The following is a 144179-nucleotide window of genomic DNA, read 5'->3' on the forward strand; positions in this document are numbered from 1 at the left end:
AGGTTTTCTTCTGATGTTGATATGCGCTTATTTCTGTACTGTGCAGTAAGTGCTTAATTAAGAGCTTCTATAGAACCTGGCCCATATTTTAGCAAGCATTCTCTTGCGGTTTGGAGTGGACTTCTCAAACCTCATACCAGGTAAGACAGCTACAGTGGTGGAAAAACTACCCAATTGTCATACTTGAGTAAAAGTATAGATACCCCGCCCTCGCTTCGGCAAATCAGATCACGACTCCATTTTGCTCCTCCTTTCCTATAGTCAAACTCGAACAGGAAGTACCCGTGCTAAGGTCTTTTCAATGCTGACCAATCAGAGACCATGCAGACTGAGATATGTTGTGGGTAGCCTCTGAGAATAACATTGACAGATACATTGACACTGTGACTGAGTTCATCAGGAAGCGTATAGGAGATGTTGTAGGAGATGTTGAAGATGTTGTTATAGGAGATGTAGGAGATGTTGTTATAGGAGATGTTGTTTCCACTGTGACTATTAAAACCTACCCAAACCAGAAACCGTGGATAGATGGCAGCTTTCGCGGAAAACTGAAAGCGCCGAACCACTGCATTTAACCATGGCAAGGTGACTGGGAATATGGTTGAATACAAACAATGTAGTTATGCCCTCCATAAGGCAATCAAACAGGCAAAACGTCAGTACAGAGACAAAGTGGAGTCGCAATTCAACGGCTCAGACACGAGACTATGTGGCAGGGTCTACAGACAATCCCGGATTACAAAGGGAAAACCAGCCATGTAGCGGACACTGACGTCTTGCTCCCGGACAAGCTAAACATCTTCTTCGCCCGCTTTTCGCCTGCTTCAAGATGTCCACCATTGTTCCTGTAACCAAGAAAGCAAAGGTAACTGAACTAAATGATTATCACCCCGTAACATTCACTTCTGTCATCATAAAGTGCTTTGAGAGGCTGGTTAAGATTCAGACCACCTCTACCTTACCTGAAAACACTAGACCACTTCAATTTTCTTACTGCCCCAATAAATCCACAGACGATGAAATCGCTATCGCACTGCACACTGCCCTATCCCATCTGGACAAGAGAAATACTTAACTAAGAATGATGTTTATTGACTATAGATCTGCCTAAAAACACCACAATACCGCTCCAAGCTCATCATTAAGCTCAGGGCCCTGGGTCTGAACCACGCCCTGTGCAACTGGGTACTGGACTTCCTGGCGGGCCACCCCCAGGTGGTGAAGGTAGGAAACAACACCCCCTCTTCGGTGATCCACAAGGGTACGTGCTCAGCCCCCTCCTGTACTCCCTGTTCACCCATGACTGCGTGGCCAAGCACGCCTCCAACTCAATCATCAAGTTTGCAGACGACACAACAGCAGTAGGCTTGATTACCAACAGCGATGAGACAGTATACAGGGAGGAGGTGAGGGCCCTGGCAGAGTGGTGCCAGGAAAATAACCTCTCCATCAACGTCAACAAAACGAAGGAGCTGATCATGGACTTCAGGAAACAGCAGAGGGAGCATGCCCCTATCCACATCGACAGGACCCGCAGCAGAAAAAGTGGAAAGCTTCAAGTTCCTTGGCGTACACATCACTGACGGTCCACCCACCATCAACCTGAAACGGTCCACCCACACAGACAGTATAGTGAAGATGGCGCAACAGTGCCTCTTCAACCTCAGGAGGCTGAAGAAATTTGGTTTGGCCCCTAAAACCCTCATAAACCTTTACAGATGCACAATTGAGATGATCCTGTCGGGTTGTATCACCGCCTGGTACGGCAACTGCACCGCCCACAACCAAGGGTGGTGCAGTCTGCCCAATGCATCACCGGGGGCACACTGCCTGCCCTCCAGGACACCTACAGCACCCAATGTCACAGGAAGGCGAAGGTGAACGGCAAGGCACTGGAGCGATGAACTGCCCTTGCTGTCTCTGCCTGGCCGGCTCCCGTCTCTACATTGGGATACTCTGCCTCTGACCCTATTACGGGGGCTGATTCACTGGCTTACTAGTGCTCTTCCATACCGTCCCTAGGAGGTGTGCGTTGTTTGAGTCATAGACGTGATCTTTCTGTCTGGTTTTGCGCCCCCTCTTGTTCGTGTGGTGGAGGAGATCTTTGTGGGCAATACTCAGTGTTGTGCCAGTGTAGTAAGTTATTGGTGTGTTGATGTCCCGATAGTGGTGTGTGAGCTATGCTTTAGAAAAGTGGGTGGGGTTATATCCTGCCTGGTTGGCCTTGTCCGGGGTTTTCGTCAAACGGGGCCACAGTGTCCCCCGATCCACCCCTGTCTCAGTATCCAGTATCTATGCTGCAATAGTCTATGTGCCGGGGTGCTAAGGTCAGTCTGTTATATCTGGTGTCCTGTGTGAATTTAAGTATGCTCCCTCTACTTCTCTCGTTCTCCCTGTCTCCCTCCCTCCCCTACCAGAGGACCTGAGCCCTAGGATCATGCCTAAGGACTACCTGGCCTGATGACTCCTGGCTGTCCCCAGTCCACCTGGTTGTGCTGCTGATCCAGTTTCAACTGTTCTGCCTGCGGCTAGGGAACCCTGACCTGTTCAGCAGATGTGCTACCTTGTCCAGGACCTGCTGTTTTCGACTCTCTCTTTCTCTCTCTACCACACCTGCTGTCTTGACCTCTGAATGCTCGGCTATGAAAAGCCAACTGACATTTACTCCTGATGTGCTGACCTGTTGCACCCTCTAAAACCACTGTGATTATTATTTAACCCTGCTGGTCATCTATGAACATCTTGAAGATCAATCAATATTTATATATTTCTTAATTACATTATTACTTTTAGATTTGTGTGTATTGTTGTGAATTGTTAGATATTACTGCACTGTTGAAGCTAGAAACACAAGCATTTCGCTACACCCCAGAATTGTGTGACCAATAACATTTTATTTTATACCTTAATAGAAAGTTACTCAAGTAGAATCAGCCAGTAAAAAACGACTTGAGTAAAAGTCAATTAAAATGTTCTTGTTTTAAAAATGTATGGTTAGCCACGGTCACACCAACACTCAGAAATTATTTACAAAATATGCATTTGTATTTAGTGAATCCGCCAGGCCAGAGGCAGCAGGGATGACCACGTGTGTGAATTTGACAATTGTCCTGTCCTGCTAAGCATTCAAAATGTAACAAGTACTTTTGGTCGTCAGGGAAAATGTATGGAGTAAAAATGACAATATTTTCTTTATGAATGTGGTGCAGTAAAAGTAAAAGTTGTTAAAAATATAAATAGTAAAGTCATGTACAGATACCCCCCAAAACTACTTAATCAGTACTTTGAAGTATTTTTACTTAAGTACTTTACACCACTGGGTAGCTAAAGGTAAATGAATAAAGTAATAGTGTGTTAATCTGAGTCTGAGGCCATGATCTTCTAAATAATTGTGGCGTGTCTACCTTTTCACTGGAACTGAATCATAGCATCGTATAACCAAAAACACCACTTCCTGTACTCTAGAATCGAGTGTGTAGAATAGTGTGTGTATAGTGCGTATATGCATGTCTTTATACAGGCCTGGTTTCAACCACAGGTTACATATCTGATAGTTTGTTCTCAGAAAAACAAAAGAAATACATAAAAATAAAAAAAATGGTGACATACAGGATGTGTGTGATGAAGACAGACTGACAGAATAAAACCTTTTCTTTCAGAAGCATTTTTCATGATAGATTACCTCGGCCTAACTGGTCAAAGTAAATCCAGTAATCGTTGTTTCAGCCACAGAGCTCTACCGTAGACAGTGATACAGCCTAGCTGATAATAAAGTGCCACACAGAAAACGTTTGCTCCTGTTCTCACACTGTCTTCTTCCTTTAAACCACTGAGTTGCTTTTCATTATCGCTGCCTCTGTCTCCTGCTAACCTTTCTCTGGTCTCCATGGAAAAGATAGGAGAAGAGTTTTAATGTAGAAGGGTTTCCTCCACTGTGGGTTGTGTCGGGCTAACACATGTAGCCTCCCTAATGGTGGATAACATGTGTCAACCTCAGCTAGTGGGAACCTCTACTTCTGACACTGGCGAAGAAAGGAACAACAGTAGGAGTCCTAACTTTTCCCCTTCTGACTGACAGACCACAGAGAGCCTCTCCATCACTTCTTACTGAACCACAGAGACCACACACACACACACACACACACACACACACACACACACACACACACACACACACACACACACACACACACACACACACACACACACACACACACACACACACACACACACACACACACACACATACATACATACATACATACATACATACATACATACATACATACATACATACATACATACATACATACATACATACATACATACATACATACATACATACATACATACACTACACAAACACAGAATACTGGAACCTTTTCACTGCACTGGTAACGAGACAGGATAATGATGTCACTGATGATGACAACAAAGCAAAACTACAAATACAGGTACAGTAGAAACCGATGACTCTGACTCCGAATCAAGACTGCCTCTCATTCCTTTGGAGAACAAGACATTCCCAGTCTCAAACAAACTCTTATGGGCTAATTGTAAAATAAAGACATCACTTAAGAAATGCATTAAAGGCAGTCCTAATCATCACTACCAACAATGTAGTAGCAACAAGTGATTGTTTTCTAATCTCCCTCCAGAAGTGAGTGCTTTTATGTAAATGTTTTTCATGAATAATCAGAGTCAAAATGAAGGTACAGTTTGCTTTAACTGTCTTTCAAGACACCCAAGGAGGGTACTGTACACACATGAGGAATTATACAATAATATGGTAATATTAACAGATGCTTTTATCCAAAGAAACTCATAGTTAGCAACATACTGTACATTGTGTGACTTACACACACAACCATACACACTAAATAGTATTCATAGTGCACAGAACGATGTGACTTTACAGAGGTGGAAACAGAAATGGAGGTGTTGTAAGTGGCTGTACAGACGGAAGGGGAAAATCCGCTGTGGCATACTAGAGCATTCGCTACACCTCAAACACTCATACCTACTCCACAGCAGCCCCCAAAACCCCTTCGGTTAACAGAGACAGCGTTAACTTTCTCTCTTCCCACATGTAGTAACCTATTTAACATCAACCGCCACTGTTAGTGTACACCACGCTCTAACCGGTTGCTCCACCGGAACTCCAGCCATGTTTTACGGTGTACACCGATACAGTTGAAACAACTCCACAGCTTTCCCTCTCTCCTGGAGCCATTGAAAGTGATCATTCTAGAATGAGTCTAATTCTAGAAAGCACCGTCTGGTTCTGACTCCATGGTTGAATGACAGAGGTCACTAGATGGCCATGCTAAACTGTCACGTTCTGTCACGTTATGTCTTTGTTTTAGTATGGTCAGGGCGTGAGTTGGGTGGGTTGTTTATGTTAGTTTTTCTATGATTTGCTATTTCTGTGTTTGGCCTGGTATGGTTCTCAATCAGAGGCAGCTGTCAATCGTTGTCCCTGATTGAGAACCATATTTAGGTAGCCTGTTTTCTATTGTGTTTCGTGGGTGATTGTTTTCTGTTGTGTGTCTGCACCACCCAGAACTGTTTTCGGTTGTTTCTCTTTGTTATTTTTGTTGTTTCTGTGTTCATTTGAATAAATATGGACATATACCACGTACCAAATTGGTCCGATCTCTCTTACTCCTCATCAGAGGAAGACGACGAACATTACATAAACTGGATAACGGTGTCAATATGGTCAGATTTGATAAGTAGGTACTAGGTAGAGCTTGTTCTTTATCAAATAGGGTAAGAGGTCAAATTCAGGGTAAGGTTATAGTTCAGGTTTGGGGTTAATAGCATTTGTGTAACGTTTGTGTCTATCCATCTGTCCTTTCTAGCATGGCCTGATGTGACGATCATGGAACTTATGGGTCATATAGGTCATTAGTTGTGGAACAAAGTGACTAATATCCACAGCTAGAGGTCAGCAGAAAACATCACCTTTAACATCAATACCTGCTTTTCTTAACTTACCCCTCTTAATCATTGGTATGCGTTGCTTTTATGTCACTTTTTTCACTTATAGTATTGTAAAGTGCTGCTCATCCATTGCTAATGTCTAGCGCGCACCAGGGGGATGCATGGCAGCCATTTTGCACCATAACCCTCACCACATGTTGGCTATCACATTGGATGACAGAGGACAACAAATCGGCCATTTAAAACTAGTATTTTATTAAGAAACATTATACATTGTTTCGGCATACTGGCAAATAGCCAGCTAGTTAACACACAATCACAATCATCAACTTCACTGTGGAAGTAAATTCGATTGAATCATTCATAAATATATAAAGATATTCATTAAAGTGACATAAACGTTATAATAGCTGCATATTGAAAATATTCAAACATTCAAAGTCAATAGTCGGCTGTACTAGGAACTGTCCTTCTACGTCTTGTGGTGAGTTGTTGACCATTGAGAAGCAATTTTGGGGTGGCGAGCTGAAAATGTTGTTTTGTGAGGGTTGTTGTTGGCTGGTTGTGCGATAGTGGTGGTTGTAGTAGAAGTAGTAGTTGAGGTGATGTGATGTTTTTGCAGTGTGTGAGACTTGTTCTTCTCGTTCAGGTACTGCATGGTTTTCTGTGCCCAGGGGTTGGAAGTGTCAGAGCAGATTCGTAGGCCTTTCACTGTGACAAACCTGGGGAAAGAACAGGTTTTTAAAAAACTATTAGACCAGTCACAAATACGCGCTCAAAACAGTCATGCTTTCTATTAACCAACTGTCTATCCAGGTATAATGCATTATGAATGCATTCATATACTGCATTCACAACAGCTGAAATAAGTAAGGGATAATCAATGGAAAATGAACAATGTGAAAAGTGTGTTCCATGACCCGCTAGCGGAATGAAACTAACCTTCCACAGTTGCATTATTTTCCAGAGAGAACGCATAGAGCCCCGAGTTGATTATGCCTTTTATACCATGGCTATAATTTAACACATTTGCCGCTAGAGATGTGTTCATTTGCAGGTAAAAATGTGTTCAACATCCACTGACGTAGCTAGCAAGTTTACTCGATAGCTACTGTAGTTGCCTTGGTAGTCAAACAAACAGACTTGCTAGTTTAGCTAACCACACCATCAGTCCTAGCTTGCTATTCTTAATATCGAATTCAACAATGCCAATGATGTTATGAGCACTTACATCACTGCCTTTATGTTACACATGGCTGTGTCCTGTAGGTAGTAGGAATCGATCAGGTTGCGGCGCACTATAGTGCCTTTAATCTCCAAACAGCAGGAGATTACTGATCCACCGGCTACAAGAGAGAGAAGAGTTGTATTATCATGTTCATCATCACCATCATCCATGTCCACTGTACTTATAAAGCATGACATCATTTTCTTCCCCTTGAATTTCCATCGTCATCAATTTGCTTCCTATGCCAAGAACAAACATCTTGAGTGGAATCTAACACTATCTAACCAAATGCATGATCACAGAACACACACACACCTTGAGCTGAAGTGGTGGACATCAGTAGAGCGGTGGTGAAGAGAAGCGGGAGAGTGAGGAGGGCCTTCATTCTGCCTGTATCACTGACTCGGAGTCTGCAGTCAGATGTGTCACAGCTCACCAGAACTGTAGCTCTTTTTAAGCCCACCAACCTCATACGCAGAGACACAACATACCCGTATGCAAATATTTTTCCTACACTCAGAGAGCATCACAGACGGGTTTCCTCCCACAGAACCCCCTAACCATGAGGACTGTCTCCCCCGCTATCACTTTCTCATCACTGGTGACTTAGCGGGTTTCCATAGCGGTGGTGAGTGACACTACTCTAGCCATAGATTTCTAGTTCTGACTGTAGTACTGAGAGGCTGGTTTAATGCATGTCTATGTGGACACAGAGGGAAGCGCTGTGTTTTGGTTAAGAAATGGCATGATAACATGCCCGACTGACTGGTCTCTCAGTATTAGTGTTAGTGAGACAGTTTAATAAGAGGCCCATGTAGCATTTGAGGCTAACCACAAGATAGGTTGAGATTGCAAGGGAGGACATTTTCAGAGGCGTCACATCCAAATGGAAGATGTGGCTTGAGTGGGACGCCAAACAATTCCTACGCTAACCCTGACTGACTGTGCATACTGTACTATTCACACAGTAGTGGCAGTAGTGTGGCAGACACTGTTCAAATGGAGACTTCAACCTGTCACTGTGTGAGAGTGAGTTAGTTACCACAAGGGTAAAATGAGAAGTTGCCAATGACCTTTTATTTTTATATCAAAGCTTTGCAGCAGTAAAAACACCTGTAGAATCAACTAATATCAAGCCGAACACATTACTGTTATAATGTATTTATCTTAAACTGATTTAGAAACAGTTTACTAGGTAATAAATGCATTACAAAAGAAAAACACACAAAAAAGTTAATATGTTAGTGTTTGTCATGTAAATACTGTTTAGGTCCAGTTTGAACAATCCAAGACTGATCTGTCGGATGACAAGGATATTTCCTCCAAATATTCTGCTAGGCCATACAAATACCGTGGTGATTGTCCAACTCCTATAATGATGTTATGCACCATGCTGACCATCACTTTGAAGGTAAACTGACCAGGAAAACCCCTAGTCATATTATCTGAGAGTAATGCTCATCACTGACCAGATGACTCCTGCGTAGTCGAGATGTGTTTTCTGTTGCTGCGGGTTGAGTGGAGCTACTCATCTCTCTGACCACAGATGGTTTAGACCTCTCTAAATAACACACACACACGCACACGCACACACACACACACACGCATGCACACACACTGTTCCACTGGTTATGGTATTTCTGTGGCCGCGTGTTCTTTAGACTCCTGAAAGTCCCCTTAACGTTCTTGGGACATTGTGTCATGGCCCCCTGGAGGTGTTTGACACGTGATGGTCCCAGGTGCCTCAAACGATTATAAGTAAAGTCATTAAATGGTATGGGGGTTATAAGGTAACTGTTATAATGTTCAGCTAAAATAGTGTAAAATCTTCAATCAGTTACTATATGATTGCATTTGGCATGATCACTTCACACTGACTTTTCAATATGACCCCACATGGGTTTGAATTTACAACCTCTGGACTTGGGGTGGACTTCCTGCCGGGCCACCAAAATCTGTCAAATTTCAGAAGTTCCCCTACACATTCATCAGTGGTTCACCAATCAGGGCCTTAATGGGCTTGGCAACAGTAAACAAGGACGATGTGTCATGAAACTAGGGTGCGTGTGCCCTGGGTAAAATGTTTGTTTGTTTGTTGGTAGAACGTCTCTTTGCGACCATCAGGTGACGTCCCCGGGACGAACCGGGTACTAGACAAAAACCTCCAGGGAACCATGACACAACATCCCATGAACGTTCAGGCGCCCTCCAGGGGACCATGACACAACGTCCCAAGAACGTCCTAAAAACGTCCTCGGGGACATTCCCGGGACCAACCGAGAACTAGACAAAACCACCCAGGGACCAGGACACAACGTCCTGACGACTTTAGGCCGACTATTACGTGACATCACGGGGTCGTCCTAACGAACTCATTATTGTTTGCAGGGGTCATATCTGAAAGTAATTGTTATCACTGCCCAGATTAATCATTGGTTATTATTAGAGATGCCTTTTCTGTTGCTGTGGGTTCTGAGTCAGGGTTTTATCTGATGAGTGGAGCTACTATTCTCTGATAATTTACACACACACACGTGCTCTTTCCACTGGTTTATGATGTGTTATGAAGTGTTCTTAACACAGGGCCTAGGTGTGACATGGTAAGAACAGAAAGGTGATGGGGGCTGAGGGAGGGAGAGGAAGAGAGTGAGAGAGGTGAAGAAAAGACAAGGGCTTACAAGAAAGGAAGTAGGGGTAGTGTTGGTGGTCTACTCAGTCATTCCATCAGTGTTTGCATGAAATAAGTCGCAACACAACCACTGTACAGTAAGAAGCATTTAAAGTAGCTGCGGACAGAGATTTATTGTGTGTCCAATTCGTATGGTTCATGCAAATAAGGCAGACACCATCAATAATAATAATAATTATAAGTAATAATAATACAATGTAGACAGTTGAAATATAAGTGGCCGAGCATGTATGCATAGATCTGTTCAAAAGACAAAGAGGAAGAGAGAGAGAGAGAGAAAGAGAGAGACAGATCTGTGACTGACCCAAAATTAAAATGAAGGAAAGCTTTGACTATGTACAGACTCAGTGAGCATAGCCTTGCTATTGAGAAAGGCCGCCGTAGGCAGACATGGCTCTCAAGAGAAGACAGGCTATGTGCTCACTGCCCACAAAATGAGGTGGAAACTGAGCTGCACTTCCTAACCTCCTGCCCATTGTATGACCATATCAGAGAGACATATTTCCCTCAGATTACACAGATCCACAAAGAATTCGAAAACAAATCCAATTTTGATAAACTCCCATATCTACTGGGTGAAATTCCACAGTGTGCCATCACAGCAGCAATATTTGTGACCTGTTGCCACGAGAAAAGGGCAACCAGTGAAGAACAAACACCATTGTTGTCACGCCCTGGTCAAAGTATTTTGTGTTTATCTTTATGTATTTGGTCAGGCCAGGGTGTGTTTGTCTTGCATGGGATTGTTTTTGTCTAGCAAGGTCTATGGCTGTCTGGAGTGGTTCTCAATCAGAGGCAGGTGCTTATCGTTGTCTCTGATTGGGAACCATATTTAGGCAGCCATATTCTTTGAGTTTGTCGTGGGTGATTGTCCTTAGTGTCTTACTTGTACTCTCTGTTAGTTTGCACGAGATAGGCTGTTTTCGGTTTTCATTACGTTTATTGTTTTGTAGTGTTTAGTGTTTAGTCGTGTTTACGTTTTGTTTAATAAATATGGATCGCAATCGACACGCTGCAGTTTGGTCCGACTCTCCTTCATCACCACTAGAAAACCGTTACAATTGTAAATACAACCCATATTTATGCTTATTTATTTTATCTTGTGTCCTTTAAACATTTGTACATTGTTAAAACACTGTATATATATATATAATATGACATTTGTAATGTCTTTATTGTTTTGAAACTTCTGTATATGTAAAGTTTACTGTTCATTTTTATTGTTTATTTCACTTTATATATTATCTACCTCACTTGCTACCTCACTTGCTATATTATCTACCTCACTTGCTTTGGCAATGTTAACACATGTTTCCCATGCCAATAAAGCCCTTGAATTGAATTGAATTGAATTGAGAGAGAGAAAGAGAGAAAGAAAGTAAGACAGAGAGTGAGAGAGAAAGAGAAAGAGCAGAGGTGTCATCTAACCACAAACATGTACTGTAGGTGAGATAAGTGTGTAGGAGAGACTGGAACACTGTAGTCCGTTATCACAGCCCATGTGTTCAAAAGTACACACTGCACGTTGCCCACACACACACACACACACAGACTTCTGTTCCAAGCCCGAGGGTTGCTCTCCGGTTGAGAGACAAAGAGAGTATAGCCTCAGGGCTAGTCTATGTTAATGTGCCTCCAGGATATATTAGCTAAGTCATATTTAATATACTGTTCCGTTTGTATAGGGATTCCTATGGTGGGAGAGGCATTGGGACACTCTGACCATCACTTCCCCTCTCTCTCTGTCGTCCTTCCCTACATCACATTTTTGTGTGCAAATGAATGGGTAAGCATGGAGATAGTCATTTCCAAACTAGTTCTCTTTAAGCCATGTTCTGGGCTGAGATAGGCCTATCTACAGATAGCTTAAACTCCTTAAACTTAAACTTTCCAAACTAGTTCTCTTTAAGCCAATCTGGACACTGAATGTAATAAAGGTTTGATGAAAGGTTGCACATGAAAGTCAGAAAAGGACAGAGAAGTAAATAACACAACCAGGTTTGGGGTTAATTCCACAAATGCAATTCTAGTTCAATTCCCCCTCATTGTAAATTCCATTTAATTCAATTAAAATTCCTGGTCAGTCTCTGATGAATCAGTGATGATTACATTCCTCCCAATTACAATGTTAGGTGCATTCCAAGAATTAAATTCCCAATTAAATTCCCCAACAATTACACAAATTCCAATTCCTTCAGCCATTCAGGCTGATCATGTCACTGTTAGCTATACTGGCAATATATAAATCCATGTAAACATGACTTATATTTGTTTTATACTAGGTGGAATTTTAAATGGAATTAGAATTGACCCCAACTAGACAGACACTGGACCCAACTAGACAGACATCAATTGAATAATAATATAATCATCATCATCATAATATTATAATATATGCAATTTAGCAGATGTTCCTAAACTCGTATGTGTCACGCCCTGGTCAAAGTATTTTGTGTTTATCTTTATGTATTTGGTCAGGCCAGGGTGTGGCATGGGGTTTTTGTAATTGTGGTGTGTTTGTCTTGGGGTTTTGGTGGTGGTATTGGGATTGTAGCTTAGTGGGTTATCTAGCAAAGTCTATGGCTGTCTGGAGTGGTTCTCAATCAGAGGCAGGTGCTTATCGTTGTCTCTGATTGGGAACCATATTTAGGCAGCCATATTCTTTGAGTTTGTCGTGGGTGATTGTCCTTAGTGTCCTCTCTGTTAATTTGCACCAGATAGGCTGTTTCGGTTTCGTTGATTGTTTTTTGTAAGTTCGTGTTTCTTTGTTGTATTAAACATGGATCGCAATCGACACGCTGCAGTTTGGTCCGACTCTCCTTCATCACCACTAGAAAACCGTAACAGAATCACCCACCACCAACGGACCAAGCAGCGTGTTAACAGGCAGCAGCAGCAGGAGCAGCAGCAGCTGCAGTGGGAGAGGCTGCACCACCTGGAGAAATGGACATGGGAGGAAGAACTGGACGGTAAAGGACCCTGGGCTCAGCCTGGAGAATATCGCCGCCCCAAGGAAGAACTGGAGGCGGCGAAAGCTGAGAGGCGCAGATATGAGGAGGCAGCACGGCGTAGCGGATGGAAGCCTGAGAATCAGCCCCAAAAATTTCTTGGGGGCTCAGGGAGAGTGTGGCAGAGTCAGGAGTCAGACCTGAGCCAACTCTCCCTGTTTATCGTGAGGAGCCAAGGAGGAGACCAGAACCAGAGCCGGTGTTGGAGGTGAGCGAAACAGAGACTGTGAAGGAGTTAATGGGGAAATTGGAGGAGAGAGAAATGAGGGAGTTGCTGTGTTGGTGCTTTTTGCATGGAATTCGCCCGACGGAACGTGTTGGGGATTTGATGGCACCTGGGTTAGCGCTCCATACTCGTCCTGAGGTGCGTGTTAGTCGGCTGGTGAAGTTGGTGCCAGCCTCACGCACCAGGCCTCCTGTGCACATCCCTAGCCTTGCACGTCCTGTGCCAACACTGCTCTCAAGATCTCCAGTACGCCTTCACGGTCTAGCCCATCCTGTGCCACCTCCACACTCCAGTCCTCCGGTAGCAGCTCCCCGCACCAGGCTTCCTGTGCGTGTCCTCGATCCAGTACCACCAGTTCCAGCACCACGCACCAGGCCTTCAGTGTGCCTCGCCTGTTCAGCGCAGCCAGCGCTTTTCTCCTCTCCTGCGCTGCTGGAGTCTCCCGCCTGTTTAGCGCAGCCAGAGCCTTTCTCCTCTACAGCGCTGCCGGAGCCTCCCGCCTGTTCAGCGCAGCCAGAGCTGCCAGTCCGCATGGAGCAGCCAGAGCTGTCAGTCTGCATGGAGCAGCCAGTCTGCATGGAGCAGCCAGAGCTGTCAGTCTGCATGGAGCAGCCAGAGCTGCCAGTCTGCATGGAGCAGCCAGTCTGCCAGTCTGCATGGAGCTGCCAGTCTGCAAGGAGCAGCCAGAGCTGTCAGTCTGCATGGAGCAGCCAGAGCTGCTAGTCTGCATGGAGCTGTCAGTCTGCATGGAGCAGCCAGAGCTGTCAGTCTGCATGGAGCAGCCAGAGCTGCCAGTCTACATGAAGCAGCCAGTCTGCATGAAGCAGCCAGAGCTGTCAGTCTGCATGGAGCAGCCAGAGCTGCCAGTCTGCATGAAGCAGCCAGAGCTGTCAGTCTGCATGGAGCAGCCAGAGCTGCCAGTCTGCATGGAGCTGCCAGTCTGCAAGCATGGAGCAGCCAGAGCTGTCAGTCTGCATGAAGCAGCCAGAGCTGCTAGTCTGCATGGAGCTGCCAGTCTGCCATGGAGCAGCCAGAGCTGCCAGTCTGCATGGAGCAGCCAGAGCTGTCAGTCTGCAAGGAGCAGCCAGAGCTGTCAGTCTGCATGGAGCAGCCAGAGCTGCCAGTCTGCATGGAGCTGCCAGTCTGCCAGTCTGCATGGAGCTGCCAGTCTGCAAGGAGCTGAGCTGTCAGTCTGCAAGGAGCAGCCAGGGCTGCTAGCTGCATGGAGCAGTCTGCATGGAGCAGCCAGAGCTGCCAGTCTGCATGGAGCAGCCAGAGCTGCCAGTCTACATGAAGCAGCCAGTCTGCATGAAGCAGCCAGAGCTGTCAGTCTGCATGGAGCAGCCAGAGCTGCCAGTCTGCATGGAGCTGCCAGTCTGCAAGGAGCAGCCAGAGCTGTCAGTCTACATGAAGCAGCCAGAGCTGCTAGTCTGCATGGAGCTGTCAGTCTACATGGAGCAGCCAGAGCTGTCGGTCTGCATGGAGCAGCCAGAGCTGTCAGTCTGCATGTAGCAGCCAGAGCTGTCAGTCTGCATGGAGCAGCCAGAGCTGCCAGTCTGCATGGAGCTGCCAGTCTGCAAGGAGCAGCCAGAGCTGTCAGTCTGCATGGAGCAGCCAGAGCTGCTAGTCTGCATGGAGCTGTCAGTCTGCATGGAGCAGCCAGAGCTGTCAGTCTGCATGGAGCAGCCAGAGCTGCCAGTCTACATGAAGCAGCCAGTCTGCATGGAGCAGTCAGAGCTGTCAGTCTACATGGAGCAGCCAGAGCTGCCAGTCTGCATGAAGCAGCCAGAGCTGTCAGTCTGCATGGAGCAGCCAGAGCTGCCAGTCTGCATGGAGCTGCCAGTCTGCAAGGAGCAGCCAGAGCTGTCAGTCTACATGAAGCAGCCAGAGCTGTCAGTCTGCAAGGAGCTGCCAGTCTGCAAGGAGCTGTCAGTCTGCAAGGAGCCGCCAGTCTGCCCAGCGCCGCCAGTGCCGCCAGTCTGCCCAGCGCCGCCAGTGCCGCCAGTCTGCCCAGCGCCGCCAGTGCTCCCAGTCTGCCCAGCACCGCCAGTCTGCCCAGCGTCGCCAGTCTGCCCAGCGTCGCCAGTCTGCCCAGCGTCGCCAGTCTGCCCAGCGCCGCCAGTCTGCCCAGCGCCGCCAGTCTGCCCAGCGCCACCAGTCTGCCCAGCGTCGCCAGTCTGTCAGGATCAGTTAGATCCGCCAGTCAGCCAGGATCCACCAGTCAGCCAGGATCCACCAGAAGTGCCAGTCGGCCAGGATCTGCCAGTCGGCCAGGATCTGCCAGTCGGCCAGGATCCGCCAGTCAGCCAGACTCTTCCAGATCTGCCAGTCAGCCAGACTCTTCCAGATCTGCCAGTCAGCCAGACTCTTCCAGATCTGCCAGTCAGCCAGACTCTTCCAGATCTGCCAGTCAACCAGACTCTTCCAGATCTGCCAGTCAGCCAGACTCTTCCAGATCCGCCAGACTCTTCCAGATCTGCCAGTCAACCAGACTCTTCCAGATCTGCCAGTCAACCAGACTCTTCCAGATCTGCCAGTCAGCCAGGATCTTCCAGATCTGCCAGGATCTTCCAGATCTGCCAGTCAGCCAGGATCTGCCAGTCAGCCAGGATCTGCTGAAACCACCAGCCAGCCAGGATCTGGTAGATCTATCTACCTGCCTGAGCTTCCTCTCACTCCTGAGCTTCCTCTCACTCCTGAGCTTCCTCTCACTCCTGAGCTTCCTCTCACTCCTGAGCTTCCTCTCACTCCTGAGCTTTCTCTCACTCCCGAGCTTCCCCTCAGTCCCGAGCTGCCTCAGTCCCGAGCTGTCCTTCAGTCCCGATCTGCTCCTCAGTCCAGTGGGGTTCTGGGTGAGGACTACTAGGCCATGGTTGGCAGCGAGGGTGGACTATCCAGGGACGAAGGGAGAGGGGACTAAGACATTAACTGAGTGGGGTCCACGTCCCACGCCGGAGCCGCCACCATGGACAGACGCCCACCCGGACCCTCCCTATTGTTTTGAGGTGCGTTCGGGAGTCCGCACCTTAGGGGGGGGGGGTTCTGTCACGCCCTGGTCAAAGTATTTTGTGTTTATCTTTATGTATTTGGTCAGGCCAGGGTGTGGCATGGGGTTTTTGTAATTGTGGTGTGTTTGTCTTGGGGTTTTGGTGGTGGTATTGGGATTGTAGCCTAGTGGGTTATCTAGCAAAGTCTATGGCTGTCTGGAGTGGTTCTCAATCAGAGGCAGGTGCTTATCGTTGTCTCTGATTGGGAACCATATTTAGGCAGCCATATTCTTTGAGTTTGTCGTGGGTGATTGTCCTTAGTGTCCTCTCTGTTAATTTGCACCAGATAGGCTGTTTCGGTTTCGTTTATTGTTTTTTTGTAAGTTCGTGTTTCTTTGTTGTATTAAACATGGATCGCAATCGACACGCTGCAGTTTGGTCCGACTCTCCTTCATCACCACTAAAAAACCGTAACAGTATGGTTCATAAACTCGTATGGGTAGCTCAGGTTCATAAACTCTGTCTATCAAAGACAATTCCTTAAAATCCAAATAACTTCACAGATTGTCATTGTAAAGGGTTTAAACACTGTTTCCCATGCTCGTTCAATGAACCATAAACAATTAATGAACATGCACCTGTGGAACGGTCGTTAAGACACTAACGGCTTACAGACAGTAGGCAATTTAGGTCACGGATATGAAAACTTCGGACACTAAAGATGCCTTTCTGCTGACTCTGAAAAACACCAAAAGAAAAATGCCCAGATGCTAATCTGTGTGAATGTGCCTTAGGCATGCTGCAAGGAGGCATGAGGACTGCAGATGTGGCCAGGGCAATAAATTGCAATGTCCATACTGTGAAACGCCTAAGACAGTGCTACAGGGAGACAGGACGGACAGCTGATTGTCCTCGCAGTGGCAGACCCAGTGTAACAACACCTACACAGGATTGGTACATCCGAACATCACACCTGCAGGACAGATATAGGATGGTAACAACAACTGACTGAGTTACAACAGGAACGCACAATCCCTCAACCAGTGTTCAGACTGTCCGCAATAGGCTGAGAGAGACTGGACTGAGGGCTTGTAGGCCTGTTGTAAGGCAGGTCCTCACCAGACATCGCCTTTGGACACAAACCCACCGTCGCTGGACCAGACAGGACTGGCAAAAAGTTATCTTCACTGACGAGTCGCGGTTTTGTCTCACAAGGGGTGATGGTTGGATTCACGTTTATCGTCAAAGAAATGAGCGTTACACGGAGGCCTGTACTCTGGAGCGGGATCGATTTGGAGGTGGAGGGTTCGTCATGGTCTGGGGCGGTGTGTCACAACATCATCGGACTGAGCTTATTGTCATTGCAGGCAATCTCAACGCTGTGTGTTACAGGGATGACATCCTCCTCCCTCATGTGGTACCCTTCTTGTAGGCTCATCCTGACACGACCCTCCAGCATAACAATGCCACCAGCCATACTGCTATTTCTGTGAGTGATTTCCTGCAAGAAAGCAATGCCAGTGTTCTGCCATGGCCAGCGAAGAGCCCAGATCTCAATCCCATTGAGCACGTCTGGGACCTGTTGGAACGGAGAGTGAGGGCTAGGGCCATTCCCCCCAGAAATGTCTGGGAACTTGCAGGTGCCTTGGTGGAAGAGTGGGGTGACATCTCACAGCAAGAACTGGCATACCTGGTGCAGTCCATGAGGAGGAGATGCACTGCAGGACTTAATGCAGCTGGTGGCCACACCAGATACTGACGGTTACTTTTGATTTTGACCCCCCCCTTTGTTCAGGGACACATTATTACATTTCTGTTAGTCACATGACTGTGGAGCTTGTTCAGTTTATGTCTCAGTTGTTGAATCTTGTTATGTTCATATAAATATTTACAGCTGTTAAGTTTGCTGAAAATAAACGCAGTTGACAGTGAGAGGACGTTTCTTTTTCTGCTGAGTTTATATATTAATAGAGAGTTACCTAAACTGAAGTAGGTGAGAGGTTCACACAGCCAAAGGAACATTAGACAAGATCAGTCATTGACACAGGCTTTGTGAGACAGCATCCGACATCACGTATTACAGTCTGTCTTTTTTAGCGTACGCTGAATTTGCAAAGATGTTCAAATAAACCTAGATGTAAACTAAACCCAGCATGACATTCCCAGGTAAGGGATAGGTCAAGCTCTTACAACTTGGCAATGACCAAACTCTGGTTATGAATGGGGGAAAAGAGGAACTTCTGTTGTTACACTCTCTCTTTCCGTTCTAATTCATAAACGTAAGACGTTCGCAAATAGCTTAAATTACATCTTCATTCAGATAAACGGATCTGAATGACCAAACTGCTGGTAAAGTCTAGGCCTACTTCTGCTTTTCATGAAGGGGGAATCACAATGCAGAACTAGAGAATAATGGCGTTTTCAAACATGAATTCAAGACATTTGGTAATATGTCTTTCACCATTTCAGGGTGCACTTTATCTGAACGTTTCTACTATTCAACGACCACAACAACACCAAAAAAACACCTTGCCCAATGCAGTCTGAAGACAGGCCGTGCCCTGAAAGGCATGACTACCCAACCCATGGGTCCATACATGACTCAATACCCACACCATCTACCTGTTTCCTGTCACACCAAACTCCTATGTAACACAGACACAGAGCTGTCTCTAAGGAAATCAATGGGACGGATGCATCTCAATAGCTTTAGGCGATACGTTTCTGCATATACTATGAGTTGCCTTTTTATCCACAAAGGCATATTTTCGCTCAATTCCTATTTTTTGCCAAAAGTGCAATCTGAAGTACAGGAGAGGGCAGTCTGCACACTGCAAAAAGTAATCATCGATATTCCCTGTTGTGGTTAACCTTTCTGCCTGATAAGATGCTGGTGGTGGTAAGAAGCTTCCCTAGTCCAGGGATGAGCAACTAGCCGCCCGCCGACCATTTGAAAGCCCTCGGATCATTGGAATTATTTATTTTTTACTCAGTCGGGGTCTTACTGTTGAGAGTTAGAATAGTAGAATTACACAAGGTGCAATTCCTTAATATGGTTAGTGTATCAGCTGTTTTTATCTTGTTATGTCAGTCACTGGCAGTCTATCTAAACTTGTTATTATGGTCGAATTACTGACCTGGCTTAGAAAACAAATATTTTGTTAGTCAGTCTCACCTAGATATCATATTAAAAACTGCAAACATTTCTCTCCAGCTCATTTTCCTCTCTGCCCCATGTCAAGATGTGTAGAATTGCAGCAAACTTGTTTTAAAACTGCAAATGAACGCAAAATTATATATACAGAAGGCCAAAAAGTATTTAGTCAACGACCAATTGTGCAAGTTCTCCCACTTAAAAAGATGAGAGAGGCCTGTAATTTTCATCATAGGTACACTTCAACTATGACAGACAAAAGGAGGGAAAAAAATCCAGAAAATCACATTGTAGGATTTTTAATGAATTTATTTGCAAATTATGGTGGAAAATAAGTATTTGGTGAATAACAAAAGTTTATCTCAATACTTTGTTATATACCCTTTGTTGGCAATGACAGAGGCCAAACGTTTTCACAAGGTTTTCACACACTGTTGTTGGTATTTTGGCCCATTCCTCCATGCAGATCTCCTCTAGAGAAGTGATGTTTTGGGGCCGTTGCTGGGCAACACAGACTTTCAACTCCCTCCAAAGATTTTCTATGGGGTTTAGATCTGGAAACTGGCTAAGCCACTCCAGGACCTTGAAATGCTTCTTATGAAGCCACTCCTTCGTTGCCCGGGCGGTGTGTTTGGGATCATTGTCATGCTGAAAGACCCAGCCACGTTTCATCTTCAATGCCTTTGCTGATGGTAGGCTTTGTTACTTTGGTCCCAGCTCTCTGCAGGTCATTCACTAGGTCCCCCCGTGTGGTTCTGGGATTTTTGCTCACCGTTCTTGTGATAATTTTGACCCCACGGGGTGAGATCTTGCGTGGAGCCCCAGATCGAGGGATATTATCAGTGGTCTTGTATGTCTTCCATTTCCTAATAATTGCTCCCACAGTTGATTTCTTCAAACCAAGCTGCTTACCTATTGCAGATTCAGTCTTCCCAGCCTGGTGCAGGTCTACAATTTTGTTTCTGGTGTCCTTTGACAGCTCTTTGGTCTTGACCATAGTGGAGTTTGGAGTGGGACTATTTGAGGTTGTGGGCAGGTGTCTTTTACACTGATAACAAGTTCAAACAGGTGCCATTAATACAGGTAACGAGTGGAGGACAGAGGAGCCTCTTAAAGAAGAAGTTACAGGTCTGTGAGAGCCAGAAATCTTGCTTGTTTATAGGTGACCAAATACTTATTTTCCACCATAATTTGCAAATAAATTCATTAAAAATCCTAGTGGGGGGGGTACACAGACCCGCGAGCGACTGGCCCTGATTTTTTGTGTCCCCTACCCCTATCAAAGTTGCCCTTCCCTGCCCTAGGCCAACAAATTGGTGTGGACTGGGGCTGGTGCACTTGGTTTCAGGGAATGGAAAACTCTCCCTCTTTCTTCCTCTTTTCAGTTTCCTGCTCCAACCGCAAAGGACCGATCTGGATGGAGGGAGGAAGGATGGGTGGAGGGAGGGCGGGAGAGGAGGAAGGAGGGCTGTGAAATGTGTGCAGTCACAAGCACATGATCTCATGACCTCACAGCATGCCCAAACATATCTGTTGACATCCTCACTTGTGGCCCCCGTCACCCCACCCCATCATGCCACACATACACATACAAATACACACAGTGTCGTATGGCAGCATAGAAAAATGTGCAGTTGTTAAGTTGCTAATTCCCTGCTATTCTACACATTTTGAGTAGTGCATACACACACACACAACCCAAGTACCTACCGCTGCACAGTGGAAATCACAATCTAGTCACCCCTAGCCCTGGGTTTGTGTCATTTCAATGGACTAGGCCCGTGCAAATTCATGTCCCTATTAAGACTCATGAAAGAACCATCCCCTAACCTAAATCCAACATAAATTCTACATTTTCCAACAGTAGAGAAATCCATAGGCCTGAATCCATCTGGTCAGTGGCCTGACCATCATGTTTTCAGAGTTTCATTCAATAAGCACACCATGGTCCTAATTACACAATCTTTGCAGGAAATGTCTGACTAAGCAGAAGCACCCATGAGTGTCCCCCCATCCCCCGTGACCCCAGCCAACCCCATCCTCGCTCTAAAAAAATAAAAAAACAGATCCGGACGGACTGAATCAGGTTCCTCATTTTAGGGTTTAAAAGCTGAGGATCTGGTCAAGAAAGATCAGTCATCTCCTCTCCTCCAGCCGGTTCTAGCCTTCTGAATCAGACAAGAACACAGTTGTGAACACCACCATAGCAACCATGCAGCTGTGCTACGGACCAATGGCGTGCCTCGCTCTCTTCGCTGTCATTCTCTCGTTAACAGCCACTGACACTGGTAAGTACAGTCTGCTACTGTAATGAATTTGGGGTGGATAGCCCTTGCAGGACTTGAACCAACAACTTTGCATATGTTCATCCAACAACTAAGATTATGCCAAGAGATCTGTAAATCCTTGGCAAAGTTATTGGTTTAGCCCTATTTTTGTGTTTTATAAACTCTGTAAATACAATATTTTCTGGAATAAAATCAGTTATTACAAATTTGCTGTACTAGAGGAAATTAGAGCGGGGTGGTGGTGGTGGGTTAAAACATGTTGTACTAAACCACATATGCTTCTTTAACTCTTCAGACGCCAACAAGGTTCACAACTGTTGCACAAAGGTCTCCAAGCAGAAGATCACCGTTCCCATCATCGGCGCCAGACTGCAGAAAAAGGCCCTCCCCTGCGTCAACGCTGTCATGTAAGAACCTCTCCATCCCAACAGAACACAGAACTTCACAAGTCATAATGTATTAGGCCCACTTTTACAACCTCCAGACAGACGAATGAGTTAGGACAAAAGAGTAGGACAGCTGTCTCAATGTTGTCATCTTGTGTTCCGCACAGCTTCGAGACCGACAACGGAGAGACCATCTGCAGCCATTGGAAAGAGTCCTGGGTTCGAAAAGCATTCTTCCAACTGGAGTGAGTCCTCAACAATATAACCAAAGAGTGGTCAATAGTCAGTCCTATTCATTCATATACATAGTGTAGTACTCCCTGTAGGCTAATCCTGTAATACTCACCGGTTACATACTTTCATGGCTGGCTAAAGTAGGTGACTTGCATGAAGACCTGTACAAGCGCCATTAGTAGAAAAGACCGGATGTAAAATAAATAAATGGTTGGTGGAAAGTTGAAATGCTTCCTTTTGCTGCCGTTTCTTCTAGGATGGCCAGAAAGTCACTGGACACACAGGTCCCCACCGCCAACTCCCCCACCACATCCCCATAGAGGACGCTCTTCACCATCATCATCATCATCGTCACTCGCTGAACTTGAGGGATAGCGTTGTTTAAACCTGTAATTGAAAGGATAAACTATTACATTATTTATGCTAAAGAAGGTACATGTAAAGCCATCGAGATAATATGAGAGAAACTGGTGTATTTATTATTTATTGCCAGTTGAAGTATTTATTGGGTGTTTTATATGTAGATTGAATGGCTTTGTATGAATTGCAGTTCGCTATATGCTATTAACATTTAGTTAATTCATATGATGTGCATTTTAAAGTCAAAGGTCAACAGCCTATTTCCAAGTTGAAATAAACTGGAGATGTAAAAATGTATGTCAAGTATTTATACCAAATAAAACAACTGAATCCTTTGCTATCCCATCTTATAATCAATCCCCGTGGTCATTTCGTTAGAAACATGAGTCCTGCGTATTGTACATTCTCCATTTGCATGGGTTAATTGGCTTCACACTCCCATTCATTTCTTCATTCTGAAACAGATTTTGTCTGAATCGCCTCTACTTATAGATTCTTGCCGCCACCGGGCGGATTCAATTTAGCATTGCAGCTACATACATTCAACATGTAATGGACCTTTCCTTATTTCATCGCTTTCATTTCACACTTGACTTCGAAGCTCCATCAGCTCCTAGAGTTTGCGTTACAGTTGATGCAATTAACGGTGGACGCCTAAACGTAAATGAAAACCACGTGGAGATATGTTGTGACCTGCTGCACCGGTGTAGATGGAAGGGGGGGATAGAAAGTTCCTAGATGTATGCACGATCTCGCACTCCACTGGCTCCTTGACACGCGACATTCGGACGTTGACTTTCAAAAAAAAAAATCCGAAGCTCCAAACGGACCTTTTCTAGTCATTTGCTTCCCAGCTAACGGCATTATTAACGTTTCACCTGGAGCCTGTCTATCAAATGAGGAGACACGGAGGTTTGATGAGACATTGTATCACGTTAGTTAGCTACGTTAGATGTTCGTGTCATTCGGTAAACAAGTCGAGCGAAATTATTCGAAGGATTATGCAAAACAATCACGAGTTGGAACCGCTAACGTAACGTCACCTAGTTAGCTAACGTTACTCGCCGAACTGTTGGCCAGCGGCTAATCAACTGCTATCCTAAATGTACTGTACTTTTGTATTCTTGACAGGTGCAAACTAGCCACGGTAACATAGTGTGCTAGATGGGGATGTCGTTGTCATATCCACTGGTGAAAGAGCCAGAAAGTTATGTGGATCCTGATCTAAACGAAGGTAATGGCGTCAACAACCGTTAGTAGCTCAAATGCTGAATGAATAACCTGTGCATGGCTGGTGTACCATTTCTTGTTTCCCAACGCCTCACCAGACTCTGACGAGATGAATTTCGCTATGGAAATGCATGAGATTAACCTGAGCTACACATACGACATGATCCAGCAGAGGATCCGCTCTATCAAGGAGTCCGCCAAATTTGACAGTGAGTTTGGACCTCGTAATATTTGTTGTAAATATCCTATCAGAAATACTCTGGCTCCCAAGTGGCGCGGTGGTCTTTAGCACTGCATCTCCGTGCTAGAGGTGTTACTGCAGACCCTGGTTCGATCCTGGGCTGTTTCACATCTGGCTGTGATTGGGAGTCCCGTAGGGCAGCGCTCAATCGGTTGGGAGGCCGGGGTAGGAGGTCATTGTAAATAAGAATTTGTTACTTGCCTAGTTAAATACAAAAAAAATAATGTTTGACTTTCAAGAAAAACATATTGGTCCAACTTGGGCACAAATTCCTGTTAGCTGCATAAAACTAATCCCATACATTGAATCATCTTAAATCCCTGTTTGGTGCATAAAATGAACCCCATACAGTCATTGCATAATGCTAACTGGATTAATTGGATTACTTTTCTCTATAATTTAGCCTAACAACAGGGTGGAACTCTATGGATTAGACAAACAGACCATCATCAAACATGGGAAAATAGATCAAACTGACTGTATATACACTATATATACAAAAGTATGTGGACACCCCTTCAAATGAGTGGATTTGGCTATTTCAGTACCTGTTGCTGACAGGTGTATAAAATCAAGCACAGAGCCATGCAATCTCCATTGACAAACATTGGCAGTAGAATGGCCTTACTGAAGAGCTTAGTGACTTTAAACGTGGCACTGTCATAGGATGACACCTTTCCAACAAGTCAATTTGTCGAATTTCTGCCTTGCTAGAGCTGCCCCGGTCACCTGTAAGTGCTGTTATTGTGAAGTGGAAACATCTAGGAGCAACAACAGCTCAGCCACGAAGTGGTAAGGCCACACAAGCTCACAGAACGGGACCACTGAATGCTGAAGCATGTAAAAAACACTCACTACCGAGTTCCAAACTGCCTCTGTAAGTAATGTCAGCACAAAAACTGTTCGTCTGGAGCTTCATGAAATGGGTTTCCTTGGCCGAGCAGCTGCACACAAGCCTAAGATTACCATGCGCAACGCCAAGCATCGGCTGGAGTGTTGTAAAGCTCGCCGCCATTGGCCTCTGGAGTGATGAATCACGCTTCACCATCACCAACTTCACGGCAACATTTTGGCCCTTTGCGGTTTCAGCATGACAATTCCCCCGCACACAAAGCGAGGTCCATACAAAATGGTTTGTCGAGAGATTGGTGTGGAAGAACTTGACTGGCCTGCACAGAGCCCTGACCTCAACCTTATCAAACACCTTTGGAATTAATTAGAACGCCGACTGTGAGCCAGGCCTAATCGCCCAACATCAATGCCCGACCTCACTAATGCTCATGTGGCTGAATGGAAGCAAGTCCCCACAACAATGTCCCACCCAAAAAAATAATGTCACTTCCTGAACTTGATGTCATTGTGGGAAGGGGCTGTTTTCTTAAATGAGAATTACTACAAAGTAACAGGGTGGAAAGTGATATCAGGGACACACAGAAAATGTTAAATACAAATATAATAAATACAATAATCATGAAAAAAATATAGAATTTGATGAGAGAAATTTTAAGGACTATAAAAGAATGAAGAAATACAGACTTAACAGCCAAATGCTCCATCTTAACATAGGCAGGGCAAACCCATGTTGGTGAATTCTGGTATATCATCAAATAAGTCAATCACAGCATGTTTTTGGATTTAATTAATTTTTTAAATTCCATTTATATTCCTAAAACCTTAGTTGAAAATTATGCTGTTGCTGATCTTGTTGACAAGACGATTTAATAAATAGCCCAATGTCACAACAGTTTTGAAGTTCCAAATCAATAACCACAATGCAGAAACAGTTTGATATATTGAAAACCTAAACATTCAAATGTATTATCTACACATACATGTGCAACAATAGTAATCATATTACTTAGATTTTTTTTTTTTGAAACAAGCACCTTGTAAACTGCACACGCACCAAAAACCCTGTTTGTTTTGACAAGTGACAATATATTACTCCTATTGATCAGGGGGGAAATCAGGTTGTACGTGCTGTTGAAACTGACAACAAAAAACATGGAAACTGGATATCTTTTTTGACATCATGGATTAGAGGACAACCTGCAGAAGATGGACAGCTACATTTCAGTGTTGAATTTTTGATAAGGGGGTTGCCAAAACAAAGAGAAACACAACACTGTTTTGTCAATTACTCATATCGATATCAAGTTGATTTCAATAGAGTGAGAGGGGATAGGTTGCACATTCTGTTCACTAGCACAACTCAATCATTTGTATTTCATTGGTAGAGGACAACACGTGGAAAACCAGCTACATTTTGAAGTGTTTGCTTTTTGATTGACGTGAGTCACCAACGTGGCAAGTGTAATGTGACATTGTTAATCACTACACATTGAAATCAATAGAACGGACCAAGCGTTTGGGTAGTATGTGCTGGTTTAAACGTACGTTATATCAAGGCCGTACGGAAACTTGGAATGACCTATACGTGGTTGGTTTGACGAGAATTTGTAGAAGGCTTCTATCTATATTTTGGAATGGGCGGATGTTGATTTCGGGAGGTTGCCATCACGTAAGAGGGAACAAATCACCTTCTTTGATAGTTAACTTCAACCAATCACAACCCGCAATAGGATATCAACAGTGACAATGATTGGTTGCTGTTGAAGAGAGTTTGAATGTCAAATCCGTGTATTGGTGTGTGGCCAGCGACTTTTATAGAGAGACCGTCCCCGAATAACCCGTGCCATTTGAGAAATCAAATAATAGCTGCGTTCTAAGTCCTGCGACCCCCCTGTTGACAAAATCAGCAGTACAAAATCAAAGATATTGATCAGTTTTAAGCAATTGATATTGTGTCATCATGATGCCTATAAACCTTTCGACTAACATAACCAATCTGAAGTCAAAAAGGATCTGTACAGTGTGTTCAGAAAGTATTTACTACTTGTGGGGATGATTTGGCCTGCTGTGTTTTTATAAATGTAACCCGTGGTTGTCTGCCTGCGTGTAGAGTACAGCTACGACTGGAACACCAGTGTGCTGGCTCTGAAGGACGAGTTCCCCCACTGGACAGCTGATGACCTGCTCAACCTGAGACGGCAGTTTGAGATTTTTGACACCAACAAAGACCGCCTGCTGGACTTCAGCGAGTTGTGAGTGAACGAAGTACACGCCGATGTGACTTTTGATGTCATGTGGCTACTCGGTGGTATTTAGCTCAAGCCTAGGGGGCTGTAGGTGGCAGCACACGCACACAAATGCCATCTACAATAACAAGGTAGGTCTACTAGTAGTCTTATTGTGAGTCGTGGTTTTAAACCATCACACTTGAATAAAGGGGCTACTGCGAGCACAGACTTACCTCCCTCTACCCCCTGACAGTTGCGCTTCTCTGAACATGGTCAACGATGCATCAACTATGGAGGCCAGGAAAGAAATGTTTAGTAGAGCGGACAAGGACAACTACAAGTCCATCAACTTCGAGGAGTACCTCCAGGTAGAGCACATGTAATGGCGCTGATGGGAAGTCTCTGCATCTACTTCCAACTCGAACCTTGTTGGCTCGTCTTGCAAAACAGAGGATGAGTGTGTCCCCGTTTTCTTTTGTGTCTCGGCCTATATTGTGATTATACCGGTCTGTGTTGTGTCCCCTCCAGCTGATGTATGACCTCAAGCAGGGCACGCCAGTCCCCAAGCCCCTCGAGAGCGAGGACGACAAGGACACGGCCACCGGTGACATCATCTGTGAAGTGGCCCGCATGGACACCTTCCAGCAGATGTGCTACGGGGTCTTCTAAACACAAATACACACTCCTGATGACATGATGGATTTGTTGTGCCTTAACTGGGATTGAGGAAATGACATTGTATAAATTGGCTTTATATAATTCAAAATGATTAAATATACAGTTATTTTTCCCCAACCTCTTGGTTTGTCTCAGGTGATCATTTGAAGTCGTGATGGGTTCTGGTTTTTCACTGTACTGTTGAACTAGGTCACATTCACAACTAATGCCCATGCCGTTGTCAGCTCTAGTTCTACAGTAATGTGACTCAAATAAATAATCAAGGCTGGCATTATCTCAAATTTTATTTCTGCCGACCTTAAAAGAAACAAACGTTCTACATTTAAATGTAGAAAAAATATGATTAATTGAAGCCGTTGACTTTACTAGCTTATATTGTGGATTCAGAGGACCCCTGTAAGCTTAAGCATGAATAGAGTACTACAGTCATCAACAACAGCAAACATCAGAGCTAATGCAATGCATTATATTTCAAATAATAGCTGCATCATTTCACCACATTACTGAATGTTGGGATTACTGGTGATGTAGGAGAATGTTGCTGTGGCTGGATGTTTCTTTCAGTTCGGGGTGGTGGGGGGGGTTTCCCGTCACAGTCTCGCTGCTAGACATCTTCTTGAGTTCGGAGCTGCATATGACACAGAATATGAAACTCAGGACATTTTGAAGCAGACTCGCATGAATTTCTTTCTTTAGAAGGCAGTCGTTTATACATGAAGACACTGGGTAAAACCTGTACGGCAAGTTCGATTGACATCCAGTCTTGTGGTTTTGGTGTATTTTGTAGTTCTGAAACCACAGTGTTTTACCCAAAAGGCTTAGACTTTTCTGTTTCCATCTACGAGGGCCGGCACCATTTGTCTCACTGGGCCATGGCTCCGGCTGTCCTGCTCTCACTCAGGGGCCAAAGCCAGGACACTGGTACTTTTCAGCAGACATTTACACACCATGGGCTAACTGTGAACTTTAACACCTCACAAAGCAACTGTTGTGATTGTGCAGAGGTTGTTGATTCTATTCTTCACAAGTCCTCACTGTCAACACTAGCTATGGAAACACAATATCCTTAGTGTAACATCAAGGAGTACACACTAGTGTAACATCAAGGAGTACACACTAGTGTAACACTGGTGTTCCAGTTGAAAGGCAGCATGTGTGGTCTTATTAAGAGAAGTGTGTTTGCGTACCTGAGACGAGCCAGAGCCTTCCTCACCCATTCGTCCTTAACTGTGGCGCACACCTTTTTGTTCTTCAAGGTGTAGAAGCTACGACAGAAAACACACCATACATAAGCGTGTTTGACGCCAATGTTTGTAAACAATGTAAAATGATATAGCCTCAACATGGTTAAAACCACCTTTTTTTAAATATATGTATGTCGTGGATGGTCAGTCCTTGCGTCCATAGCTCTGTCTATGAATTTGAGAGTGGTTATATTTCTGCAGGCCCATCCCTCAGCTTTTTACCAAAACAGAGGCGGGTTCCCGTTTTGTTATCGTTTCAACTAAGGACTGTAGCTTATACCCTTGACCTCATAGAGATGACAAAATATGAGCATACATTTTAAGATTATGGTAAAGGTGTGTGTGTGTGTGTATACTTTGTTCAGGGCTTACATGATAGCGTCGATGTTGCACACCTCCTTGGAGCTCTGTAGTTTGTAGCCTTTTATCTGCTGGTTGGGTATAGGCTTCTCCTGGTACTCCACACAACAGTAAAGTCTCCTAGGACCGTCTGAACACATGCACAAACATCAGTCAGCCACATGCCACACACACTGTAATCTATTCAGTGAACTACAATGCTAGTCTTCTAATCTGATCCAACCTAACCAACATGACCCCAAAACAGAGTTGGCAGGTCTCACAGCTAGACCTTATCAGACCTTGGTAAAACAAATAAGTGGTACATTTACATGGGCAAAACTCTTAAATGGGTAAATTGGTTACCAGGTAAACTTACATGCAGCTGAGGTTGAACTGAACATGATCCCAACACAGCAGAGAAGCAGGATTGTCTCCAGGTATGTGGGAGCCATGGTGATGGTAGACTAGAGAAGATACACCAAACACGCCTACGGACTGATCCTATATACCCCTACAAACAGGTGTGTGCATGTGAGTGTGTGTTTGTTGACGATTCTGATACATGTCAATCATGTCCTTCACTCCTAACCTGTGGTTTCTAAATTGAGGACAGGAAGCCCATCTCTGCATGATGGCTGACAGAGATGCAAACATTGCCTGTTCCCATGACCCGTTTAGTTCGGGCCTATATCAGTTGTTGCACTGGTTGTCGATGTATGCTAATTTGTTCTCAGTCGTATAACCTGGTTAAGGTCATGTCATAGGTCCACACCTAATGGTGCTTGAATGGTGTGTGTTTTGACTGATATGCATACAGTAGTGACCTTACAAATCTAGGGACTGATGCAGGCTCAAGGCCAACTCAGGCTCCCCTCGACTTTTCCCAAACAGAGCAACATCACCCCACATGAAAAACACAAAAAACAGTGTTTGGCTGTCATGTCTGATATTCAAACTCTAATATTCATGAGTCAAGGACCTTTTACAAGCTCAGAATAGTCAGCAATAATATTATGAGAGCACAGGAGGTTGGTGACACCTTAGTGTGGCAGGTAGCCTAGTGGTTGGAGTGTTGGGCCAGTAACCAAAAGTTTGCTAAATCAAATCCCTGAGGTGACAAGGTAAAACATCTGTTGTTCTGAACCAGGCAGTTAACCCACTGCTCCCCAGTAGGCCATCGTTGTAAATCAGAATTTGTTCTTAACTGACATGCCCTGTTAAATAAAGGTTACATTTTAAAAAAACATTGGAGAGAACAGGCTTGTGGTGATGGCTGGAGCGGAGTAGGTGGAATGGTATCAAACACATGGTTTCTGGTTTGATGCCATTCTGTTCCAGCCATTATTATGAGGCAGCCTCCCCTGTATGAGAGTGTTTGTGGTGAAGTTATGAAACAATAGCAGGTTGTCAAAAACCCCTCGTCTGTACCGTGACCTATTTAGTGGTTCCTGCAGAAAGCTGACAGGAGCAAATCCAGATCACCTGACCTAGATAAAATAAATGCTATTATTGTGTCGTCATGCAGCACTGAACATTAGTCTCAATAACAAATGCCATGAGAAAAATTGCTAGTGGGTAAATACAACTATGTGGGTTCGATTGAGCCCAGAATCTGGTGCCGCACTATGAAAGAAAATACCGAAGATCAATAAAAAGTGCATGTTTCAAGTACATTTTTGAACAGTTGAATATGGCTTAATAGCTTCAAATCAATTGATAAAAGCTCAAATCAATAATACTTTAATATAACTCAGCATTTGCTACTTCTGTGGCAACTATGACAATTTTCAAATATTTTTTTGTCATTAATTTAAGCCACTTTAAACTTTCCAATATATATGCAGCTGCTATTGAAAAGCCATCCACATACAGATTTCTGAGAAGTAGCCTATTGATTTTGGGTCAGCTACATTAAGTGTTTTTCACATAAAGTATTTTAGTAATACTCCAATCGAACAACATATTAGCGGGGGAGTGACAGTGTGGGTGTGAGTTTGGGACAATGTATTTGTATATATTATGGATACCCGTTATATACCCATTAGCTGCTGCCTTGGCAGCTCTTCCTGGGGTCCAGCAAAATTAAGCCAATTTATACAATTTTAAAAACATTATAACACATTCACAGATTTCACAACACACTGTGTGCCCTCAGGCCACTACTCCACCACTACCACATATCTACAGTACAAAATCCATGTGCATGTATAGTGCGTATGTTATCATGTGTGTGTGTGTTTGTGTGCGTGTGTGTGTATGCATGTGTCTGTGCCTATATGTGTTGCTTCACAGTCCCCGCTGTTCCATAAGGTGTTTTTTAATCTGTTTATTAAATCTAATTTTACTGCTTGCATCAGTTCCTTGATGTGGAAAAAAAGTTCCATATAGTCATGGCTCTATGTAGTACTGTGTGCCTCCCATAGTCTCTTCTGGACTTGGGGACTGTGAAGAGACCTCTTGTGGCTTGTCTTGTGGGGTATTCATGGGTGTCCGAGCTGTGTGCCAGTAGTTCAAATAGACAGCTCGGTGCATTCAACATGTCAGTACATAAATACAAGTAGTGATGAAGTTAATCTCTTCTCCACTGTGAGCCGGGAGAGACGTTAATATTAGCTCTCTGTGTACATCCAAGGGACAGCCGTGCTGCCCTCTTCTAAGCCAATTGCCAATCTACTGTAAATCCTTTTTTGTGGCACAAGACTGAACAGTAGTCAAGGTGCAACAAAACTAGGGTCTGTAGGACCCGCCTTGTTGATAGTGTTGTTAAGAAGACAGAGCAGTGCTTTATTGTGGACATACTTCTCCCCAGCTTAGCTACTGTTGTATCAATATGCTTTGATCATGACAATTTACAATCCAAGCAGTTTGGTCATCTCAACTTGCTCAATTTCCACATTATTTATTACAAGATTTAGTTGAGGTTTAGGGTTTAGTGAACGATTTATCCCAAATACAATGCTTTAAGTTTTAGAAATGTTTAGGGCTAACTTATTCCTTGCCACCCGCTCTGAAACTAACTGCAACTCTTTGTTAAATGTTAGTCATTTCAGTTAGTTTTTTAGCTGACGTGTATAGTGTTAAGTCATCAGCATACATTACTCAAAGTTAGTGGCATGTCGTTAGTAAAGATTGAAAAAGCAAAGGGCCTAAACAGCTACCCTGGGGAATTCCTGATTCTACCTGGATTATGTTTGAGAGGCTTCCATTTAAACCTCGTAAGGATTGGTGTCCCGCTAGCGGGACAACTTCCAGTGAAACTGGAGGGCGGCAATTCAAATAAACAATCATAAATATTATGGATTTTAAACATTTATGTACATTTAAGTGTCATATATCGTCTGAATGCTTAAATACTTGCTAATCTAACTGTGTTGTCCAATTTATAGTAGCTAGTACAGCGAAAGCATGCCATGCGATTGTTTGAGGACGGCCCTCGACATCAAAATATTTCTCCACAGGTACAGGTTTCATACATTCACATATAACAATTAAATATTCACTTACTTTTTGAGAATATTCCTTTGATTTGTCATCCAAAGTGTCCCAGCTATAACATGTAGTGCCGTTTTGTTAGATAAATCCTTCTTTATATCCCAAAAAGTCTGTTTAGTTGGCGCCATCGATTTGAGTAATCCACTCGTTCAACTTGCACAGAAAGGAATCCAAAAATCTACCCCTAAACTTTGTTTCAACAAGTCAAAATACATTTCTATTTACTCCTCAGATACCCTAAAATGTAATCAAACTGTAATATTTATTTCGGAAAGAAGTATGTTCAATAGGAAACCGATTTTAGCATGCCTATAATGTCTTCATGGCGCACACAATCAAGAATTTCCAAGACTGTGTCCTTCTACTAAAACTGACATTTCTTATTTTTTTTGAAGTTACAAGCCTGAAACATTGAACATAGACAACTGACACATTGTGGAAGCCATAGAAATTGCATCCAGGGAGCTAATTTTCAATATGACTTTTCTCTTGCATTTCTAAGAGGATGGTCTCTAAACATTATTATTTATTTTTAAATCTAGTTGGTTTTTCTTTGGATTTTCTCCTACCATATCTATTGTGTTATATTCTCCTACATTATTTTTACATTTCTACAAAATTCAAAGTGTTTTCTTTCCAATGGTACCAATTACATGCATATCCTGGCTTCAGGGCCTGAGCTACAGGCAGTTTACTTTGGGCACGTCATTCAGGCAGGAAGTGGAGAGAAAAAGGGGCCTAGCCCTAAGTTAAAGAATGCTGTGGCAGATGGCAGGGAGAGGTGAGGGGAGTGGTTATTGAGGGGAGATATCTTGCAGCCCCCTGGCTCCACACCCAAGCCTTATTTGGACTTCCTGCCCCAACGAGGCGAGGCTGTGAGTGTGCTTTACTGTAAAATAGCATTGTTTCTGGTCAAACACAATTTTTTCCAGGATTGATAGCAGGCTGATTGGTCGGCTATATGAGCCAGTAAAGGGGGCTTTACTATTCTTGGGTAGCGGAATGACTTTAGCCTCCCTCCAGGCCTGAGGGCACACACTTTCTCGTAGGCTTAAATTGAAGATGTGGCAAATAAGAGTGGCAATATCGTCTGCTATTATCCTCAGTAATTATCCATTCAGATCGTCAGACCCCGGTGGCTTGTCATTGTTGATAGACAACAAAACAGTTTTCACCTCTTCCACACTGACTTTATGGAATTCAAAACTACAATTCTTGTCTTTCATAATTTGGTCCAATATAAGTGGATGTGTAGTGTCAGCGTTTGTTGCTGGCATGTCATCCCTAAGTTTGCTTATCTTAGTAGTTGGCAATATCAGCAGGCTTTGTGATGAATGAGCCATCTGATGGTTCAATGAATGATGGAGCCGAGTTGGCTTTTTCCCCAAAAATGTAATTCAAGGTGCCCCAAAGGTTTTTACTATCATTCTTTATATCATGTATCTTTGTTTCACAGTATAGTTCATTTTTGTTTAGTCACATGATTTCTTAATTTGCAGTATGTGTCACGACTTCTGCCGAAGTCGTTGCCTCTCCTTGTTCGGGAGGTGCTCGGCGTTCGACGTCACCGGTCTTCTAGCCATCATTGATCTTTTTTCATTTTCCATTGGTTTTGTCTTGTCTTCCCACACACCTGTTGTCAATCCCATTCATTACATGTTGTGTATTTAACCCTCTGTTTCCCCTCATGTCTTTGTCAGAGATTGTTATTGTCAGTGTAGTGTGATTGTTTGTATAGGTGCGCGTCGGGTCCTCGTACCCATGTTTTGTGTTTATGTACATAGAGTGTTATGGAGCATACTCCGTGGACTTTATTAAAAGACTCCATTTTACACTCCATTTGACTCTCCTGCGCCTGACTTCCCTGCCACCTATTACACCTATGCATGACAGTATGTTTGCCAATCAGTTGGGCAGCCAGACTTATTTGCCATACCTTTTGCCTCATCCCTCTCAACCATACACTTTTTCAATTCCTCATCAATCCAAGGGGATTTAACCATTTTTACAGTCATTTTTTAACTGGTGCGTTCTTGTTAGTAACTGGAATAAGCAATTTCATAAATGTGCCAAGTGCAGCGTCTGGTTGCTCCTCATTACACACCACAGACCAGCAACTATTCTTTACATCATCAGCATATGATTCACTACAAAACGTATTGTACGACCTCTTATTACCAGCCTTTGGAACTTTGTTTTTCCTAGATATGGCTATTATATTGTGTTGACCTTCTACAAATGCCTCTTCTGATATTGAAAAGTTCAAAGGAAAAGTTAGAGATTGTCTAACGGTCTCTCACATAAGATCATATTTTTTGCTGAAATATCTATATCAGCAGTTGAATTTGTGTACTCTGAAAAGGTGCATTGCCATCCATAAACTGTCACCGCAGAGTGCTGATGTGGAGGAAGGGGTGCATGCTCCGGTTTTAAACAAGATGAGAATTTCTCAGCGATGTCTGAATGCATGGCTCACTGTGCCCTTAGGTAGGATGTTGACACACTCATCTCAAGGTTTTCACTCACCCACCACCCACACCCACACCCACACCCACACTCCACAGCCTTTTTGTCAATGTTGTAGTTGTAATAATAACCAGTGGAGGGGGATATGGTACAGTAATTAAAATTAAAATAAATGTAATCTGCATGAATAGATTTAATATAATCTCATTCCATTCTGTATTGTTAGATTTGTCAGTAGACATCAATGATTTATATAAACACTAGATTGCAATTTGCTATGTATTGGCCAATGAGAAGCTTTGAAGCCTCCCGTCGGCCATATTGGTACTCCTCAGAAGAAGCAGTCCTCCATAGGAATGTACAGTATTTCAGTTAAATGTTTCAAGGACGCAATAACATGTATTTAAGTATTATTTGGTTGTTGTGGGGACAGTAACATAAGTACTCTCTCTTTTTATTTGTATGTTTAACTCACACAATGTAATTTAAAAGTGTGCATTACGTTGTCTGTAATAGAATAAACATGGAAAAAATGAATGTAGACATCAATAAATGCATTTCTATAGCTTCCCAAATCTTTTTTTACAATGGTGGGGGAGTAGTAAAATGGAGGTGCGGTGGCAGTCATGTAGTGTATGTATAAATCATTGATAGGCACATATGCAAGCTCTTGGTCTCTGTCTGACCCTCTCATGTCTGTCTGTGTCATATCTGCACTGACTGGCTCTAGTGTTCATTGTCCGGCAGTCTTTAACTGGCTCTGGTGTTCATTGTCCAGCAGTCTTTGACCTTGTGCATCCCCCGCACCTTGGAGTCTTTTGGTATACTCCAGTTAGCTATCTCTGACCCTGGTGACCCCCGAAGTCTCAGTCCTTTGGTACGGACTGATAAACTCCATCTCCAGAATGCAGTGGAATCAGAGCAAGCCTTCCAGTTGATCTGTAGACTATCATTGACTTTGATGAGCCCAGTCCTTGAGATGTGTCAGACAGACCCATGCTTTGATCATCCTCAGTTTAGGCAGAGAGAGAAGGAATGAAAACATGGTGGGGAGGTCTAAGTGTAGCACAAACCAATAGATGTAACCTTGAACCCGGAGCTCCCAGGTTTGGGTTAGAATCAGCCAGTAGAAGATGGTGAAAAACACCTATAGAAAGTCAAATGGATCAAGCAGGTTCAGAGGAACTCTCCGTGAGTTGGTCTATCTTGGTGTTTGTCTCTCCCTGTCTCTCTCTCTCTCTCTTTGCCATGCAAAACATAGGGCCTTGTTGTCCTCTCATCCTTGAAGAACTGAGAGATAAAGAAGGCAAAGAAAGAAGTGATGATTGGTTATTTGACACTTCCCTCCTTCACCCTCCTCCTGCATGTGTGTGAGTGTTGTTAGTTGGTGTGAAAGAACAAACATGGCGGAGGGGGCTGTCAACAGACAGAGACAGGAAGTCAAAGGTGACGAGTGACGGATCTCAAAACCAACTTCCTGTTGGGAGAGTCCACTGTTCTCTTCCTTATTTTCGGTCTCCTCTCCTCTCCTTTCTGCTCTCAAAGCTTTGCTATGTAATACCCAAGTTAATGCTTTGTTAACAGAGGGCTGGTGTAGAGCTGCTTTGTAGTGTGTGTGTGTGTGTCTGTCCTGTCTCATCAGTGTAACAAGGGCCTGACATGTGCAATCATCTGTTTACATCTAATCCCCAAGTAATCTCCCTCATAACACAGTTGACTTTGTTTCCTTCACTCAAAGAGACATCTACAGAGGGATCCTTCTCTGAGAAGACACCTTTAATCTCTTTTGCTCACTCACTCTTCCTCTCTCTCTCTTTCTCCCCTCCTCTTTCCCCACATCCTCTGCCACTTTGATTTATTGTGGCTCTTGTGCCCTGTAATCATGTGTTTGTTTTCAGTAACAGTGGTAAGTGAGTCTGTGTTTATGTAGTGGTGCTCCTATACAGTGGCATGTGAGTGGTGATCTGTGTTTGAGTTCAGCATGAATGTTGTCCAACACGAAAGAGCGAAATGTTTGCATAAGCAAACACGTGTGTGTGTGTGTGTGTGTGTGTGTGTGTGTGTGTGTGTGTGTGTGTGTGTGTGTGTGTGTGTGTGTGTGTGTGTGTGTGTGTGTGTGTGTGTGTGTGTGTGTGTGTGTGTGTGTGTGAGAGAGAGAGAGCAAGAAAGAAAGTCTTCCCTGTCCACATATGTCTTGCCTTGGACCTCTCTCCCACTCGCCCTCCCGAAATGGTGGAAAAGGCGGGAGGGAGTCCCTTTGAGTTGCCCACCCACACACGGTGTCCTCTGGTCACCTCTCTCCTGCATGGGCTGTGGGGCAACAGAAGCTGCAAAGGCGTTGCCTTAAAACTTTCAGTGGAAGCTCGTGTTCCTCGAGTCCTCTCCAATTGAACAAGTACTGTGTCATTAAGTGTGAATTACCAGCAACGATTTAGATACTAGATTACAATGAGTCTCATTCCGGAATGTCACACGCACACATACAGCGGAGCATCCTCTTGACTGACATAATTAATGGCTGTGGAATAGTGGTTAGCCCTAAGCCTTTTTCCTTGATGAATATCATCCATCAACAGAGCGACACAAACTACCAAGACGGATGAGAATCATAGTACATTCCCTCTGGAAGTAAGGACACGCTCACACAAACGCACACCCAAGACACACACACTTTGGAACTATTAGTGATTGGTTATATATAACCATGTGAGTCGTGTCGGAGACCTCAGGGTGTGCGAGAGAGGGAGATGTTGAGAGGTGTATTGTCGGTTTTCGTGTGGTTTGGTCAAACGTACACATACAAACACGCACACACACACATGCGTGGGGTGAGAGGCAGGATGGAGCCTGTGGGGTCACCAGGTGACCTGAGAGTGTGTGTCGCAGACTGTGCTGACAGACAGGCACAACCAAGGCCACCACGGAATCTACCACCACCCCACAGCTCTCTCTCTTTTTCCTATCTTTCCTTCCCAGTCACTCACTGCCTCTCTCTCTCTCTCTCTCTCGTTGTCTCACTCACTCTACCCGTCTCTCTCTTTCCCTTGGGACTGCAGTGATCTGTTCATTCTGCCTTAGTGTACCAGTTGGAGAGAGGGAGAAAGTGTTCCCCTGTTCCTGAGGAGCGAGCCACCAACAAGACGCCAGCACAACAGATGGATGGATGGAGAGAACAAACGTGTTCTGCATCATATCACTTCACTTTACATAACCGCACACACTGACTCACGCACTCACAGATACCCACACATAGATGAACGCGTAAAAAGTTATCTTTCTACCACATGCTAACAAGGAAAGACAGCAATAGAACGAGAGGGAGGAGGAGAATTAAAGAGGGGAGAGGTTCCCTGGCTGTGTTCTTTTAGTGTCAAAGTAAGCAAACAAATAAAAGGACACACACTCCTGGGTTTACTGATGACATCTTCTGCTGCCACCTTCTTCCTCTGTTGGCAACTTAAACCTTTTCACACACACACACACACACACACACACACACACACACACACACACTCCTGGGTTTACTGACGACATCTTCTCCTGCCCTCTTCTTCCTCTGTTGGCAACTTAAACGTTTTCTTATACACACACACACACACACACACACACACAAATGCTTAACAGATAAATGCCAGCAGATACATTATGGCAGAGGATTGCAAGGGGATTTGACCTCTTTGGTCCTTTCATCAGAGCATATGAAGGAAAAGAGAGGAGAGGACCATCATGCTAGACTTGATGCACCTGGAGTCTTATTCCGCCAACTCTCCCCCAGCCCTCCCTCAGAGCAGCCGGTGGCTCAGTGGAATCACGTCAGCTGTGTGTACACTCATGCGTGTGTGTGTGTCTGTGCTCCCTCAGAGTGGTGTGACAGATGCTAGCGATCCCTAGGTCTCGCCACTACGCCTCAGGCATGTTAATGATGCTCCGTTAACTGTGGGCTCTGGTCACACGCATGAACATACACACACACACAAATATCTGCTACCCTCTTTCTATGTTTGAGCCCCAATATAATAGCACAGATTGTACTGTCTGTTAACCCGTACTCTTGTTCGTGGAGTGCACGTGATATATGAGGAGATTTTTGAAAGGCCCCATACAGAAGCTCCACTAGCAACACTTCTGTCCTCTTCTTCTCCTCCTTTGTTCTTCTGTCTTAACCACCCACATATATTTTACATCCCTGGAGCCTTTACCAGACCTGCAGCTCATACATACATACATACACACAATACATACATACACACACACATACATACACACAATACATACATACACACAATACATACACACACACACACACACATACATACACACATACACACACACACACACACACACACACACACACACACACACACACACACACACACACACACACACAGAGAGAGAGAGAGAGAGACATACAGAGAGAGAGAGAGACCAGGTTGCTGTTGACCAGGATGTTGCGGGCGGCCAGGTCTCGGTGAACGTAGCTCATGTCAGACAGGTACTTCATGCCCGACACGATGCCACGCAACATGCCCACCAACTGGATCACTGTGAACTGACCGTCGTGTTTCTAACACACAGAGAGAGAGAGAGGGCAAGCGAGAGTGAGACATGCTATTTGAAAATATCTCGTTGCCCGAGCTCCTTACACACACAACACATGTCCAACATCTCTCCATACACAAGCATCCCCCTATCCTTCTCAGCGATGTGTCTACAAAGCAGTTAGACATATATTTGTCACACTATTAAAGGGCCCTTCTGTGAACTTCTCCCCATGACTCCCTTTATCACTACTTCTATGACGAGTACCCGATGGTGTCTGTGGGAGGCATGAGGAGTTAGTTGGTGATTTGAGGAGGGGGTTTGGAGAGGGCCAAGATGACTTCACTGTGGCTTCAGGAGCTCTTCTGGGGGTTAGTGGGTTTGGTGGGTTTAGGCTTTCTAGTAATTAGGGGAAGGTAAAGTATCCCTAGGGGTTAAGGGGTGCTCACACACACACACATACACACACTCTCACACACACACACACAATATAGATGTGTGGGCAGTAGGAGCCATCTGGGGCCCTATAGGAACAAAACATGTGTGTGGGGGCCGAAGGCTCGGGGCCGCAGTGGGAGTTCACTCTTCAGATCTGGGAATCCCACAGGAGAATGGGAACACCATCACGACGGTCATCAATCAAAACTACACTGACACAAACGAGCCTGAACAACGGCCTGCAACTCCATAATGTCACTGTGTCACCTCCGACCCGTGGCGAGGGTCTGCCCACTGGCACCCGCATTCGATAGGCCCCTGCCCTCCACGGCTCAATGTGATTGGACACCGACTCCACAGCGAAGCTGCCACCCGCTCTCGGCTAATTGGGTCTTTGTGAATGCGCAGTCTGTCGTGGGTTTGGAGGAAAATGAGGTGGTGAAAACGGCATTATGGTCTGCGGCGGTGAGTGACGGGTCGATGTGAGGCGATGGGTTTCGGTCTCAAAGCACCAGATGCTCTTCCTGGTTCCATTATGGTGCATTATGGGGGACGGGATGGTTTCGCCTGAGCAACCGATATGACACAAAGGCGTTCAGAATAGGACCCTGGAGAAACACAAACACACAGCACCCTGTTCTAAGGGCCCCGCCCGGACCTGAGAATGGCCCCATGCAACGAGTGTATGGCGAACACACATACAATTCACATACAGATCTCACACACAATAAATTCTCCCTCTGTCTCTAAATTGAGGTCAGCACAAAAGTTACACACTCTCACTCGAGGTTGAACACGTTTCAATATGATAAAAGGCCTCTAGTCGACATCGCAAAGTCCCTAGGTAGAGCTCTTAACAAAACACATGCAACTCGCGTGACCCGGTCGAAAGCAATATTAGACGTGGACAGGACGGAATTAAAGATCGTGGACTACCAAGTCGGGGATAAACAGCTGTAACAGGCTATAGTAAAAGACCTGTGTCTCTTCTCTTAAGAGACATCCACTGTGTTTCTTTGTGCAGCCACTCCATTGAGAGAGAGAAGGTGTGGGAGGACGCAGACCCCTCTCTTTGTTCTTCCTCGACGCTTTTACAGCCTGCACAGGGTGGAGTCAGACTTTTTTTCCGAACAGAGTGTGTAATAATGGCTGCGGTGCGTGCCTGCCTCGGTGGACTACCTGTATATGGTCGATGTAAGCATAGTATGACCTTTGCCAAGAGGTCAGGATCGTTATGGCACGTTACGGCAACGTTTACGTTTCTGGTATTCAGACCCTTTTTATGTTGACAGTGTCACTGTTCTTATTGTGTAGTTGTCCATAGCCTTAGGCAGGGTTGGGGAGTAATGGATTACAACAAATATGTAACTGTAATCCGTTACGTTACCCGTAAAAACACTGTAGCTGGATTACAGATACTTTTGAAAAACTAGATGATTTCTTTGAGGATTACTTTTAAACTCAGAAAGGAGGTTTGGGAAACAAAATCTTTGCCACTTCTCTGTTTTCTCAATGACATTCAAATCAGCATTGAAAAAAAGGAGAAAGTGTAAGTTTGTTCCAGCTGAACGAGTCTGACCACAAGTCAGAGATCACTATGACGACACAACTAATGGGTTTGATGGATCGTGTAACAATAGCAGGAAAAGGCTTTTGTAGGCTACAGTCCAAGCTATGTCTTCCAATGGTGCGACTGCTGTCGGCATCCTAAGATTATCCAACGTGAATGAACGCTTGGAGGTAAGGATGACAATGGTGGTGTTGTCCACGGCGATATGGATATCACTTATTCATGATATCTACATAGCGCATTGATGTGAATCACACTGCTGCCCTCTCATTTAGCTATTTGCGCTTTATGGATTGTGGTTGTTGTGGATGGCTGTTCACAAATCTAAATGTGCATTTGAACCCAATAATGGTTGAATTCAGGACGTTTAAGCTGCCTATCGATCATTGTTTTTGAAACCAGTGGACAGCCAGTGAAAAAAAATGTGCTCTTGCAACAGCTGCATAGTGCGGATCCCAGCCTACGGACTAAAAGCGGGGCTTTTATTGCTCAATCTAATTCCATAGGCCTAATGGACACATGTTCAAACTCATACACTTTTGATAGCCTTAAAGGGGCAATCTGTAGTTGCTACATCCATTTTGGGATTTATAAAGTATATACATTAAAGTGAAGACATAATGTAATATTATTATTATATGTATTAGAAAGAAAAGGGTTAGAAGAAGCCTACATAACCAACCCATAAAATTACATTTAGATGTCGTTCCATCGGTAACATACATTTTTGTCTTCTTGCCTCTTAAGGGGAAAGTCATCTCAAAGTAACTAAATGTTACTCTACCTTTATTTAACCAGGCAAGTCAGTTAGGAACAAATTATTATTTACAATGGCAGCATACGAGGAAACACTGGGTTAACTGTCGTGTTCAGGGGCAGAACAACAGATTTTTACCTTGTCAGCTCGGGGATTTGATTCAGCAATCTTTTGGTTACTGGCCCATCGATCGAACCACAACCTGACGTAATTAGATTACATTGTGGAATTTGGGTAATCCAAAAGTTACGTTTTTGATCACAATTTTTGGACAGATAACTAGTAACAGTAACTGATTACATTTAGAAAGGAACCTACCCAACCCTGGCCTTAGGCTATTGAGATTCATCAGCATCACCCCAGATCTCACTCCCAATGGAAAAGCGTCAGGTGGAGAGAGAGATATGAGCTAAAGACAGGGGGCGCTATCTCCCTCTTGTTTTTCCTGCATCCTTGTCAGTGAGGCATTGTAAATGCAGCAAGCAACAAACAACCTACTGACTGGGAAGAATGTCAGTTCAACGTCTAGTTTTGATTTACATTTCAACTAACATGAATTCAATGTGAAATCAACAAAAAAAGGTCATTAATGCCATTGGATTTAGGTTAACAGTTGGGTGAAAAAAAGACGAAATGCCCTTCAATTGGTTACTTTAAGCTAATCGAAACAGTTTCTCACGTTGACTAAATGTCATCACATATATTTGTTTGGGTTAAAATAACGTGGAAACAATGTTGGTTCAACCAGTTTTTGCCCAGTGGGAAGTGACCTTCATATTTGATGTGTTCCCAGTTCCAAAGCGACAATATATAGCCAACAGCACACTATTTTATCTATCACTTTTGTTTCAATCTATAAACAGTTTTCTATCTTAAATTAGTCCTATTCAATCCCAAACAAACAAAAAGGTTATTATTTGTCACATACTACATATGTTTCGTTAAAAGCTTGTCTGTTGATTTATCGAAACGATCACGTTATATTGGCTCATCATGACGAATCAATGACGCGGGCTTAGTGTGATGTTGTCACACGACTGTCAGTGACTTAATTGCCAGGAGCACAGGTAAAACAGTAAAAACACGCAGACATTACAACATAATCTACACATATGACATATAACAACTCACACGTTGACAAACACGTACACCCTATGCCAGCGAGATACCACTGACCAGAGAAGAGAAGATACCTTCAACTGCGTCAGAGGGAGCGAGAGAGGACCTCCTTTTGCCCACAGCGTTCCAAGTATATCATTCCCACACACACACACAGCTTTCCGACAGGGATGCGCGGAGCTAAACGGAGACACTTCCATACAGCACAAATGGCTGCGAGTTTTTGCAAAACAACTTGTGCGTTCATATGGATGTTTACAGTTATTTCGACCGCTCGAGTGTATCCACCTAACGAAGGTAAGGAAATCAGTGTTTTGGAATTGTTTAGGCTCAAGGGAGGGTACGGTTCTCCGAAATATTTGGTTAGGCTACTTAACGTGTCTTAATTGAGGGTCCGTTTTTCCCTTCATATTCGGGCACTATTGGAAACCGCTGTTTCTTATTTCGCATGTTACATACTTGGAGTTCAAGTATGTACATACAGTTGTTCCTCTTTCATTTGACTTTTATCCAACAATTTGTTTCACAAGCTTAGAATGATGAATGATAATCGCAATCACTGCAATCCAAAAAATGTATGTGGTTGCCTCCCAAACTATCTTTTATTTATCATTTTAGCTGAATTTCAAGGTTATGCAGTCAGTAGCCTGCTCAGCCGAAAGCAGTTTGAAGAGGGGCACAAATGAAACCTCCAGATTCTGACAAATGTCACATTTCTAACAAGTAAAACGTCAAAACATTTTCGGGTTCAGCAGTGACCTACGGCCTTTGCGCTACGGGGTTTTATCCCAAATCAAATCAAATTGTATTTGTAACATGCACCGAATACAGACCTTACAGTGAAAATCTTACTTACAAGCCCTTAACTAACAATGCAGGTTTAAGTTTAAAAAAAAATATATATATATATATATATATATATATATAGTAACAAATAATTAAAGAGTAGCAGTAAAATAACAATAGCAAGGCTATATATAGGGCATACCGGTACAGAGTCAATGTTGGAGCTCCCAAGTGGCGCAGTGGTCTAAGGCACTGCATCTCATTGCTTCAGGTGTCACTACAGACACCCTGGTTTGAATCCAGGATGTAACACAACCGGCATTGACTGGGAGTCCCATAGGGCCGCGGACAATTGGCCCAGCGTCGCCTGTGTTTTGCCGGTGTAGGCTGTCATTGTAAAAAAAAAAAAACTATTTGTTCTTAATTAACTGACCTGCCTAGTTAAATAAAGGTTACATTAAAAAAATGTACAGGGGCACTAGTTAATCCCAACACAGTGTCACGGGCGAGCTATATGTGTAAAGTTTAGCCCAAAATCTATACATTCGTTCCAGTATATTTGAGATAGTCTGTCTGTTTGTGATACTTGATCAATCTTATAATTTTCTTTCCATATCTGCATCTGTATGAATACATTATGTATGGGTTCTTCTTGAGCCTAGGAGTGTACTGCCAATGGAAAGTGGAAATCACCTTCCGTACCTGTTTGTAACTGTGTGTTTCAGAGACGTTACTGGACACAAGGACAGTTCCTGGCGAGCTGAAATGGGCGGCAAGTCCAACAGAAGGAGGGGTATGTGGCCCTGCCGAGACAAAATAACCTATTTCAGTGAGAATATGTGTTTTATAATGCATAGTTGTACACAGGTAGACTATGGGTGAGTATTTTTTTTCTTTGAAATACCCTATAATCCAAGCTAGACGGCGTTCTACTGCAGTCTCCATCTCCCTCTGTCTTCATTGCAGGCACACCCTCTCTCGCGCTCACTTTCACTCTCACCAGCCTCTTTGTTAGTTTAAGAGTTATTGGTGAACTTGACTCCTCTCCAGTCTCCCTGTGCTCACTTTCTTTTACTGAACTGCTTGATTGACAAGGTCCTGGTCCCCACACACTGAGCCCTTTGATTGCCAGCGTATCCCCACCCACCCATTGCTTACGCGCGCACGTACGCACACACACACACACACACACACACACACACACACACACACACACACACACACACACACACACACACACACACACACACACACACACACACACACACACACACACACACACACACACACACACACACACACACACACACACACACACACACACACACACACACACACACACACACACACACACACACACACACACACACACACACACACACACACACACACACAAACCCCTCTCCACATCACAGTCGGGGCCCGTGTCCAGCTTTACGACTGTGACAGCTGTGATTTCTGTCCTTCAACAAAGACTCCAAAGGAGGGAATAAAACTTGGAGTCTTACTCTATGACAGGTCCTACAGAACACCTCTACACACACACAGTCTCTGGCTCGGTACGTCTAAAGCTCTCACCAGCAGGGAGTGGGAGGCCACATTATTATTCCATAGTAATAAGATGCCATAGTTAGGCAAGGTCACCATGCAACTCCATAAAACGTCCTTGATAAACTATCCAAGATAAACGCATGGAAGGTTTTGTGATCACTGAAGCTGATTAATGACTAGAAATGACTTTGGTCTAATGATCAGAATGTGTGTGTTCCCAGTGGGAGGAGGTAAGCATCATGGATGAGAAGAACGTCCCTATCAGAACGTACCAGGTGTGTAATGTGATGGAACCCAGCCAGAGCAACTGGCTTAGAACCGACTGGATCCCTCGGTCTGGAGCGCAGCGCATCTACGTCGAGATCAAGTTCACCCTCCGGGACTGTAACAGCCTGCCTGGAGTCACCGGCACCTGTAAGGAGACCTTCAACCTCTACTACTATGAGTCTAACAACGACAGAGAGCACTACATCAGAGAGAGCAACTTTCTCAAGATCGACACCGTGGCAGCCGACGAGAGCTTCACTCAGGTTAGGAGCTTTGGTTTGTTTTTAATCTCTTTGTTCAATTTTAAGATCTGATGGTGTGTTGATTATGTTTTTTCAATGTGAAAACTACAATGAAGGAACATTGTTGTGTTCTTATGGCTATTTATTATCAGTAATTATGTTATTATTACAATGATCAGGTGGACATTGGGGACCGCATCATGAAGCTGAACACTGAGGTGCGTGACGTAAAGGTCACAACCCGGAAGGGTTTCTACCTGGCGTTCCAGGATGTTGGCGCCTGCATCGCTCTGGTTTCCGTACGTGTCTTCTACAAAACCTGCCCCCTCACTGTCCGCAACTTAGCAACCTTCCCAGATACCAACACCGGAGCTGACACTTCCTCACTAGTGGAGGTCAGGGGGTCGTGCGTGAACCAATCAGAAGAGAGGGAGGAGCCCAAGATGTATTGTGGCGCAGACGGGGAATGGCTGGTCCCTATTGGAGGGTGTGTCTGTAACTTGGGATACGAGGAGAAAAGCGGAGTCTGTCAGGGTAAGGCATTTGATTTACTTTTAATTTAATGACCACATTTTCTTCTAAATTGTATCGAACCCCCGGGCGTATGCACTTAGGCGACTGAGCTAAAGTTAAGTCATCAGCTCTTGGACCTCTGGAAGAGAGAGTGAGGGAAATAGGCGAGACTGGAGGGAACAGACGTTCTGAAGACAGTTTTATAGCATGCCATTACTCTCTCTGAATAGAGAGTCTCTGTTCAACACACACACACACATACACACACACACACATACACACACACACACACACACACACACACACACACACACACACACCCACATACACACACACATACACCAGTTGAGCGTCAGTGCTTCAGTAGGGTATGATATACAGCTGTGGGTCTATTCTCTCAACCCTATTTATTATGGCCATCCCAGCAGGCTAATTATATAACAAACAGCTTCAACTTTTAAAGGCCTGCGGACCCGAGCAGAAGGTGTGTGTCTGTGATAGTAGAGAAAGGGACAGCTATCAAACGTTTCTGTATGTGACAGACACCAGGTTCTCTCCATCCCTCTCTCTCCTTCCAGACCTCCCTCTCTTTATCCGTAGCAGAGTTAATGACGTCTAAAGGCTGTTTTCTTTAACAAGATTTAACTAGACCCTTGACTCTGATCACCTTTGAACTGAAGTGAAGGACTAGCTCTTTTTAAGTATTTCCTTTTCCCCACTCTAAGTTGAAACAGCCCACTCAGGACTGGAGTGCTCTAGTGATTTGCCAATACACTGTCAGGCTTGATGACCGATTGGACCCTAGATTAAGTCTCTCCGTCATATCAATTAGCGGACTGCAAACAATGGACGGGTGACCAATAGGGAGAGAGAAACGGCAAAGCGAGGCAGGGAATGAGTAGAAGACTGTTTAGCGCTACAGAGTGCTATAAAGAGACAGAGAGAAATAGAGCAGTGCAGAGAGATACCGGTGGATAGAGGTGGAGGATTGGAGAAAGAGGGGGGGAGGAAAGGAAGGATGAATTAGTTTGTGAATAGAGAGGGGGTTCTATAAGGAGGCCATTTAAGGCATAAGGCATCAATGATAGCCCAGCCCCCCCCAATTGTAACTATGTCGGGGTGTTAGAGGTGGTGCAGTGGGCTCACACAGGGGCAAGAACACAAACATAAGAGAGGTTACCCCCCCCGCTCCCCTCAACTATATTCCCCAATGTCCCTTACCCCCAACCTTACCCCCCTTACCCCCACACACGCACATACACACACACACACCTTTAAGAGCAGGGTCATGACCAGGCTTGATGAAGCCGTCAAAAACTTTGACAGACACACACACAAATACACTCTGTTAAGTTGTGAAGGGCAGGATCATGACCGAGGTTGATAAAGACGTCAAAACTCTGACAGCTGTGATTCGGGCTGGGAGGAGAGGAAGCAAGGGAGGGAACAGAGAAGGGGAGGAGAGACAACAGAGGTGGTTTAAATGTGAATGGGACAGCCAGACTCCGGAATGAAAAAGGATCTCTGCGTTTTGTCAAGAGTTTTGTTAGAGTTTTGACGGCGCCTTTTTAGAGGGACTTTGTTCGGCTGTGGTTGCTCATCTGCTGCTATTACTGGGTGTCCTATGTGGGCGTTATCTGTGTGTGTGTGAGTGTGTTTCTAATTTCTGCAGTGTGTATATGTGTTTGTGTGCGATATACAGTGCCTTCAGGAAAGTATTCAGACCCCTTGACTTTTTCCACATTTTGTTACATTACAGCCTTGTTCTAAAATGTATTTAATCATTTTTTCCCTCATACATCTACACACAATACCCTATCATGACAAAGCAAAAACTGTTTTTTAATTTTTTATAAATAAATAAAGTATCACATTTGCATAAGTATTCAGACCCTTTACTCAGTACTTTGTTGAAGCACCTTTGGCAGCGATTACAGCCTCAAGTCTTTTGGGGTATGACCTACAAGCTTGGCACACCTGTATTTGGGGAGTTTTTCCCATTCCTCACTGCAGATCCTCTCAAGCTCTGTCAGGTTGGATGGGGAGTGTGGCTGCACAGCTATTTTCAGGTGTCTCCAGAGATGTTCGATCGGGTTCAAGTCCGGACTCTGGCTGGGCCGCTCAAGGACATTCAGAAACTTGTCCCGAAGCCACTCCTGCGTTGTCTTGGCTGTGTGCTTAGGGTCGTTGTCCTGTTGGAAGGGGAACATTCGCCCCAGTCTTCATCAAGGATCTCTCTGTACTTTGCTCCCTTCATCTTTCCCTCGATCCTGACTAGTCTCCCAGTCCCTGCCGCTGAAAAACATCCCCACAGCATGGTGCTGCCACCACCATGCTTCACCGTAGGGATGGTGCCAGACGTGACGCTTGCCATTCAGGCCAAAGAGTTCAATCTTGGTTTCATCGGACCAGAGATTCTTGTTTCTCATGGTCTGTGTCTTGGGAAGGGATGCACCTGAGCTCAATTTCGAGTCTCATAGCAAAGGGTCTGAATACTTGTGTAAATAAGGTATTTCTGTTTTTTTCTTTGCTTTGTCATTATGGAGTACTGTGTGTAGATTGCTGAGAAAAACACATATCATCCATATTAGAACAAGGCTGTAACGTAACAAAATGTGGAACAAGTCAAGGGGTCTGGATACTTTCCGAAGACACTGTGTGGAGGGAGAGGTGAAATAAAGCGAGTAAGAGAGGGATAGAGAGAGACCTGAAATGAGATTTTATAAGATGCATGGTGGCGGTTGTCCAAGTGTGATCGACGTCAGAGAGACTTTATAACTGCAATTCACTCCGGTGCACCTTCAGTAACTCAACCAACAGAGGATTTGGTTATGTATGTGTGTGTGTGTGTATTGTGTGTGTGTGTGTGTGTAGAGAGAGATGGCCAGAGAGAGAGACAGGGCCAGCGTTATGGGTGGGCCTTATGGGGCCTGGCCTGCCCTACTGTACCTCCTTGCCCATCCAAATAAAATATTTAAATATTGATCATTTATTTGACTGAGACGCACGTCGACATAGACGCAACAATACCAGATAAAGCACCCGAGCGAAACAGCACCCATCTGCCTCAGTCTGTGTAGCCCTTGTGCATGACATGTCATACTCTTTTTTGGCCAGACGGCATCAGATACATGGGCTACAGATAGTAAGACAGTGGGGCGCTGTTTCGCTCACTCAGGTGACATAAGCATTTTCTCATTTGAGCAAAAGTCTGTCTTCCACCCTCTCTCCTCCGTCCTCTCTCTTGACACGGAAACCGATAAGTGATTGAGTGGTTGGGGAGATGTCGATTCGTTAGTAGGTGAACAGAAGTGTCCTCCCCTCCTCAATGGCCACCTTTCATCAAGGATACTCATGTGTATCCTGTCACAACATTTTGTCAACCGGTGATTGTCAAGCAAATAACTGATGTAATATAGCCTACACCTTCACAATAAAATCAATATATTTTTTAGACAGGTGTAAAGAAACATGATATGAAGAAAATGTAGTCTATTTCAGAAGAACAGAAGTTGAGTTGTCCTTATGTTAGGCCCTGATCTGGCTATGCCAAATGGCTGTGGGCTACACTAGTTCATTTAGCAGACAAGATTAGCTTAGAATTCTGTGGCATTATTTTATATTATAGTATGAAGAATACACTTGAACTAAGCTGAATTAAATAAAGGATATTTCCTCCAAACGATTTGAAGGAGTGCACATATGCAGCTATTCTGTGTTGAGCGGTTAACAAAGAAATGTAACTTTAGTTATTCTACAAACGTTGGCCGATATGTTTTGATGTTTAATACATTGTAAGGCTGCATGATGCGAGTCTATTGATGATTTGAAAAAAGTGGCTTCAAAGGCATTAGCTCTGCTTTGTTTTTTTTGCGCAGGCTGTACACACTTCATCAGTCTCTCATTCACAATTTGTCAAGCACTTGATAACGGCTCGAATTTCCCTGCGGCATCCCCTTTGTTTGGCCGTAATGCACCCTAAAAATATCCATGCCTTTTGCGGCCAGTGGCCATTGTGCCCTTGGCCTGGAGTGCTGCATGTTCCGAAGCACCTCTTACTCACATGGCTCTCCCTCAAGTGATCAGGTTTTTCTCACAGGCTACAAGTGAAGACAGACACATCGGGGACACAAATGCGCGTGTCCTTAACCAATTCCAAGGTACATATTGAAGATATTGGAAGAACTCTCCACATTTACTTTTCATCAGCCAGTATGATGAGTAGGCCTAGCAAATGGCAAAATAGCTAGCCTATGTCAATTTACTATCTTTCATAGTACAAAAGTTCACCTATTCTGTGCAAGACATAAATGTGTCTCGTTTCAGGAAACTAGGCCTATGTCACGGGTCACTACTTCACAGGAGAGCCATTTGAATGTAAACTTTTTGTTTATAATCTAAATGCGTTTTTTTGCTATAAATAGCTTCTGTAACATGTGAACTTTCATGTTCCTTAATAACAGACTTGTATGCCATCTGTAAATAAGATTAAAACATTTAAATTACGAGCCTAGTTGGTTTAGCAACAGAAAAAGGAAGCAACCTTCCCGCTAGCCATGATTGGCTGAGATAATGAGTGGGCTGGACATGTCGAGAGATGAGTTCGGATTGGTCTGCCATATAGCACGCTGCTGTCTATTGGAGCTGGTCAGTATGTGTAGGTAATCCTGTCTAATGCAGCTTTTTTTTAAATGTATCACGCAGTAGAACTGCGTAAGTGTTGCTCTCCACTTTCTGGAGGACCGAGTTTTGAAATCAGTAGAGTACGATAGCTAAGGAGATGGAGAAAAGACTTATCTCCGGATTACATCTTCATACTAAGGGCAGCCATGGCATCCTTGATAGGGAGAAGCGCCCATCTATGATGTATATGGGTAAGATAGTCTAGCTAGCCATATTTTCAGATATTACACGTTTCTAATTTTGACAAAGTCATTTTCATTTCAAGTTCAAGTGTACTGTTAGCTAGCTAACGTTAGCTGGCTGGCTTGCTAGCTGACGTTACATGTATGATCTTATTATACATATCTCAGAGCCATTTGCTTTGCTAGTTGTAGCCTAGTGTTAGCTAGCCAACATTGAACCTGGTTGGTTAGCTACCTGCAGAGTCATGCAGGGTAGTAACGTCATGAGTTGGGATTATGGTTCATTGTTTACCTAGCTAGCTAGCTACATGGCTTAACCTCTTGGAACCCCCCCCCGGATCTGGGATAATTGTCATCAACTACGCTAAATAGCATAGCGCAACGGTCAAATAATCTTACTAGAAAATATTCATATTCATGAAATCACAAGTAAAATATAGCGAAACACAACTTAGCCTTTTGTTAATCACCCCGAAAGACAGGGGTTTCAAAATAAGAGTCACTTCCTGATTGGATTTTTCTCAGGAGTTCGCCTGCAATATCAGTTCTGTTATACTCACAGACAATATTTTTACAGTTTTGGGAACTTTAGAGTGTTTTCTATCCTAAGCTGTCAATTATATGCATATTCTAGCATCTGGTCCTGAGAAATAGGCAGTTTACTTTGGGAATGTTATTTTTCCAAAAATAAAAATAGTAGCTTCAAGAGGTTAACAAAATACTCCACTATGCAAGTAACCATTTCAATAGAATGTCACTGCGACAACTGTTGATAGACGTAGCTGGTAAATTCGCTCTGGCTATCTTCTCCGATTTCAGAGCACTCTCGTCTGACTGTGCCAGAGTGCAGAATAACTGACATATTTACGAACACTCAACACCCATTGAATATGGATATCACAGTGCTGTGTGTTGCTTCTCCTTCTGTGTCTGTAAAACAAAAGGTATTGACAGTCTGAATATTCATATCCTGTCTGCTTCTCTCTGTGGGAGAATACTGAATACATGATCATCACCTGTCTACTGAAAGAGAAGAGAAGAGAGCGAGCGAGAGAGTGAGAGAGACGAGGGAGACCGATAGAGAGATGAGATAGGTGTAGGGAGTGGGAGAACAAGAGGAGAGAGTGAAAGGGAAACATTCACAGTAAAGGTGCCCTTTTATTGCTATCATCTAGGTCATTTACATATTCATTTTTTTTGCGCAAATGCAAATCCAGATAAAATGCAAATCTATCTCATTACATACAGTGTGTGTGTGCCTGCCTGTGTGTGTGTGTGTGTGAGTTTCTCTATAACCCTGTCCTGTCGTCCTCTCTCTCTCTGTGTCGGAAGTGGCCCTGACCACTCCAGTGTGTCGGCTGTCTAGGTGATGGATAGAGGGAGGGACGGAGTGATGGATGGATGGAGTGATAAATGAGAGGGACGGATGGACATCAGAGGGAGTTATGGGTGCCTGGTAGACCTGGGTAAAACTAGATTAGTTTTTCCAGAGTTAACCACTGTAGATTAGTGATCCCAAGGCCTTTCCCATTCACTCCTCTGTGATCAAGGGGCTCTTCAACATTATAGCAGAATATAGCTACTTAAATGTTGCAATCTAGTCTGATTACGTAATCCCTCTTGTGTTCCGGTACTTCCTCTTGTGGCTTGTGAACAAAATCAGAGTTCCTAACCAGAAGAACTATGATCCTCAATGCAGATGTGTCACCTCTGCAGTGACACACAACAGAACATCTGTATGAGAGCCTGGTTAGATGTTATATATGGCTCCCCTGAGTGAGTGAGTGAGTGAGATGTCTGTCTCTCTGACTGTCAGCCTGCCTTTCCCGTAGGGTAAACCAGGATTAGCTCCTACCTCACCACCCCACGCACAGATATGCAAGCACAGCCCTGTGTGTTTGTATGTGGAATGCATTTGTCATTGGAAAGGTGTTGACACTCGTTGTCTTGGAGGATATTTACAGAGTTTGTCGCTCCTCTTTCCTTCATCAGTCACCCAGACCTGCTAGTTACACACTAGTCTAGGTGGATTTAGTTTCACATTCACACAGTGTTTAGTGTGTGTGCCCAGGCTGGGGGAGGGGCAGTTGGAACTGACAGTGAGAATATTAGCATGTCAGTAGCCCCCGGCAACAATTCGCTCTCGCTCTCGCTCTCTCTCTCTTTGCATGGGAAACATATGTTTACATTGCCAAAGCAAGTGACAGCAAATCTTGCTGTTGTGATTGCATACTGTGGTATTTCACCCAGTAGATATGGGAGTTTATCAAAATTGGATTAGTTTTTCGAATTCTTTGGGTCTGTGTAATCTGAGGGAAATATATGTCTCTATGATCATACGTTTGGCAGGAGGTTAAGAAGTGCAGCTCAGTTTCCACCTCATTTTGTGGGCAGTGTGCACATAGCCTGTCTGCTCTTGAGAGCCAGGTCTGCCTTCGGCATCCTTTCTCAATGCAAGGCTATGCTCACTGAGTCTGTACATAGTCAAAGATGTGCTTCTCACTCACTCACTCACTCACTCACTCACTCACTCACTCACTCACTCACTCACTCACTCACTCACTCACTCACTCACTCACAGTTTATGGAGTTTGTAGTAAAAAAGTAAAGTAGCGAAGTAGCCAACACTCATTTCCTCACTCTACCCAACTCAGCATTTTCTGTCAAATGAAGAGCAAAGGGGAAGGAGAAACTACAGGAGTGGAGAGGGATCTCTCTTGCACACAGAGAGAGAGAGAGTTTAGGGATAATAGAGAGTAATGTGAGTTGTCTACCCCTTACCTGCTGGGTTTGGCTAGCAGCTTCAGCTGCTCTCATCAGGAGACTGGAGACAAGAGCCAAGGATCTGACTGTTTACAGTGCGTGTGTTTGTGTGTGTGTGTCCTACTGTCCTTCCTCCTCTGTCAACTGCCACCCCCCTCCCACACACACACACACACACACACACACTCCTACTGTGTGCGTTCTGCTGGGCGGGACTCCTGTCTCTGAGTCTGATGGACGACCCAGGGGCTGTCCATCATAGAGACACGAGATACCTGACCTGCCGTTGCCATGAACACACACACACTATTTCTCTCTCCCACACATGCACAAACACACCGGCACACATACAGCCATACTGGCACACATTGTTGGCACACAGTGAGCTATTGCATTGTAGCAGGAGGGCAGGACTCAAGGCTGTGAGCTGGCTTTGTCTCCATCCGATCCTGCCTTTCTCCCTTTTTTTCCACAATGAACAGAGGGAAGGTGAGAGAGGGAGAGAATAAGAAAGGGAGGGAGTGTGGCCACCAACCCATAAACACTCCTTCGTCTTTTCACGTCACTGTTTCTTTCTCTCGCTCATTCCCTGTCTTCTATGTTTCTGTCCCTCTCTCTTCTCTTTCCCCACAGTCTCTGATATTCTCCATTTTTCATCATTCCTCTCTCTGAAGGGAAAGGTGTGTGTGTGTGTGTGTGTGTGTGTGTGTGTGTGTGTGTGTGTGTGTGTGTGTGTGTGTGTCATGATTTGTGTTTGTGCTGCAAAGGGAGAGTGAGCATTGACCTGGAATGACAGCTTATAAAGGTGTTATTATAAGAGAGGGCTACAGTGGACTGCTGCTCTCTCTCTCTCTGTCTCTCTCTCTCCACACCTCTTTCCCCTCTGTCGCACCCTCACAAAGACCACCACCCTCAACAGTTTACGACCTTATGGTGTCACACACACACCAATGTCTCTACTGATGGTATTATAATACCCGGAACTTCACTCACTCATTGATAGCGGGGGCTCAGTCAAAAACAAACCTGCACTTGCCTTTTGCAACTAGCACTGACTTTCTGATAACTTCTGTATTGAGGAAAAATGCATTTACTTCGACTGTGATACGTGGTTCATCTTAAGATTGAAGAATGCACTAACTAACTGTACGTCACTCTGGATAAGCACGTCGGCTAGATAAATGACTCGAATGTAAAATGTCGACATCAAGGCCTACAGCTGTAAAGTGATTGACATAGAGCCATACAAGCAGGGTTCACGGATGTGAATGGCTCCTATCTGTGTGTGTTAGTGCGCGTGTGTGTGCATGTTCTTATGCAGTCAGCGCTTAACTGGTATCGATTGAGCTATAAAAAAAACCAATAACAATCTTCAAAGCATTCCAGAGAGAGAGAGAAACAGAGAGGGAGGGAGGGAGGGATACAGAGAGAGAGAGAGAGAGAGAGAGAGAGGAATACAGAGAGAGGAATATAGAGAGAGAGAGAGAGGAATACAGAGAGAGAGAGGAATACAGAGAGAGGAATATAGAGAGAGAGAGAGGAATACAGAGAGAGGGAGAGAGGAATACAGAGAGAGGGAGAGAGAGAGAATACAGAGAGAGGGGAGAGAGGGAGAGAGGAATACAGAGAGAGGGAGAGAGAGAGGAATACAGAGAGAGGGAGAGAGGAATACAGAGAGAGGGAGAGAGAGAGGAATACAGAGAGAGGGAGAGAGAGAGGAATACAGAGAGAGAGAGAGAGAAATACAGAGAGAGGGAGAGAGAGGAATACAGAGAGAGAGAGAGAGGAATACAGAGAGAGAGAGAGAGAGGAATACAGAGAGAGAGAGAGAGGAATACAGAGAGAGGGAGAGAGAGGAATACAGAGAGAGGGAGAGAGAGGGAGAGAGGAATACAGAGAGAGGGAGAGAGAGAGGAATACAGAGAGAGGGAGAGAGAGAGGAATACAGAGAGAGGGAGAGAGGAATACAGAGAGAGGGAGAGAGAGAATACAGAGAGAGAGAGGAATACAGAGAGAGAGAGAGAGAGAGGAATACAGAGAGAGAGAGAGAGAGAGAATACAGAGAGAGAGAGAGAGGAATACAGAGAGAGAGAGATCAAATCAAATCAAATCAAATTTTATTTGTCACATACACATGGTTAGCAGATGTTAATGCGAGTGTAGCGAAATGCTTGTGCTTCTAGTTCCGACAATGCAGTAATAACGAGCAAGTAATCTAACTAACAATTCCAAAAAAAACTACTGTCATACACAGTGTAAGGGGATAAAGAATATGTACATAAGGATATATGAATGAGTGATGGTACAGAGCAGCATAGGCAAGATACAGTAGATGATATCGAGTACAGTATATACATATGAGATAAGTATGTAAACCAAGTGGCATAGTTAAAGTGGCTAGTGATACATGTATTAATAAGGATGCAGTCGATGATATAGAGTACAGTATCAACATATGCATATGAGATGAACAATGTAGGGGAAGTAACATTATATAAGGTAGCATTGTTTAAAGTGGCTAGTGATATATTTACATCATTTCCCATCGATTCCCATGATTAAAGTGGCTGGAGTAGAGTCAGTGTCATTGACAGTGTGTTGGCAGTAGCCACTCAATGTTAGTGGTGGCTGTTTAACAGTCTGATGGCCTTGAGATAGAAGCTGTTTTTCAGTCTCTCGGTCCCAGCTTTGATGCACCTGTACTGACCTCGCCTTCTGGATGGCAGCGGGGTGAACAGGCAGTGGCTCAGGGTGGTTGATGTCCTTGATGATCTTTATGGCCTTCCTGTAGCATCGGGTGGTGTAGGTGTCCTGGAGGGCAGGTAGTTTGCCCCGGTGATGCGTTGTGCAGACCTCACTACCCTCTGAGAGCCTTACGGTTGAGGGCGGTGCAGTTGCCATACCAGGCGGTGATACAGCCCGCCAGGATGCTCTCGATTGTGCATCTGTAGAAGTTTGTGAGTGCTTTTGGTGACAAGCCGAATTTCTTCAGCCTCCTGAGGTTGAAGAGGCGCTGCTGCGCCTTCCTCACGATGCTGTCTGTGTGAGTGGACCAATTCAGTTTGTCTGTGATGTGTATGCCGAGGAACTTAAAACTTGCTACCCTCTCCACTACTGTTCCATCGATGTGGATGGGGGTGTTCCCTCTGCTGTTTCCTGAAGTCCACAATCATCTCCTTAGTTTTGTTGACGTTGAGTGTGAGGTTATTTTCCTGACACCACACTCCGAGGGCCCTCACCTCCTCCCTGTAGGCCGGTCGTTGTTGGTAATCAAGCCTACCACTGTTGTGTCGTCCGCAAACTTGATGATTGAGTTGGAGGCGTGCATGGCCACGCAGTCGTGGGTGAACAGGGAGTACAGGAGAGGGCTCAGAACGCACCCTTGTGGGGCCCCAGTGTTGAGGATCAGCGGGGAGGAGATGTTGTTGCCTACCCTCACCACCTGGGGGCGGCCCGTCAGGAAGTCCAGTACCCAGTTGCACAGGGCGGGGTCGAGACCCAGGGTCTCGAGCTTGATGACGAGCTTGGAGGGTACTATGGTGTTGAATGCCGAGCTGTAGTCGATGAACAGCATTCTCACATAGGTATTCCTCTTGTCCAGATGGGTTAGGGCAGTGTGCAGTGTGGTTGAGATTGCATCGTCTGTGGACCTATTTGGGCGGTAGGCAAATACAGAGTGGGTCAAGGGTGTCAGGTAGGGTGGAGGTGATATGGTCCTTGAGAGAAAGGAATACAGAGAGAGAGGAGAGAGGAATACAGAGAGAGGGAGAGAGGAATACGGAGAGAGGAATACAGAGAGAGGGAGAGAGGAATACAGAGAGGGGAGAGAGGAATACATAGAGAGGAGAGAGGAATACAGAGCGAGGGAGAGAGGAATACAGAGAGGGGGAGAGAGGAATACAGAGAGGGGGGGAGAGAGGAATACAGAGAGGGGGAGAGAGGGAATACAGAGAGGGGGAGAGAGGAATACAGAGAGAGAGGGAGGGAGAGAGGAAGGAGAGAGAGAGGCATACAGAGAGGGAGAGAGGAATACAGAGAGTGAGGGAGGGAGGGAGAGAGAGGCATACAGAGAGGGAGAGAGGAATACAGAGAGGGAGGGAGAGGATTACAGAGAGGGAGAGAGGATTACAGAGAGGGAGAGAGGAATACAGTTACAGAGAGGGAGGGAGAGAGAGAGGAATACAGAGGGAGAGAGGAATACAGAGGGAGAGAGGAATACAGAGGGAGAGAGGAATACAGAGGGAGAGAGGAATACAGAGGGAGAGAGGAATACAGAGGGAGAGAGGAATACAGAGGGAGAGAGGAATACAGAGGGAGAGAGGAATACAGAGGGAGAGAGGAATACAGAGAGGAATACAGAGAGGAATACAGAGAGGAATACAGAGAGGAAGAGAGAGAGGGAGGGAGAGAGGAATACAGAGAGGGAGGGAGAGAGGAATACAGAGAGGGAGGGAGAGAGGAATACAGCGAGAGAGGAATACAGAGAGGGAGGGAGAGAGGAATACAGAGAGGGAGGGAGAGAGGAATACAGAGAGGGAGGGAGAGAGGAATACAGAGAGGGAGGGAGAGAGGAATACAGCAAGAGAGGAATACAGCGAGGGAGGGAGAGAGGAATACAGAGAGAGAGGGAGAGAGGAATACAGAGAGGGAGGGAGAGAGGAATACAGAGAGGGAGGGAGAGAGGAATACAGAGAGGGAGGGAGGAGGAATACAGCAAGAGAGGAATACAGCGAGGGAGGGAGAGAGGAATACAGAGAGGGAGGGAGAGAGGAATACAGAGAGGGAGGGAGAGAGGAATACAGAGAGGGAGGGAGAGAGGAATACAGAGAGAGAGGGAGAGAGGAATACAGAGAGGGAGAGGAATACAGAGAGGGAGGGAGGGAGGGAGAGGAATAAAGAGAGGGAGGGAGGGAGAGAGGAATACAGAGAGGGAGAGAGGAATACAGAGAGATAGATCGAGAGAGCGTGAGAAAGAAAGTGTGTGAGAGAGGTAGAGCCTCCCAGAAGAGAGGGATGGTTAGGACAGCGTTGATTACAGAGACGGGACATTCCTATGGGAAGACTTCCTCTACTGATGAGTGTCATAAAACACTCTGTCACACACACACTGTCACCCCCATTTTCAAACACAAACTCTGTCACTCCCACATTGCGAACCACTCCCACTGCGATGACTTGGTCACCCCCTGGAAATGAAATAGGGGGAGAATAGAGATAGTAACGTAATTACTTCTAGAAGAGTTGTGAAAAAGTGAATGATTTCATGAATGGGTTGACAGCCATGGGGGTTGGGCATTCTGAATAAGTCAAACTGAGTATTGTCATGTCAATGCATGTGTTTTGTTTGTACTAGAATGAAAATGAATGGAATCTCATCCTCTCTCTGTAGCGTGCACGGTCGGTTTCAACAGAGCTGTGTCTACAGACAGAGCATGTTCCAAGTGTCCTCCGCACAGTCACTCAGAGAAGGAGGGGGCTGCTGTCTGTGACTGCAACCCGGGATACTACCGCTCTGAGAGCGACCCTGCATCTATGCCCTGCACACGTAAGAACACACACAACATTTTCCCCCCAGGGGGTCGATTAATCGATCAATCTATACATCTGTACTCTTTCTCCTCTCGGTTCCTCTTCTCTCTTTTGTCCTCTCTCTCTTTCCTCTGTCGTCCCTCTGTACTGATCTAATGACTTCTGACTAATCCACCATGTCCTGGACGGGAGATAAGGCGTTGCGATCGAATGAATAGTCCTCGGGCTCAGTTACATGTCACTTTCAGTCCCTCTCTCTCCTTCTCGCTCTCTCTTTCTCTCTTTCATTCTCTCTCTCTCTCTCTCTCTGACTGAGACCTTGGTCTGTTTGTCATAAACTGAATTATGCCTATATACAGCACAGGGTTCAGCCAGTCAGCCTGAGAACACAGACAACACTCTCTCACACAAAAACATAACGAAAAACTGTAACACAGAGGAAAGTATATGTAACCACAATATATTTTCTAACTCAACCTCCCTGTCCTATGTATCCCAGAACCCCCATCTGCTCCGCAGCAGCTGATCTCCGAGGTCAACGAGACGTCAGTTGTTCTGGAGTGGAGCGCCCCCCTCAGGCTCGGAGGGAGAAGTGACATCCGCTACAGTGTGGACTGCCTGCTCTGCCACGGACCTGAGAGTCAAACCGGGAATCGAACTCAGATTGGGAGTCAACTTGGAGAAGCTGGTAGCCTTGCGGCTCTTAAGGGTCCTCTTGGGGCCCAGCTCTGCCTGCCCTGCAGTCAAGACGTCCTGTTCTCTCCCCAGCAGAGTGGCCTAAGTGCCACCAGGGTGTGTGTGAGCGAGCTGCAGGCACACACACGCTACACCTTCACCATTCTCGCCCGCAACGGTGTCTCCCAGGGCCACAGTGCAGGGGCAGGACAGAGTGTGTCTGTCACTCTCACCACCAACCAGGCCGGTGAGTTTGTGTGAAGGAGTATGTAAGTAAGGAGGGGAGTGTGTGTGTGTGTGTGTGTGGCCAAGTACAGGCTGTGCATTGCATGGAGTGTGGGGGATTGAGGGGAGTGTGTGTGATAATGTCTGTGAAGCAGGTAGCCTTTAATTGGGGAATGTGAATTGGAAGAAGTGTATGTGCCTGCTGGTGTGTGTCTGTATACAGAGCCTTCAGAAAGTATTCATACCCTTTGACTTATTCCACATCTTGTTGTGTTACAGCCTGAATTCAAAATGGATTAAATATATTTTTTAAATCTTCTTACACACAATACCCCATAAAGGCAAAGGTGAAATGTGTTTTTAGAAAATAAATGTTTTATTGGTAATGAAATACAGAACTATCACATTTACAAAATTATTCACACCACACCCCTTTGCTATGACACTCCAAATTGAGCTCAGGTGCATCCAATTTCCTTTTATCATCCTTTAGATGTCACTCCAACTTGATTGAAGTCCACGTGTGGCCAATTCAATTGTTTGGACGTGATTTAGAAAGAAACACACCTGTCTATATAAGATCCCACAGTTGTCAGAGCAGAAGCTACACCATGAAGTCAGTAGATCTCAGAGATAGAATTGTGATGAGAAGTGTATAAAACTATTTCTAGAGTGTTGAAAGTTTCCAAGAGCACAGTCTCCATCATTGGGAAATTGAAAAAATATGGAACTACTCAGACTCTGCCTAGAGCTTGCTTGTCGGCCGACTAAACCGAGCAACCGGGAAAGAAGGTCCTTGGTCAGGGAGGTGACCAAGAACCCAATGACCACTCTGACAGAACGGCAGAGTTCCTTGGCTGAGATGGGAGAACCTGCCAGAAGTACATCAGTCTCTACAGCACTTTACTAATCTGGGCCATTTGCTAGAGTGGCCAGACAGAAGCCACTCCTGAGAAAGTCACATGACAGCACACCTTGAGTTTGCAAAAATGCACGTGAAAGAATCAAAGTATAAGGCAAAAGATTCTGTGGTTTGATGAGAGAAAACACTTTGGCCTGAATACAAAGTGCTATGTCTGTATATAACCAGGCACAGCTCAACACCTTTTCTAACACCATCCCTACCGTGAAGCATGGTGGTGGCAGCATCATGCTATGTGGATGCTTTTCAGTGGCATGGCCTGGGAGAAGGGTAAGGATACAGGGGACAATGAATGTACAATGACCCCTAGTATACAGCCAAAGCAAGGCTGGAATGGCTTTAGAACAAGAATGTGAAAGTCCTTGAGTGGCCCAGCCAAAGCCCAGACTTGAATCCCATGGAAAATCTGTGGAAAGACTTGAAGATTGCTATTCAGCGCCGATCCCCATCTAACATAGTAAAGCTTGAGAAAATCTGCAAGGAACAAATCCAGATGTGCAAAGCTGATACAGACATACCCAAGACGACTTAAAGCTGTAATAGCCGCCAAAGGTGCTTCTACAAAGTATTGATTCAGGCGTGTGAATAGTTATGTAAAATTAGATATTTCTGTATTTCATTTTCAATACATTTGCATGTAATCCATTTTGAATTCAGGCAGTAACACAACAAAATGTGGAATACGTTAAGGGGTGTGAATACATTCTGGAACAGTACATGGGAGTTATGTGTCTGAGTGTGTTTGTCAAACTCTCAAGGAGTGACTTGTCTCGGTGACATAAACAGAATGCCACGGTCTTATTGGCTTATGCCACGGTGTGTGCGCGTGTGTGTGTGTCGCGTGCAGGGAGAAAGTGTGTTGGTTTGATCACCTCTACATTTAGGAGGTCTGTAAAGTTGTTTCATTTGAGCTACTACAGGGAGTGTGAGTCAGATGAAGTGTGTGCCTATGTAGTGTTTTTTTCCGTGTGGTTTACTGTGCGTGAACTGGAACACTGCCCACTGACTCTATCTTTACAATGTCTTTGGCTGCATTTACACAGGAAGCCCAATTCAGCTTTTTTTTTTTCCAGGAATTGACCTTTTGACCAATCACATCAGATCTTTTGACATAAGATCTTTTTCAGAGCTGATCTGATTGGTCAAAATATGAATGAGTGGAAGGGAAAAAAAGATCAGATGCCTAGGTAAACGCGGCCTCTGAGTCCCAGATAGTGGCAGACACACCTGCTCTGACTACCCGTGGGAAGTGTGTTGTCTCCCTGTGTAGCGTAGCGTAACCTACTGGGTGCTAAATGAGAAGGCTGGGAACTATTATTTCAAAGCAGAAACAGTGTTGTCATTCAATACTCATTCACTCTGAAATAACTATTTTCTGTCTTTAGTGAGTCACTGTGTCATTCTCTATGTCAGAGGGACTATCACAATAATACAGGGACATACGGGGAAGACTATGTTAGAGGGATAGAAAGGGAAGGGACAGACATTAATGGATGGATAGAAAGGGAAGGGACAGACATTAATGGATGGATAGAAAGGGAAGGGACAGACATTAATGGAGGGATAGAAAGGATGTGGGAAAGGCAATGATAAAGGGATAGAAAGGATGTGGGAAAGGCAATGATAAAGGGATAGAAAGGATGTGGGAAAGGCAATGATAAAGGGATAGAAAGGATGTGGGAAAGGCAATGAGAAAGGGATAGAAAGGATGTGGGAAAGACAATGATAAAGGAAGTGGGAAAGGCAATGATAAAGGGATAGAAGGATGTGGGAAAGACAATGAGAAAGGGATAGACAGGATGTGGGAAAGACAAAGAGAAAGGGATAGACAGGATGTGGGAAAGACAATGAGAAAGGGATAGACAGGATGTGGGAAAGACAATGAGAAAGGGATAGACAGGATGTGGGAAAGACAATGATAAAGGGAGTGGGAAAGACAATGATAAAGGGATAGAAAGGATGTGGGAAAGACAATGATAAAGGATGTGGGAAAGACAATGATAAAGGGATAGAAAGGATGTGGGAAAGGCAACGATAAAGGGATAGACAGGATGTGGGAAAGACAATGATAAAGGGATAGAAAGGCAGTGGGAAAGACAATGATAAAGGGATAGACAGGATGTGGGAAAGACAATGATAAAGGAAGTGGAAAGACAATGATAAAGGGATAGAAAGGATGTGGGAAAGACAATGATAAAGGAAGTGGGAAAGACAATGATAAAGGGATAGAAAGGATGTGGAAAGACAATGATAAAGGATGATGGGAAAGACAATGATAAAGGATAGAAAGGATGTGGGAAAGACAATGATAAAGGATAGAAAGGATGATGGGAAAGACAATGATAAAGGGATAGAAAGGATGTGGGAAAGACAATGATAAAGGGATTGAAAGGATGTGGGAAAGACAATGATAAAGGATGTGGGAAAGACAATGATAAAGGGATAGAAAGGATGTGGGAAAATGACGATGATAAAGGAAGTGGGAAAGACAATGATAAAGGGATAGAAAGGATGTGGGAAAGACAATGATAAAGGATGTGGGATAGAAATGATGTGGGAAAGACAATGATAAAGGATAGAAAGGATGGATAGGAAAGACAATTAATGGAGGGATAGAAAGGATGTGGAAAGACAATGATAAAGGAAGGGAAAGACAATGATAAAGAAAAAGGATGTGGGAAAGACAATGATAAAGGGATAGAAAGGATGTGGGAAAGACAATGATAAAGGATGAAAGGATGGGAAAGACAATGATAAAGGATGTGGGGGAAAGACAATGATAAAGGGATAGAAAGGATGTGGGAAAGACAATGATAAAGGATGAAAGGATGTGGGAAAGACAATGATAAAGGGATAGAAAGGATGGGAAAGACAATGATAAAGGGATAGAAAGGATGTGGGAAAGACAATGATAAAGGATGATGGATGTGGGAAAGACAATGATAAAGGAAAGACAATGATAAAGGATAGAAAGGATGTGGGAAAGACAATGATAAAGGATAGAAAGGATGTGGAAAGACAATGATAAAGGGATAGAAGGATGTGGGAAAGACAATGATAAAGGGATAGAAGGATGTGGAAAGACAATGATAAAGGATAGAAAGGATGTGGGAAAGACAATGATAAAGGGATAGAAGGATGTGGGAAAGACAATGATAAAGGATAGAAGGATGTGGAAAGACAATGATAAAGGATAGAAAGGATGACAATGGGAAAGACAACATGATAAAGGGATAGAAAGGATGTGGGAAAGACAATGATAAAGGGATAGAAAGGATGTGGGAAAGACAATGATAAAGGATAGAAAGGGGAAAGACAATGATAAAGGATAGAAAGGATGTGGGAAAGACAATGATAAAGGGATGAAAGGAATGAAAGACAATGATAAAGGGATAAAAGGATGTGGGAAAGACAATGATAAAGGATGAAAGGGGAAAGACAATAAAAGGGATAGAAAGGATGTGGGAAAGACAATGATAAAGGGATAGAAAGGATGTGGGAAAGACAATGATAAAGGATAGAAAGGATGTGGGAAAGACAATGATAAAGGGATAGAAAGGATGGGAAAGACAATGATAAAGGATGTAAAAGACAATGATAATAGAAAGGATGTGGGAAAGACAATGATAAAGGGATAGAAAGGATGGGGAAAGACAATGATAAAGGGATAGAAAGGATGTGGGAAAGACAATGATAAAGGAAGAAAGGATGTGGGAAAGACAATGATAAAGGATAGAAAGATGTGGGAAAGAAATGATAAAGGATAGAAAGGATGTGGGAAAGACAATGATAAAGGATAGAAAGGATGTGGGAAAGACAATGATAAAGATGTGGAAAGACAATGATAAAGGATAGAAAGGATGTGGAAAGACAATGATAAAGGGATAGAAGGATGTGGGAAAGACAATGATAAAGGGATAGAAAGGATGTGGGAAAGACAATGATAAAGGGATAGAAAGGATGTGGGAAAGACAATGATAAAGGATAGTGGGAAAGACAATGATAAAGGGATAGAAAGGATGTGGGAAAGACAATGATAAAGGGATAGAAAGGATGTGGGAAAGACAATGATAAAGGGATAAAGGAAGGATGATAAAGGGAAAGACATGTGAAAGACAATGATAAAGGATAGTGGGATGTGAAAGACAATGATAAAGGATAGAAAGGATGTGGAAAGACAATGATAAAGGGATAGAAAGGATGTGGGAAAGACAATGATAAAGGGATAGAAGGATGTGGGAAAGACAATGATAAAGGGATAGAAAGGATGTGGGAAAGACAATGATAAAGGATAGAAAGGATGTGGAAAGACAATGATAAAGGGATAGAAGGATGTGGGAAAGACAATGATAAAGGGATAGAAAGGATGTGGGAAAGACAATGATAAAGGGATAGAAAGGATGTGGGAAAGACAATGATAAAGGGATAGAAAGGATGTGGAAAGACAATGATAAAGGGATAGAAGGATGTGGGAAAGACAATGATAAAGGGACAATGATAAAGGATGTGGGAAAGACAATGATAAAGGGATAGAAAGGATGTGGGAAAGACAATGATAAAGGAAGAAAGGATGTGGGAAGACAATGATAAAGGGATAGAAAGGATGTGGAAAGACAATGATAAGGGATAGAAGGATGTGGGAAAGACAATGATAAAGGGATAGAAAGGATGTGGGAAAGACAATGATAAAGGAAGTGGGATAATGATAAGGGATAGATGTGGAAAGACAATGATAAAGGACAATGATAAGGATGTGGAAAGACAATGATAAAGGGATAGAAAGGATGTGGGAAAGACAATGATAAAGGGATAGAAAGGATGTGGGAAAGACAATGATAAAGGGATAGAAGGATGTGGGAAAGACAATGAAGGGATAGAAAGGATGTGGGAAAGACAATGATAAAGGGATAGAAGGATGTGGGAAAGACAATGATAAAGGAAGTGGGATGGGAAAGACAATGATAAAGGATAGAAAGGATGTGGGAAAGACAATGATAAAGGGATAGATGTGGGAAAGACAATGATGGGAAAGACAATGATGGAAGTGGAAAGACAATGATAAAGGGATAGAAAGGATGTGGGAAAGACAATGATAAAGGATAGACAGGATGTGGGAAAGACAATGATAAAGGGATAGAAAGGATGTGGGAAAGACAATGATAAAGGATAGAAGGATGTGGGAAAGACAATGATAAAGGATAGAAAGGATGTGGAAAGACAATGATAAAGGGATAGAAAGGATGTGGGAAAGACAATGATAAAGGATAGAAAGGATGTGGGAAAGACAATGATAAAGGGATAGAAAGGATGTGGGAAAGACAATGATAAAGGGATAGAAAGGATGTGGGAAAGACAATGATAAAGGATAGAAAGGATGTGGGAAAGACAATGATAAAGGGATAGAAAGGATGTGGGAAAGACAATGATAAAGGATAGAAAGGATGTGGGAAAGACAATGATAAAGGGGATAGAAAGGATGTGGAAAGACAATGATAAAGGGATAGAAAGGATGTGGGAAAGACAATGATAAAGGATAGAAAGGATGAAAGACAATGATAAAGGATAGAAGGATGGGGAAGACAATGATAAAAGTGGGAAAGACAATGATAAAGGATGTGGGAAAGACAATGATAAAGGGATAGAAGGATGTGGGAAAGACAATGATAAAGGATAGAAGGATGTGGGAAAGACAATGATAAAGGATAGAAAGGATGTGGGAAAGACAATGATAAAGGATGAAAGACAATAGAAAGAAAGGATGTGGAAAGACAATGATAAAGGGATAGAAAGGATGTGGGAAAGACAATGATAAAGGATAGAAAGGATGTGGGAAAGACAATGATAAAGGGATAGAAAGGATGTGGGAAAGACAATGATAAAGGGATTGAAAGGATGTGGGAAAGACAATGATAAAGGATAGTGGGAAGACAATGATAAAGGGATAGAAAGGATGTGGGAAAGACAATGATAAAGGAAGTGGGAAAGACAATGATAAAGGGATAGAAAGGATGTGGAAAGACAATGATAAAGGATGAAAGGGAAAGACAATGATAAAGGGATAGAAAGGAAGGGAAAGACATTAATGGAAGGGATAGAAAGGATGTGGGAAAGACAATGATAAAGGGATAGAAAGGAAGGGACCGACAATGATAATGGAGGGATAGAAAGGATGTGGGAAAGACAATGATAAAGGATGTGGGAAAGACAATGATAAAGGATAGAAAGGATGTGGAAAGGCAATGATAAAGGGATAGAAAGGATGTGGGAAAGACAATGATAAAGGGATAGAAAGGGAAAGACAATGATAAAGGGATAGAAAAATGTGGGAAAGACAATGATAAAGGGAAAGACAAGATGTGGGAAAGACAATGATAAAAGGGATAGAAAGGATGTGGGAAAGACAATGATAAAGGATAGAAAGGATGTGGGAAAGACAATGATAAAGGATAGAAAGGATGTGGAAAGACAATGATAAAGGGATTAAGGATGTGGGAAAGACAATGATAAAGGATAGAAGGATGTGGGAAAGACAATGATAAAGGGATAGAAGGATGTGGGAAAGACAATGATAAAGGGATAGACAGGATGTGGGAAAGACAATGATAAAGGGATAGAAAGGATGTGGGAAAGACAATGATAAAGGGATAGAAAGGATGTGGAAAGACAATGATAAAGGGATAGAAAGGATGTGGGAAAGACAATGATAAAGGGATAGAAAGGATGTGGGAAAGACAATGATAAAGGGAAAGGATAGAAAGGATGTGGGAAAGACAATGATAAAGGGATAGAAAGGATGTGGAAAAGACAATGATAAAGGGATAGAAAGGATGTGGGAAAGACAATGATAAAGGGATAGAAAGGATGTGGAAAGACAATGATAAAGGGATAGAAAGGATGTGGGAAAGACAATGATAAGGGATAGAAAGGATGTGGGAAAGACAATGATAAAGGGATAGAAAGGATGTGGGAAAGACAATGATAAAGGGATAGAAGGATGTGGGAAAGACAATGATAAAGGATAGAAAGGGATGTGGGAAAGACAATGATAAAGGGATAGAAAGGATGAGGGAAAGACAATGATAAAGGAAGATAGAAAGGATGTGGAAAGACAATGATAAAGGGATAGAAAGGATGTGGAAAGACAATGATAAAGGAAGGAAAGGATAAAGGAAAGGATGTGGGAAAGACAATGATAAAGGGATAGAAAGGATGTGGAAAGACAATGATAAAGGATAGAAAGGATGTGGAAAGACAATGATAAAGGGATAAAGGATGTGGAAAGACAATGATAAAGGGATAGAAAGGATGTGGAAAGACAATGATAAAGGATAGAAAGGATGTGGGAAAGACAATGATAAAGGGATAGAAAGGATGTGGGAAAGACAATGATAAAGGGATAAAGGATGTGGGAAAGACAATGATAAAGGGATAGAAAGGATGTGGGAAAGACAATGATAAAGGATAGAAAGGATGTGGGAAAGACAATGATAAAGGGATAGAAAGGATGTGGGAAAGACAATGATAAAGGATGAAAGGATGTGGGAAAGACAATGATAAAGGGATAGAAAGGATGTGGGAAAGACAATGATAAAGGGATAGAAAAGATGATAAAGGATGAAGGAAAGACAATGATAAAGGGATAGAAGGATGTGGGAAAGACAATGATAAAGACAATGGATGTGAAAAAGGAATGATAAAGACAATGATAAGGAAGGGAAAGACAATGATAAAGGATGAAAGGATGTGGGAAAGACAATGATAAAGGATAGAAAGGATGGGAAAGACAATGATAAAGGGATAGAAAGGATGTGGGAAAGACAATGATAAAGGGATAGAAGGATGGGAAAGACAATGATAAAGGATGAAGGATGTGGGAAAGACAATGATAAAGGGATAGAAAGGATGTGGAAAGACAATGATAAAGGATAGAAAGGATGTGGAAAGACAATGATAAAGGGATAGATGTGAAAGGAATGATGATGGGGAAAAAGACAATGATAAAGGATAAAGACAATGAGGATGTGGAAAGACAATGATAAAGGGATAGAAAGGATGTGGGAAAGACAATGATAAAGGATAGAAGGATGTGGGAAAGACAATGATAAAGGATAGAAGGATGGAAAGACAATGATAAAGGATAGAAAGGATGTGGGAAAGACAATGATAAAGGGATAGAAGGATGTGGGAAAGACAATGATAAAGGGATAGAAAGGATGTGGAAAGACAATGATAAAGGGATAGACAGGATGTGGGAAAGACAATGATAAAGGATAGAAGGATGTGGAAAGACAATGATAAAGGGATAGAAGGATGTGGGAAAGACAATGATAAAGGGATAGAAAGGATGTGGGAAAGACAATGATAAAGGATAGAAAGGATGTGGAAAGACAATGATAAAGGGATAGAAGGATGTGGAAAGACAATGATAAAGGAAGTGGAAAAGACAATGATAAAGGGATAGAAGGATGTGGGAAAGACAATGATAAAGGGATAGAAGGATGTGGGAAAGACAATGATAAAGGATGATAGAAAGGATGTGGGAAAGACAATGATAAAGGAAGGATGGGAAAGACAATGATAAAGGGATAGAAGGATGTGGAAAGACAATGATAAAGGGATAGAAAGGATGTGGGAAAGACAATGATAAAGGATAGAAAGGATGTGGGAAAGACAATGATAAAGGGATAGAAAGGATGTGGGAAAGACAATGATAAAGGATAGAAAGGATGTGGGAAAGACAATGATAAAGGAAGAAGGATGTGGGAAAGACAATGATAAAGGGATAGAAAGGATGTGGGAAAGACAATGATAAAGGGATAGAAAGGATGTGGGAAAGACAATGATAAAGGGATAGAAAGGATGTGGAAAGACAATGATAAAGGATAGAAGGATGTGGGAAAGACAATGATAAAGGGATAGAAAGGATGTGGGAAAGACAATGATAAAGGATAGAAGGATGTGGGAAAGACAATGATAAAGGGATAGAAGGATGTGGGAAAGACAATGATAAGGGATAGAAAGGAAAAGACAATGATAAAGGGATAGAATGTGGGATGTGGGAAAAAGACAATGATAAAGGATAGAAAGGATGTGGGAAAGACAATGATAAAGGGATAGAAGGATGTGGGAAAGACAATGATAAAGGATAGAAGGATGTGGGAAAGACAATGATAAAGGATAGAAAGGATGTGGGAAAGACAATGATAAAGGGATAGAGGATGTGGAAAGACAATGATAAAGGATAGAAAGGATGGGAAAGACAATGATAAAGGGATAGAAAGGATGTGGGAAAGACAATGATAAAGGATAGAAAGGATGTGGAAAGACAATGATAAAGGATAGAAAGGATGTGGGAAAGACAATGATAAAGGGATAGAAAGGATGTGGGAAAGACAATGATAAAGGGATAGAAAGGATGTGGGAAAAGACAATGAAAGACAATGATAAAGGGATAGAAGGATGTGGAAAGACAATGATAAAGGATAGAAAGGATGTGGAAAGACAATGATAAAGGGATAGAAAGGATGTGGAAAGACAATGATAAAGGGATAGAAGGATGTGGAAAGACAATGATAAAGGGATAGAAAAAGGACCGAAAGACAATGATAAAGGATAGAAAGGATGTGGGAAAGACAATGATAAAGGATAGAAAGGATGTGGAAAGACAATGATAAAGGGAATGAAAAAGGATGTGGGAAAGACAATGATAAAGGGATAGAAGGATGTGGAAAAAGACAATGATAAAGGGATAGAAAGGATGTGGAAAGACAATGATAAAGGATAGAAAGGATGTGGGAAAGACAATGATAAAGGATAGAAAGGATGTGGGAAAGACAATGATAAAGGGATAGAAAGGATGTGGAAAGACAATGATAAAGGGATAGAAAGGATGTGGGAAAGACAATGATAAAGGGATAGTGGAAAGACAATGATAAAGGATAGAAAGGATGTGGAAAGACAATGATAAAGGATAGAAAGGATGTGGGAAAATGGATGAAAGGATGTGGGAAAGACAATGATAAAGGGATAGAAAGGATGTGGGAAAGACAATGATAAAGGGATAGAAAGGATGTGGGAAAGATAAAGGATAAAAGGAAGTGGAAAGACAATGATAAAGGATAGAAAGGATGTGGGAAAGACAATGATAAAGGATGAAAGGAAAAAGACAATGATAAAGGGATAGAAAGGATGTGGGAAAGACAATGATAAAGGATAGAAAGGATGTGGGAAAGACAATGATAAAGGATAAAAGGATGTGGGAAACAATGATAATGATAAAGGATGTGGGAAAGACAATGATAAAGGGATAGAAAGGATGTGGGAAAGACAATGATAAAGGGATAGAAAGGATGTGGAAAGACAATGATAAAGGATGTGGATGAAAGACAATGATAAAGGGATAGAAAGGATGTGGGAAAGACAATGATAAAGGGATAGAAAGGATGTGGAAAGAAAGACAATGGATAAAGGATGTGGGAAAGACAATGATAAAGGGATAGAAGGATGTGGGAAAGACAATGATAAAGGGATAGAAAGGATGTGGAAAGACAATGATAAAGGGATAGAAAGGATGTGGGAAAGACAATGATAAAGGATGTGGGAAAGACAATGATAAAGGATAGAAAGGATGTGGGAAAGACAATGATAAAGGGATAGAAAGGATGTGGGAAAGACAATGATAAAGGATAGAAAGGATGTGGGAAAGACAATGATAAAGGATAGAAGGATGGGAAAGACAATGATAAAGGGATAGAAGGATGTGGGAAAGACAATGATAAATAGGGATGTGGGAAAGGAATGATAAAGGATAGACAGGATGTGGGAAAGACAATGATAAAGGGATAGAAATGGATGTGGGAAAGACAATGATAAAGGGATAGAAAGGATGTGGGAAAGACAATGATAAAGGATAGTGGGAAAGACAATGATAAAGGGATAGAAAGGATGTGGGAAAGACAATGATAAAGGATGAAGGATGTGGGAAAGACAATGATAAAGGGATAGAAAGGATGTGGGAAAGACAATGATAAAGGGATAAAAGGATGTGGAGAAAGACAATGATAAAGGAAGTGGAAAGACAATGATAAAGGGATAGAAAGGATGTGGAAAGACAATGATAAGGATAGAAAGGATGTGGGAAAGACAATGATAAAGGATAGAAGGATGTGGGAAAGACAATGATAAAGGGATAGAAAGGATGTGGGAAAGACAATGATAAAGGGATAAAGGAAGGATGGGAAAGACAATGATAAAGGATGATTGATAAAGGATGAAAGGATGTGGAAAGACAATGATAAAGGGATAGAAAGGATGTGGAAAGATAATGATAAAGGATAGAAGGATGTGGAAAGACAATGATAAAGGAAGTGGGAAAGACAATGATAAAGGATAGAAAGGATGTGGGAAAGACAATGATAAAGGGATAGAAGGATGTGGGAAAGACAATGATAAAGGGATAGAAGGATGTGGGAAAGACAATGATAAAGGATAGACAGGATGTGGGAAAGACAATGATAAAGGGATAGAAAGGATGTGGAAAGACAATGATAAAGGGATAGAAAGGATGTGGGAAAGACAATGATAAAGGGATGAAGGATGGAAAGACAATGATAAAGGATAAAGGATGTGGAAAGACAATGATAAAGGGATAGAAAGGATGTGGGAAAGACAATGATAAAGGATGATAGGGAAAGGATGTGGAAAGACAATGATAAAGGGATAGACAGGATGTGGAAAGACAATGATAAAGGAAGTGGAAAGACAATGATAAAGGGATAGAAAGGATGTGGAAAGACAATGATAAAGGGATAGAAAGGATGTGGAAAGACAATGATAAAGGGATAGAAAGGATGTGGAAAGACAATGATAAAGGGATAGAAGGATGTGGGAAAGACAATGATAAAGGGATAGAAGGATGTGGAAAGACAATGATAAAGGGATAGAAGGATGTGGGAAAGACAATGATAAAGGAAGTGGAAAGGCAATGATAAAGGAATAGAAAGGATGTGGGAAAGACAATGATAAAGGGATAGAAAGGATGTGGGAAAGACAATGATAAAGGGATAGAAAGGATGTGGAAAGGCAATGATAAAGGATAGAAGGATGTGGAAAGACAATGATAAAGGAAGTCTGGAAAGACAATGATAAAGGGATAGAAAGGATGTGGAAAGACAATGATAAAGGATTGAAAGGATGTGGAAAGACAATGATAAAGGATAGAAGGATGTGGAAAAGACAATGATAAAGGAAGAGGATGTGGAAAGACAATGATAAAGGGAAAGGATGTGGGAAAGACAATGATAAAGGGATTGAAAGGATGTGGGAAAGACAATGATAAAGGGATAGAAAGGATGTGGAAAGACAATGATAAAGGGATTGAAAAAGATGTGGGAAAGACAATGATAAAGGATTGAAAGGATGTGGGAAAGACAATGATAAAGGGATTGAAAGGATGTGGAAAGACAATGATAAAGGGATAGAAAGGATGTGGGAAAGACAATGATAAAGGATAGAAGGATGTGGAAAGACAATGATAAAGGGATAGAAGGATGTGGGAAAGGACAATGATAAAGGGATAGAAAGGATGTGGGAAAGACAATGATAAAGGGATAGAAAGGATGTGGAAAGACAATGATAAAGGATAAAGAAAGGATGTGGAAAGACAATGATAAAGGGATAGAAAGGATGTGGGAAAGACAATGATAAAGGGATGAAAGGATGTGGAAAGACAATGATAAAGGATAGAAAGGATGTGGGAAAGACAATGATAAAGGGATAGAAGGATGTGGGAAAGACAATGATAAAGGATAGAAGGATGTGGGAAAGACAATGATAAAGGGATAGAAGGATGTGGGAAAGACAATGATAAAGGGATAGAAAGGATGTGGGAAAGACAATGATAAAGGGATAAAGGATGTGGGAAAGACAATGATAAAGGATAGAAAGGATGTGGAAAGACAATGATAAAGGATAGAAGGATGTGGAAAGACAATGATAAAGGATAGAATGTGGAAAGACAATGATAAAGGGATTGAAAGGATGTGGGAAAGACAATGATAAAGGGATAGAAAGGATGTGGGAAAGACAATGATAAAGGGATAGAAAGGATGTCGGAAAGACAATGATAAAGGATAGAAAGGATGTGGGAAAACAATGATAAAAGGATAGAAAGGATGTGGAAAGACAATGATAAAGGGATAGAAAGGATGTGGGAAAGACAATGATAAAGGGATAGAAGGATGTGGGAAAGACAATGATAAAGGGATAGAAAGGATGTGGGAAAGACAATGATAAAGGAAGGATGGAAAGACAATGATAAAGGATAGATAGGATGTGGGAAAGACAATGATAAAGGATAGAAAGGATGTGGGAAAAGACAATGATAAAGGAAGTGGGAAAGACAATGATAAAGGGATAGAAAGGATGTGGGAAAGACAATGATAAAGGGATAGACAGGATGTGGGAAAGACAATGATAAAGGGATAGAAAGGATGTGGGAAAGACAATGATAAAGGGATAGAGGATGTGGGAAAGACAATGATAAAGGAAGTGGGAAAGACAAAGATAAAGGGATAGAAAGGATGTGGGAAAGACAATGATAAAGGATAGGAAAGGATGATAAAGGGAAAACAATGATAATGATAAAGATAGAAAGGATGTGGGAAAGACAATGATAAAGGGATGGAAGGATGGGAAAGACAATGATAAAGGAAGGGATAAAACAAAGAAATGATAAAGGATAGAAAGGATGTGGGAAAGACAATGATAAAGGGATAGACAGGATGAAAGACAATGATAAAGGATAGAAAGGATGTGGGAAAGACAATGATAAAGGGATAGGATGTGGGAAAAAGACAATGATAAAGGGATAGAAAGGATGTGGGAAAGACAATGATAAAGGGATAGAAGGATGTGGGAAAGACAATGATAAAGGGATAGAAAGGATGTGGGAAAGACAATGATAAAGGGATAGAAAGGATGTGGAAAGACAATGATAAAGGATAGACAGGATGTGGGAAAGACAATGATAAAGGATAGAAAGGATGGAAAGACAATGATAAAGGGATAGAAGGATGTGGGAAAAAATGACAATGATAAAGGGATAGAAGGATGTGGGAAAGACAATGATAAAGGATAGAAAGGATGTGGGAAAGACAATGATAAAGGATGTGGAAAGACAATGATAAAGGGATAGAAGGATGTGGGAAAGACAATGATAAAGGGATAGAAAGGATGTGGGAAAGACAATGATAAAGGGAAGAAAGGATGTGGGAAAGACAATGATAAAGGGATAGAAAGGATGGGAAAGACAATGATAAAGGGATATAGAAAGGATGTGGAAAGACAATGATAAAGGGATTGAAAAGATGTGGGAAAGACAATGATAAAGGGATTGAAAGGATGTGGAAAGACAATGATAAAGGGATAGAAAGGATGTGGGAAAGACAATGATAAAGGGATAGAAAGGATGTGGAAAGACAATGATAAAGGGATTGAAAGGATGTGGGAAAGACAATGATAAAGGATAGAAAGGATGTGGAAAGACAATGATAAAGGGATAGAAAGGATGTGGGAAAACAAAAGATAAAGGATTGAAAGGATGTGGAAAGACAATGATAAAGGATTGAAAGGATGTGGAAAGACAATGATAAAGGGATTGAAAGGATGTGGATGTGAAAACAATGATAAAGGGATAGAAAGGATGTGGGAAAGACAATGATAAAGGGATAGAAAGGATGTGGGAAAGACAATGATAAAGGGATAGAAGGATGTGGAAAGACAATGATAAAGGGATAGAAAGGATGTGGAAAGACAATGATAAAGGGATAGAAAGGATGTGGAAAGACAATGATAAAGGGATTGAAGGATGTGGGAAAGACAATGATAAAGGGATAGAAAGGATGTGGGAAAGACAATGATAAAGGATAGAAAGGATGTGGAAAGACAATGATAAAGGGATAGAAAGGATGTGGAAAGACAATGATAAAGGGATAGAAAGGATGTGGAAAGACAACTATAAAGGATTGAAAGGATGTGGGAAAGACAATGATAAAGGATTGAAAGGATGTGGAAAAGACAATGATAAAGGATTGAAAGGATGTGGGAAAGACAATGATAAAGGGATAGAAAGGATGTGGGAAAGACAATGATAAAGGATAGAAAGGATGTGGGAAAGACAATGATAAAGGATAGAAAGGATGTGGAAAGACAATGATAAAGGGATTGAAAGGATGTGGGAAAGACAATGATAAAGGGATAGAAAGGATGTGGGAAAGACAATGATAAAGGGATTGAAAGGATGTGGAAAAGACAATGATGAAGGGATTGAAAGGATGTGGGAAAGACAATGATAAAGGGATTGAAAGGATGTGGAAAGACAACTATAAAGGGATTGAAAGGATGTGGAAAGACAATGATAAAGGGATTGAAAGGATGTGGGAAAGACAATGATAAAGGGATAGAAAGGATGTGGGAAAGAAAATGATAAAGGATAGAAAGGATGTGGGGAAAGGCAATTATAAAGGGATTGAAAGGATGTGGGAAAGACAATGATAAAGGGATAGAAAGGATGTGGAAAGACAATGATAAAGGGATTGAAAGGATGTGGGAAAGACAACTATAAAGGATTGAAAGGATGTGGGAAAGACAATGATAAAGGGATTGAAAGGATGTGGGAAAGACAATGATAAAGGATTGAAAGGATGTGGGAAAGAAAACGATGGGATAGAAAGGATGTGGGAAAGACAATGATAAAGGGATAGAAAGGAAGTGGGAAAGACAATGATAAAGAAAGAAGTGGAAAGACAATGATAAAGGGATAGAAAGGATGTGGGAAAGACAATGATAAAGGGATAGAAAGGATGTGAAAGGCAATGAAGGATGGGAAAACAATGAAAACAATGATAAAGGGATAGAAAGGATGTGGGAAAGACAATGATAAAGGATAGACAGGATGTGGGAAAGACAATGATAAAGGGATAGAAAGGAAGTGGGAAAGACAATGATAAAGGGATAGAAAGGATGTGGGAAAGACAATGATAAAGGAAGTGGGAAAGACAATGATAAAGGGATGAAAGGATGTGGGAAAGACAATGATAAAGGGATAGACAGGATGTGGGAAAGACAATGATAAAGGGATAGAAAGGATGTGGAAAGACAATGATAAAGGAAGGATGTGGGAAAGACAATGATAAAGGGATAGAAGGATGTGGAAAGACAATGATAAAGGGATAAGGATGTGGGAAAGACAATGATAAAGGAAGAAGGAAAGGACAATGATAAAGGGATAGAAAGGATGTGGAAAGACAATGATAAAGGATAGAAAGGATGTGGGAAAGACAATGATAAAGGATAGAAAGGATGTGGGAAAGACAATGATAAAGGGATAGAAGGATGTGGGAAAGACAATGATAAAGGGATAGACAGGATGTGGGAAAGACAATGATAAAGGGATAGAAGGATGTGGGAAAGACAACGATAAGGGATAGACAGGATGTGGGAAAGACAATGATAAAGGATAGAAAGGAAAGATAAAGGGATAGATGTGGGAAAGACAATGATAAAGGGATAGAAAGGATGTGGGAAAGACAATGATAAAGGGATAGAAAGGATGTGGGAAAGACAATGATAAAGGAAGTGGAAAGACAATGATAAAGGGATAGAAGGATGTGGAAAGACAATGATAAAGGATAGAAGGATGTGGAAAGACAATGATAAAGGGATAGAGGATGTGGAAAGACAATGATAAAGGATGTGGATGATAAAGGGATAAAACGATGTGGGAAAGACAATGATAAAGGATAGAAGGATGTGGGAAAGACAATGATAAAGGGATTGAAAGGATGTGGGAAAGACAATGATAAAGGGATAGAAAGGATGTGGGAAAAGACAATGATAAAGGGATTGAAAGGATGTGGGAAAGACAATGATAAAGGGATAGAAAGGATGTGGGAAAGACAATGATAAAGGGATTGAAAGGATGTGGGAAAGACAATGATAAAGGGATTGAAAGGATGTGGGAAAGACAATGATAAAGGGATAGAAAGGATGTGGGAAAGACAATGATAAAGGGATAGAAAGGATGTGGGAAAGACAATGATAAAGGGATAGAAAGGATGTGGGAAAGACAATGATAAAGGGATAGACAGGATGTGGGAAAGACAATGATAAAGGATGTGGGAAAGACAATGATAAAGGGATAGAAAGGGAAGGGACAGACATTAATGGAGGGATAGAAAGGATGTGGGAAAGGCAATGATAAAGGGATAGAAAGGGAAGGGACCGACATTAATGGAGGGATAGAAAGGATGTGGGAAAGACAATGATAAAGGATGTGGGAAAGACAATGGTAAAGGGATAGAAAGGATGTGGGAAAGGCAATGATAAAGGAATAGAAAGGAAGTGGGAAAGACAATGATAAAGGGATTGAAAGGATGTGGGAAAGACAATGATAAAGGGATTGAAAGGATGTGGGAAAGACAATGATAAAGGGAGAGAAGGATGTGGGAAAGACAATGATAAAGGAAGTGGGAATGGCAATGATAAAGGTATAGAAAGGATGTGGGAAAGACAATGATAAAGGGATAGAAGGATGTGGGAAAGACAATGATAAAGGGATAGAAGGATGTGGGAAAGACAATGATAAAGGATAGACAGGATGTGGGAAAGACAATGATAAACGGATAGAAAGGATGTGGGAAAGACAATGATAAAGGGATAGACAGGATGTGGGAAAGACAATGATAAAGGGATAGAAAGGATGTGTGAAAGACAATGATAAAGGGATAGAAAGGATGTGGGAAAGGCAATGTTAAAGGAAGTGGAAAAGGCAATGATAAAGGGATAGAAGGATGTGGGAAAGACTATGATAAAGGGATAGACAGGATGTGGGAAAGACAATGATAAAGGGATAGAAAGGAAGTGGGAAAGACAATGATAAAGGGATAGACAGGATGTGGGAAAGACAATGATAAAGGGATAGAAAGGATGTGGGAAAGACAATGATAAAGGGATAGACAGGATGTGGGAAAGACAATGATAAAGGGATAGACAGGATGTGGGAAAGACAATGATAAAGGGATAGAAAGGAAGTGGGAAAGACAATGATAAAGGAAGTGGAAAAGACAATGATAAAGGGATAGAAAGGATGTGGGAAAGACAATGATAAAGGATAGAAGGATGTGGGAAAGACAATGATAAAGGATAGGGATAGACAGGATGTGGGAAAGTCAATGATAAACGGATAGAAAGGATGTGGGAAAGACAATGATAAAGGGATAGACAGGATGTGGGAAAGACAATGATAAAGGATAGAAAGGATGTGGGAAAGACAATGATAAAGGGATAGAAGGATGTGGGAAAGACAATGATAAAGGGATAGAAAGGATGTGGAAAGACAATGATAAAGGGATTGAAAGGATGTGGGAAAGACAATGATAAAGGAAGTGGAAAGACAATGATAAAGGATAGAAAGGATGTGGGAAAGACAATGATAAAGGAAGTGGGAAAGACAATGATAAAGGGATATAAAGGATGTGGGAAAGACAATGATAAAGGGATAGAAAGGGAAGGGACAGACATTAATGGAGGGATAGAAAGGATGTGGGAAAGGCAATGATAAAGGGATAGAAAGGGAAGGGACCGACATTAATGGAGGGATAGAAAGGATGTGGGAAAGACAATGATAAAGGAAGTGGGAAAGACAATGATAAAGGATGTGGGAAAGACAATGATAAAGGGATAGAAAGGATGTGGGAAAGACAATGATAAAGGGATAGAAGGATGTGGGAAAGACAATGATAAAGGGATAGAAAGGATGTGGGAAAGACAATGATAAAGGGATAGAAAGGATGTGGGAAAGACAATGATAAAGGGATAGAAGGATGTGGGAAAGACAATGATAAAGGGATAGACAGGATGTGGGAAAGACAATGATAAAGGGATAGAAAGGATGTGGGAAAGACAATGATAAAGGATAGAAAGGATGTGGGAAAGACAATGTTAAAGGAAGTGGAAAACGACAATGATAAAGGATAGAAGGATGTGGAAAGACTATGATAAAGGGATAGACAGGATGTGGGAAAGACAATGATAAAGGATAGAAAGGAAGTGGGAAAGACAATGATAAAGGGATAGACAGGATGTGGGAAAGACAATGATAAAGGGATAGAAAGGATGTGGGAAAGACAATGATAAAGGGATAGACAGGATGTGGGAAAGACAATGATAAAGGGATAGACAGGATGTGGGAAAGACAATGATAAAGGGATAGAAAGGAAGTGGGAAAGACAATGATAAAGGAAGTGGGAAAGGCAATGATAAAGGGATAGAAAGGATGTGGGAAAGACAATGATAAAGGGATAGAAGGATGTGGGAAAGACAATGATAAAGGGATAGACAGGATGTGGGAAAGACAATGATAAACGGATAGAAAGGATGTGGGAAAGACAATGATAAAGGGATAGACAGGATGTGGGAAAGACAATGATAAAGGGATAGAAAGGATGTGGGAAAGACAATGAGAAAGGGATAGAAAGGATGTGGGAAAGACAATGATAAAGGGATAGAAAGGATGTGGGAAAGGCAATGATAAAGGGATTGAAAGGATGTGGGAAAGACAATGATAAAGGAAGTGGGAAAGACAATGATAAAGGGATAGAAAGGATGTGGGAAAGACAATGATAAAGGAAGTGGGAAAGACAATGATAAAGGGATAGAAAGGATGTGGGAAAGACAATGATAAAGGATGTGGGAAAGACAATGATAAAGGGATAGAAAGGGAAGGGACAGACATTAATGGAGGGATAGAAAGGATGTGGGAAAGGCAATGATAAAGGGATAGAAAGGGAAGGGACCGACATTAATGGAGGGATAGAAAGGATGTGGGAAAGACAATGATAAAGGAAGTGGGAAAGACAATGATAAAGGATGTGGGAAAGACAATGATAAAGGGATAGAAAGGATGTGGGAAAGACAATGGTAAAGGGATAGAAAGGATGTGTGAAAGGCAATGATAAAGGAATAGAAAGGAAGTGGGAAAGACAATGATAAAGGGATTGAAAGGATGTGGGAAAGACAATGATAAAGGGAGAGAAGGATGTGGGAAAGACAATGATAAAGGAGAGAAGGATGTGGAAAGACAATGATAAAGAAGTGGAATGGCAATGATAAAGAGATAGACAGGATGTGGGAAAGACAATGATAAACGGATAGAAAGGATGTGGGAAAGACAATGATAAAGGGATAGACAGGATGTGGGAAAGACAATGATAAAGGATAGAAAGGATGTGAAAGACAATGATAAAGGGATAGAAAGGATGTGGGAAAGACAATGATAAAGGATAGAAAGGAAAAGGACAATGATAAAGGATAGAAGGATGTGGGAAAGACTATGATAAAGGATAGACAGGATGTGGAAAGACAATGATAAAGGGATAGAAAGGATGTGGAAAGACAATGATAAAGGGATAGAAAGGATGTGGAAAGACAATGATAAAGGGATAGAAAGGATGTGGGAAAGACAATGATAAAGGGATAGACAGGATGTGGGAAAGACAATGATAAAGGATAGACAGGATGTGGAAAGACAATGATAAAGGGATAGAAAGGATGTGGGAAAGACAATGATAAAGGACAAAAGGCAATGATAAAGGGATAGAAAGGATGTGGGAAAGACAATGATAAAGGGATAGAAAGGATGTGGAAAGACAATGATAAAGGAAGTGGAAAGACAATGATAAAGGATAGAAGGATGTGGGAAAGACAATGATAAAGGGATAGACAGGATGTGGGAAAGACAATGATAAAGGGATAGAAAGGATGTTGGAAAGACAATGATAAAGGGATAGAAAGGATGTGGGAAAGACAATGATAAAGGAAGTGGGAAAGACAAAGATAAAGGGATAGAAAGGATGTGGGAAAGACAATGATAAAGGGATAGAAAGGATGTGGGAAAGACAATGATAAAGGGATAGAAAGGATGTGGAAAGACAATGATAAAGGAAGTGGAAAGACAATGATAAAGGGATAAAGGATGTGGGAAAGACAATGATAAGGATGTGAAAGGATGTGGAAAGACAATGATAAAGGATAGAAGGATGGGAAAGACAATGATAAAGGGATAGACAGGATGTGGGAAAGACAATGATAAAGGGATAGAAGGATGTGGAAAGACAATGATAAAGGATAGACAGGATGTGGGAAAGACAATGATAAAGGAGGGAAAGACAAAGATAAAGGGATAGAAAGGATGTGGGAAAGACAATGATAAAGGATAGAAAGGATGTGGGAAAGACAATGATAAAGGATAGAAAGGATGTGGGAAAGACAATGATAAAGGAAGTGGGAAAGGCAATGATAAAGGGATAGAAGGATGTGGGAAAGACAATGATAAAGGATAGAAAGGATGTGGGAAAGACAATGATAAAGGGATGAAAGGATGTGGGAAAGACAATGATAAAGGAAGTGGAAAGACAATGATAAAGGGATATAAGGATGTGGGAAAGACAATGATAAAGGGATAGAAAGGATGTGGGAAAGACAATGATAAAGGATAGAAAGGATGTGGGAAAGACAATGATAAAGGGATTGAAAAAGGATGTGGGAAAGACAATGATAAAGGGATTGAAAGGATGTGGGAAAGACAATGATAAAGGGATTGAAAGGATGTGGGAAAGACAATGATAAAGGGATAGAAAGGATGTGGGAAAGGACAATGATAAAGGGATAGAAAGGATGTGAAAGACAATGATAAAGGATTGAAAGGATGTGGAAAGACAATGATAAAGGGATTGAAAGGATGTGGGAAAGACAATGATAAAGGATTGAAAGGATGTGGGAAAGACAATGATAAAGGGATTGAAAGGATGTGGGAAAGACAATGATAAAGGGATTGAAAGGATGTGGGAAAGACAATGATAAAGGGATGGTGAAAGGATGTGGGAAAGACAATGATAAAGGGATAGAAGGATGTGGGAAAGACAACGATAAAGGGATAGAAAGGATGTGGGAAAGACAATGATAAAGGAAGTGGAAGGGCAATGATAAAGGGATAGAAGGATGTGGGAAAGACAATGATAAAGGGATAGACAGGATGTGGGAAAGACAATGATAAAGGAAGTGGGAAAGACAATGATAAAGGGATAGGAAGGATGTGGAAAGACAATGATAAAGGGATAGAAAGGATGTGGAAATGCAATGATAAAGGAAGTGGAAAAGGCAATGACAAAGGGATAGAAAGGATGTGGGAAAGACATGATAAAGGGATTGAAAGGATGTGGGAAAGGACAATGATAAAGGGATAGAAGGATGTGGGTAAGACAATGATAAAGGGATAGAAGGATGTGGGAAAGACAATGATAAAGGGATAGAAAGGATGTGGAAAATAATGATAAAGGAAGTGGGAAAGACAATGATAAAGGGATAGAAGGATGTGGGAAAGACAATGATAAAGGGATAGACAGGATGTGGGAATGACAATGATAAAGGAAGTGGGAAAGGCAATGATAAAGGGATAGAAAGGATGTGGGAAAGACTATGATAAAGGGATAGAAAGGATGTGGGAAAGACAATGATAAAGGAAGTGGGAAAGACAATGATAAAGGGATAGACAGGATGTGGGAAAGACAATGATAAAGGGATAGAAGGGAAGTGGGAAAGACAATGATAAAGGGATAGACAGGATGTGGGAAAGACAATGATAAAGGAAGTGGAAAGGCAAAGATAAAGAGATAGAAAGGATGTGGGAAAGACAATGATAAAGGATAGAAAGGATGTGGGAAAGCAATGATAAAGGGATAGAAAGGATGTGGGAAAGACAATGATAAAGGAAGTGGGAAAGACAATGATAAAGGGATAGAAGGATGACGGGAAAGACAATGATAAAGGGATAGAAAGGATGTGGGATAGACAGGATGTGGGAAAGACAATGATAAAGGGATAGAAAGGAAGTGGGAAAGACAATGATAAAGGATAGAGAGGATGTGGAAACACAATGATAAAGGAAGTGGAAAGGCAATGATAAAGGGATAGAAAGGATGTGGGAAAGAAAATGATAAAGGAAGTGGAAAGACAATGATAAATGGATAGAAAGGATGTGGGAAAGACAATGATAAAGGATAGAAGGATGTGGGAAAGACAATGATAAAGGAAGTGGAAAGACAATGATAAAGGGATAGAAAGGGTGTGGGAAAGGCAATGATAAAGGGATAGAAGGATGTGGGAAAGACTGATAAAGGAAGTGGGAAAGGCAATGATAAAGGGATTGAAAGGATGTGGGAAAGGCAATGATAAAGGGATAGAAAGGATGTGGGAAAGACAATGATAAAGGGATTGAAAGGATGTCGGAAAGACAATGATAGAGGGATTGAAAGGATGTCGGAAAGACAATGATAAAGGGAGAGAAGGATGTGGGAAAGACAATGATAAAGGAAGTGGGAATGGCAATGATAAAGGGATAGAAAGGATGTGGGAAAGACAATTATAAAGGGATAGAAGGATGTGGGAAAGACATTGATAAAGGGATAGAAGGATGTGGGAAAGACTGATAAAGGGATAGACAGGATGTGGGAAAGACAATGATAAAGGGATAGACAGGATGTGGGAAAGACAATGATAAAGGATAGAAAGGAAGTGGAAAGACAATGATAAAGGAAGTGGAAAGGCAATGATAAAGGATAGAAAGGATGTGGGAAAGACAATGATAAAGGATAGAAAGGATGTGGGAAAGACAATGATAAAGGAAGTAAGGGAAAGGCAATGATAAAGGAAAGAAGGATGTGGGAAAGACAATGATAAAGGGATAGACAGGATGTGGAAAGACAATGATAAAGGAAGTGGGAAGGCAAAGATAAAGGGATAGAAAGGATGTGGAAAGACAATGATAAAGGGATAGAAAGGATGTGGGAAAGACAATGATAAAGGGATAGAAAGGATGTGGGAAAGACAATGATAAAGGAAGTGGGAAAGGCAATGATAAAGGGATATAAAGGATGTGGGAAAGGCAATGATAAAGGGATAGAAGGATGTGGGAAAGACAATGATAAAGGAAGTGGGAAAGGCAATGATAAATGAATAGAAAGGATGTGGGAAAGACAATGATAAAGGGATAGAAAGGATGTGGGAAAGACAATGATAAAGGGATAGAAAGGATGTGGGAAAGGCAATGATAAAGGGATAGAAGGATGTGGGAAAGACAATGATAAAGGAAGTGGGAAAGGCAATGATAAAGGGATAGAAAGGATGTGGGAAAACCAATGATAAAGGGATAGAAAGGATGTGGGAAAGGCAATGATAAAGGGAGAGAAAGGATGTGGGAAAGGCAATTATAAAGGGATTGAAAGGATGTGAGAAAGACAATGATAAAGGGATTGAAAGGATGTGGGAAAGACAATGATAAAGGGATTGAAAGGATGTGGGAAAGACAATGATAAAGGGATTGAAAGGATGTGGGAAAGACAACTATAAAGGGATTGAAAGGATGTGGGAAAGACAATGATAAAGGGATTGAAAGGATGTGGGAAAGACAATGATAAAGGGATTGAAAGGATGTGGAAAGACAATGATAAAGGATTGAAAGGATGTGGAAAGACAATGATAAAGGGATAGAAAGGATGTGGGAAAGACAATGATAAAGGGATAGAAAGGATGTGGAAAGGCAATGATAAAGGAGAGAAGGATGTGGGAAAGACAATGATAAAGGATAGAAAGGATGTGGGAAAGGCAATGATAAAGGGATTGAAAGGATGTGGGAAAGACAATGATAAAGGGATTGAAAGGATGTGGGAAAGACAAATGATAAAGGGATTGAAAGGATGTGGGAAAGACAATGATAAAGGATTGAAAGGATGTGGAAAGACAATGATAAAGGGATTGAAAGGATGTGGAAAGACAATGATAAAGGATTGAAAGGATGTGGGAAAGACAACTATAAAGGATTGAAAGGATGTGGGAAAGACAATGATAAAGGGATTGAAAGGATGTGGAAAGACAATGATAAAGGGATTGAAAGGATGTGGGAAAGACAATGATAAAGGGATAGAAAGGATGTGGGAAAGACAATGATGAAGGGATAGAAAGGATGTGGGAAAGACTGATAAAGGGATAGAAAGGATGTGGGGAAAGGCAATTATAAAGGGATTGAAAGGATGTGGGAAAGACAATGATAAAGGGATAGAAAGGATGTGAGAAAGACAATGATAAAGGGATTGAAAGGATGTGGGAAAGACAACTATAAAGGGATTGAAAGGATGTGGGAAAGACAATGATAAAGGGATTGAAAGGATGTGGGAAAGACAATGATAAAGGGATTGAAAGGATGTGGTAAAGAAAATGAGAAAGGGATAGAAAGGATGTGGGAAAGACAATGATAAAGGGATAGAAAGGAAGTGGAAAGACAATGATAAAGGATAAAGGATGGAAAGACAAATGATAAAGGGATAGAAAGGATGTGGGAAAGACAATGATAAAGGGATAGAAAGGATGTGGGAAAGACAATGATAAAGGAAGTGGGAAAGGCAATGATAAAGGGATAGAAGGATGTGGGAAAGACAATGATAAAGGGATAGACAGGATGTGGAAAGACAATGATAAAGGATAGAAAGGATGTTGGAAAGACAATGATAAAGGGATAGAAAGGATGTGGGAAAGACAATGATAAAGGAAGTGGGAAAGGCAAAGATAAAGGGATAGAAAGGATGTGGGAAAGACAATGATAAAGGGATAGAAAGGATGTGGGAAAGACAATGATAAAGGGATAGAAAGGATGTGGAAAGACAATGATAAAGGAAGTGGGAAAGACAATGATAAAGGGATAGAAGGATGTGGAAAGACAATGATAAAGGATAGAAAAAGGATGTGGGAAAGACAATGATAAAGGAAGAGGGAAAGGCAATGATAAAGGGATAGAAGGATGTGGGAAAGGCAATGATAAAGGGATAGAAAGGATGTGGGAAAGACAATGATAAAGGGATAGAAAGGATGTGGGAAAGACAATGATAAAGGAAGGAAAGACAATGATAAAGGATAGACAGGATGTGGGAAAGACAATGATAAAGGATAGAAGGAAGTGGAAAGACAATGATAAAGGGATAGACAGGATGTGGGAAAGACAATGATAAAGGAAGTGGGAAAGACAAAGATAAAGGGATAGAAAGGATGTGGGAAAGACAATGATAAAGGGATAGAAAGGATGTGGAAAAACAATGATAAAGGGATAGAAAGGATGTGGGAAAGACAATGATAAAGGAAGTGGGAAAAACAATGATAAAGGGATAGAAGGATGTGGGAAAGACAATGATAAAGGGATAGAAAGGATGTGGGAAAGACAATGATAAAGGGATAGAGAGGATGTGGGAAAGACAATGATAAAGGAAGTGGAAAAAATGATAAAGGGATATAAAGGATGTGGGAAAGACAATGATAAAGGGATAGAAAGGATGTGGGAAAGACAATGATAAAGGATTGAAAGGATGTGGGAAAGACAATGATAAAGGGATAGAAAGGATGTGGGAAAGACAATTATAAAGGGATTGAAAGGATGTGAGAAAGACAATGATAAAGGGATTGAAAGGATGTGGGAAAGACAATGATAAAGGGATTGAAAGGATGTGGGAAAGACAATGATAAAGGGATTGAAAGGATGTGGGAAAGACAACTATAAAGGGATTGAAAGGATGTGGGAAAGACAATGATAAAGGGATTGAAAGGATGTGGGAAAGACAATGATAAAGGGATTGAAAGGATGTGGTAAAGACAATGAGAAAGGGATAGAAAGGATGTGGGAAAGCCAATGATAAAGGGATAGAGAGGATGTGGGAAAGGCAATGATAAAGGGAGAGAAGGATGTGGGAAAGACAATGATAAAGGGATAGAAAGGATGTGGGAAAGGCAATGATAAAGGGATTGAAAGGATGTGGGAAAGACAATGATAAAGGGATTGAAAGGATGTGGGAAAGACAATGATAAAGGGATTGAAAGGATGTGGGAAAGACAATGATAAAGGGATTGAAAGGATGTGGGAAAGACAATGATAAAGGGATTGAAAGGATGTGGGAAAGACAATGATAAAGGGATTGAAAGGATGTGGGAAAGACAACTATAAAGGGATTGAAAGGATGTGGGAAAGACAATGATAAAGGGATTGAAAGGATGTGGGAAAGACAATGATAAAGGGATTGAAAGGATGTGGGAAAGGCAATTATAAAGGGATAGAAAGGATGTGGGAAAGACAATGATAAAGGGATAGAAAGGATGTGGGAAAGACTGATAAAGGGATAGAAAGGATGTGGGGAAAGGCAATTATAAAGGGATTGAAAGGATGTGGGAAAGACAATGATAAAGGGATAGAAAGGATGTGAGAAAGACAATGATAAAGGGATTGAAAGGATGTGGGAAAGACAATGATAAAGGGATTGAAAGGATGTGGGAAAGACAATGATAAAGGGATTGAAAGGATGTGGGAAAGACAACTATAAAGGGATTGAAAGGATGTGGGAAAGACAATGATAAAGGGATTGAAAGGATGTGGGAAAGACAATGATAAAGGGATTGAAAGGATGTGGTAAAGAAAATGAGAAAGGATAGAAAGGATGTGGGGAAAAAGCAATTATAAAGGGATTGAAAGGATGTGGGAAAGACAATGATAAAGGGATAGAAAGGATGTGAGAAAGACAATGATAAAGGGATTGAAAGGATGTGGGAAAGACAACTATAAAGGGATTGAAAGGATGTGGGAAAGACAATGATAAAGGGATTGAAAGGATGTGGGAAAGACAATGATAAAGGGATTGAAAGGATGTGGTAAAGAAAATGAGAAAGGGATAGAAAGGATGTGGGAAAGACAATGATAAAGGGATAGAAAGGATGTGGGAAAGACAATGATAAAGGGATAGAAAGGATGTGGGAAAGGCAATGTTAAAGGAAGTGGAAAAGGCAATGATAAAGGGATAGAAGGATGTGGGAAAGACTATGATAAAGGGATAGACAGGATGTGGGAAAGACAATGATAAAGGGATAGAAAGGAAGTGGGAAAGACAATGATAAAGGGATAGACAGGATGTGGGAAAGACAATGATAAAGGAAGTGGGAAAAAGACAATGATAAAGGGATAGAAAGGATGTGGAAAGACAATGATAAAGGGATAGAAAGGATGTGGAAAGCAATGATAAAGGGATAGAAAGGATGTGGAAAGACAATGATAAAGGAAGTGGGAAAGACAATGATAAAGGGATAGAAGGATGTGGGAAAGACAATGATAAAGGAGAGAAAGGATGTGGGAAAGACAATGATAAAGGAAGAGGAAAGAAATGATAAAGGGATAGAAGGATGTGGAAAGACAATGATAAAGGATAGAAAGGATGTGGGAAAGACAATGATAAAGGGATAGAAAGGATGTGGGAAAGACAATGATAAAAGTGGAAAGACAATGATAAAGGGATAGACAGGATGTGGGAAAGACAATGATAAAGGGATAGAAAGGATGTGGAAAGACAATGATAAAGGATAGACAGGATGTGGGAAAGACATTGATAAAGGAAGTGGGAAAGGCAAAGATAAAGGGATAGAAAGGATGTGGGAAAGACAATGATAAAGGGATAGAAAGGATGTGGAAAGACAATGATAAAGGGATAGAAGGATGTGGGAAAGACAATGATAAAGGAAGTGGAAAGGCAATGATAAAGGGATAGAAGGATGTGGGAAAGACAATGATAAAGGGATAGAAAGGATGTGGGAAAGACAATGATAAAGGGATAGAGAGTATGTGGGAAAGACAATGATAAAGGAAGTGGGAAAGGCAATGATAAAGGGATATAAAGTATGTGGGAAAGACAATGATAAAGGGATAGAAAGGATGTGGGAAAGACAATGATAAAGGGATTGAAAGGATGTGGGAAAGACAATGATAAAGGGATAGAAAGGATGTGGGAAAGGCAATTATAAAGGGATTGAAAGGATGTGAGAAAGATAATGATAAAGGGATTGAAAGGATGTGGGAAAGACAATGATAAAGGGATGTGGGAAAGACAATGATAAAGGGATTGAAAAAGGATGTGGGAAAGACAACTATAAAGGGATTGAAAGGCTGTGGGAAAGACAATGATAAAGGGATTGAAAGGATGTGGGAAAGACAATGATAAAGGAAGTGGAAAGGCAATGATAAAGGATAGAAAGGATGTGGGAAAGACAATGATAAAGGGATAGAAAGGATGTGGGAAAGGCAATGATAAAGGAAGTGGAAAGGCAATGATAAAGGGATAGAAGGATGTGGGAAAGACAATGATAAAGGGATAGACAGGATGTGGGAAAGACAATGATAAAGGGATAGAAAGGCAGTGGGAAAGACAATGATAAAGGGATAGACAGGATGTGGGAAAGACAATGATAAAGGAAGTGGGAAAGACAATGATAAAGGGATAGAAAGGATGTGGGAAAGACAATGATAAAGGGATAGAAGGGATGTGGGAAAGACAATGATAAAGGGATAGAAAGGATGTGGGAAAGACAATGATAAAGGAAGTGGGAAAGGCAATGATAAAGGGATAGAAGGATGTGGGAAAGACAATGATAAAGGGAGAGAAAGGATGTGGGAAAGACAATGATAAAGGAAGAGGGAAAGGCAATGATAAAGGGATAGAAGGATGTGGGAAAGGCAATGATAAAGGGATAGAAAGGATGTGGGAAAGACAATGATAAAGGGATAGAAAGGATGTGGGAAAGACAATGATAAAGGAAGTGGGAAAGACAATGATAAAGGGATAGACAGGATGTGGGAAAGACAATGATAAAGGGATAGAAGGGAAGTGGGAAAGACAATGATAAAGGGATAGACAGGATGTGGGAAAGACAATGATAAAGGAAGTGGGAAAGGCAAAGATAAAGGGATAGAAAGGATGTGGGAAAGACAATGATAAAGGGATAGAAAGGATGTGGGAAAGGCAATGATAAAGGGATAGAAAGGATGTGGGAAAGACAATGATAAAGGAAAAGGATGGGGAAAGACAATGATAAAGGGATAGAAGGATGTGGGAAAGACAATGATAAAGGGATAGAAAGGATGTGGGAAAGACAATGATAAAGGGATAGAAAGGATGTGGGAAAGACAATGATAAAGGAAGTGGAAAGACAATGATAAAGGGATATAAAGGATGTGGGAAAGACAATGATAAAGGGATAGAAAGGATGTGGGAAAGACAATGATAAAGGGATTGAAAGGATGTGGGAAAGACAATGATAAAGGGATAGAAAGGATGTGGGAAAGACAATTATAAAGGGATTGAAAGGATGTGGAAAGATAATGATAAAGGGATTGAAAGGATGTGGGAAAGACAATGATAAAGGATGATGGGAAAGACAATGATAAAGGGATTGAAAGGATGTGGGAAAGACAACTATAAAGGGATTGAAAGGCTGTGGGAAAGACAATGATAAAGGGATTGAAAGGATGTGGGAAAGACAATGATAAAGGGATTGAAAGGATGTGGTAAAGACAATGATAAAGGGATAGAAAGGATGTGGGAAAGACAATGATAAAGGGATAGAAAGGATGTGGGAAAGACAATGATAAAGGAGAGAAGGATGTGGGAAAGACAATGATAAAGGGATAGAAAGGATGTGGAAAGACAATGATAAAGGGATTGAAAGGATGTGGAAAGACAATGATAAAGGATTGAAAGGATGTGGGGCCGACAATGATAAAGGGATAAGGATGTGGGAAAGACAATGATAAAGGGATTGAAAGGATGTGGGAAAGACAATGATAAAGGATTGAAAGGATGTGGGAAAGACAATGATAAAGGGATTGAAAGGATGTGGGAAAGACAACTATAAAGGGATTGAAAGGATGTGGGAAAGACAATGATAAAGGGATTGAAAGGATGTGGGAAAGACAATGATAAAGGGATTGAAAGACAATGATGGGGAAAGGATGTGGAAAGACAATTATAAAGGGATAGAAAGGATGTGGGAAAGACAATGATAAAGGGATAGAAAGGATGTGGGAAAGACAATGATAAAGGGATAGAAAGGATGTGGGAAAGGCAATGATAAAGGGATTGAAAGGATGTGGGAAAGACAATGATAAAGGATAGAAAGGATGTGGAAAGACAATGATAAAGGGATTGAAAGGATGTGGAAAGACAATGATAAAGGATTGAAAGGATGTGGGAAAGACAATGATAAAGGGATTGAAAGGATGTGGGAAAGACAATGATAAAGGGATTGAAAGGATGTGGGAAAGACAACTATAAAGGGATTGAAAGGATGTGGGAAAGACAATGATAAAGGGATTGAAAGGATGTGGGAAAGACAATGATAAAGGGATTGAAAGGATGTGGTAAAGAAAATGAGAAAGGGATAGAAAGGATGTGGGAAAGACAATGATAAAGGGATAGAAAGGAAGTGGGAAAGACAATGATAAAGGAAGTGGGAAAGGCAATGATAAAGGGATAGAAAGGATGTGGGAAAGACAATGATAAAGGGATAGAAAGGATGTGGGAAAGGCAATTATAAAGGAAGTGGGAAAGGCAATGATAAAGGGATAGAAGGATGTGGGAAAGACAATGATAAAGGGATAGACAGGATGTGGGAAAGACAATGATAAAGGGATAGAAAGGAAGTTGGAAAGACAATGATAAAGGGATAGAAAGGATGTGGGAAAGACAATGATAAAGGAAGTGGGAAAGGCAAAGATAAAGGGATAGAAAGGATGTGGGAAAGACAATGATAAAGGGATAGAAAGGATGTGGGAAAGGCAATGATAAAGGGATAGAAAGGATGTGGGAAAGACAATGATAAAGGAAGTGGGAAAGGCAATGATAAAGGGATAGAAGGATGTGGGAAAGACAATGATAAAGGGAGAGAAAGGATGTGGGAAAGACAATGATAAAGGAAGTGGGAAAGGCAATGATAAAGGGATAGAAGGATGTGGGAAAGACAATGATAAAGGGATAGAAAGGATGTGGGAAAGACAATGATAAAGGGATAGAAAGGATGTGGGAAAGACAATGATAAAGGAAGTGGGAAAGGCAATGATAAAGGGATAGAAAGGATGTGGGAAAGACAATGATAAAGGGATAGAAAGGATGTGGGAAAGACAATGATAAAGGGATAGAAAGGATGTGGGAAAGACAATGATAAAGGGATTGAAAGGATGTGGGAAAGACAATGATAAAGGGATTGAAAGGATGTGGGAAAGACAATGATAAAGGGATTGAAAGGATGTGGGAAAGACAATGATAAAGGGATAGAAAGGATGTGGGAAAGACAATGATAAAGTGATAGAAAGGAAGTGGGAAAGGCAATGATAAAGAGATTGAAAGGATGTGGGAAAGACAATGATAAAGGGATTGAAAGGATGTGGGAAAGACAATGATAAAGGGATTGAAAGGATGTGGGAAAGACAATGATAAAGGGATAGAAAGGATGTGGGAAGGACAATGATAAAGGGATAGAAAGGATGTGGGAAAGGCAATTATAAAGGGATTGAAAGGATGTGGTAAAGACAATGAGAAAGGGATAGAAAGGATGTGGGTAAGGCAATGATAAAGGGATAGAAGGATGTGGGAAAGACAATGATAAAGGGATAGAAAGGATGTGGGAAAGGCAATGATAAAGGAAGTGGGAAAGGCAATGATAAAGGGATAGAAGGATGTGGGAAAGACAATGATAAAGGGATAGACAGGATGTGGGAATGACAATGATAAAGGAAGTGGGAAAGGCAATGATAAAGGGATAGGAAGGATGTGGGAAAGACAATGATAAAGGGATAGAAAGGATGTGGGAAAGACAATGATAAAGGAAGTGGGAAAGGCAATGATAAAGGGATAGAAAGGATGTGGGAAAGACAATGATAAAGGGATAGAAAGGATGTGGGAAAGGCAATGATAAAGGGATAGAAAGGATGTGGGAAAGGCAATGATAAAGGGATAGAAAGGATGTGGGAAAGACAATGATAAAGGAAGTGGGAAAGACAATGATAAAGGGATAGAAGGATGTGGGAAAGACAATGATAAAGGGATAGAAAGGATGTGGGATAGACAGGATGTGGGAAAGACAATGATAAAGGAAGTGGGAAAGGCAATGATAAAGGGATAGAAAGGATGTGGGAAAGAAAATGATAAAGGAAGTGGGAAAGACAATGATAAATGGATAGAAAGGATGTGGGAAAGACAATGATAAAGGGATAGAAGGATGTGGGAAAGACAATGATAAAGGAAGTGGGAAAGACAATGATAAAGGGATAGAAAGGGTGTGGGAAAGGCAATGATAAAGGGATAGAAGGATGTGGGAAAGACTGATAAAGGAAGTGGGAAAGGCAATGATAAAGGGATTGAAAGGATGTGGGAAAGGCAATGATAAAGGGATAGAAAGGATGTGGGAAAGACAATGATAAAGGGATTGAAAGGATGTCGGAAAGACAATGATAAAGGGAGAGAAGGATGTGGGAAAGACAATGATAAAGGAAGTGGGAATGGCAATGATAAAGGGATAGAAAGGATGTGGGAAAGACAATGATAAAGGGATAGAAGGATGTGGCAAAGACAATGATAAAGGAAGTGGGAAAACAATGATAAAGGGATAGGAAGGATGTGGGAAAGACAATGATAAAGGGATAGAAAGGATGTGGGAAAGGCAATGATAAAGGAAGTGGGAAAAACAATGATAAAGGGATAGAAAGGATGTGGGAAAGACAATGAGAAAGTGATAGAAAGGATGTGGGTAAGGCAATGATAAAGGGATAGAAGGATGTGGAAAGACAATGATAAAGGGATAGAAAGTATGTGGGAAAGACAATGATAAAAGAAAGTGGGAAAGGCAATGATAAAGGGATAAAAGGATGTGGGATAGACAGGATGTGGGAAAGGCAATGATAAAGGGATAGAAGGATGTGGGAAAGACAATGATAAAGGGATAGACAGGATGTGGCAATGACAATGATAAAGGAAGTGGGAAAAACAATGATAAAGGGATAGGAAGGATGTGGGAAAGACAATGATAAAGGGATAGAAGGATGTGGGAAAGCAATGATAAAGGAAGAAGGATGGGAAAGGCAATGATAAAGGGATAGAAAGGATGTGGGAAAGAAAATGATAAAGGAAGTGGGAAAGACAATGATAAATGGATAGAAAGGATGTGGGAAAGACAATGATAAAGGGATAGAAGGATGTGGGAAAGACAATGATAAAGGAAGTGGGAAAGACAATGATAAAGGGATAGAAAGGATGTGGGAAAGGCAATGATAAAGGGATAGAAGGATGTGGGAAAGACTGATAAAGGAAAGGGAAAGCAATGATAAAGGGATAGAAAGGATGTGTGAAAGGCAATGATAAAGGAATAGAAAGGAAGTGGGAAAGACAATGATAAAGGGATTGAAAGGATGTGGGAAAGACAATGATAAAGGGAGAGAAGGATGTGGGAAAGACAATGATAAAGGAAGTGGGAATGGCAATGATAAAGGGATAGAAAGGATGTGGGAAAGACAATTATAAAGGGATAGAAGGATGTGGGAAAGACATTGATAAAGGGATAGAAGGATGTGGGAAAGACTGATAAAGGGATAGACAGGATGTGGGAAAGACAATGATAAAGGGATAGACAGGATGTGGGAAAGACAATGATAAAGGGATAGAAAGGAAGTGGGAAAGACAATGATAAAGGAAGTGGGAAAGGCAATGATAAAGGGATAGAAAGGATGTGGGAAAGACAATGATAAAGGGATAGAAAGGATGTGGGAAAGGCAATGATAAAGGAAGTGGGAAAGGCAATGATAAAGGGAAAGAAGGATGTGGGAAAGACAATGATAAAGGGATAGACAGGATGTGGGAAAGACAATGATAAAGGAAGTGGGAAAGACAATGATAAAGGGATAGACAGGATGTGGGAAAGACAATGATAAAGGAAGTGGGAAAGGCAAAGATAAAGGGATAGAAAGGATGTGGGAAAGACAATGATAAAGGGATAGAAAGGATGTGGGAAAGGCAATGATAAAGGGATAGAAAGGATGTGGGAAAGACAATGATAAAGGAAGTGGGAAAGGCAATGATAAAGGGATAGAAGGATGTGGGAAAGACAATGATAAAGGGATAGAAAGGATGTGGGAAAGACAATGATAAAGGGATAGAGAGGATGTGGGAAAGACAATGATAAAGGAAGTGGGAAAGGCAATGATAAAGGGATATAAAGGATGTGGGAAAGACAATGATAAAGGGATAGAAGGATGTGGGAAAGACAATGATAAAGGAAGTGGGAAAGGCAATGATAAATGAATATAAAGGATGTGGGAAAGACAATGATAAAGGGATAGAAAGGATGTGGGAAAGACAATGATAAAGGGATAGAAAGGATGTGGGAAAGACAATGATAAAGGGATAGAAGGATGTGGAAAGACAATGATAAAGGAAAAAGACAATGATAAAGGGATAGAAAGGATGTGGGAAAGACAATGATAAAGGGATAGAAAGGATGTGGGAAAGGCAATGATAAAGGGAGAGAAGGATGTGGGAAAGACAATGATAAAGGGATAGAAAGGATGTGGGAAAGGCAATTATAAAGGGATTGAAAGGATGTGGGAAAGACAATGATAAAGGGATTGAAAGGATGTGGGAAAGACAATGATAAAGGGATAGAAAGGATGTGGGAAAGACAATGATAAAGGGATAGAAAGGATGTGGGAAAGACAATGATAAAGGGATAGAAAGGATGTGGGAAAGGCAATTATAAAGGGATTGAAAGGATGTGGGAAAGACAATGATAAAGGGATAGAAAGGATGTGGGAAAGGCAATGATAAAGGGATAGAAGGATGTGGGAAAGACAATGATAAAGGGAGTGGGAAAGACAATGATAAAGGGATTGAAAGGATGTGGGAAAGACAACTATAAAGGGATTGAAAGGATGTGGGAAAGACAATGATAAAGGGATTGAAAGGATGTGGGAAAGACAATGATAAAGGGATTGAAAGGATGTGGTAAAGACAATGAGAAAGGGATTGAAAGGATGTGGTAAAGACAATGAGAAAGGGATAGAAAGGATGTGGGAAAGCCAATGATAAAGGGATAGAAAGGATGTGGGAAAGGCAATGATAAAGGGAGAGAAGGATGTGGGAAAGACAATGATAAAGGGATAGAAAGGATGTGGGAAAGACAATTATAAAGGGATTGAAAGGATGTGGGAAAGACAATGATAAAGGGATTGAAAGGATGTGGGAAAGACAATGATAAAGGGATTGAAAGGATGTGGGAAAGACAATGATAAAGGGATAGAAAGGATGTGGGAAAGACAATGATAAAGGGATAGAAAGGATGTGGGAAAGGCAATTATAAAGGGATTGAAAGGATGTGGGAAAGACAATGATAAAGGGATAGAAAGGATGTGGGAAAGGCAATTATAAAGGGATTGAAAGGATGTGAGAAAGACAATGATAAAGGGATTGAAAGGATGTGGGAAAGACAATGATAAAGGGATTGAAAGGATGTGGGAAAGACAATGATAAAGGGATTGAAAGGATGTGGGAAAGACAACTATAAAGGGATTGAAAGGATGTGGGAAAGACAATGATAAAGGGATTGAAAGGATGTGGGAAAGACAATGATAAAGGGATTGAAAGGATGTGGGAAAGACAATGATAAAGGGATTGAAAGGATGTGGTAAAGACAATGAGAAAGGGATAGAAAGGATGTGGGAAAGACAATGATAAAGGGATAGAAGGATGTGGGAAAGACAATGATGAAGGAAGTGGGAAAGGCAATGATAAAGGGATAGAAAGGATGTGGGAAAGACAATGATAAAGGGATAGAAAGGATGTGGGAAAGGCAATGATAAAGGGAGAGAAGGATGTGGGAAAGACAATGATAAAGGGATAGAAAGGATGTGGGAAAGACAATGATAAAGGGATAGAAAGGATGTGGGAAAGACAATGATAAAGGGATAGAAAGGATGTGGGAAAGGCAATTATAAAGGGATAGAAAGGATGTGGGAAAGACAATGATAAAGGGATAGAAAGGATGTGGGAAAGACTGATAAAGGGATAGAAAGGATGTGGCGAAAGGCAATTATAAAGGGATTGAAAGGATGTGGGAAAGACAATGATAAAGGGATAGAAAGGATGTGAGAAAGACAATGATAAAGGGATTGAAAGGATGTGGGAAAGACAATGATAAAGGGATTGAAAGGATGTGGGAAAGACAATGATAAAGGGATTGAAAGGATGTGGGAAAGACAACTATAAAGGGATTGAAAGGATGTGGGAAAGACAATGATAAAGGGATTGAAAGGATGTGGGAAAGACAATGATAAAGGGATTGAAAGGATGTGGGAAAGACAATGATAAAGGGATTGAAAGGATGTGGTAAAGAAAATGAGAAAGGGATAGAAAGGATGTGGGAAAGGCAATGATAAAGGGATAGAAGGATGTGGGAAAGACAATGATAAAGGAAGTGGGAAAGACAATGATAAAGGGATAGAAGGATGTGGGAAAGACAATGATAAAGGGATAGAAGGATGTGGGATAGACAATGATAAAGGAAGTGGGAAAGACAATGATAAAGGGATAGAAAGGATGTGGGAAAGACAATGATAAAGTGATAGAAAGGAAGTGGGAAAGGCAATGATAAAGAGATAGACAGGATGTGGGAAAGACAATGATAAAGGGATAGAAAGGAAGTGGGAAAGACAATGATAAAGGAAGTGGGAAAGACAATGATAAAGGGATAGAAAGGAAAAGAGGTGAGAAAGGTCATGGCCTGTTCCCAAGAGAAAAGGGTAAAAGAGTTATCCAGGACCCAGCTGTGGTGAATTGGGTCATTGTGACTGCCATCAAACATTCAGGGAAGTGGTTTTTTTACAACTCCAAATATGGATTTGGATGAAAACCTGTCAATCCTGTAGCTTGAATAATTGTATTTGCGGATGTTATGCCATTGTGTCTTATACATTATTTTCTGGTAAACTATTCAAGAGATTCAATACACAAACATAAAAGCCATGATATACCTGTATCTTGGGCTGTCCTAGTTCTTCAACTTGTGTACCTCTCTCACTCACTCAGCTCCCTCCCCAGTTACATCCATCCAGGCTGGTGATGTCACCAGGCATGGTGTGTCGTTGGCATGGCAACAGCCCGATCGTCCCAATGGGGTGATCCTGGAGTATGAGGTCAAGTACTACGAGAAGGTGAGATGCCTCGTGCGAACCGCGGTTCAGAAATCCTTTCAAAAAAAATAACAAATTACACTCTTAGAAAAAAGGGTTCCAAAAGAGTTCTTCGGCTGTCCCCATAGGAGAACTTGTTTGTGTTCCAGGTAGAACCCTCTGTGGAAAGGGTTCTACAAGGAACCCAAAAGGATTCTATCTGGAACCAAAGGGGGTTTTCCTATGGGGACAGCCAAAGAACCGTTTTAGGTTCTAGATACCACTATTTTTGATACCACTTTCTTTTTTTGGAAACCTATAACTGGTGTGTGTGTGTTATGTGCATCCATGCATGTTTGTGAGTGTTCACATGCTATCTGCTTAAACTGGTATCAATAGACCTATAAAACAACCAATAAACAATCTTCAAAGCATTCCTTGTGTTTGACATGGAAAAAGAACGATGGAGACATGAAGGGAGAGACTACGAGATGCATTTTTTTTTTGTGGAGAGAGCAAGATGGGCGGGAGTGATTTGTAGTTGATTTGGAATTGTGTGGCTACAGTTTGTCCTTGCTTGTCTGGTTTTGTGATTATAGGCCTAGGGTCCACAGGGAGAGGTATTTTGCTCCAGAACCACACATTGTTCTGCAACTTCAAGTTACATTTTAGGATCATGACCTCATCCGTTACCCCTTATCTTTACACTTCCCAGTTAAAATGGGGTGTATTTAAGTTATGCTGTATCTTGGAAAGATTCATGTATATGGCCGCAGATTTCTGCTCATTAACAGATCCCTCCCCTCTTTCTCTCTTCCTGTCTCTCGTCCAATCAGGATCAGAAGGAGAGCTCCTACCGCATCATGAAGACGGCGTCTCGCAGTGCTGACATCACTGGGCTGAGTCCGCTCACTGTGTACTTGTTTCAGGTGCGCGCTCGCACTGCCGCCGGATACGGAGAGTTCAGCGGCCCCTTGGAGTTCTCCACCAACTCAGGTAGAAGACATTCTAATGTATTCTATTCGGCTGTTTTTGAGCAAGAGATATTGCATTTTTTGGGGGCGACCTGTTTTTACAGAAAACATCCTGGTTTGTAACCTGATGTCTCCTCCCACTGACAGATCCCTTGCCTCTGATTGGTGATGCCGCCAGCTCCACCCTGCTCCTGCTGTCAATCAGCGGAGGTGTGATTCTACTGCTCACCTCTACCGCAGTCTTCATTATCAGCCGCAGGTACAAACACATATGACCTCAGAAGAACAAGCAACCGCTAAAACACACACACACACACACACACACACACACACACACACACACACAGAGATCACCTGGGGCTTTGGAGGGGGATTAAAGAGGAGACAGTATGTCCTTCTAAAGGTCTGATTGTTCACCTGGTAATCCCCTTGTCCCTGACTTATCATTAGTGTCTCCACAACAACACAGCCACTGTATCAGCTTCCCCCTGGCCTCCGAACACTCACACACAACCTCTCCCTTGAGGCCTCTTTTTACTGACAGTGGCTCTCAAGGTATGACACACCACACCGCTTAAAGACACAAAGGGTAGTGTTACAGACAGGTTCTGTAAGATAACACACCTTTCCTCCTATATTACCAGAGGCACTATTCTCTCTCCTTCCCACCCTCCATCCCCCTTCTCCTTCTTTCCCTCTACTTGCCTTGAATAACCCGTCTCTGCTTGGATTGGTCAAAGTAGCTGTCAATCACTCACATTGTGTGTGTGTTCCGTGCCACTCACCACTTCTTCCTCTGCCTTTCTTCTTTCAGGAGGGGCAAATACAGCCAAGCCAAGCAAGACTCCGAGGAGGAGAAACACCTAAACCCAGGTAAGACCGCACACGCATGCACGCACACACACGCACGCACACACACACCTCATCCTATTCCACAAACATGTTGAACTCCTTTCCCCAACCCATCTCCTCCCCTTTCTCCATCTGTAGGTGTGAGGATATACGTGGACCCGTTCACCTATGAGGACCCTGACCAGGCAGTTCATGAGTTTGCCAAAGAAATTGACGCCTCCTACATACACATAGAGAAGGTCATTGGCATTGGTAAGGGAGCCTGACACACACGCTCACAGTAAATCGTCAAGGTTTTGAAGGTGTGTGATGCTAATGCTGTGTTGTAGGTGAGTGTGGGGATGTGTGTAGTTATTTATACTGTGTTTGTTGTAGGTGAGTTTGGGGAAGTGTGTAGTTATTTATACTGTGTGTGTTGTAGGTGAGTTTGGGGAAGTGTGTAGTTATTTATACTGTGTATGTGTGTGTGTTGTAGGTGAGTTTGGGGAGATGTGTAGTTATTTATACTGTGTGTGTGTTGTAGGTGAGTTTGGGGAAGTGTGTAGTTATTTATGCTGTGTGTGTGTGTGTGTTGTAGGTGAGTTTGGAGAAGTGTGTAGTTCTTTATGCTGTGTGTGTGTTGTAGGTGAGTTTGGGGAGGTGTGTAGTGGCCGTCTGCGTCTCCAGGGAAAGAGGGAGATCTACGTGGCCATAAAGAGTCTGAAGGCAGCATACTCTAACAAACAGAGGCAAGATTTCCTCTCTGAAGCCAGCATCATGGGACAGTTCGACCACCCAAACATCATCAGACTGGAGGGCGTGGTCACGCGATGTGAGTGATTGACAGCTACTTTGACCAATCCAAGCAGAGATTGACAGGTTCCGTCTACATTTATAAAGATATAAAAATGCAGAGGACCCCGAAACTGATCCTTGTGGAACACCCCCCTGTCTTAATCGCTGCTTGTTTGTCTCCTGTGCAGGTAAACCAGTGATGATCATCACAGAGTACATGGAGAATGGATCTCTTGACGCCTTCCTCAGGGTAAGAGGTCCTAGTGTTTCTTGGAGCGTCAGGTAGCCTAGTGGTTAGAGCGTTGGACCAGTAACCAAAAGGTTGCTGGATCGAATCCCCGAGCTGACAAGGTGTAGCTCTGAACAAGGCAGTTAACCCACTGTTCCCCGGTAGGCTGTCATTGTAAATAAGAATTTGCTCTTAACTGACTTGCCAAGTTAAACAAAGATTAGAAATAATTATGTCTTTGTACTGTGTGTTATATTCTAAAACAGTGGGAGTTTCAATTAAGACCTAGACAACCAGACGAGGGGAGTTCCTTACTAGTCAGTGACTTGAATTCAGCCCTCCCTGGAGTGAGTTTGACACCTGTCCTAAAGTCTCTCTCTCTCTCTCCGTTAGAAACATGATGGTCATTTCACAGTGATCCAGTTAGTGGGCATGCTGCGTGGCATCGCGTCGGGCATGAAGTACCTGTCTGACATGAGCTACGTTCACCGAGACCTGGCCGCCCGCAACATCCTGGTCAACAGCAACCTGGTGTGCAAGGTGTCTGACTTCGGCCTGTCCCGAGTACTCCAAGAGGACCCTGAGAATGCCTACACCACACGGGTAAGAACACAGGGGTGAACATAGAACACTAACATGTATCTGGGGTAATGATTTCGTATGTGAGATAGGTTCATGTTTCAATGACTGTAAGATCACTCACCTTTGAACTATGGGTCCTTTGTGCTAGACTGTGGATTCAAATACAATTCTTTTCCCATGTGTTTACAGGAGGTGACTGGGACGTACCACTCTCCAGGGGGGAAGATCCCCATTAGATGGACCTCTCCAGAGGCCATCGCCTACAGGAAGTTCACCCCATCCTCTGACACCTGGAGCTATGGCGTGGTCATGTGGGAGGTGATGTCCTATGGAGAGAGACCATATTGGGACATGAGTAACCAGGATGTAAGTGCATTTTCTATGTAACGGATTTTCCCCTGAATGTGGAATCTTTTTCGTGTGGACTGGAGCAAAGTTAGATGGTTACAGTGCATTTGGAAAGTATTCAGAGCCCACTTTTCCCACATTTTGTTACCCTACAGCCTTGTTCTAAAATTTGTTAAATCAGTCTACACACAATGCCCCATAATGGTAAAGTGAAAACAGGTTTTTAGAAATGTGTGCAAATGTATTCACTGTAGACAAAGTTAGTTAAACATGCTTTCTTACCCTCTTTCTCTATACCCTGTTCTCTCTCAATTCAATTTAAGGGCTTTATTGGCATGGGAAACATATGTTAACATTGCCAAAGCAAGTGAACTAGATCAAATCAAAGTTTATTTGTTACGTGTGCCGAGTACAACAGGTGTAGACCTTACAGTGAAATGCTTACTTACAGGCTCTAACCAATAGTGCAAAAAGGGTATTAGGTGAACAATAGTTAAGTAAAGAAATTCAACAACAGTAAAAAGACAGGCTATAGACAATAGCGGGGCTATAAAAGTAGCGAGGCTACATACAGACACCGGTTAGTCAGGCTGATTAAGGTAGTATGAACATGTACAGTGGGGCAAAAAAGTATTTAGTCAGGCACCATTTGTGCAAGTTCTCCCACTTAAAAAGATGATAGAGGCCTGTAATTTTCATCATAGGTACACTTCAACTATGACAGACATAATAAGTAATTGAAAATAAGTATTTGGTCAATGACAAAAGTTTCTCAATACTTTGTTATATACCCTTTGTTGGCAATAACAGACGTTTTCTGTAAGTCTTCATTTTCTGTAATTCTTCACACACTGTTGCTGGTATTTTGGCCCATTCCTCCATGCAGATCTCCTCTAGAGCAGAGATGTTTTGGGGTTGTTGCTGGGCAACACGGACTTTCAACCAGGCAGTGATGCAACCAGTCAGGATGCTCTTGCAGCTGTAGAACCATTTGAGGATCTCAGGACCCATGCCAAATCTTTTTAGTTTCCTGAGGGGGAATACGCTTACTCTTCACGACTGTCTTGGTGTGTTTGGACTATTCTAGTTTGTTGTTGATGTGAACACCAAGGAACTTAAAGCTCTCAACCTGCTCCACTACAGCCCCGTCGGTGAGAATGGATGCATGCTCAGTCCTCCTTTTCCTGTAGTCCACATATCCTTAGTCTTGGTTACGTTGAGGGATAGGTTGTTGTCCTGGCACAACCCGGCCAGTTCTCTGACCACCTCCCTATAGGCTGTCTCGTCGTTGTCGGTGATCAGGCCTACCACTGTTGTGTCATCTGCAATGATGGTGTTGGAGTCTTGCCTGGCCACGCAGTCATGGGTGAACAGGGAGTACTGGAGGGGACTGAGCACGCACCATCTGGGGAGCTCCAGTGTTGAGGATCAGCGTGGCAGATGTGTTGCTACCTACCCTCACCACCTGGGGGCGGCCGGTCAGGAAGTCCAGGATCCAGTTGCAGAGGGAGGTGTTTAGTCCCAGGATCCTTAGCTTAGTGATGAGCTTCGAGGACACTATGGTTGAACGCTGAGCTGTATTCAATGAATAGCATTCTCACATATGTAGGTGTTCCTTTTGTCCAGGTGGGAAAGGGCAGTGTAGAGTGCAATAGAGATTGCATCATCTGTTTGGGCGGTATGCAAACTGGAGTGGGTCTAGGGTTTCTGGGATAATGGTGTTGATGTGAGCCATTACCAACTTTTCAAAGCACTTCATGGCTACGGACGGGAGTGATACAGGACGTGAGTGATGCAGGTTGCCTTTATGTTCTTGGGCACAGGGACTATGGTGGTCTGCTTGAAACAACATGTTGGTATTACAGACTCAATCAGGGACATGTTGAAAATGTCAGTGAAGGCACCTTTATTTTATTTTATTTATTTTACCTTTATTTAACCAGGCAAGTCAGTTAAGACCTGCCAGTTGGTCAGCACATGCATGGAGCACACGTCCTGGTAATCCGTCTGGCCCTGCAGCCTTGTGAATGTTGACCTGTTTAAAGGTCTTACTCACGTCGGCTACGGAGAGCGTGATCACACACGTCGTCCGGAACAGCTGATGCTCTCATGCATGCCTCAGTGTTGTTTGCCTTGAAGCGAGCATAGAAGTGATTTAGCTCTCTGGTAGGCTCGTGCTTCCCTTTGTAGTCTGTAATAGTTTGCAATCCCCACCACATAAGATGAGCGTCAGAGCCGGTGTAGTATGATTCAATCTTAGTCCTGTATTGACGCTTTGCCTGTTTGATGGTTCATCTAAGGGCATAGCAGGATTAATTGTAAGCTTCCGGGTTAGCGTCATGCACCTTGAAAGCGGCAGCTCTACCCTTTAGCTCAGTGCGAATGTTTCCTGTAATCCATGGCTTCTGGTTGGGGTATGTACGTACAGTCACTGTGGGGACGATGTCCTCGATGCACTTATTGATAAATCCAGTGACTGATGTGGTGTACTCCTCAATGCCATCGGAAGAATCCCGGAACATGTTCCAGTCTGTGATATCAAAAGAGTCCTGTAGTTTAGCATCTGCTTCATCTGACCACTTTTTTATAGACAGGGTCACTGGTGCTTCCTGCTTTAATTTTTGCTTGTAAGCAGGAATCAGAACAATAGAGTTGTGGTCTGATTTACCAAATGGAGGGCGAGGGAGAGCTTTGTATGCATCTCTGTGTGTGGAGTAAAGGTGATCTAGAGTTGTTTTCCCTCTGGTTTCACATTTAACATGTTGATAGAAATTTGGTAGAACTGATTTAAGTTTCCCTGCATTAAAGTCTCCAGCCACTAGGAGCGCCGCTTCTGGGTGAGTGGTTTCCTGTTTGCTTATTTCCTTATACAGCTGACTGAGTGCGGTCTTAGTGCCAGCATCTGTCTGTGGTGGTAAATAAACAGCCACGAAAAGTATAGCTGAAAACTCTCTAGGCAAGTAGTGTGGCCTGCAATTTATCACAATATACTCTACTTCAGGCGAGCAAAATCTAGAGACTTCCTTAGATTTCATGCACCAGCTGTTGTTTACAAATATGCACAGAACCCCCACCCCCCTCATCTCGCAGTGTGCTGTTCTATCTTGCCGGTGCAGCGTATGTCCCGCTAGCTGAATATCCATGTCGTCATTCAGCCACGATTCCGTGAAACATAGAATATTACAGTTTTTGATGTCGTGATATTCGTGATCGTACCTCGTCTAATTGGTTGTCCAATGATTTATTAGTAGTATTGACTGTAACGGCAGCTTTCCCACTCACTTTCTACGGGTCCTGACCAGGCATCCGGCTCTTTGTCCTCTGTACCTGCGTCGCTTCCTCTTGCAAATAACGGGGATGTTGGCCCTGTAGGGTGTTTGGAGAGTATCTTGTGCGTTGTCCTTGTTGTAGAAAAACTCTTTGTCTAATCCGTGGTGAGTGATCTCTGTCCTGATATCCAGAAGCTCTTTTTTTGCCATAAGATACGGTGGCAGAAACATTATGTACAAAATAAGTTACAAATAACACGAAAAAAACCCCCACATAATAGCACAATTGGTTGGGCGCCCGTAAAACTGCTGCCATTTCATCCAGCGCCATTTTCCCTTAGTAAACAAAAGTGAGATAATCAATAAAAATGAACAGTAAACGTTACACTCACAAAAGTTCCAAAAGAAGAAAGAAATGACAAATGTCTCTCTCCTCCCTCTCTCTCCAGGTGATAAAAGCAATAGATGAGGGCTACCGTCTGCCCCCGCCAATGGACTGTCCTGTGTGTCTACACCAGCTGATGTTAGATTGCTGGCAGACAGAGAGAACACACAGACCCAGCTTCACACAGATCCTCAACATGCTGGATAAACTCATCCGCAACCCGACCACCACTCTGAGGAGGACAGGAGGAGACAGGTACACACGGGGAACACGATGTCTTTCATTGCAAGCTCTTTCAATGTGTTTTTCCAGCATAACATTCACTCCCCATAACTACCTCAACCTCTGTCTTTATCTCTCTGTGCAGACCTGTTCCCAGTCTGTTGGAGCCTGTAGGAGGTCCAGAGTTTGTGTCAGTGTGGTCAGCAGAAGACTGTCTTCAGGCTATAGGGATGGGCATGTATAGAGACACGCTCACTACTGCTGGATACACCAGCCCTGACAGCCTGCTAACCCTCACACATCAGTGAGTCTCTCTCTCTCTGTATCTCTGTATCTCTCTCTCTCTCTCTAACCCCCCTCTCTATATATCACTATGGCTCTATTTCTCTCCCTCTATTCCCCCCCGCTCTCTCTTTCTCTCTCTCTTTCTTTCTGGGTGGGTACTCAGTCTTCTGAACATGTCTAATTTAATTATTCCATGTTTACAGGGATATGACCAGTATAGGAATTATCACACCATCACACCAGGACCAGATCCTTGCCAGTGTGCAGCAGGTATTGCTGTCCCACATGCAACAAATACAGGAACAGATGCCAGACAGTATGGTTCCCGTCTGAGCCAGTGAATGGATACAAAACTAAAACAATTTGTTTTTAATGAATTTTATTTACCTCATCCATGCACTTTAGAATGAGATTTTCACAAGGAATTACATCACCATACAAAAAACTACAACAGAAAATATGAACGGAAGAGAGAAAAACAGCACTTTTATAAACCCTATAAACTTTGATCTTTGAACTATGACCTGAGGTTTGACCTGAGGCTGAAGAAGCTGCTGAAGATGGTTTCACTGCAACACTGAGGAAACAACGAGACATTTTGTCCCTTTTTTTGTTTACTTTTTGTACATACGTGTCCGTGTAAATAACATTTCATCTGCTCCTGATTTCTTTTTTTAAACATTTTTTGTTGTTGATTTTGTGTCATCCCGACTTGTCATGCGCGAAACATGTCTGTAGCTCATTCAGAGTGGTGCCATTGTTTTCAGTTTAGAAACTGTTTTCTCTCCCATACACATTTCCAGACACCTCCAGTTTGCCTCATATGCATCTCAGGACTAGACTACCCATTTGTCTTTATACCAGAAGGACTCCAGCTCCCATTCCTACTAAGAAGTAATCCATCCATTGAGCTTTGTAGACAAGGACTAATGAGTGCTACAAATATTCACCAACAAAGACTTGTAAGTTAATAGTGAAGCATAGTTCGACAAATAAAAACAGGACAAATTGAATGTCGTCTGGAAGTCGAGAAACTTAATGGACGAGCTGATAAAGTGTAGTTCTGAAGCATCAGTGTGTGTGTGTGTGTGTGTGTGTCAGGGTTGGGGTCAAATCCATTTAAATTCCAGTCAATTCAGAAAATACAATGACATTCCAACTCCAATTCTCTTCCAATGCATTTCAATCAGTAAAATGTTCAATTAGAATTGGGTTTACTTTCTGAATAGACTGGAATTGAAATGGAATTGACCTCAATCCTGGTGTGTGTGCTTGCCTTTGAGGACTAGTTTGAGATATTCAAAGACAGAAATATGGGCAGGGGAGCGTTTGGTGATAGAATGTATGTGTGCCAAGCTCTTGCTGGCTTTTTATTTAGGATGAGCACATTAACAACGGTATTAGCTAGTTTTATCTCGTCATCGATTAACATATACTCTAGGTATTACATGTCTTTGTAAAATGTTACTGTTTGGAAATACAATCAGGTGCATAAAGGATTTCATTCTATTTATCGTCTTCTTATTATCGAGGTTGTACATTGTGAAATAGGAATCATGTAAATGCCTGAAATGGGTCATTTCTGTCTGAACTTCTTTTTGAAGCAGATGCAGAAGAGTGTGTGCGACTGGGAAGTGTGTGTGTGTGTGCGTGCGACTGGGAAGTGTGTGTTCGGTGTGTGTGTGTGTGTGTGTGTGTGCGACTGGGAAGTGTGTGTGTGTGTGTGTGTGCGACTGGGAAGTGTGTGTGTGTGTGTGTGTGTGTGCGACTGGGAAGTGTGTGTGTGTGTGTGTGTGTGCGTGCGACTGGGAAGTGTGTGTGCGTGCGACTGGGAAGTGTGTGTTCAGTGTGTGTGTGTGTGTAACTAAGGGAAGTGTGTGTGTGTGTGTGTGTGTGTGTGTGTGTGTGTGTGTGTGTGTGTGTGTGTAACTAAGGGAAGTGTGTGCACTGGTGTGGTCTGACCGGCAACAAAGCCAGGTGGATTAAAGTGAAGGGTGCTGGGAGGCATTCTGTTAAAACGTTCAGTGGTGTGGAGAGAGCCATCTGCTAAACACACACGGAGAAACGCATACACAGTGTGTCACACACACACACACTGTGACACACACGCAGCAGGAGAGAACTTCGGGCACACACACATGGACAGCATAGGTGAAGGACATCGGTAGCAGTACAACACAGATATGTCACTTTAGCAACGACATGTACTTGCACAGATCCAAACCTCAATTTCACATTCAAATCAGGGATATTTGCTTTTTTGGATTAAATAAAATCCTTGCCAGCTGGAGACAACAGGCAAATCACCTTGGATACTCAGACATTCTACACCGGGGTTTTGCATATGATCTGAGAGAGACACACACACACACACACACACTCGCACCAACACAAAGCCGGCCTGTGGGTTAGGGGTGTGGGGCAGATATGCTGGGACAGTCTTTTTGAAGAGTTGATCCATTAATGGTGTTAGACACACTCCTCTCTCCCACAGACGAAACCCATCTCGGACAAAACCCACTCTGTCCTTATAGATTCATGTGCTCCCACTCTCCCACTCTAATAGAGTTTGAGGGAGACCGGAGCACGAAGACAGACACCCGTTCTTAATCTGTCCGTCTGTCTACGCAGGCTGCCACTGAAAAAACCATGTTAAGAGAACAGAATCTCTGTTAGGATGAATGCTTCAATTCAAAAATTCTCCCCTCTGTCTCTCGCGCGCTCTCTCTCTCTCTCCCGCTCTCTGTAGGGTGTCATTGTGGTCTTTTGGTCACTAGATTAGTGTGGTAATAGAACAGGCTAATCTCGCCTGGTCTTACACAGGGGGAGTGACCGTGGGGTGTCTTTAATAGCCAGCCAACCGTACCCTAATGTGTGTGTGACTGGGAGGAGAGAGACAGGGTTTAGACACACACACGCACACACAGTCGCATGCACGCACATACACACACACACACACAGCCAGGGTTTACATTTCTTTCAGGATTTCCATTTAAATGCATCACCTCATTGACCAATGCAATGCCAGAGGCATTCCCACGGTAACCCTGGTGTGCGTGTTTTGTGTGTGTACGTGCAAGCAAGTTTGCGTGCCCACTGGTACTGGTAGAGAGGTGACAGGCAGTCCCCCCAGTGTAAAATAGCATACACTGAGTATACAAAACATTAAGAACACATGCTCTTTCCATGACAGACTGACCAGGTGAATCCAGGTGAAAGCTATGATCCCTTATTGATGTCACTTGTTAAATCCACTTCGAGTCAGTGTAGATGAAGGGGAGGAGACAGATTAAAGAAGGATTTTGAAGCATTGAGACAAGTGAGACATGGATTGTGTATGTGTATTTTAGTGCCTTTGAACAGGTACGGTAGTAGGTGCGAGGAGCACCGGTTTGTGTCAAGAATTGCTACCAGCCAACTTGACACAACTGTGGGAAGCATCCCAGTGGAACACTCGACACCCTGTAGAGTCCACGCCCCGACGAATTGAGGCCGTTCTGAGGGCAAAAAGGGGTGGAACTCAATATTAGGAGGGTGTTCCTAATGTTTTGTACACTCAGTGTATACAGAAACGCCTAGTCCTCTTTTTATCTCCCTCTCTCACGCCATCCTGGTATAGCCACCTGTCCAATTTGGCAACCTGTGCTCCCTTTATTACTGGAGCCACTGACTCGAGTCATGTGATCCACCTCTCCCGCTGCCAGTGGACAGATAACATCTGACAGACATTAAAAGCTGACTAATGAGTCTGAGACAGACATTAGCAGCCAATTAATGAGTCTGATGTGGCATCTTACCACAGCACCTTTCACCCTAAAAACTGTTCAGACAGTTGGGTAATAGCTCTATGACTTTTCTGCGGAATAGTTATCAGGAATACTTCAAATAGCCACAGCCATTTAATGGAGTCTTGTCAATGAAAGTAAATGTCTGTAATGAAAACCAACAAACAGAGTCTCAGAGTGGAAATGCTGATCCTAATGAATACATTGACAGAGGGGACCTGATCCTAGATGGACCCAGGAGTCCTGGTTTAAAGGTCATAGAGGGGTCGCTGAGGGCGTAGTTGTCCGGGTCGGGGGAGGAAGGGTGTGGTCTGCAGACCTACAATGTCTCTGTCATTGTCTATTCAGAACCTCCTTGGGGAATACTAGTGTGATTAACGCTAATCTTGCTGCTCTCTACGAAGCCTCCTCCCGCCGTTACAACATTACACTAGGACCACCAATTGCCAATCACATTTACAGACTACAAGCCCCAGTCCCCAACCCCAAAAATATTATCTTTAAGATGCACGCATCTATGCACGCACATAGTGAAAGAGAGAGAGGGAGAGAGAGAGCTGAGAGTTACAGCAACACCTCATGAAGGTGGCACCGACAAAAAAGGGCGACATCTTACGAGTTCGAACTCAACTTGGCTATATAGTGACTTTAATCGTGTTTATATTAAAAGAAAGTGTGTACTATTATCACACATGACCACCAAGCACTTCTGGACATCAGATCAAAAGTTACGAACCTCGATTTCAACTTCAAATGCGACTCAGCTGTTCCACTGTTCATACCGAACCTTATTCATTGTTCCAGGGGCTACCAAAACGCAGCTGGAGACGAGGTGGGGAAATTGGTTGCGATGAGAAAACAGAACGCCGCTCCCCTATGTTCTACTGGCAAATGTCCAGTCACTGGAGAATAAGATGGATGAGCTTCGTTCGAGAGTCTCCTATCAGAGAGACTTGAAAAGCTGCTATATTATATGTCTTACTGAAACGTGGCTGGATGATGATGCTACGCACGTAGTACTCGTGGATTGTCCATGCAGCGGCAGGATCAGAAGGCAGCCTCTGGGAATTCAAAAGGAGGTGGAGTGTGGTTTTTCGTCAAATAACAACTGCCGTGCTGCTTCAAGTGTGAAGGAAATAAGGACTACCAACAGAGTCATTATCTGTAATTATCACAGTTGTCTACATCCCTCCATAAGCCAACACCACTCTGGCACTCAGCAAACTGTAAACTGGGGCCATAGACATTAACCTCTCTGGTACAAGTGGGACGCTAGAGTCCTACATCGACAACAGCCAGTGAAATTGGGGGGGGGTGCCAAATTCAAAACAACAGAAATCCCTAATAAAAAAAAAACTATTATCCACCATTTTAAAGATAAACTTCTTGTAAATCCAACCACAGTGTCTGATTTCAAAAGACTTTACTGCGAATGCACACCATGCGATTATGTTAAGTCAGCACCTAGTCACAGAAAACCATACAGCCATTTTTCCAGCCAAAGAGAGGAGTCACAAAAAGCAGAAATAGAGAAAATTAATCACTAACCTTTGATGATCTTCATCAGATGGCACTCATAGGACTTCACGTTACACATAACATGTATGTTTTGTTCGATAAAGTTCATATTTATATCCAAAAATCTCAGTTGGCGGGTTATGGTCAGAAATGCATTGTCTCAAACAAACATCCGATGAAAGTGCAGAGAGCCACATCAAATTACAGAAATACTCATTATAAACATTGATAAACGATACAAGTGTTAAACATACGAATAAAGATAAACTTCTCCTTAATGGAACCGCTGTGTCAGATTTCAAAAAGGCTTTACGGAGAAAGCACACTTTGCGATTATGTCAGGTCTGCACCTAACCACAGAAACCCATACAGCCATTTTCCAGCCAAGGAGAGTGTCACAAAAGTCAGAAATTGCATTCAAATTAATCACTTACCTTTCATGATCTTTATCTGGTGGCACTCCCAGGTCTCCATGTTAGACAATAAATGTTTGTTTTGTTCGATAATGTCCCTCTTTATGACCAAATACCTGTCCAGTAATCCAAATGCTTAAGGCTATGTCCAGACGAAAAGTCAAAAGAAAGTATAATAAAAGTTAGTAGAAACATGCCAAACGATGTTTAAAATCAATACTCCGGTTGTTTTTGTCATAAATAATCAATGATATTTCAACCAGACAAAAGCTTCGTCAATAGGAAAGGAGAAACAAGAAAGGTGCGTTCCCTATCAGGCGCATGGCTGATGAAGGAAATTTCCACTGGCCACTGATTGAAAGTGCTGTATCTCCCTTATTTTTCAGAGTAAAATCCTGAAACAATGCCTAAAGACTGGCCACATGTAAGGGAAGCCATAGAGACCGTGAACTGGGTCCTAAGTCTTTGTATGGTGGATAGGCTTTCAATGGAAAAACAGCCTTTCAAAATAATAGTACTTCCTGGTTGGATTTTCCTCTGGTTTTCACCTGCCATATCAGTGCTGTTATACTCACAGACATTATCTTAACAGTTTTGGAAACTTTAGAGTGCTTTCTATTCAAATCTACTAATTATATGCATATCCTATCTTCTGGGCCTGAGTAGCAGGCAGTTTAATTTGGGAACGCTTTTCATCCAAAATTCCGAATGCTGCCCCCTACCCTAGTGAAGTTAAAGAAACCACTCACCCAGAGGCAGTGTTTCTAGTGGGCAGAGACTTTAACCCAGGAAGACTTAAAACCGTCCTATCTCACTTCTACCAACACGTTCCATGCGCCACTTTATTCTACCCACAGAAATGCATACAAGGCCCTCCCTAGTCCTCTTTTTGGCAAATCTGACCATGACTCCATTCTCCTGCTTCCGTGTTAGAAACAAAAGCTCAAACGGGAAGTACCAGTGATGCCCTCAATACGGAAGTGGTTGAATATAGAAGACTGGTGGCTACAAGACTGTTTGACTAGTACAGATTGCGATGTGTTCCGGGATTCATCCAATAGCATTGAGGAGTTTACCACAACAGTCACAGGCTTCACCAATATGTGCATAGACAATGTCATCCCCACCGTGACTATAAGAATAGATCCAAATAAAAAAACATGGATTATAGGTAATATCCACAATGGGCTAAAGGCTAGAGCTACTGCTTACAATGAACGGGACACGGACATGGACACATACAAGAAATCCCCCTACGACCTCTGACGAGACATGAAAGCTCCAAGCTCATTTGTAATTGTGAAGTGCTTTGAAAGGCTGGACATGAGACACATCAACACCATCATCCCAGACATTGTAGACCCACTCCAATTTGCATATCACCCCAAGAGATCCACAGATAACGCAATCTTAATTGCACTTCACACTGCCCTCTCCCATCTGGACAAGAGGGGAAATAACTATATGAGAATGCTGTTCATCGACTACAGATCAGCGTTCAACACCATAGTGCCCTCAAGCTCATCACCAAGCTAGGGACTTTTGGACTGAACCCCTCCCTTTGCAGCTGGATCCTGGACCTCCTAATAGGCCGGCCCCAGGTGGTGAGAGTAGGCAACAACACCTCAGCCACGTTGACCCAACACGGGAGCCCCTCAGGGGTGTGTGCTTAGTCCCCTCCTGTTCAACCACTACTGAATGGCCAAGCATGACTCCAACACCATCATCAAGTTTGCTGACGACACAACGGCCTGATCACCGACGTGATGAATAAGCCTACAGGGAGCAGGTTAGAGACTTAGCAGTTTGGTGCCAGGACAACAACCTCTCCTTCAACTTCAGCAAGACCAAGGAGCTGATAGTGGACTATTGGAGAAAGAGGGGAGAGCACGGGGCTCTTGTGGAGTGGGACAAGAGTTCCAAGTTCATTGGCATACACATCACTAAGGACTTAAAATGGTCCACACACACCTGCACAATCATGAAGAGGACACGGCAGCACCTCTTCCCCCTCAGGAGGCTGAAAAGTTTTGGCATGGGTCCTTGGATCCTCAAAAAGTTCTACAGCTACACCACTGAAAGCATCTTGACTGGACGCATCACCGCTTGGTATGGCAAATGCACCGCCCAAAGTGCTACAGAGGGTGGTACGGACAGCCTAGAACATCACTGGGGCAAAGCTCCCTCCCATCCAGGACCTCTATATCAGGCGGTGTCAGGGGAAGGCCTGAAGAATTGACAAAGACTCCAGCCACCCAAGCCATAGTCTATTCAATCTGCTACCGTGCAGCAACGGCACTGGATATTTGGCTCTCGGACCAACGGGCTCCGTTACAGCTTCTACCCCAAGCCATAAGACTGCTAAAAAGACAGATTGCTAAATAGTCAATGAATGGTACCTGAACTGACATTACACATTCACACTCACACACACACTTTTACACTCAGAATTTGCTGCTCCTACACTGTTCTCTGTTTTAATTGTTTTATTATCTATCCTGATGCCTCGTCACTTTACCCTGCCTTCATATACTGTAGGCAGTTGAAGTCGGAAGTTTACATACACCTTAGCCAAATACATTTAAACTCAGTTTTTCACAATTCCTGACATTTAATCCTTGAAAAAATTCCCTGTCTTAGAACAGTTAGGATCACCACTTTATTTTAAGAATGTGAAATGTCAGAATAATAGTAGAGAGAATGATTTATTTCAGCTTTGATTTCTTTCATTACATTCCCAGTGGGTCAGAAGTTTACATACACTCAATTAGTATTTGGTAGCATTGCCTTTAAATTGTTTAACTTGGGTCAAACAATAGGTTGGGTGAATTTTGGCCCATTCCTTCTGACAGAGCTGGTGTAACTGAGTCAGATTTGTATGCCTCCTTGCTCGCACACGCTTTTTCAGTTCTGCCCACAAATCTTTTATAGGATTGAAGTCAGGGCTTTGTGATGGCCACTCCAATACCTTGACTTTGTTGTCCTTAAGCCATTTTGCCACAACTTTAGAAGTATGCTTGGGGTCATTGTCCATTTGGAAGACCCATTTGCGACCAAGCTTTAACTTCCTGACTGATGTCTTGAGATGTTGCTTCAATATATCCACATAATTATTCTTTCTCATGATGCCATCTATTTTGTGAAGGGCTCCAGTCCCTCCTGTATAGCAAAGCACCCCCACAACATGATGCTGCCACCCACCGTGCTTCACGGTTGGGATGGTGTTCTTCGGCTTGCAAACCTTCCCCTTTTTCCTCCAAGCCCAACGATGGTCATTATAACCAAACAGTATTTTTGTTTCATCAGACCAGAGGACATTTCAAAAAGTACGATCTTTGTCCCCATGTGCAGTTGCAAACCATATTCTGGCTTTTTTTAATGGCGGTTTTGGAGCAGTGGCTTCTTCCTTGCTGAGCGACCTTTCAGGTTATATCGATATAGGACTAATTTTACTGTGGATATAGATAATTTTGTACCTATTTCCTCCATTATCTTCACAAGGTCCTTTGTTGTTCTGGGATTGATTTTCACTTTTCGCACCAAAGTACGTTAATCTCTAGGAGACAGAACGCGTCTCTTTCCTGAGCGGTATGACGGCTGCGTGGTCCCATGGTGTTTATACGTGCATACTTTTATTTGTACAGTTGAATATGGTACCTTCAGGCGTTTGGAAATTGCTCCCAAAGATGAACCAGACTTGTGGAGGTCTACAATTTATTTTCTGAGGTCTTGGCTGATTTCTTTTGATTTTCCCATGATGTCAAGCAAAGAGGCACTGAGTTTGAAGGTAGGCCTTGAAATACATCCACAGGTACACCTCCAATTGACTCAAATTATGTCAATTAGCCTATCAGAAGCTTCTAAAGCCATGACATAATTTTCTTGAATTTTCCAAGCTGTTTATAGGCACAGACAACTTAGTGTATGTGAACTTCTGACCCACTGGAATTGTGATACAGTGAATTATAAATGAAATAATCTGTCTGTAAACAATTGTTGGAAAAATGACTTGTGTCATGCACAAAGTAGATGTCCTAACCGACTTGCTAGAACTATAGTTTGTTAACCTCTTGAAACTAGGGGGCACTATTTTTATTTTTGGAAAGATAACGTTCCCAAAGTAAACCGCCTATTTCTCAGGACCAAATGCTAGAATATGCATATAATTGACAGCTTAGGATAGAAAACACTAATGTTTCCAAAACTGTCAAAATATTGTCTGTGAGTATAACAGAACTGATATTGCAGGCGAAACCCTGAGGAAAATCCAATCAGGAAGTGCCTCTTATTTTGAAACCGTTGTGTTCCTATGCACCCCTATTGGCCATTGAAAGGGATATCAACCAGATTCCTTTTTCTACGTATTCCCCAAGGTGTCTACAGCATTTTGATGTAGTTTAACGCCTTTATGTTTAAGAATGAGCGTAAACGACTACATTGCGTAAGTGGCCAGCTGAGGGCTCTCAGAGTGATTCTTGCGTAAAAGACAGAGGTAGCTATTTTTCCTCCCGGTCCTACTGAAAAGCCAACTGTCCCGGTTGATATATTATCGAATAGATATTTGAAAAACACCTTGAGGATTGGTTATAAAAAACGTTTGCCATGTTTCTGTCGATATTATGGATATAATTTAGAATTTTTGGGGGCGTTGTCGTGACCGCCATTTCCAGTGGATTTCTCAACATAACGTGACCAACAAACGGAGGTATTTTGGGTATAAAAATAATCTTTATGGAACAAAAGGAACATTTGCTGTCTAACTGGGAGTCTCGTGAGTGAAAACATCCGAAGATCAAAGGTAAACGGTTCATTTGATTGCTTTTCTGATTTTCGTGACCAAGCTTCCTGCTGCTAGCTGGACATAATGCTATGCTAGGCTATCGATAAACGTACACAAACGCTTGTCTTGCTTTGGCTGTAAAATATAATTTTAAAATCTGAGATGACAGGGTGATTAACAAAAGGCTAAGCTGTGTTTCACTATATTTCACTTGTGATTTCATTAATATGAATATTTTCGAGTAATATTTTTTGACGGTTGCGCTATGCTGATTAGTGTAGTTGATGACAATTCTCCCGGATCCGGGATGGGTAGTTCCAAGTGGTTTTAACAAGAAATTTGTGGAGTGGTTGAAAAACAAGTTTTAATGACTCCAGCCTAAGTTTATGTAAACTTCTGACTTCAACTGTATCTACCTCAGGTACCTCGTACCTCTGCACATTGATCTGGTACTCCCTGTATATAGCTCCATTCTTGTGTACTTTCTTTTATTCCTCTTGTGTTACTATTTTAATCTCTGCATTGTTTGGATGGGCTCGTAAGCAAGCATTCCAGTTGTATTCGGCGCATACAGGGGTGAAAGTACATTTATACGGTTTGGTACGGCGTCCCTACAAAATATATAGTGGGGGTAGGCCGTATCCGTAAAACATGAGCATATCAAAATAACTAAAACAAAATTTCAAGAAAACTATAGGCTATTACACCACTTTTTATAATTACCACATTTCAGACGCATGAAACATAAGTGGTATAGCCTACGCTCCAAAATGCGATGTCTTTCTACGAGAACACAAACATTTTGCCAAGGTCAACTCCTAGACGCACGCGGACAGCAACGGATTAATTCATTCTGGCCTAATGAAAGTCGCCAAATGCCATGACCCTTTTTGGTGTTTTGTGTCACAGTCTCTTTCTATTCACCACTAATTGGAGTGCCCCCAGAAAGTATTCACACCCTTTGACTTTTTCCAGATCTTGTTGTGTTACATCCTAAATTTTAAATTGAGTAAATTGAGAGTCTGTGTCACTAGCCTACACTCAATACCTCATGATGTCAAAGTGGAATTATGTTTTTAGAAATGTTTACAAATGAATACAAAATGAAATGATATGTCTGAAGTCAATAAGTATTCAACCCCTTTTTGGAATGGCGAGCCTAAATAAATTCATGGACTCAATCTGCATGGACTCAATCTGCATGGACTCAATCTGTGCGCAATAATAGTGTTTAAAAGGATTTTTGAATGACTACCTTATTTCTGTACTCCACACATACACAACATGACCAAAAGTATGTGAGTCCTCCGCCAAACTTTACAGTTGGTACTATGCATTGGGGCAGCTAGCGTTCTCCTGGCATCCGCCAAGCCCAGATGCATCCGTCGGACTGCCCGATGGTGAAGTGTGATTTATCACTGCTGACGTTGCTTCCAGGGGCAGTTTGGAATTCGGTAGTGAGTGTTGCAACCGAGGACAGACCATTTTTAGACGCTACGCGCTTCAGCACTCTGTGGTCCCATTCTGTGAGCTTGTGTGTCCTACCACTTCATGGCTGAGACGCTGTTGCTCCTAGACGTTTCCACTTCACAATCAGAGCAATTGCAGTTGACCGGGGGGCAGCTCTAGCAGGGCAGAAATTGAATGAACTGACTTGTTGGAAAGGAGTCATCCTATGATAGTGCCACATTGAAAGTCACTGAACTCTGCAGTAAGGCCATTCTACTGCCCATGCTTTATATGGAGATGGCATGGCTGTGTGCTCGATTTTATGCATCTGTCAGCAACGGGTGTGGCTGGACTAGCCGAATCCACTAATTTGAAGGGGTGTCAACATACTTTTGTATATGTAGTGTACAATTATCTGTAAGGTCCCCAGTCGAACAGTAAATTTCAAACACAGATTCAACCACAAAGACCTAGGAAATTGTCCAATGCCTCGCAAAGAAGGGCACCTACTGGTACAGTAGATGGGTAAAAAAGCAGACATTGAGGATGGTGAAGTTATTAATCACACTTTGGATGGTGTATCAATACACCCAGTCACTACAAAGATACATCGGTCCTTCCTAACTCTAAGAGGAAGGAAACTCCTCAGGGCTTTCACCAAATTAGTTACAGAGTTTAATGGCTGTGATCAGAGAAAACTGAGCATGGATCAACAACTTTGTAGTTACTCCAAAATACTAACCTAAATGACAGGAAGCCTGTACAGAATAAAAAATATTCAAAAAAATGCATTCTGTTTGCAATAAGACACGAAGTAAAACTGCACAAAATGGGGCAAAGAAATTATGAACATTAAGTCCTGAATACAAAGCATTATGTTTGGGGAAAATCTAACAGGACACATCACTGAGTACCACTCTTCATATTTTCAAGACTTTTTATTTATTTATCCAGGCAAGTCAGTTATGAACAAATTCTTATTTACAATGATGGCCTAGGAGCTGTGGGTTTTCTGCCTTCTTCAGGGGCAGAACGAACAATTTTTACCTTGTCAGCTCAGGGATTCGATCTAGCAACCTTTCGGTTGCTGGCCCAGTGCTTTAACCACTAGGCTACCTGCCGCCCCAAAGGGTAGTTATCCTGTTGGAAGGTGAACCTTTGCCTTCCAGAATGGCGGTGGCCTCATCATGTTATGGATATGCTTGTCATTGGCAAGGACTAGTGAGTTTTTGAGGATAAAAAGAAATGGAATAGAGCAAAACCTGGTTCAGTCTGATTTCCACCAAACACGGGAAAATGCACCTTTCAGCAGGATAATAACCTAAAACTCAATAATTGAAACAAAAATAATGTGTAGATATTGTACAATCCTGGTGTGCAAAGCCCTTAGAGACTTACCCAGAAAGACTCACAGCTGTAATTGCCGCCAAAGGTTATTCCAACAGGGGGTTGTGAAGACTTATATAAATGTCCAAAAACATGTTTGCACTTCGTCATTATGGGTTATTGTGTGTAGATGGGTGAGAAATAAATATATTATCCGTTTGGAATGCAGGCTGTAACACAACAAGATGTGCAGTACTTTCTGAAGGTACTATACGTTTTGAGTGGATGAACGTGCCCCGGGTAGCCTAGTAAAGGAGCCCTTTGAAGTGCTTGTTTGACCATCAGGACTGGTTTATGCCACAATAAATGGTAATACATTCAATCAATTAATAGGGATTCTATACAGTGCATTCGGAAAGTATTCAGACAGGGCTGACTTCTTCCACCAGTCGATTTTGTTACGTGTCAAATGCTTTTTTTCCCTCATCAATCTACACAAAATACCCCCATCATGACATAGCCAAGCCAGGTTTTTGAATTTTCTGCAAAATGTATAAATAAATATAAAACTGAAATATTACATTTACATAAGTATTCAGACCATTTACTCAGTACAGCCTCTTGTCTTCTTGGGTATGACGCTACAAGCTTAGCACACCTGTATTTGGAGAGTTTATCCCATTTTTCTCTGCAGATCCTCAACCTCTGTTAGGTTGGATGGGGAGCGTCGCTGCACAGCTATTTTGGTGTCTCCAGAGATGTTAGATCGGATTCATGTCCGGGCTCTGGCTGGGCCACTCAAGGACATTCAGAGACTTGTCCCGAAGCCACTCCTGCCTTGTCTTGGTTGTGTGCTTAGGGTCGTTGTCCTGTTGGAAGGTGAAACTTCAACCTAGTCTGAGGTCCTGAGAGCTCTGGAGCAAGTTTTCATCAAGGATCTCTCTGTACTTTGCTCCATTAATCTTTCCCTTGATCCTGACTAGTCTCTACCACAATCCTTCACCATAGGGAATGTACCGGGTTTCCTCCAGATGTGATGCTTTGCATTCAGGCCAAAGAGTTCAATCTTGGATTCATCAGACCATGAGAAACAAGTAATTTAGGTGCCTTTTGGCAAACTCCAAGGGGGCTGTCATGTGCCTTTTACCGAGGAGTGGCTTCCGTTCGGCCACTCTACCATAAAGGCCTGATTGGTGGAATACTCTGTCAGAGTAACCATCACCTCCCTGACCAAGGCCCTTCTCTCCCGATTGCTCAGTTTGGGCGGGCGGCCAGCTCTAGGAGGAGTTTTGGTGGTTCCAAACATCTTCCATTTCAGAATGATGGAGCCCACAGTGTTCTTGGAGACCTTCAATGCTGCAGACATTTTTTGTTATCCTTCCCCAGATCTGTGCTTCAACACAATCCTGTCTCAGATCTCTACGGACAATTCCTTCGACCTCATGACTTGGTTTTTGCTCTGACGTACACTGTCAACCGTGGGACCTTATATAGACCGGTGTGTGCCTTTCCAAATCATGTCCAATCAATTGAATATACCACAGGTGGACTCCAAGTTGTAGAAACATCTCAAGGATGATCAATGGAAACAGGATGCACCTGAGCTCAATTTCATAGCACAAGGTCTGAATACTTATGTAAATAAGGTATTTCCTTATTTTTTTGCTTTGTCATTATTAGGTATTATGTGTAGATTGAAGAGGTAAAACATTTATTTAATCCATTTTAGAATAAGTCTGTGACGTAACAAAATGTGGATAAGGTCAAGGGGTCTGAATACTTTCCTGATGCACCGTAGGTAATTCTATGGTTAGGCCCATAAAAAAATTCATACACTCGCAAGCGCGTGCACATATAGCAGGTCCCGCACCGGGAATAAATGAATTATACTTTCACCCCTCGGCGCATGTGACAAATAACATTTGATTTGGTTTGAGATGCTGCTGACTGTATTGTGTTTGTCCGGTCCAGGGCACAATGACAAAAGTGCAGGTTCCTCCTCTCCTTCTCTCTTTTCCCTTGTCCATGAGTGTGTCCACTGATTCTGGTAGAGAAATGTGGGTTCTCTCTCCTGAGCTGCCAAGGTACCAGACTGCTCCCCATCTGCCACCAGATACACCCCTCCTGTGTGTGTGTGTGTGTGTGTGTGTGTGTGTGTGTGTGTGTGTGTGTGTGTGTGTGTGTCCTAATTGTGTGTGAGTCCTCTATTCTTTAATGTCTGTGTCCTCTGTGATACACTGTTAAAAAAAATGAAACCAATTAATCAGCGTTATTCTGTGAGTTGACTGGACTTCAAAAGGAGGAGAATTTGAGCTAATGCATTAAAATTTGTTTACTGAACAAGCTTAATAGTGAGCTGAATATAAAACTACAAATTAATGTTTTCTCAAAACCACTCTAAACCATGCCCATCATTATCATATTTCCCACTATGCTCTACTGCAGGTTGCTTTTCAGAATTGCGATTCCATGTCAACATACATCAGATTGTTCTGGCAATTCTCACATAGAAACTTCATTTGGGAGGGTGGTTTTTACATTTGTTTCACAAACCATTTTATAGGAAATCATGATGAAGTGGACATTTTGTCCCCTTTTTAGACCTAGACATGTCTCCTGTAAGACCCTATGATCTGTGAACCGTACATGATACAGACAACATCTTGGTGTCATTATACTCCTGATAGTGGGCTCTAACATATGGAGTAGGTCTAGATTCAGATTTTTTTCTTCACAATAATCTATTTAACATTAAAAAAATATTATTATTCATATCTCAAAAGCACCCTTTTTGATATTGTTTATTTTTAGACATAGTTTGGAACAATATACTCTTCAAACAAGTCAAAATTTCAGAGTTGGCTCTCTGGTACTTTTAACGATATGACCCATTTTATTCATAGTAATGGACATTATAGTTCATTAACCAATCACAGCCCTCCTTTGGGATTGCACATTCAGCAAATCATCAGCAGAAGGAATTCCCTTTGAATCCGTTCAGCATTCACTTTGTTGCCGGTGCTCATAACATTTTTCACAACTTTAGAATTACCAGAGAGCCCACTCTGGAAAAGTGATGCACTTGTAGAGTATATTCTTTACAACCAATGTCTTAAAATGAACTAAATCAAGAAGGGTACTTTTGAGATATTCATATTAATATAATGTGTATTTCGGAACCAAGACCTACTCCATATGTTAGAGCCCACTATAAGGAGTATAATGACACCAAGATGTTGTCTGTATCATGTACGGTTCACAGATTATAAAGTCTTAAAGGAGGCATGTATAGGTCTAAAAAGGGCCCAAAAAATGTCAATTTTCATCATGATTTTCTAAAGAATGTTTTGTGCTACGAATGTAAATAGCATGTCAAACATTCTTCCTCCCAATTAAGTTTCTATGTGAGATTTGCCAGAACAATCTGCCTTCCATGCTTGGCCTCATACTGTATCAAATCAAATTTCATTTGGCACATATTTAGCAGATGTTAATGCAGGTGTAGCGAAATGCTTGTGCTCCTAGCTCCAACAGCACAGTAGTATCTAACAATTGACAACAATACACACACCTCTAAAAGTAAAATAATGGAATTAAGAAATATATAAATATTTGGATGAGCAATGTTGGAGTGGCATTGACTAAAATACAGTGGAATAGAATACAGTATATACATGTGAAATGAGTAAAGCAGTACGTAAATATTGTTAAAGTGACTAGTGTTCCATTATTAAAGTGACCAGTGATTCCATGTCTATGTACATAGGGCAGCAGCCTCTAAGTTGCCGGGTGGTAGCCAGCTAGTGATGGCTATTTGACAGTCTGATGACCTTGAGATAGAAGCTGTTTTTAAGTCTCTCAGTCCCAGCTTTGATGCACCTGTACTGACCTCGCCTTCTGGATGATAGCAGGATGAACAGGCAGTGGCTCGGGTGGTTGGCGTCCTTGATTATCTTTTTGGCCTTCCTGTGACATTGGCTGCTGTAGGTGTCCTGGAGGGCAGGCAGTGTGCCCCTGGTGATGAGTTGAGTGGACCGCACCACCATGTAGTTGCGAGCGGTGCAGTTGTTGTACCAGGCGGTGATACAGCCCAACAGGATGCTCTCAATTGTGCATCTGTAAAAGTTTGTGAGGGTCTTAGGGGATGATGACGACAGAAGTGAGTGCTATGGGGCGATAGTAATTTTGTTCAGGCACCTTTGCTTTCTTGGGTACAGGAACAATGGCGGACATATTGAAGCAAGTGGGGACAGACTGGGATAGAGAGAGATTGAATGTCCCTAAACACTCCAGCCAGCTTGTCTGCGCATGCTCTGAGGACGTGGCTAGGGATGCCGTCTGGGCTGGCAGCCTTGCAAGGGTTAACACGCTTACAGTGCCTTGCGAAAGTATTCGGCCCCCTTGAACTTTGCGACCTTTTGCCACGTTACCGGCTTCAAACATAAAGATATAAAACTGTATTTTTTTGTGAAGAATCAACAACAAGTGGAACACAATCATGAAGTGGAACGACATTTATTGGATATTTCAAACTTTTTTAACAAATCAAAAACTGAAAAATTGGGCGTGCAAAATTATTATTATTATATTATTATTATTAAATGTCTTACTCACATTGGCCACAGAGAACGAGAGCCCACAGTCCTTGGGAGTCGGCCGCATTGGTGGGACTGTGTTATCCTCAAAGCGGGCGAAGAAGGTGTTTAGCTTGTCCGTGAGCATGAAGTCGGGGTCCGCGACATGGCTGGTTTTCCCTTTGTAATCTGTGATTGTCTGTAGTCCCTGCCACATACTCCTTGTGTCTTAGCCATTAAATTGCGACTCCACTTTGTCTCTGTACTGACGTTTTGCCTGTTTGACTGCCTTATAGAGGGAATAACTGCATTGTTTGTATTCAACCATATTCCCAGTCACCTTAGTTAAATGTTGTGGTTCACGCTTTCAGTTTTGCGCGAATGCTGACATCTATCCATGGTCTCTGGTTTGGGTAGGTTTTAATAGTCACAGTGGGAACAACATCTCCTTTCCACTTCCTGATGAACTCAGTGGCCGTGTATACGTCAATGTTATTCTCAGAGGCTACCCACAACATATCTCAGTCTACATGGATTCTGAATAGTCAGACCAGCATTGAATAGACCTTAACACGGTACTTCCTTTTCGAGTTTCTGCCTATATGAAGGGAGGAGCAAAATGGAGTCGTGATCTGATTTGCCGAAGGGAGGGCGGGGGAAGGCCTGGTAGGCATCCCAGAAAGGGGAGTAACAGTGGTTGAGTGTTTTAGCAGCGCGAGTACCTCAGAATATGTGGTTTCAAGATTGCATGAAGTCCAGTGTAGGAATATATATAACCGAAGAGAATTGTCTTGGGAGGTAATACGGTCAGCATTTGATTGTGAGGTATTCAAAAGGACAAAAGGACTTGAGTTTCTGTATGTTATCACAATCACACAATGAGTAGGAGGGAGGGGGTAGGGGGACGCCATGTGCGACTGACGTGTTTTCCGTTTGCTCCCGTGGTATTCTTAAAGTTTATGTGAATTTTGCAGCAGAACCGTATTTATTTTCAAATATTAATTTGGTGATCCCTTTCCGTAAAAACCAAGACTACTTTGCTTCCGAATGTCAGCATGTCGACCAAACATAAGGCCAAAACCATGACTTTGAGAAAACCCGGCCTACAAGACCCGCTCTCATCACCGCCCTCTCCTGATTCTGAGGGCCCAGGGACGCACACTTTACCCAGGGGTGCGGCTTGGCCTGGCGGCGCTGAAATGAACATTCTCGAGGCCATTAAACTACTACGCTCTGAGATAGTTGAAATTAGATGAAAAGCCTCTGATTGACCGAGCCCACCGGTCGCTGCGCCCAAAGCCCCGGGATGGGGAGAGGCCCCGTGACATAATTCTTCGAGTGCACTTTTTTCTTGAGAAGATGGAGATCCTCCGACGAGCCCGCAATACCACTCTGAGCTTTCAAGGACAGAGCTTCTCCATCTACCAGGACTACTCCCCCACTGTTTCCAGGCAGCGCGCAGCTTTCGGACAGGCCAAACGAGTACTTCGGGACCAAGTGTGAAGTATGGACTGCGATTCCCGGCCCATTTATGGCTATCTCATGAGGGGAAAGACTACACATTTGAATCTCCGGATGAGGCTATGGCTCACATTCAACGTCACATCAAGAAGTCTTGAACATGCTCACAGTTCAGCAACTGTTGCTTGTGAACTGTGGATAGTAAGTAACCCACCTGTGGTACAATTATATTTAGATATAACAGGCTAGTTTTGTATAGTTGGTGAAACCATTCAGGCTTATTTGATGTGATCTAATGTTTTGATCATCTAGTGTGCGTGCCTTACAAGCATTCAGTCATTTTAATTTCATTGTATTAAGGTTTTACTTAACTCCTGTGTTTCTAGGCTGTCTCGCTCACCTATTCAGTTTGTTTACACAGTGTCTCAGTGACTAAATATTTTTGGTTATTTGTTTACTGCATCCGTTTGCATTGACCCAGTAAACAGTAAATGTCTCCCGAGGCTACACGGTTTTTGGGGTATCACTTCAATTTTAGAAGTTTTGAGCGTCCTTTATGCCCAGCAAACGTTCAACGTTGCGCACACATAGTTTTTTGGTATTGGTTGTAAGTCAACTAGACTACTATTATAATTACTATTATTTTTGATTGTCTTACTACGATTTCCTTACTTCAAATGAGATTTTTGGCTGAGAGCCTTTATACATTTGATTTATTTTCTCTCTCAATGCCTGTTATAAGACTGGGAATACAATTATATACATCTACAAGTGGTGCTTTTGTCATTCCGTTTGCACAGGGGATTCGCCTTTTTTTATTTGAAAAAAATACATAAAAATCTTTCTTTTTGCTGCTTGATCCACTAACAAAACGTGACTTTAAAGAGCGGGACTGTGGGTATAGGTTTAAGACCGCACTCTCACAGACATACTGTGCGAAGAGAACATGTTCTATTTAGACTTGTACCTCGTTTGGGGAGGTACAAGGGGGGAGGGGGGAGGTTGAATTGTTCAGTTCTAATGTTGTCATTCTGTCTTTTTAGTTTTTTTTCTGTACTTTTTCCAAACATTTACCACCGTACATTATTACTCTGAGACAAGTTATTCTGGGGGTTTTGGGCGCTCATTGCTTTTCCATTCTATGCTCTAATGACAGGGTTGAATAACGGGAATGCCCAGAGGGGCCGAAATAATGCGATCAAGTACATTTCATGGAACACCAAAGGGGTTAATAACCCGGTGAAGCGTAAGAGGGTGTTGACACACTTAAAGGGTTTGAATGCAAATATTGCATTTCTACAAGAGACTCACTTGAGGACTGGTGAGCATTTTAGGATTCGTAAGGACTGGGTTGGTCAAGTGTTCCACTCGAACTTTCATAGTAAATCAAGAGGTGCTGCTATTCTGGTTGATAAAGCTACTCCCTTTGTAGCTTCTGAGGTTATTGCTGATCCTAAGGGACGATACGTCATAGTAACTGGTGAACTGTTTTCTACCCCTCTTGTTTTGGCTAGTGTTTATGCTCCCAATTGGGATGACACAAGTTTAATTTCTTCCTTTCTGTCTGCTATTCCCAATTTAGATTCTCATTTGTTGATTTTAGGGAGGGATTTCAACTGTAAAATGTCCCCAGTTCTTGACAAGTCCTCACAAACAAATACAGGCCCATCTAAATGTGCCCTACTTATTCAAACTTTTCTTCAGAAATATGCTATGTTTGAGGCCTGGCGTTTCCTACATCCTACAGATAGACAGTATTCCTTTTATTCTCATGTTAATCAAACATACTCCCGGATTGATTACTTATTTTTGGACAAAAAACTTCTGCCTGACATTCATGCATTTTATTTGGGATGGCAAGGTACCATGGATTGGTAGAAAATATTTACAGAAGCCTAGGTCATTGGGGGGTTTAGCTCTACCAAATTTTCAGACATACTACTGGGCTGCAAATTTCAGAGCCCTTCTTTACTGACTGCAGACTGATCCTACTGGCCCTAGACCACTCTGGGTCCAGATGGAGTCTGAATCGTGTAAACCTGCAGCACTTTCCTCTGTGCTGTGCTCATCTCTCCCAGTGTCCATAGGCAAAAGGTGTGTCAACCCAATTATAAAGCAGTCTCTTAAAATTTGGAATCAATTCCGTTTAGCCTTTAGCCTCCGAGGCTTTTCTCTATCAGGCCCAATCAATCAGAACATTTTATTTCCTCCATCTTTGAATGATGGGGCTTTTGGCATTTGGCACTCACTAGGCCTCTCCTTGCTAGCCCAATTATTCTTTGATGATATATTTCCCTATTTTTCTCAGCTGCAGGAAAAGTTCAATCTCCCCCAATCCCACTTTTTCCGCTATCTCCAGACTAGAAACTTTGTCAGAGCTAACACACCTGGATTTCCCAATAGGCCTGCGAATACAGCTATAGAGAGCATCTTGGAGTTGAACAAGCTTCCTAGGGGCGCAATTTCAGATGTATATGCAATCATTTATGACTTACAGAACCCTTCTTTGGTGCCTTTAAAGACTCGATGGGAAAAGGATTTGGGGGAGGAACTTGGGGAAGACGCCTGGGAATCTGTGCTGCACAGGGTGCACTCGTCCTCTTTTAGCACTAGACACCCCTATCAAGAATCCAGTCGGACACTGTTGCTTAACTCTTTTAGCTAGACGGCTAACACTCCAGAACTGGAAGATGGCAGCTCCCCCATCTTATAAATATTGGGTGAGAGATGTGTTGTGCTCTCTGAAACTAGAAAAAATTGAATTCAATTCACGTGGGAACCCCAAACTGTTTAATGAGGCTTGGGCTCCATTCCGGTCTTACTTTAAACAGTCCATCCTCTGATGGCATTCCAATTAAAACTAAAATAAGTCTGTATTTGACCCCCCTGTGACTTAAGGGTTGGAGGAGTTTCTCTCTGTGTTTTTGCTGGGGGGGCATTAAGGTCTATGTGCTTATTGATTGTGACCCACGGATGCCTTGTTCATCTTGCCCGGGCAGAGACTGAAGTGTGAGCTTGTTTTTCCCAGTTATTTTTACATTTTGTTCACGCCTACATGAATAATCATTCTATTTATTTTATTTTAAAGCATTGTAAACTTTATTTTTGGTCCAGTGGATGGTCGGTCTGTGGCCATGACTGTCTGTGAGTGGTTGCATTTCTCCACCCTTATCCCTTGACTGTATACAGGAACAACGGTGTTTGCTCTGTCCCTGTACTATAGATTGCCCTTTAACCTTTGTAGCCTTCTGCCTGGTGTGTTTAACTTGTCTAAAGTATGGTATCTTTAAAGCTATTTTTTTATTTGTATTTTTATTTGTATTTTTTTTCCAGTTGAGTATATTATTTATATTGATTTGTGTTGTCTTGTCTGTGTGTGTGTGTGTGTGTGTGTGTAAAACTTAATAAACAGTGTTAAAAAAAAATTGCCCCGGGGGTTACGAACAAGGATCCAATTCGGGAAAGTCATATTCCTGTTGGTAATACTGTTGAGTTACCGCCACTCTGAAATCCAAAAGTTATTTCCAAGTGTATTTAATAACACAAAAAAACATTCTGGGCTAATAATGTAAGAAATAACACCCCAAAAAATCTAATACTGCCAAGTTGCTTAGGAGCTAGAAGCAGAGCTGCCATGTCTGCCAGTGCCATCTTGCTGTTACATGCTTTGTAATGAAGAGTTTAATTGTACTGATATCATATTTACTTAGACACTCATTTGTGACTCGTTTCGGGAAACTAGGTATATGTTGCGAGCGTCACTACTTCACAGGAGAGCCATTTGAACCTTACTATTTTTTTTTCAAATCAAAATGCATTTTTTGGCAGAAATACATTCTGAAACAAACTCAGCATAAAAAGAAACGCCCTCTCACTGTCAACTGCATTTATTTTCAGCAAACTTAACATGTGTAAATATTTGTATGAACATAACAATTTTCAACAACTGAGACATAAACTGAACAAGTTCCACAGACATGTGACTAACAGAAATTGAATAATGTGTCCCTGAACAAAGGGGGGGGTCAAAATCAAAAGTAACAGTCAGTATCTGGTGTGGCCACCTGCTGCATTAAGTACTGCAGTGCATCTCCTCTTCACGGACTGCACCAGATATGCCAGTTCTTACTGTGAGATGTTACCACACTCTTCCACCAAGGCACCTGCAAGTTCCCGGACATTTCTGGGGGAATGGCCCTAGCCCTCACCCTCCGATCCAACAGGTCCCAGATGTGCTCAATGGGATTGAGATCCGGGTTCTTCACTGGCCATGGCAGAACACTGACATTCTTGTCTTGCAGGAAATCACACACAAAACGAGTAGTATGGCTGGTGGCATTGTCATGCTGGAGGGTCATGTCAGGATGAACCTGCAGGAAGTGTACCACATGAGGGAGGAGGATGTCTTCCCAGTAACAAACAGCGTTGAGATTGCCTGCAATGACAACAAGCTCAGTCCGATGATGCTGTGACACACCGCCCCAGACTATGACGGACAATCCACCTCCAAATCGATCCCGCTCCAGAGTACAGGCCTCGGTGTAATGCTAATTCCTTTGTCGATAAACGCAAATCCGACCATCACCCCTGGTGAGTCAAAACCCCGACTCATCAGTGAAGAGCACTTTTTGCCAGACCTGCCTTACAACAGGACTACAAGTCCTCAGTCCAGTTTCTCTCAGCCTATTGAGGACAGTCTGAGCACTGGTTGAGGGATTGTGCGTTCCTGGTGTAACTTGGACAGTTGTTGTTGCCATCCTGTACCTGTTCCGCAGGTGTGATGTAGGGATGTACCGATCCTGTGCAGGTGTTGTTACACGTGGTCTGCCACTGCGAGGATGATCATCTGTCCATCCTGTCTCCCTGTAGCGCTGTCTTAGGTGTCTCACAGTACGGACATTGCAATTTATTGCCCTGACCACATCTGCAGTCCTCATGCCTCCTTGCAGCATGCCTAAGGCATGTTCACGCAAGATGAGCAGGGACCCTGGGCAACTTTCTTTTGGTATTTTTCAGTCTTTAGAAAGGCCTCTTTAGTGTCCTAAGTTTTCATACCTGTGACCTTAATTGCCTACCGTTTGTAAGCTGTTATTGTCTTAACGACCATTCCACAGGTGCATGTTCATTAATTGTTTATGGTTCATTGAACGAGCATGGGAAACAGTGTTTAAATCCTTTACAATGAAAATCTGTGAAGCCTAGTCGGTTTAGCCACAGAAAAATTCAGGAACCTTCCCTCTAGCTATGATTGGCTGGGACAATGCATGGGCTGGATATGCCGAGAGATACGTTCGGATTGGTCTGCAATGTAGCACGCTTCTGTCTGTAATATGAGCTGGTCAGTATGTGTAGGTAATCCTTTTTAACACACCTTTTTGAAAGATGTCATGTCGTAGAACTGAAAAAGTGTTCTCCACTTTCTGGAGGACAGAGTTTTGAAATCAGTGGAATGAACAGTGGAATTAGCTAAGGACATGTAGAAAATTCTGGCAATTGATTGCAAACATGCAGAGAGATGTCGAAAAGAGAACACACGAAAGGCTGTTCTATAAAATACCTGTCTCTGGATTACATCTTCAAACTAAGGGCAACCATGGCATCCATGACAGAGAGGGAGAAGCATCCATCCATGTATACGTAAGATAGTCTAGCTAGCTACATTTTCAGATATTACAGGTTTGTAAATTTGTCAGAAATTTGTTGTCATTTCAAGTTAAAGCGTACTGTTATTTATCTAGCTAACGTTAGCTGGCTGGCTCACTAGCTAATGTTACTTGTATGATCTGTGTAGAAAAAGTATATGTATCTCAGAGCCCTTTGCATTGTTAGTTATTGCCCAGTGTTAGTTAGCAGACTAACATTGGACCTGGTTGGTTAGCTACCTGCATATTCATGCAGGGTAGTAGCGTTATGAGTTGGGATTATGGTTCATTGTTTAGCTAGCTAGCTAAATAACTAAACAAAAGACTCCACTATTCAAGTAGCCATTTCAATAGAATGTTCATGATGTCAATGCAACAACTGTCAATAGACGTAGCTGTTAAATTCGCACTGGCTATCTATCCGTGCCAGAGCTCTGTGCCAAAGAGCAGAATAACTGACACATTTATGAACGCTCAACACCCGTGGCCGGTGTCAGTAAACGTTGGCAAAATAGCGTAATTCAATTATTGCCAGCAGCACAGTTATAGTCGCTAATGGTCTGGTTAACATAAAAACAGCCTAACCAGCTCTGCTAGGGTGAGTAAAATGGTCAGAGTGAGCAGTTCTCTCATTTGTGTCTGGAAGTAGCTAGCAAGCTAGCCAACATTAGCCAGTTAGCTTGGGTGCTAGACTGCTGTTGTTAGGTCAGAATGCTCAAATCAGCCCTACTCCTCGGTCAGAGCGTCCAGTGTGCTTTCTGAACGCTCTGAGAGCGAAAAGCTCTGAGTATATGAACGGACAATCTGACAATGCTCTGAGTTTACTCCAGATGGAATTTACGAACAGCACCTATATCATAAGCAACAACCATGTCTCTGTCGCTAACAAACACACACCCAGAGGTGCCGTTTTTTTGTGGCTGGTGATTTAAACGGATTGAAATCCGTTTTACCACATTTTTTTTATCCAGCAGGTCACCTGTGCAACTGAAGGTGACAAAACTCGAGATCACTTTAATTCCACACACAGAAATGCACACATGGAAGAAGTTTGGAACCACCTAGGCTCATCCTAGAGCTGGCCACCCGGCCACACTGAGCAACCGAGAGATGTATTTTGAATACATTTGCAGTGTTTTTGCTTTGTCATTATGAGGTATTGTGTGTAGATTGGTGAGGATATTTAAAAAAAAATCCATTTTGGAATAAAGCTTTAACGTAACAAAACGTGGAAAAAGTCAAGGGGTCTGAATACTTTCTGAATGCACTGTACATACCACAACCAGAAGCCATGAATAACAGGCAACATCTGCACTCTGCTAAAGGCTAGAATTGCCACTTTGATGGAGCAGGAAACTAATCCGGAGTAATCCGGAGTAATAAGACATTTCGCTACGACCTTAGATGAGCCATGAAACAGTCAAAGCGTCAATAGAGGACTGAGATCGAATCCTACTCTGCTCGATGGATGTGGCAGGGTTTGCAAACTATCACGGATTACAATAGGAAACCCAGCCACGAGCTGCCCAGTGACGCAAGCCTACCGGACGAGCTAAATGCCTTCTATGCTCACCTCGAGGCAAGAAACACTGAACCATGCATGAGAACAACAGCTGTTCCGGACGACTGTGTGATCTCTTTCTCCGCTACGGCTACTGATGTCAGTAAGACCTTTAAACAGGTAAACATTCGCAAGGCAGAGGGGCCAGACGGAACACCAGGATGCGTGCTCAGAGCATGCACTGACCATCTGGCAAGTGTCTTTACTGAAATGCTTAACCTATCCCTGACCAGGTCTGTAATACCAACTTGTTTCAAACAGACCACTATAGTCCCCGTGCCCAAGAACACCAAGGTAAACTTCCTAAATGACTCTCTCCCCATAGAAGGCACATCTATAGCCATGAAAATCTTTGAAAGGCAGGTCACTGCTCACATCAACACCATCATCCCAGACATCCTGGACCCACTCCAATTCATACACCGCCCCAACAGATCCACAGATGACCCCATCACTATTGCACTCCACACTGCCCTCACACAACTGGACTAAAGGAATACCTATGCTGTTCATGGACTACAGCTCAGCATTCAAAACTCATCCCCTCCAAGCTCATCACCAAACTCAGGACCCTGGGACTGAACACCTCCCTCTGCAACTGGATTCTGGACTTCCATTAACACGGGGGGCCCTCAGGGGTGTGTGCTTAGTCCCCTCCTGAACTCATCAAGTTTGGTGACGACAGGATGGTGGTAAACTGATCACTGACAACGATGAGGCAGCCTATAGGGAGGAGGTCAGAGACCTGGCAGTGTGGTGCCAGGAAAACAATCTCTCCATCCCCCAATGTCAGCAAGACAAAGGAGCTGATCATGGACTACAGGAAATGGAGGGGCGAGTATACCCCCATCCATATCGATGGGGCTGTAGTGGACCGGGTTGAGAGCCTCAAGTTTCTCTGTGTCAACATCACTAAGGAATTAACATGGTCCACATAGTTGTGAAGAGGGCACGACCTGACCTCTTCCCCCTTCAGGAGGCTGAAAAGATTTGGCCTGGGCCCCCAGATCCTCAAAAAGTTCTAGAGCTGCATCATTGAGAGCACCTTGATGGCAAGCAGTACCAGTGAACCAAGTCTGGAACCAACAAGACCCTGAACAGCTTCTTCCTCCAAACCATAAGACCGCTAAACTAGACTGCTAGATATCTAATCAAATGACTTCCCCGACTACCTGCATTTACCCTTTTTGTGCTAACTATCTTGCACTGACTTTATGCACACACAGTGGACTCTACCCACACACTCACTTACACTAACCCCCAACACACACTTACACAACACACACATTCACTTTTTTTGCACTAACTCTCCTGCTCTGAATATACGCACACACACACTGGACTCTACCCACATACTTACACTGACACCAAACACACACACACTGGACTCTACCCACATTCTCACACATACTTACACTGACACCAAACACACACACACTGGACTCTACCCACATTCTCACACACACTTACACCAAACACACACACACACACACTTACACCAAACACACACACACACACACACATACATAAACACACACACACAAAATATATGTTCACATGCAAACACACACTCTCACACTCACCACATATGCTGCTGCTAACTGTCTGTTATCATCCTGTTGCCTAGTCACTTTACCCCTGACTATGTACATAGCCACCTCAATTACCTCGTACACACCAACTGGTACTCCCTGTGGTTCTACCTCAGCCATGTTATTTTTTACTTGGTATTTGTTATTCACCTTGTATTCACGCCTAGTGTTACTATATATATATATTTATCTTTAACTCGTGTGACGAATAACATATGGGTGGTAACTTACAATTCACTCGAAAGACAAGGCACACTGCGAAATATGCAAATAAGGTAGAATAAATTCGGAAGTTAAATTGTAAGACCACTCAACCTAAAAATAACAAGTTGAGTGAACATTCAATTCAACTTGAAAATGTATGTTATTTAAGATCCAGGCCCAAATTTTGAGCAAACTCACAATCCTATTGTAGCAGGTTGCCTTACAATTGTGCGTTGAACCAACATCTTTTTGATGTTGCAGTGTAGGCCGGGATTCAGTCGTAGAAATTTATATCAAGTTTCAGTCACACATCCAACCAGGGTTTAACATCCAGCAAGTTACATTGTACATATCGAAATCGGCTAAATATCCAATTCCCTCTTCTGCCTATCTCTCTATGTGATTGATTGGTTGTCCTTGATCGGTAGATTTATTGGTTGATTGACTGACTGATTGTCCTACTGTTCCCCTCGCTCCACTGTAGGTATGTGTCACTCTAAAATAGGTCTGTGTCTGTGGGTTCTGTTAGAGGTCAGAGAGAGGTAGATGGAGGGGAGGAGGAGGCGGAGACGAAAGGCATGTCAATCAATCTGGCATCTCGCTGAGTGAACAAATTAAGTGTTGTGGTTATTGGGGTGCAGGGTTAATGCAATTACTGTCCTCAGCAGCATGCCTTTCTCTCCTGTGTGTGTGTGTGTGTGTGTGTGTGTGTGTGTGTGTGTGTGTGTGTGTGTAGACAGAGAGAGAAATGGCAAGGGGGATGGATAGAATAGAGAACAAGACAGGCCAACATGAACATCGGCCATGCGCAGTAGATCATCTGCTGTGTGTCGACGAACGGTGGTGATTCAACATGTCGAATCATTGGAGAATTAACAGAAATTGACGGCCAAATTTCTTTGGTCAGCGGCGATAGGATGGCCACCTGCTGTGCACGGCCAACGTTTGTGTTGGTCTGTCTTGTCCTTAAGAGAGAGAATAAGAGTGAGAGAAAGGTAGAACATTTGACAGAGTGAGGGGTAGAGAAATATGGAGAGGAGAGGGTAAAGACAGAAGAAAAACGTTCTGACATTAATTAGCAGGGTACTGTGGGCCGTGAAATCCAAGAAGGTCATGATATGGGGCACATGTATGGGGAGGAGACCTTAAAACAGACGTGTGTGTGTGTGTGTGTGTGTGTGTGTGGCACAGAGGGACATGAAAGTGCAGTCCAGTCTGCTAGGGGATGTGTGAAAGGTGGCCCTTTACTTCCTGTTTTGGATCACATGAGACAAACATAGACTAGGGTTACTGTCCTAATGAGAAACAGTCTCTATATCTCTGTCTGTTCATTTGTGTGTGTGTGTATGTGTGTGACTGACAGAAAGAAAGAGAGAGAGAGAGAAAGAGAGAGAGAGACATCCAAATGAACTATGACCCCAACTTCAGAGCCAGATCACTTAGCTCCCTAGCCAACCAAATCAACCAACACAACTTACACATTGTGCCTTTCAGGAGGACTACTCTTAGAAGAAAGGTGCTATCTAGTACAAGTTGAACCCTTTCCACAGAGGGTTCTACATGGACCTCAAAATGGTTCTACCTGGAACCAAAAAGGGTTTTTATCCGTAACCAAAAAGGGTTGTCCTATGGGAACAACCGAAGAACCCTTTTTGGAACCCCTTTTATCCAAGAGTATACCATTAACGTTCCTGCTACCCAACTCAGAGAATTCCATTGTATTAACTTTTTTTAAATTCACATTCTAACTCAAATCTCGAATCCTCTTTGTGTGTGTGTGTGTGTGTGTGTGTGTGTGTGTGTGTGTGTGTGTGTACCGTAGGTGTATGTCTGTAACATGAATCCTCTTTGTGTGTGTGTGTGTGTGTGTGTGTGTGTGTGTGTGTGTGTGTGTGTGTGTGTGTGTGTGTGTGTGTGTACCGTAGGTGTATGTCTGTAACATGAATCCCCCCGCCTCTGGAGGCTATTCAACAGCATGTTTCAGTTGCATCAGTCAGATCGTCCGTTCCTGGCTTTTTTGTTATGGTTTCATAGGAACATCTGAAAACACCGAGTCTGCTTTCCCTTGGCAGGGGGTATACTCCCCACTGCTGTTGGAGGATGGGAGAAAAGAAAGAGTGAGTGGGAAGGAGAGGATGGAGAGGAGAGTGTTTTTGAGGGCGTGAGAGAGTGATAGAGAGAGAGAAGGTACACATACTGTCTCTTGCTGATGAAAGAATCTGTCATGGATCTCTCCGTTAAGCGCCTCTACACTCATCTCTCCATCTGTTCATCTCCTCATTGTGAGGGGTGCTCAGAAATGTGCAATATAACACATAACACTCTAATACCCAACAATGCCCAATATAATGTGTGCCGTCATGAGAAAGAGTGTCTGTCCATCCCCAGAGGGGACTGAAATCAATAGTGCATCATTCGTGTGTTTGTGTGTGTGTGCTTGGGTGCGTGTGTGCGTGCATGGGTGTGTGTGCATGCGCGCGCACGCTTGTGTGTGTCTTACAAAGTCAACTACAAATCTGTATCACATAGTCTTTTACACTAGCAATCTACATTACATCATGTCTCCTATTATAGATCATTAACTATCTCCGCCTCCGTTACAATCTGATGCTGCTCCCCGATGTGCGTTTGCTCTCTAGAGAGTGAATGCAGTGCCTGCAATGCACACGCCTGCAGATACACGCACGCAGATACACGCGCGCAGATACACGCGCGCATGTGCACCCACAGTTGTCTGAAGAAAGAGGAAGTAGCTAGTGTGTTGACAGAAGGGAGTGTGCTCGTGGTGTCAGACCTGTGATCAGTGTTGCTTCTAGTAACGTCCCATATACTGGAAACGAAGGTGAGGAACGCAACACAACCCTCTTGGTTTGACTGGGACTCTCCCGTTGCGGTACCATATTCTCCTACTGTGTCAAACATTTCTATCGCAACAATATACAGAATGAAACATACTGTATGTACATGAGTATGGAAATGGCCCCAAATTGGGATTCCTTAGCTACGGAATAGAGGAAAAGAAAGAAATGTGAAGGAGAAAATAGTAAAGGAGGACATTACTGTGGTTGAAAAATACAACCAACATTTTCAGGTAATAGCAGGCGATTGGGTGAATGGACTCCCATAGATTCTGTACTTCAATTCAACATTTATAACCACAGAGACCCTTATGGATAGCAATAACCACTATGTCTACATAAAGCAAGGCTGACCAAATACATGCTGGGGTATATCAGAGTCGGTTCTAATAGCTTGTCTGACTATGACACACAAGGAAAGATCCTACAGCTTTAACAATATTTACATAAGATCAAGTGTATCAAAGACAGCGTTTGGAGCATTCCACTACGGCTGGAGAAAAAGAGCCATTGTCATTGAATATCGGGCACTCGGAGCTGAGGACATGCCACCCGCTAGTCAAACACAGACCGGACAATTACTGATGTTTGGACTGAAACATGATACACCCTGGAGAGAGAGAAAGAGAGAAGAAGAAAAAGAATGAGAGAGATGGAGAAAGGGCAACGGTGAATGGAGAGATGAGAGAGAGGGGAAGGGGTACACTTTCACAGCCAGGAGTCCAATCAATGGAGAAAGAGAAGAATTGAGTCATTTGCAGTCAAGTCGATTCAGTGAACTTGCTCAGGCAGCCATGACGGCAGAGTAAGAATTGGCTGTGAGGTCATGGGAAAAGACCCCAAAAGCAGAGAAACTTCATGGAAATGTCACAGACTGGGTATCAATTCTAGGTCATCTGTGGGCCTCAAGACCATGTTAGCCCATTGAGCTAAAGCCTACAGGTAATTGCTCTGGTAGATAACATGAGGCCTCAGGATCAAGGTATGGCTACTCATTACATGTTCACCAAACCCTCTCCACTACATGAGCACATTTAACTTGTTATAGTACTGGGGCGCTTGACTGCAGAACAGAAGAAGAGAAGAGTGCCTGAGAGAAAGAAATGAAAAGTGAGTCGAGATGGAGAGAGTTTCGTCCTTTAATGGGCTCCCTACCCCTCCATCTCAGTTGGGATGAGTTGAATATTGATAGGACAGACTATAGAGGAGGGGATTTCTATTTGAAATCAATTACTTTGTTGTCTCCGCCCAAGGCAAAGACAAACACAGACTCTGCTCAGAGATACTTAGGAGCTAAAACACATTTCAACAATGTCAAATATTTTCTTTACTGTAAGAGCTGCTGGTTGATCAGTCAGCCTGGCAATAAAACTTTCTTTCTTAGCAGCTGTAAGGAACCCCCCCCCCCGTCATAGTGTAGTAATCTACAGAGGTCAGAGCAGAGCAGAGCAGACAGTCTGCCTGTCACATCTCCCCTGCTTCATTACTGAGAGAGAGAAAGAACTCTACCTCTACCTCACCTTTTGCACGACCAGCTTCTCCCTAAACCTCTCAACCCCCTAACCCAACCCATCTTTCCCCCTCTATAGAAAAAAAACAGAACCACCACAGTATGTTAATACCAGGACAGAATGCCAATCACGATGGAGTGCCAAAAACCAACCACAGCAGTTGATACCACTGCAACATACCAAGAAAACACACTCCAGGATCCAAAACCACACTCCAGGCTCCAAAACCACACTCCAGGCTCCAAAACCACACTCCAGGCTCCAGGCTCCAAAACCACACTCCAGGCTCCAAAACCACACTCCTGGCTCCAAAACCACACTCCAGGCTCCAAAACCACACTCCAAAACCACACTCCAAAACCACACTCCAGGCTCCAAAACCACACTCCAGGCTCCAAAACCATACTCCAAAACCACACTCCAAAACCACACTCCAGGCTCCAAAACCACACTCCAGGCTCCAAAACCATACTCCAGGCTCCAAAACCACACTCCAGGCTCCAGGCTCCAAAACCACACTCCAGGCTCCAAAACCACACTCCTGGCTCCAAAACCACACTCCAGGCTCCAAAACCACACTCCAGGCTCCAAAACCACACTCCAGGCTCCAAAACCACACTCCAAAACCACACTCCAAAACCACACTCCAAAACCACACTCCAGGCTCCAAAACCACACTCCAGGCTCCAAAACCACACTCCAGGCTCCAAAACCATACTCCAAAACCACACTCCAGGCTCCAAAACCACACTCCAGGCTCCAAAACCACACTCCAGGCTCCAAAACCACACTCCAAAACCACACTCCAGGCTCCAAAACCACACTCCAGGCTCCAAAACCACACTCCAGGCTCCAAAACCACACTCCAGGCTCCAAAACCACACTCCAGGCTCCAAAACCACACTCCAGGCTCCAAAACCACATTCCATCACCAAATCACATTAGGAACATAAATACATATACAGTAAAGCCTGGAAATGTGTTCATTTTCAGTAGACGTGTTCAACATCCACTGAAGTAGCTTGCAAGTTTACTAGACAGCTACAGTAGTTGCCTTGGTAACCAAACAAACAGACCTGTTAGTTTAGCTGACCAAACCATCAGTCCTACAGTAGCTTGCTATTATGAAAATCGAATTCAACAATACCAATACTGTTTTCAATTCGACTTTTGCTTTCAAAAGCAGCTCAAACAAAACATGTTAAAATGTACTGTAGCCATTGAATTCTACCGTGCAACTATAGCGTGCGTTATAGGGAACTAATGCAGGCTCTAGAATGTCATTCAAGCCAATCAGAAAGGAGTATTCAACAATGCCATGGTATAATTAAGTGATAATACCGAGAAGCCGGTGTCTGGAGGATATATTGACACAACGTATTGTTAGGCCCGAGACGAAGTCGATGGCCGGCAAAGCGTGCCAATATATCCTCCAAACACCGGCTTCGAGGGCATTAACACTTTTATACAACGGGTTACCAACATATTCAAATACTGAATAACATATTTTCATTTAAAAAAAACGTTATTTTGATTCATTTACTGTTACGGTTTTCTTCCGTAGAAGGAGAGTCGTACCAAAATGCAGCGTGGTTAATTCGATACATCTTTAATGAAGACGAAACATGAACAATACAAAAACAATAAACGTAACGTGAAAACCGAAACAGCCTAAACTGGTGCAAACTAACACAGAGACAGGAACAATCACCCACGAAACACTCAAAGAATATGGCTGCCTAAATATGGTTCCCAATCAGAGACAACGAGAATCACCTGCCTCTGATTGAGAACCGCCTCAGGCAACCATAGACTATGCTAGAAAACCCCACTAAGCCACAATCCCAAAACCTACGAAAAACCCCCATACATAAACACAACACAAAATAAACCCATGTCACACCCTGGCCTGAACAAATAAATAAAGAAAACACAAAAATACTAAGACCAGGGCGTGACAGATCCCCCCAAGGTGCGGACTCCCGGCCGCACACTAAAACCCATAGGGGAGGGTCCGGGTGGGCGTCTGTCCACGGTGGTGGTTCCGGCTCGGGACGTGGACCCCACTCCAACCAAGTCTTAGTCCCCCTGTAACGCGTCCTTTGATTGGCGACCCACGCTGCCGACCTTGGCCTAATAACCCTCACCAAGGACCCCACTGGACTGAGGGGCAGCTCGGGACTGAGGTAGAAGCTCGGGACTGAGGGGAAGCTCAGCCCTGAGAGGAAGCCCAGTACTGAGAGGAAGCCCAGTACTGAGAGGAAGCACAGGCAGGTAGTTGGCTCTGGCAGATCCTGGCTAGCAGGTGGTTCTGGCAGATCCTGGCTGACTGGCGGATCCTGGCTGACTGGCGGATCTGGAAGATCCTGGCTGACTGGCGGATCCTGGCTGACTGGCGGATCTGGAAGATCCTGGCTGACTGGCGGCTCTAGCTGCTCTGGCTGCTCCATGCAGACTGGCAGCTCTGGCTGCTCCATGCAGACTGGCAGCTCTGGCTGCTCCATGCAGACTGGCAGCTCTGGCTGCTCCATGCAGACTGGCAGCTCTGGCTGCTCCATGCAGACTGGCAGCTCTGGCTGCTCCATGCAGACTGGCAGCTCTGGCTGCTCCATGCAGACTGACAGCTCTGGCTGCTCCATGCAGACTGGAAGCTCTGGCTGCTCCATGCAGACTGGCAGCTCTGGCTTCTCCATGCAGATTAGCAGCTCTGGCTGCGCTGAACAGGCAGGAGACTCCGGCAGCGCTGGAGAGGAGGAAGGCTCTGGCAGCGCTAAACAGGCGGGAGACTCCGGCAGCGCTGGAGAGGAGGAAGGCTCTGGCAGCGTTAAACAGGCGGGAGACTCTGGCAGCGCTGGAGAGGAGGATGGCTCTGGCAGTGCTAAACAAGCGGGAGACTCCGGCAGCGCTGGAGAGGAGGAAGGCTCTGACAGTGCTAAACAGGAAGGCCTGGTGCGTGGTGCTGGCACTGGTGGTACTGGGCCGAGAACACGCACAGGAAGCCTGGTGCGGGGAGCTGCCACCGGAGGACTGGTATGTGGAGGTGGCACTGGATAGACCGGACCGTGCAGGCGCACTGGAGCTCTTGAGCACCGAGCCTGCCCAACCTTACCTGGCTCGATGCCCACTCTAGCCCGGCCAATACGAGGAGCTGGTATGTACCGCACCGGGCTATGCACCCGCACTGGAGACACCGTGCACTCAACAGCATAACACGGTGCCTGCCCGGTCTCTTTAGCCCCTCGGTAAGCACAGGAAGTTTGCGCAGGTCTCCTACCTGGCGTAGCCATGTTCCCTGTGAGCCCCCCCCCCAATACATTTTTGGGGCTGACTCTCGGGCTTCCATCCGCGTTGCCGTGCTGCCTCTTCGCTTTCGCCGCCTCCAGTTCTTCTTTGGGGCGTCGATATTCACCAGGCTGTGCCCAGGGT

General features: G+C 42.9%; 5 protein-coding genes across 8 annotated transcripts; 3 read left to right on the forward strand and 2 right to left on the reverse strand.

The window, feature by feature from the left end:
* Window positions 1-6180: 6180 nt before the first annotated feature.
* LOC112226671 (eotaxin) lies at window positions 6181-7635 on the reverse strand. Its single transcript, XM_024391142.2, has 3 exons — window positions 7490-7635; window positions 7178-7292; window positions 6181-6668 (listed from the first exon to the last, which is right to left on the reverse strand). The coding sequence occupies exons 1-3, from the start codon at window positions 7557-7559 to the stop codon at window positions 6419-6421; spliced, it is 435 nt and encodes a 144-aa protein (XP_024246910.1). The 5' UTR covers window positions 7560-7635; the 3' UTR covers window positions 6181-6418.
* A 13734-nt stretch (window positions 7636-21369) lies between these two features.
* On the forward strand, window positions 21370-22856 carry LOC112226672 (C-C motif chemokine 4-like). The gene is made up of 4 exons (XM_024391143.2): window positions 21370-21526; window positions 21822-21933; window positions 22080-22157; window positions 22403-22856. Exons 1-4 carry the CDS (start codon window positions 21451-21453, stop codon window positions 22464-22466), a joined length of 330 nt encoding a protein of 109 aa, XP_024246911.1. The 5' UTR covers window positions 21370-21450; the 3' UTR covers window positions 22467-22856.
* A 93-nt stretch (window positions 22857-22949) lies between these two features.
* On the forward strand, window positions 22950-27852 carry si:ch211-122l24.6 (uncharacterized protein LOC557261 homolog). 4 transcript variants are annotated; one of them, XM_024391148.2, is made up of 6 exons: window positions 22950-23055; window positions 23638-23740; window positions 23835-23945; window positions 26940-27081; window positions 27311-27425; window positions 27586-27852. In XM_024391148.2, the coding sequence occupies exons 2-6, from the start codon at window positions 23671-23673 to the stop codon at window positions 27724-27726; spliced, it is 579 nt and encodes a 192-aa protein (XP_024246916.1). In that variant the 5' UTR covers window positions 22950-23055; window positions 23638-23670; the 3' UTR covers window positions 27727-27852. The 4 variants fall into 4 exon arrangements, with proteins under 4 accessions (XP_024246916.1, XP_024246915.1, XP_024246912.1 ...); XM_024391147.2 differs by lacking the exon at window positions 22950-23055 and adding an exon at window positions 23068-23166; XM_024391144.2 differs by lacking the exon at window positions 22950-23055 and adding an exon at window positions 23069-23418.
* Window positions 27853-28001: 149 nt separating this feature from the next.
* On the reverse strand, window positions 28002-29857 carry LOC112226674 (C-C motif chemokine 20). Its single transcript, XM_024391149.2, has 4 exons — window positions 29698-29857; window positions 29352-29469; window positions 28923-29000; window positions 28002-28363 (listed from the first exon to the last, which is right to left on the reverse strand). Exons 1-4 carry the CDS (start codon window positions 29771-29773, stop codon window positions 28252-28254), a joined length of 384 nt encoding a protein of 127 aa, XP_024246917.1. The 5' UTR covers window positions 29774-29857; the 3' UTR covers window positions 28002-28251.
* Window positions 29858-43639: 13782 nt separating this feature from the next.
* Window positions 43640-109588, forward strand: LOC112226675 (ephrin type-A receptor 4). Its single transcript, XM_024391150.2, has 18 exons — window positions 43640-43999; window positions 45214-45281; window positions 46261-46569; window positions 46728-47082; window positions 60079-60234; window positions 60718-61140; window positions 100077-100201; window positions 100996-101155; window positions 101281-101392; window positions 101948-102006; window positions 102124-102237; window positions 102611-102796; window positions 102948-103009; window positions 103382-103591; window positions 103760-103936; window positions 107637-107827; window positions 107940-108098; window positions 108283-109588. The coding sequence occupies exons 1-18, from the start codon at window positions 43873-43875 to the stop codon at window positions 108410-108412; spliced, it is 3123 nt and encodes a 1040-aa protein (XP_024246918.2). The 5' UTR covers window positions 43640-43872; the 3' UTR covers window positions 108413-109588.
* Window positions 109589-144179: the final 34591 nt, after the last annotated feature.

Source organism: Oncorhynchus tshawytscha, linkage group LG28, assembly GCF_018296145.1.
Source record: "Oncorhynchus tshawytscha isolate Ot180627B linkage group LG28, Otsh_v2.0, whole genome shotgun sequence".
Lineage (NCBI taxonomy): Eukaryota > Metazoa > Chordata > Actinopteri > Salmoniformes > Salmonidae > Oncorhynchus > Oncorhynchus tshawytscha.

Excerpts from the sequence above, each read along its gene's own strand:
- si:ch211-122l24.6 (XM_024391148.2), top strand. The coding sequence starts at position 23,671 with ATGGGGATGTCGTTGTCATATCCACTGGTGAAAGAGCCAGAAAGTTAT. Across the intron at positions 23,741-23,834 it reads GGATCCTGATCTAAACGAAG|ACTCTGACGAGATGAATTTC; the intron begins GTAATGGCGTCA and ends ACGCCTCACCAG. Across the intron at positions 27,082-27,310 it reads CTGCTGGACTTCAGCGAGTT|TTGCGCTTCTCTGAACATGG; the intron begins GTGAGTGAACGA and ends ACCCCCTGACAG.
- LOC112226672 (XM_024391143.2), top strand. The coding sequence starts at position 21,451 with ATGCAGCTGTGCTACGGACCAATGGCGTGCCTCGCTCTCTTCGCTGTC. Across the intron at positions 21,934-22,079 it reads CCCTGCGTCAACGCTGTCAT|CTTCGAGACCGACAACGGAG; the intron begins GTAAGAACCTCT and ends TGTTCCGCACAG. Across the intron at positions 22,158-22,402 it reads AAAGCATTCTTCCAACTGGA|GATGGCCAGAAAGTCACTGG; the intron begins GTGAGTCCTCAA and ends CGTTTCTTCTAG.
- LOC112226671 (XM_024391142.2), bottom strand. The coding sequence starts at position 7,559 with ATGAAGGCCCTCCTCACTCTCCCGCTTCTCTTCACCACCGCTCTACTG. Across the intron at positions 7,293-7,489 it reads GTCCACCACTTCAGCTCAAG|CCGGTGGATCAGTAATCTCC; the intron begins GTGTGTGTGTGT and ends TCTCTCTTGTAG. Across the intron at positions 6,669-7,177 it reads TGTAACATAAAGGCAGTGAT|GTTTGTCACAGTGAAAGGCC; the intron begins GTAAGTGCTCAT and ends TTCTTTCCCCAG.
- LOC112226674 (XM_024391149.2), bottom strand. The coding sequence starts at position 29,773 with ATGGCTCCCACATACCTGGAGACAATCCTGCTTCTCTGCTGTGTTGGG. Across the intron at positions 29,470-29,697 it reads CAGTTCAACCTCAGCTGCAT|ACGGTCCTAGGAGACTTTAC; the intron begins GTAAGTTTACCT and ends GCATGTGTTCAG. Across the intron at positions 29,001-29,351 it reads TGCAACATCGACGCTATCAT|CTTCTACACCTTGAAGAACA; the intron begins GTAAGCCCTGAA and ends TTTCTGTCGTAG.
- LOC112226675 (XM_024391150.2), top strand. The coding sequence starts at position 43,873 with ATGCGCGGAGCTAAACGGAGACACTTCCATACAGCACAAATGGCTGCG. Across the intron at positions 46,570-46,727 it reads CCGACGAGAGCTTCACTCAG|GTGGACATTGGGGACCGCAT; the intron begins GTTAGGAGCTTT and ends TACAATGATCAG. Across the intron at positions 103,937-107,636 it reads GGGACATGAGTAACCAGGAT|GTGATAAAAGCAATAGATGA; the intron begins GTAAGTGCATTT and ends CTCTCTCTCCAG.